Consider the following 144,179-nt stretch of genomic DNA (forward strand, 5'->3'; position numbering starts at 1 on the left):
TGCTCGGTTACATTGATTACATTTTTAGAGACATTTGATACATAAATCATGAAAGTCCTCCAGACTTTACTCCATGTGCTACTGTCATAGAACCCTTGGATATCTTCCACATGTTCTGTCCAAAAGTGGTGACGTAGCCAGCATCATCAAGTAAACCTGTGCTGATCAAGCTCTTTGTAATTGCGGGAACATGTCTCACATTCTTCAGCGTGAAAGAAGAGCCATTCTGAAACTTCAATTGAACATCTCCAACACCTAAGATCTCACATGTCTGCCCATTGCCTAGCCGAACATGATCTTTAGTGGTCACATAAGAAGTAAACCACTCCTTGTTTGGAGACACATGAAGTGATGCCCCTGAGTCTATAATCCAGTCACTCAATGCATTTCCATCAGATGCTGTAAGAAGAGCTGAGTCCATTGTATTCTTCAAGAAGTAGATGTCTCCTGACACTAGATTGTCATCCTCTGCAACAGTGTCTGTCACATTTATTTATTGAATCTTCACTGAGGACTTGTTCTTCTTACCATGGTCTTCAGCTTTCTCTTTGCCTTTTTCTGCTTTCCATTCTCTACAGTCTCTTTTCATGTGACCCTTCTTGCCACAATGGTAGCATTCTATGTCACTCTTGCCTTTAGCACTGCGGGACTTGTTACGAGACTGATTCCTCTTTCCACCTTTGTACTTTTCTTTGGTCCTTCCCCTGACTACTAAGGCTGTCCCTTTGCCTTTGTCCATTGTATTTCTATTGGTTTCTTCAGTAAGCAGACTTCCTTCGACACCTGCTATGTTCAAACCATCTGGAGGTACAGAATTACTCAAAGCTGTGCGAAAAGTGTCCCAACTTTCCGGCAATGTGATCAACACGAACATAGCTCTAACAGGTTCATCAAACTTGACACCTTGAGCTGACAACTGACTATAGATTGTGTTGAGTTCATTCAGATGATTGGACATAGGTGTCCCTTCTTTCATCTTCAAGTCAACAAGCTTCTTAAGCCAGTATACTTGTGAAGCTGCACTCTGCTTCTCATAAAGATCACTCAGCTTTAACCATGCTTGATAAGCCGACATCTCATCTGCTACATTGAAGTAAACGCTTTCTGCCAAAGTCAGCATAATGGTAGAAAGTGCCAATTCATCCATTTCGCTCCATTCATCTTCGTCCATATCTTCTGGTTTTATCCCCTTGAGCTTTATAGGTTTTATCTGCTTCTTTTGTACCAACACGTGCCAAATTTGCTTCTTCCACGATGGGAAATTGGTTCCATCCAGCTTCTTGATATTGTAAAGAGCAGTGTCCTGTGATCCAGCCATAGCTACGCTTCACAGTAGTTTACTTTCCTGGGAAAAATTCGGCAGAGTTTCCCCTGTAAACTGACCTTTGAACCAATATCAACCTGTCAAATGAACCAAGAAAGCTTCAGATTCTGCAGAAATTTTGGCAGAGTCTCCTTTGTAAAATGGCTCTGGTGTACTAAAAAACAGACCAAAAAACAGCTCAAAAAACACTATTTCTCTGACACTGTAAGATGCGGGTAAACCTGTCCTGCACCTGTACTGTCCTGTCACTGTCCTGTAAGCATAGACTGCGACAATGCCTCAACGGCAGTAAAGCAAAGATGCAATCCCAACTGTCTAACTCATAGTCAATACATCCTAGCTGCCTATCTAAGGGTGCTCGAGGGATCGCTCCAAGACCTGTATCACCGAAAGGATCTCAACATTCGAGAATCCCCCAGCTCAATAAAACCTCACTCGACCCTCAACAAAGGCTGCAGTAAATCTGACAGTACATAGACTTCCCACAAAGTCATACATCCACAAATTTCCCACTGTATGCTGTAACCGTTGCGGCGGTTGTTTGCTGCGTGACTCACAGCCAGCAAACCCTCAACAGACATACATCATTTCTGACAATACATCCCATGTGGAAGTACCTGCAATGTCAGGATGAAATCTGGAATATCAAGCAGCAAACACAAGCTACCTGATGAACTAGTGGATGTCGCCTACAGTTTGTGTGTAGATACGCCCGTGTCGTATGTGACACGCCTCCAAGAACTGTGAGCCGTCCTTTGATGTGTAGAAAACCACAAATCAACACTCTGGGAGTGTCGATATCCTCAACACCTGCAGTCGTAGGCCAAAAACCCCAAATTTGCAGAGTCGGATCTGCACCCGCTGAGACCACATAGTCGAAAATGGCCTGCGCAGAACTTTGTCGAAGCCGAACGGTGAGTGAGATGACCTCAGAATGACTGGGCCGTGTCTTTGCCTGTCGAATTTCACTCCAATCTGAGCTGGTGACTCTAGCCTCCTGCAATGCTGCCCCGAGCCTCGATCTGAGCTCTGATACCAGTTGAAGGAGTACGAGCGGAAGTGCGACGCGAGAGAGAGTGCGAGAAGAAGAGCACGACGATATGGTGAACTCGCTCTACTGTAATGTGTAGAGCATAGTGAGTTCTTATTAGGTTTTTACAAAAGAATATGTGTAAATACCTGGCGGCCTGCCCACTTACCTGGGCGACCACATTGGGCTTTATACCCCAACAATGTGGAATCCTCAATGCATGTGACAAGAATTGGACAACAAAACATTAGTAAAATGGTATACAAACCATAAGCCAATGTCTCAAGCAATCTGTGAGCTTTACCTATATCTCTTTTGATAGAATTTCGACAACATAACATCATAAAATGGCTCACAAAACCAAATCATGACTAGCCATAATGAGTAACAATACAGGAGTACCTCTCAATGAAAATCTCAAAAAACTTAGTCTACAACATCTGGGAATCAGTCATCCGAAAAATCAGGCCGAGCTGATTTGTGTGTGTGTCAAAATCAACCCCTCTTCTCTCTCTTCGATGCTGATGGGTGTTTGTGTAGGAGGAACAAACCGTTGAGACTCTTTCTTTCTCTGCTTTCAATATCAATTTTCTCTCTTTCGATGCCGAATGTGTGTGTGTGTGTGTGTGTGTGTGTGTCTGTGTGTACACACTCTCTCTTCTTCCCTGTAGCTTTGTTGAGAAGATCAACACTATGCTTGTTTGTAGCTTTACCAAGAAGATAAATGTTATGCTTGCCTTCTCCATGTCAGTAGTGTTACACAGAGTACCAAGAGTCAACAACGTTCTCTCTCTATGGCGCTCTAGTAGAAGAATTTAAATGCTATAGTATAATCACTTAGGGCTATCTACAAAAAAAAATACTAGTGTTTTTTTCCTCTGTGAAAGCTACCTTTGCCTTGCAATCTCCCAACACTATCTGGTTTTGCCTGTAGCATTATTGTAGAAGAGATGCTTGTCAATGTTACCTGATGTTTTTAATTTGCAACATTGCTCTAAATTCACTTGCTGCAAGGTTCCCAAGCCTTACTTCACTGATTTTTAGGCTCCTATGTGAGATTCACACACACCGAGTTCTACTTTGTGCACAGTCTACTACAGACTCAAGCATGCAAAAAAATCTCTGCTCACAAAGCCATAGCTTCTCGAAACTTAGCTCAAGTTGGAGGTTGTGCACGAGTCAGGTCAGATTGAGAATCGTGGAGCTCTGATACCACTTGTGAGGTACGGTGCAATGAGGAAGAGGACACAACACATAGAGATGGGTGGGGAGACTCCAAAGTATGAGCAACCCCTTATACACTCTAAGTATATCAATGTAGAGAAGTAGGTGGGCGCCCATAGTTTGCGCGATCGGGCAAAGCACAAAGGCCTTTGCCCCAATGGGCATGGGGGGGATCACTATATGCTTTTGTATGTGCATATGAATGTGTGTGTGTGTGTGTGTGTGTATGTATGTCTATGTTTATCTATGTGCCCTCAACCTTGAGGATGCTATTCAAGTGTCTCATCAATTAAGCTATCACCATATGATAAACCATTTTTGTTATGGTTTAGAAGCTCTCAATAAGTGCTTACAATCACATGTAATTTTTATTATGTTTAAATAAAAAATTGTATTGACCATTATACTCACATAATCATAAATGCTTATATGTGGTGAGGATGATGCTTAAACAATAAATTGAAAGGCTCACATTGGCATTTTAAAACAATTAAAAAGGAAGTAAAATGAAAAAAATAAAACAAAAAGACCTATTGACAAACTAAAACAAAAGAATATTTTAATGTATTCATTAAAAAGTAGGTTTAATAAGCATAAGAAATAACAAGGTAAAGTTTTTACGGTGGCTTCAAGAAGGCAATATTTTCAGTTGTAATAAATTGTGTGTGTGTGTGTGTATCAGTGCTCAAGAAAAATCATATTCAAAAACATATAAAATTTCCTTTGGGATAGATTCAAAGAGGAAATTTTACAAAATAATCGACATTTTTGTAATTGTACAGTACTTTTACAAAATTTCCAAGCGGATTTTCTACTTCCACTTCTCCCTTCAAGCGGCTATTTTGGATTTTCAATTGGCTCAAGGCTAAGCTGAGGCACACTTTTTTCGAACACTAGTGTGTGTGTGTGTGTGTGTGTGTGTGTGAGAGAGAGAGAGAGAGAGAGAGAGAGAGAGAGGTAGTGTTAGAAAAAACCCAGTGGCCAATGTATTTAATCGACTAAAGTTCTAAAATATCGGTTAGTTTTTGAACTTGCCTTGAAGAAAACCAAGAAATTTACACGTTTTAGTGTTATTATTGGCAAAAGCTTCAAATTTTGACCTAAAAATTGGAAGAAATTCAAGTTTACCCTTATTTTCATTGGTTAGGGAGAATCTATTTTTCTAGCCGTGGAAGGAGGGAGAAGGAGAGGATCTACTTTATACATTTTTAATGCCTCACATCAACACCAATATAGAGACACCTTTTAAAAACACTAAAATGAAAAAAAAACAAGGTAAGGAGTCACGATGGCCTGCTAAAGTGAAGTAGGGGTGAGAGTTTTGGGGACCAAGCAGGAGATGCAAATCAGAGAAGCCGAGTACTTGCCATGGCTCTTTTGGCTAGGCCATGTCAATGGATTTCCCCAACAATGTCAAAATTGAAGTTTATCTTGAAAGTGGTGGCATATCTTTCTCTATAGTGTAAATTTCCTAGTCAAATATAAAATTTCTCTTTTGAAGATTTATTAGCCCTTAATTTTTAAGGCGAAAGTTTGGTAATTGTAAGCAACAATCCAAGTAAAAAAGCTTTTACTTTTTGCGTAAATCCAATTTGGCTTGAAAATAAAGGCTTCAAAAAAAAATTCAATCTCAATTTGATTGGGTAAGCAATTTAATCATAATTTGATTTGCAATAGAGCAGCTAATATCTTTTGTCTTATGAAGTCATCAAACCTGCTCATTTAATATTTTGAATTTTACTTTTAGCTTACTTTTAGGTTTCTCTCTCTCTCTCTCTCTCACACACATACACACACATTTTTTTTGTTGTAAATCTCTCTCTCTCACTCACACACACACACATACGAATGCGGATGCACAAAAAAAAGACATGTAATTGTAAGTCCAATTTTTCTATTTTTATTGAAACTACCTTTTCATGTGAAACAATGAAATCTTTTTTAATTTTTTAAGTCTGTTAATTTCAAGGCCTTAAGCCAAGGGATGCTATTTGAAGGTATGCATTGACACACTAAAAGTTAAATGAGATTTCAATTGTCAACATGAAAAGGCAAGTTTAATCACTTTAACAAATAATAAATTTTAAAATGTAAGTGGAAGGTACATTAACAAACCAAAAAAAATGAAAGAAAAGACCTAGCATTTACCAAGGCCCTCACTTTGAAGCAAAATGGACATGTGTCCAACATCGGTTCAATGTGCATCGATGGTCCAAAATTTGCACCAATTCTCCACCCACCCCACTATGGCCTTCTACAGGCCAATCATATTGTATCTAATCATGCGGTGATGAAAAGACTAAAGTGCAAACAAAGGTTATATCACATTTAATGTGATAGTGAAACTTTTGATGGTGAGAGATTTGCACGTTTTCTCCACCACTCCTCTATGGCCTTCTTAGGCCAATAAAACAATTTAATGAACTGCACCTTTATAGGCCCTTCAACACAATGACTCTTTTACAAATTAAAGTATAAAAAAACATTCAAAGAGTCAATACTACACATCATGGGATTAAACTCCTATGAATTCACTCCTTAATCCCTTGTTCTCTAAGGCCTTTTTGAGAGGGCCAAAAAACGTTTGATCCATCTACTAGCTCTATCTACTACCTATTGGTAGTATGTAAAATAAAACACATTAAGATGAATATTCCACTACCCCTCGTTGCGAACATCCCCCCGCCTCCTCCAACCCCCCTCTCTCTCGTTGACGTCCTTTCATTCCTTTGCTTGAATCTTTCCTCTCACCTCTGGTAACTCCATTTACCTTCTGCCTCTCACGTCCTATAGACGAGAGCCCTTCTACAACCATTAGCCCATCCTCCTTATTGTCTCGTCTGCAGTCGTCATGTCATCTTCCTGGCTGTTGGTAGTCGTCTTCCCATCCGCCTCTTTTAATCATAGTCTATCCCCCGAGAGAGAGAGAGAGAGAGAGAGAGAGAGAGAGAGAGAGAGAGAGAGTCTTCCTACTTTCTAGTCCTCCACCACCCCAAGATATCGACCAAAGCACTACCAAGAATGACACAACGTCAAATAGCAACAATCCCTTGGTGAACTCTCATCCATGAAAATGTCTTGTGTATGTCCGCGGGCGATCCGTTTGGATATGCTACAGAACTTTGCTTGGATGGATGGAGCTTAATTGTTGATCCCTCTCTCTCTCTCTCTCTCTCCCCCCTCGGGTTTCTCTTTGTCTTCACCTACTTTTAAAAATGCAAAATGCAATTAGTATGTGCTAACGATTTCAAAAAATATACTTTTCAAAGGAATCTTGAGGGATCCAGGCTCCCAATTTTAAAGTAAGTGTTCACATATATCTCTCTCTTTTCTGTCGACGTGTACACAAACGCACCACTTTCACTCGCTTTGCAAGCAATGATCTCTTTAATTTTTGTCCAGCCTAGAGGATGAAGGCGCCGACATCCTATGGCTGTCCATCTCTCTCTCTCTCTCTCTCTCTCTCTCTCGTGGTGATAGAGGCTGCTATTCGTAGGTCTTGTCTCCGGAGTCCATAAGCCTAGATGCATGTCTACTTGTGAAGAGCAGACTCTTGGTAGTTGGAGTCGAGTCGCCTCTCTCTCTCTCTCTCTAAGCGTGTAGGGGGGTGTAGGGTCGCTTGTGCACGAGCATTGTTAGCCCATGTGCTTCATCACCAATGGGAAGCAAGGCTGTGTGCTCTGCCTGTTCACCGACTAGAGCTGAATAGCTCACAGTCTCCATGCGTAGGGTTTCAAGGGAGGAGGGCATATATAGAAGGAAGATGAGTCGGGCACCTGGGAAGGGGAGGCATGCGCAGGGAGATAGGGATAGGCAGGAAGGTGCCGTGTCGGCGTGTAGGAGAAGATATGGAATGGGAGAGCGGAGGGTTGTTGGGGAAGATTCCAATGAATCTTCCCACACATCATTTTTAAAAAAAACCTCGAGCCAAAATGTCAGTAGTAGTACGATTTTGAAAAAGCTAAAAAGAGGAGAATCTACAAAGATTCCTCTCTCTCTCTCATGCCTGACAATTGGACTTGTAATCTCTCTCTCTCTCTCTCTCTCTCTCGTATATGCATGGCAACTCTACTTGTAATCGACTCTCTCTCTCTCTCTCTCTCTCACACACACACACACACATACAAACACACAATTTTTTCTGAGTTTTTGTGGTTGATGAATGTCTTGTACAAGAGTGAGCGACTCTCTCACACTCTCTCTCTCTCTCTCTCTCTCATGAGCGTGCTGCGATGCATTTCTATGACTGTGCTCGCAATTGATTTTTTAAAAAAGTATCCCTATTAAAATTAGCCAAAATGCCCCTACTTTTTATAAGATTGAAACCTCCATTTAAAACGAAATCCCTCAGTATGTCCCTATGATTTTGGAAAAAGAAAGTAAAAGCCGAATCTAACGAGATGCGCGAAAAATTTCTATTTCCTTCCTTCGCCAGTTGACCTTGTGCCTCTTTTTGCTGATGATGACGCGTGCACCTAGAGGGCAAAAGAGATGCAGAGGGCCAACCACTGCAGGTCGAGGAAGGTAGTTGGTGCAGGTGGATGCAAGGTTGGGAGGGGTTGCAAGAGTTATATTTATAAATTTGAAAAGAATGGTTTTCGGACAGCGAAATCAAGAAGATGAGTTGGTTAGTGCAGTGTCTTTGACTCAAGTGGACCCGAGTTCGAATCTGAGAGGAGCTTTTTGTGTTGCCTGTGTGCTACTCTGCTAGAAGAGGCGGTAAGCAAATCTGGAAAAGATCTATAAATTTGAAAAGGATGCTTTTCGGACAACGAAATCAAGAAGATGAGTTGGTTAGTGCAGTGTCTTTGACTCAAGTGGACCCGAGTTCGAATTTGAGAGGAGCTTTTTGTGTTACTTGTGTGCTACTCTGCTAGAAGAGGCGGTAAGCAAATCTGGAAAAGATCTATCAGATGAGGCATCCGAGAAGATTCTTTGCGATAAAAGTGAGAACGAACCAGTAAGTGTTACACTACACATTCTGAAACAGAAATGGGAGAGATAATCGTCAAAGATGCTCTCAACTTTGGGAGTTGGAGTTCCGGTGGAACCGAGGTCCGTGCATGAGGACTTACTAAACTGTAAAAAGAGAGAGAGAGAAGAGTCAAAACCTTGCAACCTTAAAAGACTCGGCATATGTTGGAAACGAACGCAGAGGTGAAGAATTAAGATGGCGGGGGCTTTTGGAGGATGGCGGCATCGCGCGTCCCAGTTCTACTTTCTCATCATCCTCTTCTCGTTCCCCATTTTTAGGTAGCTCCTCTCTCTCTCTCTCTCGGTCGCACAGGCTCGTTTCTCTCTGGGTTATAACAAAACTGAGCGTTGTAGCTCTCTGTTTGACTGTTGTTTTTTTGGTTGCTTTTGTGAAAATTAAGGTCCCCGGTGTTATCGCTACAATTCTGGTGCAGATCGTAGCTCCTAGTCAGATTGGAAAGGAAGCTTGAAAATTTCAATTGATTTTTCGATACTTATGAGCTAGCGATTTAGATTGGGCCATTCACTGAAAGTTTCTCTGGATCATCTGAAGCACTAAAATGCCCTGCCCAAAAAATCATACAATGCACCTGGAGCTAATCCTATGTAGAAACGTATTATCTTCAAGTAGATGGTGTAATCTTCTTTTCTCTTTTTGAAAACCAAGATGTCATGAAAGAAAGTCTCCCTGTGCAGATACACTCCTTGATTTTGTTGAATGTTCCCCTGATTTCTCTACTTTCTCATTTGGTTGAATGTTTCCCCTATTTCTTTAATTTTCCATTTGGTCAAAGCTCCACCAATTTGCCTATGGTGCCTCGGAGAAAGCGTCCAGTGGTATGCAACTCCTTCTGTGCAATCCCTATTGTGTGTATGGACCTTGCAATGATAGTGTTTGCTTAACTTTACTCTCTCACTTCGTAATTTTACAAGTTTGGAGTTCACTAGTCTCTCAACTTGTGATGTGTTTAAATCTTACAAGCTTTCAAGTTTCATTACATTCTAAGTTCTGCTACTTGGCTAGCCCTAAGTATTTACAACCTATAGGGTCTAAGTCATTTTCTTGTATTTAGTATACACAAAATTAAGAAACCTCTGCGTATCTTGGAGGAAGGAATAAATGTTTCATCTTGAAATCACATCTGCATTTTTTCACGCAGCCCTTGTGTTTTGCATTCAAACCCAGGTCTAGCCTCTAGCTGCCTTGATGACCCCCCCAAATGCACATTGCATTTGCATTACTATGGTACTTGCTGGATCCGCATCAGCTGCTCCTAACTGACCTGATACATGCATATCTACTCACATTTCTTCATTGATGCACCCAATCAGCCTTTGTTTGGGCATTCCCTCTTTCAAAGCGACCCCCTCTAGTTGCAGATTGGCTAGCTGCTTTGCTGAATTTCTGCAGCAGATCCTTCGGTGTCTGTGTTATCGGCAGTAGATATCTGTCATGAGATTGTGGCAACCACTAACCTTAGTTGTTGGTTTCTTTCCCTTGATTTTTATTTAATTTTTGGGACCCTCTTTTTGAAGTCACAAATGACTGGACATTGTGATATCAGCAGTAGATACCACTCTAGTGAACAAGGATTACCTCCTCTTGCATGACTCTCACCAGATTCACCATTATTATTGGGTATGTTTTGGCTATTTGGAGATTCACCAATTCCATGGAATCTAAAAGGAAAAAAGGCAAAGAAAATTCCTAATTAGCAAGAAACACAAAGGTTGCTTATAGCTTCTCTCTCTCTCTCTCTCTCTCTCCCTCCCCCCCAATGAAGAGATAGTCTCATAGCTCTCCATGTCTCACGCTGGCACAACATGGAGAGCTATGTGTCACAAGACAGGCACCACGTGTCGATAGAAAAGAACAGACTGAACAGACTTTTAGCACTTCAATACCAACTGAACTGAAAGAGAGAGACGACGCGCGACACGGAGTGGCGGAATTCTACCCTAGAGAGTATTGGCCCCAAACCTTGGTGCCCCTTTCGGTATTTCTTTATATTGCATCAACACAGTACAAGCGGGTACTTGAGACTCTGTACCTTCTCAAGGAAGCATGCGTGAGAATGAGCCCATGGCCTCATATTTTAAAGGCTCTAGGTCCCAAGAGTAGTTTACAGTAAGAAGCCTTCAAACTTAAAAGCATCTGGTCCAAAAACAAAGCCAAAAAGATGCCACCGTAAATCACGGAATTCCGTATAGCAGTCATAGCAAAACGCGGAAATCCGTACAGTGTGCCATGTCATCGTGTAAGCGCAATTTTCGGAATTTGACCGTACCGCTACGACGTCATCAGTATTGGCGCAAGTCTTTCTTTGTGTATGGGTCTTGCTTTATTTTAATCCTTTATGTCACTTGGGGCCCCATCGGACGGGGTCCCCATAAGTTGGTAGGACATCTTCTTCTATTACTTGTTCTTCTTAGGGTTTAGGCCCCTCGGCCGACATCTGCAAGTTGGATCCCTTCTTCAGGCCTTTGACACGTTAGCAGTTTGTGACATCTTCCCTTCTTGAAAGAGAGTAATTGTCCGCGATTACAACATATCTGCAAAACAACTCAAGTTAGCTCAAAAATTCCCGAGGGTCATTTCGAGGGACAACTAGTTTGCTCTTTTTGTTAAGGAGTTAGCTTCTCGTTTCGGCTCTTTTGATCAAGGAGTTAGCTTCTCCTTCCGTCCAGATCGGAACTCTTGATATTCCGGCGTAGTAAAATTAGCCATCACACCCAAACCGTACTGATCTTCCAGGGGTGTCTTGATGCACTAAAATTACATACCCAGGCAATCTCATCCAATTAGGAATAATCAGTGGTTGGCACATCACAATGTAACACAAATGCTCACATATGCATGTTACAAGACATAGAAACATAAAGCTGCTGATGAACACTCTTCCCGCATAACCTAACAAGGTCCGGGCCGGGAGATATTCAACGACTCCCTCATCACTCCTCCCGCATAACCTAAAAAGGTCCGGGCCGGGAGATATAGAGGCCTTTTACAACCAAATGCCCCCGAGACCACAGCCTGCGTCGTTTGGAGGTGCTGAGAGTAACCACTGCTGAGACTTCTTAATACTCCTCCCGCATAATCATCCAGGTCCGGGCTGGGAGTCACAACAACACTTTTCAATCATCATTTCTCAATACTCCACCCGGGAGTAATATCACCAATCATTGATACTAGTATTAAAACCAGAGTCAAACAGTTCAAATCGGCACCAAAACAAGCTCAAAACAGATACCATCCATTTCAAACAAATTTCAAACAAATTTTCAAATATACTCTCTAGCTATAAAGAAACAAGTAGAGAGTTTATTCGAGGTTTTGTTCGGACAACCGAACTTTGAGGACGTCTGGCTTGTCCTTCTGCATCACGGTGATGGTTCGGTTCCGAACCTCGAGAGTCGCATCATTCTTGTCGTGCCAAGGCATGCCCAAGAGAACGTCGCAATTGCCCAAGTTCATGATGTGGAAATCAGCTTTTCCATGATAATCTTGAATAGTCACTAGAAGAGCACCAATGAGCGGTACTACTTTTTGAGTTTGCTATTGGCTAGCTCAGCTTCAATTTCTCCACCCTCTGCATCATAATCAAAGCGCATTTGTTTTAGAATTCTGGATGGATGAAGTTCTTTGTAGCTCCGGGGTCAAAGAAAATAAGGGCTTTGAAGCCATTGACTTTGCCATATGCTCGACACAATTCATTTGTACTCTCAAGGCGTATGCCATAAATATCAGGAACTAGTCTAATAGCGGGTCTAGCTCTCTTAGCAGGAGGTGGCGCTAGGGTTCTGTCGACTGTTGGTGCGGGCGTCAGCTCCTCTGGTCTATCAGTACGTTTGGGACAATTAGAATGATTATGCCCTGTTTGAAAGCATCCAAAGCATCGGCCTTCTCGTAGTAAGGTGTCGTTGTTGAGGCGTCAAACGAGGCCTTTGTGGTTGACTTTCACGACTCTCGAGAATTTGTTCTTTGTTGGTGAGAGTTGTGTTTCGTGGCCAGAGATTCTTCTGTGGTAAACTCTAGCTTTCCCTTCATCAGTTTGTAGCCGACCGTGGCATGGTCCATAAGTTCTTGCATGGTGGAGACTTGCTTGGATAGACAATATTCCTGCAATGGTGATGGTGCTCCAATGGTGTATTGCTCGCATTGGGCCTCCAAGGGAACAGATCTAAAGAAGGATACCGGAAGGTACACGTCGAGAAACCTTTGAATATATTCGTCCATGGTTTCGGTGGCAAGCATTTTCAAGTTGCCCCTCTCTGCCAAAATCCGGACTTCAAACATAGATGTCATGTAACTACGTGCAAAAACTGTCTTGAAAGCTTGCCAGGTCCTTGGAGCATACGGTTGTGTCGCGATTGAACTCCACCATTGCATAGCATTATCTTTAAGAAATCCCACTGCTCGAGAAATCTTGGATTCTTCTGTATAGTTCCCTAAAGCATAGATGTTGTCGAGTTGCTGTAGGAACTGCAATGCTTTCTTGAGATCTTTCACCTCGGAAAAAGTGAAAAATTTGACTGTCGTGCCGCCATCTTTGAAATCTTTGGGTTGGTTAGGCACATATCGCGGGTATGGATAATAAGGGTATCCATATGGGCTCCAACCATTGTAGCTTGGTGGCGGTGGCGGTGGCAGTGGTGGTGGTGGAGGTGGAGGTGGGGGCAATGGCGGTTGCACTGGATCAGGGTCTGATGGCTGCACCATATTCCTGAAGACTCCCCCGATCGGAAAAGACGACTCAGAAGTTTTCCAATTGGAAGATCTCGTACTTTCTGTTGTCGGAGGAGGAGGTACCACCTGGGGCATCAGAGGGGGTAACATGTAGTTGAAAAATTGTGGAAAACTTTGCAGCATCGGAAGATTCTACCGAGACAAGACGGGCACCACGTGCCGTTAGAAAAGAACAGACTGAACAGACTTTTAGCACTTCAATAACAACTTAACTGAAAGAGAGACGACACGCAACACGGAGTGGCGGAATTCCACCCCAGAGAGTATTGGCCCCAAACCTTGGCGCCCCTTTCGGTATTTCTTTATATTGCATCAACACAGTACAAGCCGGTACTCGAGACTCTACACCTTCTCTGCCATTGGCTGCCCGATCCAGCCTCCAAGCTCCACGACCTAGTAAATATGGAGAGAAATAGGAGAGGGGCACCAGATGCCTGGGGAAATATAGGAGGACTCGGATAAAATATCCGAGGCCTCCAGGAGCCAAGTGAGCCTAAAATTTAAGGCTAAACATGGCTAGACACAACCTGCCATGAGAAACCTACCTCACATTAGCCCGGCACAGCCACAAAACAACCCTCACTCCCTAACACCTGTCCCTGGGTATAAGTGGGACCGACTCGACGAATCCAAAGAGATGCCTGAACTCTAACACCCCCTCTTAGCTCCTAGGAAGGAAATCGGACCAGGAAGCTGGAGTGAGTAATCTGCAACTGTAAAGAGAGGGTTTTGTGGATGAGGATATCTGCTAATGAACTCCGAGATCGAATAGTACCTGATGAGTATACCAACCAACCGCTGACCCGAAAGACGTCTGGGAAGTACAATGTTGTCTGGTGAAAGTAAATCCAGCTCTATCAAGAATCTCTTCAAGCCAACCGACTCACAAGTCGCACAACCAGTAACTACAGAAGGTATTGTTACTGACCGTTCCAAGAGAATGCATCAAAACTGAGGGGTAAAGGCATAAAATACTGGTATTCGAATCATTTCCTATTTCTAAAGTGCTCCACTGTTATGTCCCGCTCTTAGGAGAGGGGATTTAGCCCAGACACCGTTGGGATGGGCGTCTAGTGTCCGGGCGGACATTGTGTGAACACGGCCAGTGTGGCCGGCCATTATTATAAAGGGAGGCATATTCGACCAATGGGAGATGGTGTTCCCAAGTTGCCTTGTGCTCTGACACACAACATTTGAGCAAATCCAGGACATTAAAATTTGCCTCTTCTAACTGTCCATCAATTTGCGGATGAAATGAAGAAGAGAACTTTAGCGTAGTGTCCATGTTTTCAAAGAATGCCTTCCAGAAAAGACTTGTCATACGTGGATCCCTATCATTGACAATTGTCTGAGGCATCCCGTGATACTTAAAGATATTGCTCATGAATATCTTGACCATGTGTTTTGGCTTTATCTTCTTCCTAAAAGGAATGAAATGGGCCTGCATACTGAACCTGCAAATGATAGTCCAAATCCCATCATTGCCTGTTTGCGTTCTTGGAAGATCAAAGTCCATCGCTATGCTTTCCCATGGCATATCAGGGATCGGCAATGGTTGCAACAATCCCGGTTGCTTTTGCCTGTCAAATTTGACTTTTTGGCAAACTAAGCATGATTTTACAAATGTGGCAACATCTTGACGCAAAGTTGGCCAATAGAAGAATGCCTCAACCCCTTTCACTATCGCATCAATTCCGCGATGCCCAACATAAGGTGCAACATGACTTTCTATCAAAATCTTTGGCCGTAATTGTTCAGTAACGCATAACTTTCCATGCATCATAAGAAAGTCATTCTTAAGCATATAGTGCTCATGATGTTGCCCATCAACAAGCTGGTCATAGATCCTTGCAAAATCTGAATCTTCAGCATATTGTGTCTTCATTTCGTCTAGTTCACAATGGTACGGAATTGACACTGCTGAAATTTGGGGCTTTCGTGACAATGCATTAGCCACCACGTTCTTTTTTCCTTGCACATGCACAATCTGAAAATGGAACATTGACAAGATGTTTGCCCATCGCATGTGCTTCTCAGACAACTTCGTTTATGTGAGAAAATATCGCAAGGTTTGATGATCCGTTTGGACAACAAAATCAGCCCCTAGCAGATAGTGTTTTCAACTAGTGAGAGCATGAATTACTGCCAACAATTCTTTCTCCTAGACTTGCAAGTTTCTTTCAGTCTTCAAAAGAATTCTGCTCTCATATGCGACTACACGGCCATTCTGCATTAGAACTGCACCCAGACTATGGCCACACTCATCACACTGAAACACAAAAGGTTTCGAAAGATCTAGCAAAATGATTACCGGATCTGAAGTGAGATTCTCTTTTAAGTGTTTGAAGGCTAAAATTTCCTTGGCTGTCCACTTGAAAGTGACTGCTTTTGCAGTGCATGGAGTGGAGAAGCAATCTCAGTAGAATTTTGGATGAACCTCCTGTAGTAGGAACATAAGCCTAGAAAGCTTCGAATGTCATGTGCGGACTTCAAGTTTGGCCATGACCTAATTGCTTCCACTTTGGCAGGAGCCATGCGTACCTCATCCTTTGAAACAATGTGTCCAAGGAAGTGAATCTCTTGCACGTATTAATGAGTAGCTTGTTGTTACGTAACTCATTGAAAACTGCGGTCAAGTGATCCCTATGCTCCTCTTCAGACTTTGAGTAGACAATCATGTCATCAAAGAAGGTACCCATGAAGTTTTTATGTTGTCTAAAAATTCTGTCCATCATTCTATTAAACGTGGCAGGAGCATTTGTGAGACCAAATGGCATGACAAGAAACTCATAGAGACCAAATGTTGTTCTGAACGCAGTCTTATGGACATCTTCTGGCCTAATGCGTATCTGATGGTAGCCACTCTTTAGGTCTATCCTTGTAAATAATGACGCTCTCTCAAGCCGATCAAGAATGTCATCTATCCTCGGTATGGGGAGCCTGTTCTTGATGGTATTCTTATTCAAAGCGCGATAGTCAATGCATATGCGCCATGAACCATCCTTCTTTTGCACTAAGAGTACAGGCGAACAAAAAGGGGATGAACTGGGCTTAATCAGCCCCTTCTCTAAAAGCTCGTTGACCTGACTCATAATCTCTTTCTGCTGGGCTGCACTAACCCTGTATGGTGGTCTATTTGGTAGACTAGAACTTGGCACAAGATCTATGGTATGATCCTCAGGTCTCTCAGGAGGTAACTCCCTTGGCAACGAGTCCGAAAAGCAATCACTGAAACCATGACCTGTCTTTGTCTAAGGTAGACAAATTAGATACAACTTGAGGTACTTCTTTTGCAAAGATCAAGTACGCAGAAAGATGATTCTTAATTACAGATGAAATAGCAGAAGCAGAAACGACTGGAACAGACTCGCCTTTAAGCTTTACATCAAGGACATGAGTCTTTCCTCTACGTACAAGGGTAATTTTTTTGTTGTAAGTATCCACTATAGCATGCAACCTGTAATACCATGGGATACCCAATAACACATCACAGCCCCCAAGTGGCATAATATGAAATTCTTCTACATCTACATAGCTCTGAATGTGCAGACGAAGCTTTCCCAAAATGGGAGTAACAGGCTCTGAATGACCTGGGCATGCTAAACCTGCTTCCCGTGTCATACCCATCTCCTCTGCACGAATGCCCAACTTTGATGCTAATTCTGGTGATATGAAATTTGCACGGGCTCTTGGATCAAAGAAAACAAGCACTGTCTGGTCTCTAACTTTGCCCCAAGCTCTGCACAGTTCCGTGGCATCTGTGTTTGGCTGGTCTCCAATCAAACCTGGAACAAGTCCTGCACTTGGCTTGGCTTCTTCCCTTTATGGTTTGACTTGTCATCCTTATCCTGTGACTTCTTCTGTGGGCATTCATTTGCAAAATGTCCTTCCTGTTCACAAATGTAGCATTTCTTGGTCTCCATAAGAGCTTTCCTTTCTTCAAAAGATTTGCCAGAAAAATGCTTTTTTTGTCCTTGTCCTCGTCCTGAAGAAGATTTAGACCTTGGACGTATCAGCTTCTTCAGTGGAGGGCTTCTTTGTGGGAGGCTTAGAAGGCTTTGCTGCAACGTTGCCCTTGGCTGAAAAGTGTTTGCCCTGGACCCTTTCTTGTGGCTATTAAATCCAACTGAATCTCCCTTGGATAGATTGCTGGCCACTCTTGCATTCTCAATCAACTGAAACATATTCATGACAGTAGTCTTTGTGCAGTAGTCCCTGGTTTTCTTGGGCAATTTGCAACAGTACTTCTCAATCTGTTCTGACAATGGCACAAACTTGTAAGAGATGACTGGCAACAGTGTGGCCCAAAACTGTTTATTGTACTCTTCCAGATTCGCACACTGTTTAGCATTCAACTCGTGCCATTCTGTCATCACATCCACTTCAAAAGTGTTTGTCAGCCATGTAGGCGCAAAATGCTGTTTGAATTGGACCCACGTTGTTGGGGCTTGACCTGGTTGAACAATGCGGTCCACCATTGAAGTGCATTCCCTTTCAAGAAAGTGGCAGCCTTGCGTATCTTTGAAGATTCCATGAAGTTTCCTCCAGCATAAGCCGCATCAAACTGCTGTATGAAGGTCAAAGCCTTCAATTGGTCCTCAGTTCCTCTGAAAGTTTCAAGCTTCACTCCCTGCCCACCTTCCTTGTAATCCTTAGGCTGACTCAAAGGAGCCACAATATCATAAACAGGTGCCTGTAACAGTGGTGCTCCATGATTGTTCATTCCAGCACTTGGATCAACTGTTTTACCTGTCGTATTTGCATTTTGTACGTATGGCTGCGAGAAACCAGCTATACCAAATTGTGTTCGAGGCACTCGAAACTGGCCATAGGCACCCTGAAAACCTGGTTTGACACCCATGTTTGCGTACATAGGGTTACCCATGCCTGTTTGCATTGTCCCGAACACATTCCCTGTCATATAACCTGTGGAAGGTCCAGCTATAGCTTGAAACACTGAAGCACCTCCAAAATAACTAGGATAAGTATTAGGTAATGGAAGGGTCTAACACATAGCCTGTTCATTACTCCCTTGGACCATTCACAAACGGTTCCTGTCTAGCTAAAGCAAGTTGCTTTGGATCATTGGACACCGCTAGTTGCTCAACCACATGGGCTTTCCCTCGAGCATCATGAGTCCTCTGCGCATTGGAAATCTCCGTTTCCTGCAGTGGCTCAGTCATGCCCTGTGTAGGAGGCTGAAAACCCTGTGTCGGAGCCTGTAAGAACTCCTGCATCCTTGGGTTGTTAGCCAACTGCTGAAACATGTCATGCAGCAACGCAGTTGAGCTCTAAACAACCTGTCCTCTTCTTGAAGAGTTGAAGGAACTTTCTTTGTGCCATGTGAGGAAGATCCCTCTTCAGGTACTTGGTCTCTCTTCTCTGCCATAACGACAAGCTCTGTGTTTCTTTCACCCACAACAATCCACGCTGCACTATATAAACGGCCTCTACAACGTAAAAACACAGCAGAAAAACACAGCAGGCTGTAATTCCCTGTTTCGGATCGTTTTTAGCGGAGCGAACACGCCTACGCGTGTCCCAAGGGCTCCCGCACGCAATGGGACAGTTCCCCTGTGAATTGGACGAGTTTTCACGCGAGAAAACTCTCCAAACTCGCAATCTTTCGCGATGGAACTGTGCGTACCTGTGGGGGATTAGCAATTAGCTAATCCGGTTCCCGTTTAGAAGGCTCTTGCCTTGGCAAACGGGCATAAACCCCCAGAACTGTACATGTTCATCTATGTAGCCCAACTAGTGGGGCATTACCATATGTGCCAAAGGGAGAGAGAGAGATGCACGAGAGCAAGTCATCGCGCTACATGAGATAGAGGAGAAGGCAAGCTTTCCATTAAAAGTGTAGACCTGCACCCACTACTCACACACACACACTGTTGGTCACTTATGAGTCAAATCAGCCTCCTCTCTCAAATTGGGCGCCCCCTCTTCATGCTGGATCTGGCAAATCTACCAGGAGCTGCCATGTGTCCAGTTTGCCCCTTTTGAGTTAATTCTCTAGTTCCTACCGACTTATAAAGTTATAAGTGACTTTCCGAGTGGCCCAGACCTCATTTGGCGCACACAGGCTTCCATACTCATCAGAATTCAGTGCATACTGGCCTGATCAATCCCAGACCGACCGACCTAGACTTCGGATGTGAGAAACCTATTCGGCCACAGTCGTTTCACACTGTCCATGCAATGTCCACTTGCACCTTTTCAAGGGTCCCGGGGAAACAAGTAAAAATAAAAATAAATAAATTTTTTTAGTACTTATTTATGGAAGGCAACAGGAAAAATACACCTCTTGGTGACACAGAACCCAAGGTTTATGGAGTTTTTGCAAGCGCCACCTGTGCCACAACAAACAAGGCAACTCACACAGCTAGTAGAGCCTGTTGAGGCTCAAGCCCCTGCTTCATGTGTCCGAGCAGGATAGGGAGCACTCGCACGTTGCGGAGTCTGTTGGGGCTCTAAGACAGGTTCCTTTCGTCCATGAACATGTGGTTAGGACGCGAATTCCACGGGTTTTGTCAGTTCAGCCCACCACCTTTCAGAGTCTACATGTTGCATTAAATGGACACGGATCTAGTTTCTAGGCAATGCATCAGGTTTTTCCACCACCCATGGTACATCCTACGTATTTCAGGGCTGGATCTGGTGTTCCAAAGTATGGCTCGTTATGCTGTAACAAACTGCTGACGTGTTGAAGCCTAAAGAATGGAGCCAACTTGCAGATGTCGGCCGAGGGGCCTAAACCCTGAGAAGAACAAGTAACAGAAGAAGAACTTATGGGGACCCCGTCCGATGGGGCCCAAGTGACAAAAGGATTAAAATAAAGCAGGACCTGCACACACACAAAAACTGCAGATTTTCGAAAATTGTGATGGCATGATGACGTGGTAGGCTGTACGGATTTCCGTGTTTTGCGTTGATTGATGACGTGGCAATTGTACGGATTTCCGTGATTTACGTTGGCAGCTTTTTGGCTTTGCTTTTGGACCAGATGCTTTTGAGTTTGAAGGCTTTTCACCGTAATTGCTTTTTAGGCCAAGGGCCTTTAAATATGAGGCTAGGGCTCATTCTCTGGCATGCTTCCTGGAGAAGGTGCAGAGTCTGGAGTACCGGCTTGTACTATGTGATGCAATATAAAGAAATACCGAAAGCGGCGCCAAGGTTTGGGGCCAATACTCTCTGGGGTGGAATTCCGCCACTCCGTGTCGTGTGTCGTCTCTCTCTTTCAGTTCAGTTGTTATTGAAGTGTTAAAAGTCTGTTCAGTCTGCTCTTTTCTATTGGCACGTGGTGCCCGTCTTGTGACAGTGGTATTAGAGCATCAGGTGTGTGCTTTTTTGAAAGCATACCAGTCCTACAAAAGAGCAGATAGATTTTATTTGAGGTATCTTCGCCCTCCAACCCGAACTTATTAGCCACTCCTACCCTTACTCCATCGCGCATCGGGCGCGCTCCCGTCTTCACCGCTCATGTCTTACAGGGCATAAGCCATAAAGATCACTTGCAAGAGAAGGATCCAAGATTTGTTTTGAGCTGCTGTTTTTCTCAGAGGCAGTGCCATGCAGATGTTGATAGCTACCAAGCAGCATACTCCAAGTACTTGGCAAGCTTTCAAGGAAATTTTTTTGCCTGAAGTTGGTTTCTGACATCTTCCTTTGGAGTGCAACTTCTGGCAGAGTGGGGTATCCTGAAATGCTTGCCATGGAAACCCTAGCAGATTATAACTTGAAGTTTCTCGACATCTCCCAGTAGATGTCTCTTCACGATCAGATGACCTTGGAGGTCCAGTGCGATTGCTATCTTGGGACTACCATCGTCACCAAAGAAACACTGTTTGTCCAGGAGCTGATGGACCATGTTGTGCTCAGCTACCACCTTATGGAATGAACCTAACCCTAATTTTTGGTGCAGGTTTCAGGATGGAAAGTCAGTCGACTTTTCGAGCTCGACTGATGTTGAGATTGCTTTTTAAGTTTGAGTTGTGTTTGAACTTGTTTGGTGATCCTGTTTGGAATTTGTTTGAAATGGATGCTATCTGTTTTAAACCTGTCTTGGTGCCGATTTAAATTGTTTGACTTTGGTTTGATACTGGTTTCAATGATTGGTGATTTTACTCCCGGGTGGAGTAGCGAGAAATTATGTTTGAGAATGCTTGTTCATACTCATGGCCTGGATCCTTGTGGTTATTTGCGGGGGGAGTACTGAATGATTGAAAGGTGCTGTTTTTTTAACTCATGGCCCGGACCCTTGTGGTTATTTACGGGGGGAGTATTGTTGTTGTGACTCCCGGCCCGGACTTGGATGGTTATGCGGGAGGAGTATTAAGAAGTCTGAGCAGTGGTTACTCTCAGCACCTCCAAACGACGCAGGCTGCGGTCTGGGGGGCGTTTGGTTGTAAAAGGCCTCTATTTCTCCCGGCCCGGACCTTTTTAGGTTATGCGGGAGGAGTGATGAGGGAGTCGTTGAATATCTCCCGGCCCGAACCTTGTTAGGTTATGCGGGAGGAGTGTTCATCGACGGCTTTATGTTTCTATGTCTTGTAACATGCATATGTGAGCATTTGTGTTGCATTGTGATGTGCCAATTATTGAATATTCGGAATTGGATGATTATCTGGGTATGTAATTTTTTAGTGCATCAAGACACTTGTGGAAGATCAGTACGGTCTGGGTGTGATGGCTAATTTTACTACGTCGGAATATCAAGCATCCGATCTAGACGAAAGGAGAAGCTAACTCCTTGATCAAAAAGGCAGAAAGGAGAAGCTAACTCCTTGATCAAAAGAGCAGAAAGGGGAAGCTAACTCCTTGATCAAAACAGCCGTAAGGAGAAGCTAACTCCTTGACCAAAAGAACAGAAAGGAGAAGCTAACTCCTTGATCAAAACAGCCGAAAGGAGAAGCTAACTCCTTAATAAAAAGAGCAAGCTGATTGTCCCTCGGAATGACCCTCGGAAATTTTTGAGCTAACTTGAGTTGTTTTGCAGATATGCTGTAATCGCGGACGATTACTCTCTTTCAAGAAGGGGAGATCTAACAAACTGCTGACGTGTCAAAGCCTAAAGAATTGAGCCAACTTGCAGATGTCGGCCGAGGGGCCTAAACCCTAAGAAGACAAGTAACAGAAGAAGAAGTCCTACCAACTTATGGGGACCTCGTCCGATGGGGCCCAAGTGACAAAAGGATTAAAATAAAGCAGGACCCGCACACACGCAAAAACTGATGATGTGGCAAATTTTTGAAAATTGCATTGGCATGATGACGTGGCAGGCTGTACGGATTTCCGCGTTTTGCGTTGGTTGATGATGTGGCAGTTGTACGGATTTCCGTGGCAGCTTTTTGGCTTTGCTTTTGGACCAGATGCATTTGAGTTTGAAGGCTTTTCAGTGTAATTGCTTTTTAGGCCAAGGGCCTTTAAATATGAGGCTAGGGCTCATTCTCTGGCATGCTTCCTGGAGAAGGTGCAGAGTCTGGAGTACCGACTTGTACTGTGTTGATGCAATATAAAGAAATACCGAAAGGGGCGCCAAGGTTTGGGGCCAATACTCTCTGGGGTGGAATTCCGCCATTCCGTGTCGCGTGTCGTCTCTCTCTTTCAGTTCAGTTGTTATTGAAGTGTTAAAAGTCTGTTCAGTCTGCTCTTTTCTATTGGCGACAAGAAAGGGAAGAAGCCCAAGCCCAAGGAAGGTTTAGTGCCAGACATGGTGGGTGACAGGCCTAGTACATATGCCATTGAGTTATGCAGAGCGTGGGGTAAAGTCAGAGACCAGACGACACTTATCTTTTTTGATCCAGGCACCAAAGCAAAGTTTATCTCACCAGAGTTAGCTATGAAGCTGGGCATCAAAGCTGAAGAGATGGGGTACACGGCAAAGGCAGGGTTGGCATGTCCTTGCCACTCAGAGTGTGTTACTCTCATCATTGGAAAGCTGTGTCTGCATATTTAGTCGTATGTGGACACAAAAGAATTTTATATCATGCCATTGAAAGGGTGCAATGCGCTGTTGGGAATCCCCTAGATGTTCCGAATACATGGCGTGTTGGATGTCTTCGACAAAAAGATCACCCTTTTGCATAGGGGCAAAACTCATGTTTTGGATGTAAAGCTTAAAGGAGTCTGTCCCTATTGTATCTGGTTCGGCTATCATTTCTATAATTAAGAATCATCTGTTTGAGTACTTGATTTTTGCACGTGCTGTTTGAGATGATTGTCAGTCAAATTTATCAAATATATCTGTTGTAGATAAAGAAAGGTAAGCATTTTTGGGAGAGTTTAATGACTGTTTTTCTAATTCATTACCGTCACAATTGCTGCCGGAGAGGCCCGAGGACCATGCGATAAATTTGGTGCTAGGGTGTAGCCCACCAAACAGACCTCCTTGCAGGGTTAGTGCGGCTCAGCAGAAAGAGATTATGGGCGAGGTTGAGGAGCTTTTAGAGAAGGGGTTGATTCGGCCTTGTTCTTCACCTTTTGAGGGATCCTAAAGGTGACTTAGGGATCAACCCTAAAGAAGTAGGCCGAATCAACCCCTTCTCTAAAAATATACTATAAGTATACTCCTAGTGCCGAAGAAGGATGGCTCTTTGGCACATGTGTATTGACTACCATGCGTTGAATAAGAATACCATCAAGAACATGTTTCCTATTCCAAGGATTGATGATATTCTTGACCGTTTAGAGGGTGCTGCAATTTTCAGCAAGATAGACCTTAAGAGTGGGTACCATTAGATTGGTATGAGGTCAGAGGATGTGCACAAGTCTGCGTTTAGGACGACATTTGGTCTCTATGAGTTTTTAGTGATGCCATTTGGTCTTACAAATGCTCTTGCTACGTTCGATAGGATGATGGACCAGATTTTCCGCTCGCATCAAAAGTTTGTTGGCACATTCTTTGATGACATGATAGTATATTCGAAGATTGAAGAGGAGCATAGGCGTCACTTGACCATTGTGTTCGAAGAGCTGCACAATCACAGGTTACTTGTCAATCCTAAGGAAAGTGAATTCTTCTCGGAAGAGATCCACTTTCTTGGCCACATAGTGTCAAAGGATGGTGTCCGAATGGATCCCGTAAAGGTTGAAGCTATTAAGACATGGCTAGACTTGAAGACTGTGCACGATGTCCGAAGCTTCTTGGGATGATGCTTATATTATAGGAGGTTTATTAGGAATTTTGCAGAGATAGCTTCACCTCTTCACGCTTTGCAAAAGAAAGAGGTCACCTTCAAATGGACCCAAAAAGAGATTTCAGCTTTCAGTCTCTCAAAGGAAAAGGTCACTTCAGATCCTGTAATTGTTTTACCAGACCTTAGGAAGTCATTTGTGGTTGAGTGTGACACGTGTGGCAATAGCATTAGAGCAGTGCTAATGCAAGATGGTCGGGTAGTAGCTTACGAGAGCAGAATCTTGCAAGGGCGAGAAAAGATTATGCAAATCTATGAGAAAGAGCTATTGGCTGTCATTCATGCGCTCTCTAGCTGAAAGTACTACCTGTTAGGTGCTGATTTTGTTGTTCAGACAGATCATCAGACCTTACGATACTTCTTGACAAAGTCAAAGTTATCCGAAAAGCATATGCGATGGGCAAACATTCTTTCTATGTTCCACTTCTATATTATGCATGTGGAAGGCGAGATTAATGTGGTGGCTGATGCGTTATCAAGGAAGCCACAAATTTGAGTTGTGTCAATTCCTTATCATCATGATCTTGATGACATGAAGGAACAATATGCTATTGATGAAAATTTTGCAAGGATCTTTGAACAGTGGCAAGATGGGCGACACCATGAGCACTACCTCCTCAAGGATGGTTTTATGATGATGCATGGTAGACTATGTGTCACTAGGCCATTGCGACATAAGGTTGGTAGAAAGCCATGTCCCACCGTATGCAGGGAATCGTGGTATAGATGGGACAGTGAAAGCGGTCGAGACATTCTTTTATTGGCCTACTTTGAGAAGAGATGTGGATGCCTTTGTGCGAGCATGCGTGATTTGCCAAAAGGTCAAGTTTGACAGGCAAAAGGCACTAGGGTTATTACAGCCATTGCCGATTCCGGATAAGCCATGGGAAAGCATTGCTATGGATTTTATCTTTCATCTTCCAAGAACGCGACAGACAATGATGGTATACGGACCATTATCTGCAGGTTCAACAAACAAACCCATTTCATTCCTGTCAAGAAGAAGATAAAATCTGATTAGATGGCACGGTTGTTCATGTACAATGTGTTTAAGTAGCATGGTATGCCACAATCAATTGTAAGTGATCGTGATCCTCGCATGACGAGTTTGTTTTGGAGAGGATTGTTTGAGAACATGGGCACTACGCTCAAGTTCTCGTCTTTGTTTCATCCACAAACTGATGGATAGTCAAAGGAGGCTAATTCTACTGTCTTGGATCTGCTGAAATGTATGTGTCAGATAATAAGGGCAAGTGGGATAATATTTGCCTATGCTTGAGTATGCGTACAACAATATGGTACATACGTCCACATGCAAGGCACCTTTTGAGATTGTTAAAGGTGGTAAAAATGTTCCTCCCATTTTGCATACAAAGGACAAGATCTTTGAGGCATATTGATATTTTGAGAACATGGATGAAATGTATAAGAAAATCAAAGTTGCCTTGGAGAAGACTTAGGCAAAGCAGAAAAGGGCTGTAGATTGTCTCCGACGTGAACTGTTGTTTTCACTTGGTGATTGGGTTCTATTGAGGTTTGAAAAGGCAAGGTTAGAGAAGATGACGGGCAAGGAACGGTTGTTTCCTCTTTTTTTTTATAACGGTTGTTTCCTAAGCTAAGTATGCGTTACTATGGGCCTTTTCAAGTGCTTGATAAGATCAGCGATGTTGTTTATAGGCTGAAATTGCCTAACTCTTGGAAGATTCATAATGCGTTTCACGTGAGTCTTCTAAGACCCTTTGTGGATGATGTGCCAGAAGATATGCCACAGGAGGATCAGCCAGAAGTTGATGAACTTGATGAGATTTTGGTTCGTGAGCAAATTTTGGCACATAAGGAAAGAAAAGTTAAGGGACAGGTTGCAAGACGCTATTTGGTGAAGTTCAAGAACTATCACCTATTGGATGCAAAGTGTATGGAAGAGTGTTAACTGCTAGAGTCACCAAAATGTATTGCAGCTTTACCTTGAGGCCTTTGGGTTACAACCTATGTATGTCCCAACCCAATGTGTCAAAGGAGGGGTAATGTTGGAGCTAGCACATCAAATGTACATATGGATTCAATGCAATAGAAGTGTTCATCGCTCTTCCAAGTGTTAAAAGGTATTATGCTCACTTCTATCATAGATGGAAATGACAAAAGTATGAAGGTCTCATCAAGTCATTTGTATCTATGTGTTATGACCTTTCTTGCGGGTACATGCGATGGATAAAAGGGTGCTAACAACACAAGATCATCAACGGCATGTATATATGGCATGCAATCGAGGACGTTTGCAATTTCAAGAGGGGTGTATGTCATGAGGCTGTGGCAACCACTTACCTTAGTTTTTGGTTTCTTTCCCTTGATTTTTATTTAATTTTTGGGACCCTCTTTTTGAAGTCACAAATGACCGGACTAGTGTGAAACGGCCGATGGCCGAGAGTTTCTCGCCACGAGATGGTTGGACCAGTCGGATCCGAGCAGTAAAAGGGTGTCTAGGCTCAGTTCAAAGTCATTTAGGCCCCTCGATACACTTATAAGTTGGTGGGTACTAGGAAATTAACTCAAAAGAGGCAAACTAGACACATGGCCGCTCGAGGTGCACTTTCCGAGTCTACGAAGAGGGGCGCCCATTTCAAGAGAGGGGGACTGATTTTTGCTCTTCAAGTGACAGTAGTGGGTGCAAGTCATCATAGCATTAATGGAAAGCTCGCCTTTTCCCTTGCTCTATGTAGTGTGATGATTTTCTCTCGTGGATCTCTCTCTCTCTCTCTCTCCTTTGCACATATGGTAATGCCCCTCTAGTTGGGCTTCTCAGATGACCATGTACAGTTCTGAACAGGAACCGGATTAGCTAATTGCTAATCCCCCACAGGTACGCACAGTTCCATCGTGAAGGATTGCGAAAATGGAGAGTTTTCTTGCGTGAAAACTTGTCCTTAACAAAGGGGAACTGTCCCATTGTGTACGGAAGCACCAGAGACACGCGTAGACGTGTTCGCTCCACCCAAAACGATCCAAAACAGAAAATTACAGCCTGCTGTGTTTTTCTGCAGGTTTAGGGTTTCGCACCTAAACTGCAGGACAACGTTAGGGGAGCCTCGGGATGATTAAACAGGGCTTTGGGCACCTCAATGTCAAAACAGGGAATTACAGCACGCTGAAATTAACATGCAGCTCACTAGAAAGCTTCCTAACCGCAAGGGAAAGTGTCCTTGACGTGTAATTTTGACCTACAGAGGGTTTTGTGTTGTTATGCTAGCGAAATTGGGTCAAAAACCTGCAATTACAGCCATGGACAGCTTGGTAAGAGATAGGTGATAGTGTTCGGGTCGTCTATTTGCAACAAGAATAAAGAAATACTGAAAGGGGCGCCAGTCTTTGGGGCCAGCAGGTTGTCGGGCGTCTGCTTGGTCGCGCTCTAGCTTCCAGGCCGTGTTCATTTGAAGTGTTAATTCTAGTCACATGTTTAATTGCAAAGTTTCTCTATGCCCTAAAGTCTAAAGTAAAGTTTCGGGTGAAAGCCAAAGTCTACCACCCTACCGGCCGGTTTCATGTAACAACTCACGTTGGAACAAAGCAAAAACCTGTCACTGAAAGCTCAGTCGAGGACTCCTCGGAAGATAGGAAGTCCTCCTCCTGCTCAATCTTTGGAAAAGAGAATGAGTACCACCAGATGGAAATTTGAGACAACCTGGGGTAAAACTACTTCCTCTTTAACCTAACAACAAAACCTGAATCTCATGGAACTCGAGACTCAAAGAGAATCACACCATTGCTAAACTCGGACTGTGAAGAATAGGAAGACCTGAAATGTCATCGCTTGAGGATCATGTTTGCCAAAGAAGCCGTCGAGGTCCAGCAAGAACCTAGCTACTCAAGCAAACTCCCTGAGATCAAACCAAATGTCCGCCACTTCTTTGCATCTGCCAAGATCAATCTTGTAGGTTCAATCCAATTCATTGTGCCAAACTGCGTACAAACTCGGAAGAGCACATATATTCTCACTGCTGTAACTCGCAATCTTCACCAAAACCGTCCTTTGTACTTGTGTTGAGAAGAATATATCCACAACTGAATTGTGCAATCAATATCCAATACACAACATGACTCCAATACTCAAAGGGAAAGTAAAGGAACCGGCTTGGAAAACAAGCCCGTGAAGAACGCTGGGGCTGATCTGTAACATGCCAAAAAGCTAGGCGAAAACTACAAGGGGAGAACCTGCTATACTAGCCAGCCGTGGCCAGATCTGCACCCGACCCGAAGGACTGCCCCCAAGGTTGGAGCTCTCCAAAGGGATGTATGGAAGAAGCATTTAAATGTTTCCGGCTGCGGGAGTAGGAACTAGATGTCCCCACCAAGTGTCGACACTACGTGCAAATCTATCATCCAAAGGATCTCGAGAAATTTGCTGTCGAACATCAAGAAAAACTGCCCATAATGGGTTGCAAACCTGTCCCAAAGCTGGTGTAGACTAGCTCACAAGGATCATAAACTGTCCCACAACTGATACTGACAAGCTCACAAAAGGGCAAAGAAATGGCTAAATCTATAGGGCCACATTACTAGCGGGGAAGGAGAGAACATGGAGAAAGGAGAAGTCCACACTCCATTAAAGCCTCCTTGAATTGTTGTCATTGTTGCCTAAGGGTCTGGCACCACATGCTTCACCTCTAAACCTCATCCAAGGAAATCGGATGATCTAACAAGAAGTGGTTCTGAAGGTAGAAGTTTCCCCCTCTGCTTGTTAAAGCCAATTCCAACACATGCATTGTAACATGCACCCACTGCTGCATACCGGATGAGCAAGAGTCAACTGAAGCAGGAACCGGAACTTCCATCCTTAGATGGACAAGTGACCATCCTCTGCTTCAAGAAAGAAAGAGATCCCCCTCTGTCATCCATAATCCACAATTTTGTACAAGAGTGCAACTGAATCATCAGCCTGCTACCCATCGGATAGGTAGCTCCATCGGCAATTCCAAGAAAGGTGTGCATTTGCAAAAGGCACAACAAATCTGTCCCTCGAAGAAAACACAACCATAGAAACCTCCTCCAGATGTGATGAAGAAGATCCTACTGCTGTCCAAACAGGTCTTTTTGAAGAAGCAGCTCGAAATGAATAACTCCCCCTTTGGATTCAACAATCGCATGCTTGCTCCCCTTGCGAGAAGGCACGGTAATATGACTCCATTTGGGAAATCCATAGGGCCTTACCATGCCACTCACCAACTTGTGACAAGCTCTCTAGAAGAGACTCGTCATACGGAGATCTCGATCACTGACAATGGATTTGGGTATCCCATGGAGTTAAAAGATGTGATGTAAGAAGAGGTTGCTATCCAGTCTGCTTTGATTGTTTTCTTGATGGGAATGAAGTGAGTGTGCTTGTTGAATGGTTAATGATAGTCCAAATCCCATTACAACCAGATGATGTAGCTGGCAAGTTGAAGATAAAAATCCATAGCAATGATTTCCCATGGTCAGTAGGAATAGAAAGAGGACGTAAGTTTGTAGAGAGTAGGTTAATAGAAGAAAGTGTCAATGGCAAAGGTTGTAGACACCGATGCCTTGCATACGGGGGAGCATGAGACTCAAGCAATAAGGTTGAAGAGCACACTCAATATAAAGCTTGCCATGGTATAAAAGGTAACAAAAAGAGAGAATCCAGACATACGTTGCTCAAAAACGTGTGCAAAGAGGGGATTGGTCCTTCAAGACATCAAGTTCTGGGTGAGTAGCAATAGTGACTAAAGTGGCATATGGTCGACGTGAAAGTGCATTGGCCTCTCCGGTGCCTTGAAGGAGCTTGCTGAAGTACCCCATTGGCTACGACAAGTATGTAGCAGCTCAATCCCAATAGCTATCCAAGTGGTGGATGTAGGAAAGACTCTCGTCACAGAATGTGAGCACAATGAGCCTTCTATGTGGTCCAAAGAGTGATGATGCAGATCATAGCAAAAACTCTTATCTCGTTGGTAGAAGTCCATTGATGACTTGTAATTGAGTGCCTAGTCTATATTCCAATGAAGTAAGCATGAAGATCAAATCTGTCGGTGAGCCTTGGAAAAAGGTGTGGGACCCAAGGAATTGCAAAAGCCGTGCAATTGTCCCCCACATCACAAACCCATCATGAATGCCCACTCTAATCAACAAACAACAAACTGCCCTCCATAGTGGTTGAACATATGGGCAAAGCCAAAAACAATGTCACAGAGACTCAGGTTGTAAAGTACATCCCTGACAAGTCAGCCCAAGTGCCAATAGGCAATCCTGTTGTCACCAGCTGCTGACATGTCAAGCCACTGAAGACTCGGTGGGTTAGGGCTCTCTGACTCTAACCCTAGCCGACCTGCAGATTGTGGCAGAGGGGTCTAAACGTGAAGAGAGTAAGTAGAAGCAACAGAAGAAGTTTAACCAACTTGCAAAGTCCTGCCGAGTGGCCTAATCATTAAAAGAAGTTTTGACCATCTTATGGGACCCTATGATCTTGAGGGTCCAAATTCAAATGGACTTTTATAGTTTCGAGACCTTGAAATAGAAACTTTCTATTGATCCCATCTTGGTTCTTTCGGATTTACAAAAATCTCGTTCGGTTAAGTGTGATGCATGCGGCACTAGTCTTGGAGTTGATGGGCATGTTCTCGCATTCGAGAGTCGTCGGCTATGACCTGAGGAGAGGTCTAACAACATTGATGAGAAGAAATTACTTGATGTTTCACATGATCTTAGAAACATCACCTCTTTGGAGCCAAGTTCATTATTGAAACTGACCTTTAGAGCCTTTTTTACTATATGGATCACACCAAGATTACTAAGAAGCAAATGCAATATCCGTTTTTCATTTCTGCATTAATTTAGTCAAAGGCAAAAACAACAAAGTTGCGTAGATGTTCCTTTCTTCACACATTGGCAAGATCTTGTCACGTGCACATCTAACCCTATGTGTACGTGGACAAGCTACTTCATGACATGGGTTCAGTTCAATTAGATTAGGAAGTGTTCTGGCACTTTTGTGAGTCTGTTTGCAGACTGTGCATGTCCAGGCACTTAGATTAGATGCATATCCTCTGGTTGCACACAGCATGATCATCAGATTACCAACAAAACCCATCAGGAGCATTTTTACAGTGCATAGACCTATTTTTCCTATTTTAGCAATTTTTCACTTACTATTTTTAAGTGACTTTTGTTGGGAACTGGGTAGGGCAATTTAGCCATGCAAGTATATAAGAAACCCTAGCGCTAGCACTTTTGAACAGAAGAGGCAGCAGGGACCAGACATCCAACAGCCACCTTCTCAGCAAGACGCTCCCCCGGCATGTCAACCTAGCGTTTTCAGCCATCAACAAGAATCAGCCAGCGTTTCTCAACAGTTGCAGATCAGCCAGCATTTTGCAACTTGCAGATCTACCTGGCGTTGCAGACCACAGCAGAACACCTAGCGTTTTGGCATTAGATCGCAGATCAGCCCTAGTGTTTTTGAATCAGCAAGCACCCTAGCGTTTTTGCAGATTCACCGCGACCAAGTTAGCCTTTGCATCAGCGTTTTGCAATTTCAACAGATAGACTCCGCAGTAGAACCCCCAAACCTTGCAGATCTCACCTTCCCGCAGCAGATCCTCGCCGCACGGTCAGATCAGCGAGCATTTGCAGATTTCAGCATCTGCGTTTTCAGCGCGTCGTCGTTGCATCGTCGTCATCGCCATCGTCACCGACATAGAGTCAGAATTCAGCAGATAAAGATTTGCAGATTTCAGACATTAGCGTTTTCAGAGTTCAGCCGTCCGCATCGTCGTCGACATCGTCGGCAAGTCCAAAGCATTGTAGAGATTTGTGCAATTAATAGTAGACCACTCTTGCCATAGAGAGTGGGGCCTTCGGAGGAGGGTTTGACAACATTCTGGTGTCGTATTCTTCTCTCTCTATCTCTCAGTCTCAGCACCTTCATGCGCAATGTTTACCACTTTGTTTGTGATTATTTGCACTCTCTCACTAAGGGAACTGAAGGCTCTCCCTTCCGTAAGTAAAAGGAACCTTGAGCACAGTTCGGAGCACTCATCTTGAGCAAAGTTCAACATTCACATCCGTTGCACCTTACATCGCCCACAGAAACGAGAAGAGCTCGGGTAAAGAGAAGATCCTTCTATAACACAGATTGCAAGCTAAAGAAGAACCTCAAGACCCTCGAGAGCCTCAAGACTCAAGACCCTCAAGAACCTCAAGAACCAAGACCCACAAGAACCCAAGTTCCTCGTGAACTTAAGAACCCAAGCCTTCCAAGTGCACGGTCATCACCCGAAGCGGAATGGATACTTCGCATGGAGGTGGTGAGCATGGGGGTGGCGAAGAAGAGTTTTCCCTACCTGGAGGTTTTTCCGACCCTACCCCTTCCCCATCTACGCCAAGGAATGTACCAAATCCGATGGAGGCTTTGGTCAAGTCGATGACGGACATGATGTCACAACAAGAAGCGAATTGCGTTGCCTTGGAGCGCGAGTGCGAAGCGCGCAAAGAAAGAAAGGTCGCTTTGGAGCGTGAGCGTGAGCAAGCGCGCTTGGCGGCGGAAGAAAGACGAGCGGCCTTGGAGTCAGAGCGTGAGACGCAAAGAGACCAATGTATGCAAGAGTTGGTCCGATAGGTACTCACCTCGAAGTCCGAGCCGACCAAAGATGTTGGTGTTCATCACGTGGCGCAAGCTGAGATTCGGACTCCAACAACCTCGTCACAGAGAAGATCACGTTCAGTAAGTATGATGGTAAGATGGATGCTAGTGTTATTCATTCTTGGTTGCATCAATTTAATGCTTATTTTGCGACAACTAAGAAGACAGGAAATAGCAAGGTCTTGACGGCAGCTATGTACCTTGCCGGTGATGCCATTAATTGGTACCACGCATGGCAAGAGGCAAAGTTGACCGCGCACCTAGAGGAAGCCGAGAAAGGCGTGCCCCTTTCTTTCAATTGGGCCGACTTCCAAGACAAACTCAAGGCGTGGTTTATGCCACCACAGTACCCAGCACGGCTGAAAGACAATTGGTGCGGTCTCAAGCAAAATGGTATGCCAGTTATGTCTTTCTGTAATCGTGTTTTGCAGCTCAGTATTCAATTATGTAAATCGGATGATGAGCACAAAGAGACATTCCTTTATGGATTGGACAATTATATCAAGTTTGATGTCGAGGTACTCGATCCAATCGATCTCAATAAGGCGGTAGCGTTTGCTCTCGCACAGGAGATGAAGCACAACAAGGGAAAGCCTAAGGAAAACAAGACTTCTCCAAGTACCACTCAGACTTTAGAACGGTAAGAATGATAAGAACGGTAACTTGTCTAACCAATCTTCCAATAGTCTCTCAGAAAAGAACTCTCTAAATGAAACCTAAGGGTAAAGCTAACACAATTGCTAAACCTAAGCTCACTCCAGATGAAAAGGCAGAAAAAGGAATTTTAGGAGGATACATCATGTCAGAAGAACAAAGCATTTATTCTAAGGAAGGTCGTTGTTTTCATTGTCACACTAAGGGTCACATAAAAAGAACATGTCCTAAGCTTGACTCTAATGAATCTAAAGAACTCACAGAACCCACTTCCTCTGTCAATGCAATAAATGAGAACACGAGTGTGACCCAAGTTTCTCATGATCCTCCCATTGATGAGTCTCTCATTGTGTTATGGTCATGTGAAGGGTCAGCGTTTTGTCATATTGTTTGACCCAGGCAGTATGCATGATTTGATTAGTGACTCTCTTGTCGAAAGAGCCCGCTTGGAGGTTAGCAAGACATCTCCTTTCGAGGTGTCTGGCTTCTCTCTCGGTATGGACTCTCTCATCACGCACGAGTGCCTTGATGTTTTGTTCACTGTTCAACAAGCGTCCTTCCGCAAGAAATTTGTAGTCTCTCCTCTTTCAGGATTTGATATGCTTTTGGGCATTCGATGGTTTCGTGAGCATAACCCTCTCATTGATTGGACAGAAAATAAGTTCACTTTCAATGCCAAAAGTGACTCTCCCATTGTCATTTGTGGAGAGCAAGTTGTTTATTCTTTATCTCTCATTTCTAATGTGCAGGTGAAGATTGAAAAGAATCCGGAGAAGGAGACTCTCTCAGTCTCTTCTTTTCCAAAGCATGACACACATGTTTTGCTTGATAATGATAAGCATGATGATTTGCATGATCAAGATGTGATTATTCACGAGCATGATGATTTGCATGATCAAGATGTGATTATTCACGAGCATGGTGATTTGCAGGATAAAGATGTGATTGTTCACAAGGATGATGGTTTAGTTGATGCTTTTTCTAGCGAAGCTAACCTCGTTGCAAATACGATCGATCACGAAGAACCGATCTTGGCTCTCGAGTGGAGCTCCAAAGAACCCTCACAAGAAGTATTATGTGTTCGAATGATTAGTCAACACGCATTGTTCGAGTGTTTCATTCGTGATGCTTTCCCGTATTTTAGTCACCGTCCTTAGGTGATCCCTTTTCATAGGCATGACATATTGTACGATGAGCACGATTCACTCATGAATGAGCACGGATGTATGTGGATTACTTATGAAAAGCTGAAATGTTTGCATTCAATGAATTCACATTCCATGTCTCTTCCTTGGCATGACACGGTATCCGAAAGAGCACATGAAAAGTTGAGCATCAAGCATCGATATTTCCATTGTGATTTGCCACAGTTGATTGATTTAGATCAGAAAGACAGGTTTCGATTCCATTGTTTGCGTGTGTTTGATGAACGGTTTGGCACGCCGTCTATATGTTCATCTACATTGCATGCACAGTCTTTAAAGAAGACTCAAATTTTTCCAGTCACTTTACATGGAATGGGTATGTTTATGTTTTTGTGTTGGAAGTGGTTTCAGGAATTTTCACCCTGGGAGATTCTTGAAGAAGGTAGACGCATGACTATAGACGAAGTTGAAGCATTGAAGGAGCCACAAATGACTTTGTGTTGCTTTCGATGCGGCCCAAAGAAACAAGCATTGCAGACCTTCGTGAAGTTCGAGTATCGCATGACCCACGCATCAAAGTGGGTCTGCGAAGAATCCTTCACAGGATTCCAGACATTATTGGCAATGTCCCTCAACGCCATACAGTTCGGTACCGGTACCTCACTTTGAAAAGGAGGGGATGTCACGTGCACATCTAACCCTATGTGTACGTGGACAAACTACTTCATGACATGGGTTCAGTTCAGTTAGATTAGAAAGTGTTATGGTACTTTTGTGAGTCTGTTCGCAGACCGTGCATGTCCAGGCACTTAGATTAGATGCATATCCTCTGGTTGCACACAGCATGATCATCAGATTACCATCAGGAACATTTTTACAGTGCATAGACCTATTTTCCCTATTTTAGCCATTTTTCACTTATTATTTTTAAGTGACTTTTGTTGGGAACTGGGTAGGGCAATTTAGCCATTCAAGTATATAAGAAACCCTAGCGCTAGCACTTTTGGGCAGAAGAGGCAGCAGGGACGAGACATCCAACAGGCACCTTCTCAGCAAGATCCCCCCCCCCGCATGTCAACCTAGCATTTTCAGCCATCAACAAGAATCAGCCAGCGTTTCTCAACAGTTGCAGATCAACCAAGGTTTTGCAACTTGCACATTTACGTGGCGTTAGCAGACCACAGCAGAACACCTAGCGTTTTGGCATCAGATCACAGATCAGCCCTAGCGTTAGCAGAGTCAGCCCTAGCGTTTTTGAATCAGCAAGCACCCTAGCGTTTTTGCAGATTCACCACGACCAAGTCAGCCTTTGCATCAGCGTTTTGCAATTTCAGCAAATAGACTCCGCAATAGAACCCCCGAATCTCGCAAATCTCACCTTCCCGCAGCAGATGTCACAAGACGGGCACCACGTGTTAAACAGACTGAACAGACTTTTAGCACTTCAATAACAATTGAATTGAAAGAGAGAGACGACATGCGACACGGAGTGGCAGAATTCCACCCCAAAGAGTATTGGCCCCAAACCTTGGCGTCCCTTTCGGTATTTCTTTATATTGCATCAACACAGTACAAGCCGGAACTCCACACTCTGCACCTTCTCCAGGAAGTGTGCCAGAGAATGAGCCCTCCTTAGCATATATTTAAAGGCGCTTGGCCTATGAAAAGCAGTTTACATGAAAAGCCTTCAAACTCAAAAGCTTCTAGTCCCAAAAGCAATGCCAAAACTTGCCTGTGTAATTAACGGAAATCCGTACAGCCTGCCACGTCATCAACCAGCGCAAAACGCGGAAATCCGTACAACCTGCCACGTCATCAGCTAGCGTAATTTTTGAAAATCTGCCACATCATCAACAACTACGCAATTTCTTGTGTGTGTATGTGTGGGTCTTGCTTTATTTTCTTTATGTCACGTGGGGCCCCATCGGATGGGGTCCCCATAAGTTGGTAGGACTTCTTTTGTTACTTGTTCTTCTTAGGGTTTAAGCCCCTCGGCTAGCATCTGCAAGTTGGCTCCATTCTTTAGGCTTTGACACGTCAGCAGTTTGTGACAGTAGATCCTCGCCGCACGGTCGGACCAGCGAGCGTTTGCAGATTCAGCCCGGAAAACGCAGATTTCAGCATTTGCGATTTGAGTGTGTCGTCGTTGCATCGTCGTCATCGCCGTCGTCACCGACATAGAGTTAGAATCCAGCAGATAAAGATTTGCAGATTTCAGCCATTAGCGTTTTCAGATTTCAGCCCATCCCATCGTCCTCATCGTCGTCGACAAGTCCAAAGCATTGTAGAGATTGGTGCAATCAATAGTAGACCACTCTCGCCATAGAGAGTGGGGCCTTCGGAGGAGGGTTTGACAACATTTTGGTGTCGTATTCTTCTCTCTCTATCTCTCAGTCTCAGCACCTTCATTCACAGTGTTTACCACTTTGTAGTGATCATTTGCACTCTCTCACTAAGGGAACGGAAGGCTCTCCCTTCCGTAAGTAAAAGGAACCTTGAGCACAGTTCGGAGCACTCATCTTAAGCAAAGTTCAACATTCACATCCGCTGCATCTTAGAGATCTGTAGTTTTTTTTAGTCTGGATCATGCCACATGGTCACATCACATGGCATTATGCACCTTGCCAGTGGTTCATTTTCCATTCCTCAGATAGGTCACCTTGATATCTACATAACCCTCACATTGTTTTCCCTGTTTTGTACATGCTCTCGGTGATAGGCCATTGAGTATCTCTAGTGTCACAAATTGCTGACGTGTCAAGCCATTGAAGAACGGAGCCAAACTTGCAGATCTTGACCGAGGGCCCTAAAGCCTAAGAGAAGAAGCATAACAAGAAGTAGAAGAAGCAGACAAGAAGTAGAAGAAGCAGAAGAATTTTTACCAACGTATAAAGACTTGCCGTATGGCCTAATTTTTAAAGAAGTTCCCACCAACTTATGCGGACAGGGGCCCAACAGACACAAAAGGTTAAAATAAAAGGACGTGCATACACAAATCACGCGGAGCATGACGAAGTGGCAACAGTACGGACTTCCGCGAATTGCGCTACTGACGTGGCAGTTGTACAGACTTTCGCAAAGTGCACTGCTGACTTGGCAGGTGTACGGATTTTTGTAATTCGCGTGACAGGTTTTAGGGCCGGATGCTTTTCGAACTTGAAGCTTTTCATGTAATTGCTTTTCATGGCCAAGGGCCTTTAAATATGTGACATGGGCTCAATCTTTGGTACGTCTCCATGTGGGAGTGCAGAGGACAGAGTACCGGCTTGTACTGAGTTGAAGCATTATAAAGAAATATTGAAAGGGGCACCGACGTTTGGGGGCCTGTGCTCTCTTGGGGTAAAACTCCACCAACTCCCCGTCTCGTGCGTCGTGCATCTCTTTCAGTTCAATTGTTATTTGAAGTGCTTAAAGTTGTTCAGTCTGTTCTTTTCCGTTGGCACGTGGTGCCCGTCCCCGTTACAATGGTATCAGAGATTTAGGCATGTTGTTTTCTGAAAGCATACTGGTCCTACCAAAGAGCAAACAGAGCAAGATGGCACTTCTAAGTTTTACCGAGAATTGTATCAAAGAATCTTCGTGTCCTGACCCCGGACTTATTAGTTGCTCCCACCCTTAGTCCATCGCGCATCACGCGCGCTCCCGTCTTCATCGCTCTGTCCTACGGGGTATAAGCCATTGTTTTTCTCAGAGGCAGTCCCGTGAAGTGGTGGATGTCTATAGCTACCAAGCCGCACACTCCAAGGACTTGGAAAGCTTTCAAGAAAATTTTTGTCCGAAGTTACATGGCGTCAGACATCTTCCTTCAGAGTGTAGCTTTTGGCAGAGTGGGGTATCTTGGAATGCTTGCCACGGAAACCCTAGCAGATAATGACTTGAAATTTTGGACATCTCGCAATAGGTCTCATCTCGAGCTGATAACCTTGGAGGCCCAGTGTGATTGTTATATCTTGGGGCTACCATCACCGCCACAGGAACACTGTCTGTCTTGGCCTGTTTCGACTATTCAAGAGCTTATGAACCATGTTGCAGTCGTGTACAACTTTATGAAAGAAATCTAACCCTAATTTTAGTGCAGGTTTCAGGATGGAAGCCCTGTCAACTTTAGACCTCGACTGACGTCGAGAATGCTTTTTCAGTTTGGTTTAGCAGTTTTCTGAATCTGTTTGAGAACTTGTTTGGTGATTCTGTTTGGAATTTGATTGAAATGGATGGTATCTGTTCTAAACCTGTCTTGGTGCCGATTTGAATTGTTTGACTGTGGTTTTAATACTGGTTTCAATGCTTGGTGATTACCTCCGGGTGGAGTAGTGAGAGATGTTGTTTTGGTATTGTCTGAACCTTGGAATGACGCAGACGAGATGTCTGAGCAGTGTTTCATTGTGTGGTGAAAACCTCGGAACGACGCAGATGAGATGTCTGGAGAGCGTTTGGTTGTATGCTTGAACCCTCCAAGCGACACAAGCTGTAGTCTGGGGAGCGTTTGGTTGTATTAGTCCTCTAAGCTCATGGCCCGGACCTTTTTAGGTTATTTTGAGGAGGATTGACGAGGTAGTTGTTGAGAAGCTTTATACCTCAGAACGTCTGGGTTGGGAAGTGCTCAACGGTGCTATTCGTTGTGTTTTGTAACATGCACATGTGAGCATTTGTGTTACATTGTGATGTGCCAACGACTGGAAATATTCCTAATTGGGTGAGATTGCCTGGGTATGTAATTTTAGTACATCAAGACACCTGTTGGAGATCAACGCGGTCTGGGTGGGATGGCTAATTTTCCTACTCCGGAATATCAAGACCTTCGATCTGGAATGAGAATATACTCCTTATTGGATGAGATTTTTCTGGGAAGCCTACGACCTAGATATCAAGAGCTCCAATTTGGAATGAGAAAACTGATTGTCTCGTGGAATGTCCCTCGGAATGACCCTTAGAAACTTTTAGCTAACTTGAATTGTTTTGTGGATATGCGGTAATCGCGGAGTGCCACAAACTACTGAGTGCCAAGCCACTAAAGAACGGAATCAACCTGCAGATCCCGACCGAGGGGCCTAAACCCTAAGAGAAGCAACAACAGCAAAAGAAGCTTTACCAACTTATAAAGACTTGTTGTGTGGCCTAATTCTTAAAGAAGTTCCCACCAACTTATGGGACCCCGTCCGATGGGGCCCAAGTGACACAAGACTTCAAAATAAAAGGACGCACACACGCAAATCGTGTAGAGCATGACGACGTGGCAACAATATGGACTTCCATGAATTGTGCTACTGACGTGGTAGTTGTACGGACTTCCGGGAAGTGCGCTACTAACATGGCAGGTGTACGGATTTTCGTAATTCGCGCTGACAGCTTTTGGGCCAAATGCTTTTAGAACTTGAAGCTTGGCTAAGGGCTTTTAAATATGTGCCATGGGCTCAGTCTCTGGTACGTCTCCGCGTGTGAGTGCAAAGGACAGAGTACCCGCTTGTACTGAGTTGAAGCAATACAAAGAAATACAGAAAGGGGCGCCAAGGTTTGGGGCCAGTGCTCTCTTGGGGTGGAACTCGGCCACTTCCCATCTCGTGTGTCGTGCATCCCTTTCAATTCAGTTGTTATTTGAAGTGCTTAAAGTTGTTCAATCTGTTCTTTTCTGTTGGCAGGTGGTGCCCGTCTCCGTTACATCTAGAGGTCTCTTTAGTACACAATATACAGCCACTTCTTTTACCGATTTTGTACGCAGTTTACAGCCACTTCTCTTGCCCCACACGTGAGAGAGAGAGAGAGAGAGAGAGAGAGAGAGAGAGAGAGAGAGAGAGAGAAATGAAATGATATATTAACATCTTCAAAAGGCCAAAATGACCTATGAGACCATCAGATACAAAGTGGTGAATCTAATACAATGTCTGAAGTACAAGTACAAAAAGTACTGAATGTAAAATGTGAAAAATGAAAAATGAAGTGTGAAATGTGAAATGTAGAATAGGCCCTCAATGACACTCTGGGTGTCGTGCTAGAATGCCTCTGATCCTCTGCTGGAGTCTCCGTCGATGGAGTGTGCTCCTGTGTCTCGGTCGTGGTCGTCTCGATCTCCCGAGCTCAGTCGCCCAATGAGGGTGCCTCTGGTATGAATGTGGGTACAACTCTGTGCTGGTGGTTACTCTCCTGGCTCCCTCTGTGCTGGTGGTTGGTCTCCTGGCTGGTCTCCTGGCTCCCGAGAGAGAGAGAGTGGGCGACATTGGAGGATTCTGACCTTGACTAAGAGTTAGGAATGGACCATCTTTCTAGAGAGAGAGTATTTTATTTCAAGATTATGGTTTTTATCCTCTCTTGAATGTAGAGGAGGACAAGGTTAGGAATTTGGAAGGAGACGGTGAGTGTCATTGCCGTTGCTTACAGGATACTTCTTTGAGCTTGTATGGAAGTAGTTGGTTATGCGGATGCCTTTTTCAACTCTACCTTGACAGTATCAATGCCATTTAGCAATGATGATGAGATTTGAGCGTGACAAATAGGAAGCTGAGAGGCTTGGTTATGTCTCTCGTTCCCTTCCTTATTATGGGAGGTTGGCTGCTGCTAGTAGGCCAGGAAGCTGTCTCTCTCGTTCCCTTCCTTTTTATGGGAGGTTGGCTGCTGCTAGGAGGCCTGTTGTTATCTCTAGGCCAATAAATTGTTGATGAGGAAGCTGTGTTTCTTCTTTACTTGCTCCAATGGAGAGCTCGAGCTGTTAATGAAATTATGTATACCTTTGCAGTATACCTTGCCAAAAAGGAACATGCTCGAGTCCGGTGGAAGTTGTGGCTGCTCACCTCCTCTCAAATGGCGGTGACCAGAGCATTGCGAAGGCTCTTCTTTATCCAGGCTCCGTATTCAGAAAGCTGGAGGGGATTGTAGCAGATAATGAGCCTTTTGCTTTTCCTAGTTGGAATACTTTGCTGAAAGATCTGAGAATGATGGTGGGAAACAAAAATGAAGAGAGCTCTGTGGCCAAAATGGCGGTAATTGCTGGTAGTTATCTGTGTGTAATTGGGGCAGTTTTTGCCATCTTTGGCTTGATGCAAGTTAGTGCATGCGGGATGTCGGCACTGCTGTGGTACATATACACTATGGGTGGTAAGGATGGTGATGTCTTTGCTTTGCCTATGTTCGCCCTTGCAATGTTCTGTGCTATTGGTGGGTTGTTGAATTTGGAAGGACTCCTCAAACGGGAAGCCATTGTAGGAAAAGAGAAGCAAACGTAAATGTGAGTTTTATTGATTTAAACATTGGAATATCATGTAAAGTACACAGATTTTGTGCTATATAAGGTCCTTTGGGGAATCAGTGCTTAGTGTCTCCACATTTGGATATCTGAAGTAGGGTATCATTTGTGGTGTAAGGATATCAAGGCCTTGTTTAATGTTCAACCTCCCCCCCCCCAAACCAAAAGTATTGCATATCATATTTGTATAGCCTTTCCATATAGTCCTGCATTCTGAGCCCCTAGCGGTAGAGCTTAATCATACCACTATTCATCATGTTCACCACTCATTGGACAACCCAGAGCGCCGCTTTGTCAGTTAGCTTTAGTATAGTCTTTATTTTCAGTTCAGCTTTTCCTTTTTTTCGGGAGGGCATGGCTCTGTGGCCAAAATGGTGGTAATTGCTGGTAGTCATCTGTGTGTCATTGGGGCGGTTTTTGCCATCTTTAGCTTAACGTGAGTTAGTGCATGTGGGATGTCTACAGTGCTGTGGTACATAGACACTATGGGTGGTAGGATAGCGATGTTGTTGCCCTTGCATTGTTTTGTCCTATTGGTGGGTTGGTGAAACTTTAGGGGAAGAGAAGCAAACGTAGAGTGGATTTTACTTATCAGCTCATTTGAATATTATGTAAAATACTCCAGATATCATATATTGTGCTAGAAGGTACACTGGGATGTTTTTAGACCTTAAGTATTAGGCATGGTCTTAATGTTCAAGCTCTCTCTCTCTCTCTCTCTCTCTCTCTCACACACACACACACACACACACACACACACACACACACACAAATTAATGTGTGTATCAAGCAAATTGAACCAACCAAACTCCTCTATATGCTATTACCCCTGCTTTCTAAGAATATATGCACTTGACAATGGATACTTTCATAGAAGAGTAACACTTAACCACAACAAAGCCTTCTCCAACCTTTTCAATAGGAGTTCATTATGTATATTTAAGCTCAAATATGTATGCACGTATGCATGTACACATGTATATAGGTTGACAATGTTCTGATCATGCTTTTGCTATATGTAGATGATGCAATGTGAGCATGCACACATGCATATAGGTTAAGGTTGTGATCATGCTAATGAAAAATTATGGATGCTCATACTATTATACATAACGTGTCCCACATTGCCCCTAAGTTAAAAAAAGTTGTTTTACTTTGAGAGAGGAGACACCCCCCCCCCCCCCCCCCCCCCCCCCCCCCCCCCCCCCCCCCCCCCCCGAAAACCCCAAAATGTATTGGGATTGAGAGGGCTATCGTGGCATTATGCATGTGTGAATGTGTGTTTGTGATTACATGGTTGCATTATGTGCCAAAGTGTGTAATGCACGTGCTTGCATCCCCTCAAATGTGCGCTATGTCTACATGCTGCATTACGTGTCCATGTGTGCCCAATGCATGTTCTTCTATGCATTATGCGTGCATGCATGACTCCCTTGAGGGATTCACAACTAAAAATAAGGGGATGTCATCCGCGTGCATTAAATGCTCCCTTTTTCATGCTTGGATGTGAAACCACTGTATGTAAAATGCAACTTTTTACAACTCCTGTGAGGACAAGGGTCATGCAACGGATGGTGGCACATGGGCCCCTATTTATTTATACATAGGGGGTTGGATAGGAGGAGTGCCAAGCCACCTTGGTATCAGAGCAAAGGGAGGCGAAAGCTAGGGAAACCATAGCTTTTTGGCATGCATGTAGAGGCATGGTCTCTCTATCCTTCTCGTTTTGAGTTTGACACGCAGGAAAAGCCCCTTGTACACACACAGAACTGCTCCAAATCGAGCTTGCATGGTTTGGGGGGGGGGACTACAGCTCGCCCCAACTCTTTGCCCTCTACATGGTGTGAGCTTTCCACTCATCGACGCCCATCTCTTGCTGCCAGCTCTGTTGAAAGCTATCGTTTTCATATTTGGGATAAAGAAGCCCTTCACAAAAGGTAGTTCTCGTTAAAGTTAAAGCATCTCAAATGAATAGCCCAAAACCCAATATTTATTTTGGCTTTAGGTTTTTATTTTACTTATTTGTCAAATCCTGAGTAGGGCAATTTGCTAAGGCGAGTATATAAGCACCACCATTGTCATATCATCAATTCATTGCCAAGGTTGGTTGGTTCAATACTCTCTCTCTCTCTCTCTCTCTCTATCTCTCTCTCTCTCTCTCTCTCTCTCTCTCTCTTTCTCATTCATTTGGTTGAAATTGGCTTTGGTATCATGGCACCAACCTTGCAAAAACAAGAAGAAAAGGGAAGGGTAGAGCTTTCTTTGAGTTGATTTTGGTCTCCCTCCATGACGCTTCATCAGAAAGGCTTGACATTGTCAATTTGTCTCCCACATTTGGATGGTTGCTGCAATTATTGCTGACATTAAAATGATAACCATGTGAGGTTGGCACAGATATCATTGCCAAACTGTGGACTAAGCACGTCATTGCAAAGGAAAAACGTGAGAATTTGTCATGGAAGAGACGAGCCTCTAGTCAAGTGAGTATGGGTGTGTGTTTGTGTGCAAAGGAGATGGAGCCGACAACAATTTTTGAATTAAAAATGCTATCGGAAAAATGTCCCCCCCCCCCCCCCCTCTCTCTCTTCTCTCTCTGTCTCACTCACACACACACACAAGTACATATATAACCAGCATTGAACCAATTACAAAAAAACGAGGGATACCTATAAACCATGATCAAACCACCTAGGCATACTCTAACCATCATATTGCTCGGCTTTAAAAGGACGGGAACCCTCCTCCTTTTCTTCCTCCCATGGGTAACCACCCATAATACAATGCTGCATGATCGTGGCATTTATGCCTCTTGATATTTACCCTAGCTTTCACTCTCTCTCTCTCTCTCTCTCTCTCTCTCTCCCTTGTCCCTACTGCAGCTCACCCTGCACTCAAGGCTACCTGGCACTAAATCTTACTCTCCCCCTCTCAACCCCCATTACACTAGCAGGAGCGGCCGTAGCTACTTCTTGAAACTTGCAACCACTAAGTATTGTAATCGTGGGGCTTTCTACCACCTTGGGCAAGATTGAAGAACCGAACCTTATAGAAGGACCAACATAAAAGAATGGTGTCACTTTTTATGATGATCATTGGGACACAAATTTTTTAAAAAACTTTGTTAAAACTAAGATGTTTGGAAGTAGTATGTTCTCTTCTCATTTGGCATACTAGCTGAGGTACGATGGATTTTGTAAGCCCAAGTAGACTGATGTAATGTAGTTTTGCTTAAATAACTTAGCCAAGTTTGATACCCTTAATTGTCAAATGGAATTTGTTTGTTGAGAGATGTCTAAAGCTTTTTGAAAAGACTAATGAGATGTTATAGGGATTAAGACACTTGGATCAAAACTGGTATTGACCTTTTGATCAAAATAATATGTATACTATTATCAATTTAAGGTTTAATAAAATATAGGAATATTTAGAAACCATACTTACAAATATAAATTTTTAAAGAAATCTTTAGGACAATAAAACTTTTTTTACAAAATATTGGAATATGAACACTTTGGACAATGGTTTTAATTTAAAAACGTTGCAGGTTAGATATGGATGACAACTAATATAGTTCATTGACACCTGTAATACACATCCAAGGTTTTAATTTAAAAACGTTGTAGGTTAGATATGGATGACAACTAATATAGTTCATTGACACCTATAATACACATCCAAAGCTAACGTATTTGTTGACTTGTTTGGATGGATGCAAGTGAAAGGACTATCCTTTTTTGGAAATTTTTTGGTCGAAAGCTAATGTCTGTCCATGATTACACTTGCTCCTACTACCTAGGAAGTACTTCTTTATTGAGTCACTATATACTTGAATGAGGCTTCATTCTCATAAGCCATGTACAAAGATAATTCTAAGACTGAGTTGTTTTTGTACTAATTATTGCCTTTTCTCTAAAGCCATCTGTCTTCTGAATGTTTAAGTCCATTTGTCTTATTATTCAAGTAAAACCAGCTACACACATACTCTCTCTGCAATGTGAATCCTAGTGAAACATCTAGTTTGCAATAGAGTAGAAGCATCCAAGTCAGAGAAGAACAAATATGAGGTTGTGGGTGGAGATTCCCCCTCTAGCTCCCCTCTTGATATTTAGCCAACAAATTTCGGTATTGAGCTTATGTGTGTGTGTGTGTGTGTGTGTGAGAGAGAGAGAGAGAGAGAGAGAATGACCTCAACCAACCTCTCCTAGCTGATCTCGATCAAAGCTTCTCTCTCTCTCTCTCTCTCTCTCTCTCTCCAACTTGCCACCAAGCTAACGTCACTCGATCAACCTGACTGCATAGGAATGCGCCATGTAGATGAGACAGCACACTGAGTTGGTAATGGCTAGATTAAGGTGTGGTCAAGAGAGGATTGGAGGAGAATAGAAGGGACTCGAGTAGCGAATAATGTGTGCACCTCTACAGTGAAGTGAGCTCCTTGGGCAACTTCAAAGATAGGATGGGGATGAAGTCAAGCATGGTGGAAGACATCCTATCCATGAGGACCTTTACCTCTTGTCTTGCCTGGTTTTGAAACTTAAAAGTGAAAGCCCAAGCGATGATAAAAAAACAAAAAAACCAAAAAAGATTTGCAAGTCAAAGACCCCATAATGCCAAACACTTCATTTGTCTTTCTTTTGCAGACAACTTGAGGGACACTGGTCCAACACCTAGAGATGGAGGACCTTACATGCTTCATAATTAAGGATTTTTTTGACGAGTAGCAGACAGGGGAGCAAGATGTCAATGGGCTTTTGTTCGATCACCTTCTCGTGAACTAGGGGGGAGAGCAATGCTAACAGAAAATTACGTTAATACCTCACATTTTTGAAGTACCAATAGAACAATTACAGGGGCGGGCTCTACAATATAGGAAAAAAAAACCCCACTTGCCTTTGTTGGATAGATTCTATGTGTGAGCCCCAAACATTTATAAGGCCGGTTCCAAAGCTATCCACAAGAAAGCAGAAGAAAGCATCGGCGAGGTTACAATTACAAGAACACAATAGTGCAAGTTTTATTATTGCTCCTATGATAGATCAGAATATTTGTATATAAGCACAATTTTCCCCCAATGAGAGCAGGGAGACTTGCAGTGGCTATAATTTTAACAGCCTGGCACACATCTTAACGCAGGTAAGATGCCAGTTCATTTTCCTTTATCGATCAAAGCTCGGATCGAGCTTACAATGAACAAGGTTAGCGAGGTCTATATTCAAACTCGTTAGACCTCACGCATGAAGTTCCTATTCAACAGGCAGACAGAGTCCTAAGAAATACAAAGGTTTCCAGGGCAGTGTCATCATAAAAACAAACAGCACGTATAAGAAACCGGTCCGTTGGAAACCAAGTACTTCATGAAAATATAGACAACGTGCCAAATAGAGACTTGGGTCGTCACTTGATCTAAATTTTTATCCTATTCAACAGGCAAATACCATCAAGCAATTTATTCACAGAGCTCACAATTAGAGTAACTTGTTTAAAATGAGTGCCAAACAACCCAGAATCGCATTTAGAGTAGGCAACTTTGACTGAATAACACTAGCAGCATAATTGGCACCCCATCAGCGACTGGCAATTTGAATTTAAGATCTGTCTATGTAACCAAAAATTATCAGGCTTGGTACAGTGGCTATGAAATCAAAATGCACAAACACAAACAAGACAAAAATGTTTACAGAAATTCATGCATACATACGCTACTCCACAAGTTCATACGCAGACACATAAATAACCACACAAGCAATATTACGGAACTTAAACATAACAGCCAAGCCAAAATAGTGTGAAAATTCCATTAGTCCCTTTCCATTATTAAAACGGATTTGTCGCCATTATCGATTAAAACCTCACATTAAAGTGGACCATGAGTGGATCCAGACAGAAACATTAGATCCTGTCATAGTGGTCTTGGTTATAAAAGGAAAGGAGGAAGAGTTGGTCTGTTTCTGCAAAAGTTGATCTGTTCCCATCAACTGCAAAAAATAAACCTTACATGCTGGACCCCTCTGTCTTTTTGTCACCATATAAATGTGAGCCGCGAGATTGACCTGATCAAGATGCAGCTATTCTAAAAATGTCAACTCTCCTCGAACAATCCCATGAGCATAATTGCAAAAAAAAATCAATGAGCATCCTAGCCGCATATGGTACAATTAGCAACCTCAACAGCACAGCCTAACGAGGGCATTTGCGTGTAGTCAAAAATAAGGATATTCTCACTAACTGCACCACTTACTTATTCAAACAAGTAGACCTACAGTATATATTTCCTTCATTGAATGCACCCCTCCATCACTTCCTGTAGAGCAGTTGACAAGCTCTGTAAACCTTCAGCAGATATGCTTCTCTTGACATGTGTCAGCATGGGCAACGGTTGAGGTGGTGGAATATCCCGAAAACAAACCGTCAACACGGTAAGGTTGTCATTAGTATCCCTCCGAAGTGCTTCCTTAATAAGCTCTTTGGAACACTGAAGAGGATCATTGTGCTTTTGTAGGTGCCTTCGAGCAAATTCGACTGCATTCGCACTTGTAAATACATCCCATAACCCATCACAGCCTATGATTAAAAATTCATCATCTTCGGATAAGCAAACTTCATGCATTTCAGGCATTGCAGTGAGGGGCCCCTCAGCACCATGGTTAGTCATCTTTAAGCCATCAATATGCCAGTCTCCCAAAGCTCTCGCGACAGTGAGCTCTCCATTAAGATAGCCAAAACTATCAACAAAACCACCTGAATCTTCAATGCGCTGCCTCTCTGATGCTGAGCAGGCCTTGTGATCTCTGGACACATTCACAGCCTTACCACGTTTGCATAGCACAGCTCTACAATCTCCTGCATTTGCAACAAGTACCTTCCTGCCAAAATTTAAAACAAAACTCTCTCTCTCTCTCTCTCTCTCTCTCTCTCTCACCCACCCGCCTGTAGCTGCTGCACCAGTGCTCTGCCTGCAACCAGGTGCTGCCCCCGCCCCTACACACACACACACACACTCACATTGCACATTGCACTTTCACATCACACATTACCCACATTGCACATCCCCCCCCCCTCCCCCGTATGTTGCCCCCTCATTGCACATTGCCCATACACACCTACCCACATCCATAACCCTATCTTTCATCACGACTCCCCTCAACACTCGAGTCACGAAAGACAACGGAACAAATCAAGAAAGCTCCAAGATGGTAAAAGGAGGAGTGACCAAGGAGGAATTAGCCAAGATGGACGACAAGCTCAATGCCACAATCAAGGAGAACAAGGAATCCGCCATCAACACTATCATCAACCGTCTCTCCAAGCTCGAGAAGGAAGTGGAAGCCTTGAACAAGGAGAAAAAGGAATGGGTCAAAGAAAAAGAAGTTAAAGACGAGGAGACAAGGAAGGAGCTCGTGATGCGGAAGGAGGCCCAAGAAGGATGGAAAAAAGAGGAGGAGATGCAAGAACAAATGGCCATCCTCAAAGCTTCAATCGCATCCCTCACCCCCCAGGAAGGTGAAATAAACAATGAAACCAAAGAGGCCATCAAGGAAGAACTCACCAAAGCTCTCACCGAAAGCTTGGAAGACAAGCTCGAGGCCACAAAGGAAGGGTGGGTAGAGGTGGTCAAGAAGAACCTTAAAAAAGAAGCAAAAGAGGACGCTCACAAGGAAGAGGCCCTCCTTGTACACACCACACTCGAAGAGGAGAAGATGCGGCATGCCCGCCGCCTAAATGTACGAGTCACCGGCATGGAAGAAGGGAAAGACTCCACCCCTGAGAAAGATAGCAAAACCCTATGTACCAAACTTGGGTACAAGATAGAAGACCCAACCCCCTTCAAGATACAAGCTTGGAGAGCCGGTAAAGACCCAACCAAAAAGAGGCCCCTCGTCCTCCAATTTCCATCGGAAGAAGCTTCATCTGCAAGAGGGTCATCCTACCAGGCCTCACGGGGGCACCCATCTACCTTGATGATGACCTCACACAACAAGCACGCAAAGAGAGAAAACGGGCCTCCTACCGAGACGATTGAGTCATCATTGATAGCAAGGCCGTAGCATAGGGACTCGCGGCTTACGGGACAATATACGAGGAGATACACATGGCAGTTTGGAACTGCAATGGCTCTCTATGGACACATCCAGGGAGACTAGAGGAGGTGATGCATGACCGAGACATTGTTCTACTCACAGAGATACATGCGAGTCCCAAGAGAGGCCTACCTCAAATACAGGATTACCAATGGGAGTCTCTACACAGGAAGTGCACACGCCACAACACTTCTAGAGGATTTGGCGGAGTAGCAGTCCTCTATCGCCGCTCACTTCACAGCAGGATACAGATAGTAGCCCGCGACCCAGAGGCACGCTACATGTGGATACGGATTGAGCTATCGGAGGAGCACACTCTATACATTGCCATTTGCTACTTCGCACCTAGCAGTTCTAGTTTTGCACATGCAGGAGGAGCAAGGGTAGAGGAGACCCATACACATGTAGGAGAGGAGGAAGATGATACACACTCACCATATACGTGTCTCAAGGAGGGGATCTTGGAGTACTCCAGACTAGGGGAAGTCTTCCTTATGGGGGACTTCAACGCCAAGACACAAAGTAGACAGTGCGACATCTACAACTTTGATGACCCAGAGCTACTCTCCACCCCAAGGAAAGATCCGGACGTACGGACGGATCCGTAGTGTAAGGAAATTTTTTGGCTTTAAAAAAAAACCCTACGCGAGGAGCCTTATATTTTTGCGTGGCTGGGTTTAGTTTGAGTGCCTTATTTTACTGGAGTTTGTTTGCAACAGTGACCTGCAACCTGCAAAGTCCATCTGCAAAGCCTTTTTGTGCGTGTTTAGAAAGCAAATCTTTTGTCTCTCCCTCGCACATTTCTTTGTGATTCTCTCGCGATAGCACATGCGTTTTAGTCACAATGTCATGTTCCTACTGCCCAATGTGTAGGTCCACCATGCCTCGCAAACCCAACCCAGTTTGGAGCGCACACACCAATGTCATTGCGGTGGTAAATACAAGAGGGCAAGCAGGATCAGGAACACGCACTTGGACTTGCAAATATTGTGGAAAGCAAAAGACAAGTACGGTGACGCGTGTGTTGAGGCACCTTACTAGCATCGCACTACTGGCCAATGCGGAGAATGCAAGCTTGTTCCGCGAGAGATCAAGGATGCTTTGATTCTAGAGCACTACCCAGGAGGGGGTCTTCCCTCGTCCAAGGGTAAGAAAGCAGATGAGGCAATGCAGGATGCCTTGCAGGATGCATTGTTTGCAGATTTTCCAGATGCACATACTCAGCAGGAAAGGGACGTTAGCAAGAAAAGGGCTCGTTGTTCTCAAGATGTAGATGAGGATACAGATCAAGGGACACGCATGTATATGCAGTCTACTTTGCCTTCACATGTCCATGCACAGTCCTGGGTAAAAGAGAGGAGAGAGAGAGAGAGAGAACCATCTCATGCATGCTAGCAAACTCCTTGTGAATTCTCTCACCCATGTAAAAGCCTTGCTCAAGGCCACATGTGATTGTCTCTTCGTATCTCGCGAAAGCAGCACAAAGCTTCTTATTAGAGTGCCTTTCAATAGACTGGTGTTAGAGAGTCCCCCTTTGAAACATAGGACTTGTTAGTACTAATGATGGAGCCCCATACTTCACCTTTGACTTCGACTTTGCTATTCCAATCATTAAACGTTTTTTTTTTTTTTTTTTTGGGGGGGGGGGGGGGGGGGGGGGTGGGGCGGGGGGAAAGAGAGAGAGAAAGAACTCGCGTATGTGTGTGTAAGATGGAGAACTTGCCACATGTCTTCACTATGCAATTGTCTTTACGTGTTAATCGTGTTTCGAAATGAAGTGTGTGTATGCGTGCCCACACACATACACATACACATACACATACGTTTTGATCGTGTTTTAAAATGAAGCACGCACACACACACACACACACACACACAAATATAGAGAGAGAACTCGTATATGTGTGTGAGATGGGGAACTAGCCACACGTCTTTACCATGCAATTGTATTTATGTTTTAATCTCGTTTCAAAACGAAGTAGAGCATAGTTATAAGAGGAGATATTGAGAACGGCTTCTATTACCGCGGAATAACAAATGGGAAATGAGAGAGAAAAAATGTGTGCGATAATCGATGCGGTGATAGCCGCGACAATGGTTTCTTAGCAATAAGCGCGGTAATAGATGCAAAAATGTATCCGTTGCTATTACTGTTGTCGGGGGATTTTATGTTCGCGAGTTGAGCCGGGTCAACACCGGTTTGCTTGCTGTCGGAAACAGTGAGAGAGAGATGCACAACACAAGAGAATTTTCTACAAAGGACACATTGGGGACCTTGAATTGACACTCTCAAAATTTGAATAAAAAACTTGACCGTAGTAGGCATCATGTGCACTTGAATCTTCTGAGACTATGTGCGGAAGTACGAACATAGAAGCAATAGGAGAGCACGGGTGAAGGCGCACATCCTTTCTCCCGTCTTTGCTCTTTCCCTTTATTTACTTGCTTCAATTCCCTTTCCGTGCTCTTCTCGACCACCTTCTCGAGCACAAGCTTAACTTTTACTTGCTATTTCGTGTTAAGGCTTCCCTTGTAATGGCTAAAAAGTCTCTTCTAAACTCCTCGTTGTATGTGAATCCTTGGCATCTACAAGCAGGAATGTCTTTGCATCTGCAACATTATCATCTAGAACCTTCTTCACAACCTCAGGTGTGAACTCCTTTCAGTTATTAAAGTTTTCATCAACTTCATATACACATTAATTCTCTTCTTCTGCACATCTCGTCTATAACCGCGCAACGGTCTTACCTTGCTTGCACTTGTGCTATAGCTCTTAGCCCACATTCATCTCTATACACCTCTCAGTGGCTCAAGCCCCAACCTCGCTCTCAAGCTCCTCTCGGCCTTACTTTTCAACAACACTGTAGCCTTCTTTTCTCTCGTCGCTGCTCGACCCCTTGCAGGCTCACAAGCGAGCTACTCCTACCAACTTCAACGCTTGTTGGCAACCCTTGTTGGCCTTAAGCTTCTCTGGTTGCCACTCGTCCACCCCTCAGTTTTGCGAGCACTGTTGAAGAACATGTATCAACCTCTCCTCGTCCTTCTCCTCCTGTGCCACAATCAGCTCCTCGTCTGTTTTGCTGCCAGCCGGCTTGACAACGTCCTCTCTGGCCTCGTTCTCCTTTTCTTTCAGGCTCGTCTCAGCCTCCTCTTCAACTACGCTGCCCCTCCTGGTCGTCCTCGCCAATCGGAGTACCTAGACAGGATGTTCACTGAGGATGAGCAATTGGACCTTGACAACGAGATGAGCAGCTACATGAACATCTGGGACCGTCTTTCTTGAGGAGTGTGTCTTTGAGGCAGGAAGCTACCAAGCTTCCCCTCACTTGGTGGCAAAACTATGGAAGAGCCGGGCTTCCAAAATTGTGCAATCTTGTACTACGTATTCTCTCAAAGGTATTCTAATTTCTCGCATAAACCAAGCAATGCGTACTATGCTCGGGTGTTTTCGTGGTTCTCATTTATTCCTTTATCTTGTGTATATGTCATATGACATATGTCTATAGGATTGCTCAGGTGGTGCTTGTGAGCGCAATTGGAGCGCCTACTCTCTCATACACACAAAGATTCGAAACTGCTTGAGCACTATGCAATTGGAGAAGTTCGTCTATTGTCCAGCGAACATGAAGCTAGTGCGTAGTTTTCATGCTTAAGGGTCACCCAAGCACGAAAGTCTTAATAATAGATCATTGCTACACGAGTCTTGGTTATGAGATAAAAATTAATACTTGGCTACTTAAACTTTTGAGGAGGTAGATCCGACTCAAGTGAAGATGGTTCCAGACCCTACTGCACAGGAGATAGATTGACAGATCAGGTATGAGCACGAGGAGATTCTTCGAGAGCTTCATAGTGAGCTTGAGAGCGTGGATCGGCGGGTCACTAGATCACGAGCACGAGCCCTGGCCATCCCTCTTCGCCAGGAGGTTGCAGATCCAGAGAGAGCACAACGGGAGAGCATTCGCAGAGGCAAGCTGCATGTGCGTAGTAGTCGTGGTCGAGCAAATGAGGCAGTGCGTCTCATTCTGACTCAGGAGGAGGATGACCCATTTGAGCTGCTCGAGGCAGGTGCTTCAAGAGATCCCACCATTGTTGAGCCAGAGTTTGATGAGGAGAGCAATGTCTTGACAGAAGGAGACATGGCCTCCTCATCTTCAGAGTCTGATAGGGATGTTTGAGTATCTTGACTGCCATGTAGTATGTAGTATGTACTTTGCGGCTACTAGCATCATAGCATGCTTCCTAGTTTACTTTTTTATCGAGTCAGGACTCGTGCTTTGTTCCACCTTTGTTTATTGTGGATCAATCATTGGATGTACTTTTTGTTTTATAGATTCTATCATTTTGGTCTTTTTATGAGAATCGAGATTATGGTTTTCCGTTTATGAAGTATGTCATACCAGTACTTTAAACTTTTATGTAATATGAATTGTATCGCAGTTGCCTTTCGAGTCTTGTTTGTTGCATAGTGTGCAATCATGCAATGTGTAAATCAAGATCACTACGAAGTTCTTTGTAGTTTGTTATACTTATGAATATACAATCAAGTACAGACTGTATTGTAGGTTTTTGGCTTTCAAAAAAAAAAACCACACGAATTTTACGTACCTAACAAGTCAATTCGTTCGGTACTACGTACAGGACGTACCAAATACGTACCGTACCTTACGTACCTTGCCACCTTGGAGAACATAGATGCAGAGAGGACCTCCTGAAATACCACCACACCCACACCATATGGGAGACACATACTCCGTTTGGGATCACAGCACCGTCTCGTCATCTATAACGGGATGGCGCAATGGCCATCATCTGGAGGCTTGACTTGCATACCACCATCGGTATCTGACGGGGGTAGTACAGTGGATTACATTATCAGCCTCAGAGAGGCAGCCCACCTGCTCACATCCTTCACCATCCCACCACTATCTATCGGGGCTGACCACGCATACCTTGCTCTCTCTTTCACTGGTTCACCCATTTCACACACACCACCCACACCCACACCACACACTACCATACATTTCACACATGAGCTTGCCAGAGTCGATTCATCACATGTACATGAGGGGATCTATGCTCTCGACCCAGATACACCACTCTCTACACTCACTAGCCAGCTCTCCGCAGTTCTTCACACTTCAGCCCTCAGTTGCTTCCCACACACTACTCACAGTGGCTGACCCCTACCCTCTGGGACGATGCCCCAGAACAGATGGTATGACAGGGAGTGCAGAGACTTATACAGACAGCTAGGGCTCGAGACGAGCCTTAAAGGAGATCACCGAGAGCGAGGTCAGGAGACAGATGAAGGCCATTACACACCGTAAACGGCGGGCCTTCGAGGAGGCGCCAGAGCTTGAGCTATACCATCTTCTCAGTACAGACTGCGCCACAGCCTACTACTCGACTGGAGGACCCTCAGACCTGGCATAACTATATCGAGCGCCTATACCAGATACCTGGGCAGCCACTAATCCCAAAGCCATCCGACCCTCGACCTACCACCTCGACTTTCTTTACATCTACTATGGTGGAGAGGGCCATTCGGCGCCTACAGCACAGCCGCTCAGCAAATCATACCGGCCTACAGAGCGAGCACCTAATCTATGCGGTAGACACAGCACGTCTCTTCAACCGCGCATTGGTTGAGGGACTACGAGAGCAGTGGACTATGCACACGATTGTGCCTATCCACAAATCTGGCGACACCCTGGATCCAAGGAACTACAGGACTATCATGATTGGCCACACACTGGCCAAACTATACAGGGTAGTTCTTGAGGCAGAGCTTAGCACACATGCAGAGGCATCAGGGATACAGCTATTAGGACAGGCAGGTTTCAGACGCACTTTCTCGACTATCGATCACACTTTCGTGCTTCGCTGTCTGATAGACGGAGTGAAGGCGCGGAAGAGGAGACTCTACTGCTGCTTTGTGGACTTCCGCAAGGCATTTGACACTATCCCCAGAGACAGACTCTTTCAATGCCTTCAGGAGCTACAGATACCCTCTGACACGATATGGGCCATTCATTCTTTATATGCACAGGTCACAGGTAGAGTGAGGTGCCCTAGTGGACTATCGGATCCCACTGCTAGCACTATGGTGTGAAGCAAGGATGCCCTCTCTCCCCGACTCTATTTGGTTTCTACATCGACGAGATTTCAGGTTATATCCTACGAGCAGGCGAAGCGGGCTCAGATTTGGCAGGTGTACTACTCCACATTATGCTCTATGCTGATGATATCATCCTTGTTTCTGAGACACAGGAGGGACTATAGAGCCACCTACGAGCCTTAGATGATTTTTGCACACACAGAGGGCTCACAGTGAACCTTGGCAAGACCAAGGTCATGATCTTCCGTACCTCCAGGACAGTTCGTAGTAGAGCAGTACTTACAGCAGCAGTAGGCGAACAGGTTGAGGTGGTTGATTCATATGTATAGTTGTGGGTGACTTTTACTGGCACCACTGGTAGATTTTCCATGGCCCAGGCAGTCCGAGACCGGATTAGACAAGGATATGCAGCGCTGGCCACCTTAGAGCGCAGATGCCATCAGGCCCACTTCCAGGAGCCCCGCACCAAGGGGTGACTCTTTGACACTCTAGTCACACCTGCCATGATGTGTGCCGCGGCAGTATGGGCACCAGGACTATCAGCATCTCTATGGACACAAGTAGAGCGCCCACAGATCATTACGATCTCTCGTTTGCTCCACAGCAAACACTCAGTACCACATGACATCATCAGAGCAGAGCTAGCCACACCACTCATGCTAGAAGAGACCTTTTTTCAGACAATCTGTTTCACTCAGCGCATGCGAGAGCTTCCACTAGACAAACTCACCCGTAGGGCTTTTGAGGCATCGATACAGCTGCATCAGGAGGGTGACACGAGGGCATGGTATTCACAAGTCATAGAGTGGTTTACATCCCATGGCTTGGACATCACAGGCCTACCTCCTTTTCAGTATGATCCTAACTCTCCTCATATACGCCTCTCACACACCGAGAAGAATCGTGTTCTCAAAAAGGACCTCTGGCAGCTCTCTCTCTCTCTCTCTCTCTCTCTCTCTCTCTCTCTCTCTCTCTCTCTCTCTCTCTCTCTCTCTCTCTCTCTCTCTCTCTCTCTCTCTCTCTCTCCGTGTGTGTGTGCACGCGCGCGCGCAATAAAAGTGGGGCTTTGACTCTTTGCATTACATAAATTCGACCATAGGTCCAAATGGAAAAAACCCTGAAAGATATACAAGGAGATCATGGGGAAAAATCCCAAATCAAACCACAGGATACATCTAGGTTAAAGATACTCTAATCAGGTGGTGAAATGTAGCCATCTGGATTGTGTTCAAGTCACAAAAATCTGAAAGCTCTATCCACCTCGGGCGATGTAGCGAAAACCACAAATTGCATTGTTGTGTATCTAATTGATATAAAGCATCCGTTGTAAAAGCCTCTTGTACCAGCTCACAAAAGCGAAGCGACTCTGAAATCCCAAAGCCGTGCCTCCAAAATCATCCCCATCCACCGACATTTCCTGATGATGTACCCCAATAAAGGATGCAGATCTACAACACAACCAAACTGTAAGAGAGGCAAGAGGGACCCACTCATTGTCCACCTCAAAAGCCAAGGGAAAGTACCCAGATGAACATCGCTCTAACCGAACCAACTTCCCTAAGGCCTCTCTAAACTAGCTATCAAATGAATCTACAAACTGTCTGATATCCATAAAGTAACTCGCATCAACCATTGTCTCATCTTGTATGGTATCATAAACAGCCTCCTCGTCCAAAAGGAGTCATGTAAAACCTAAACTTTGAATCTGATCATGGGAGCTCTCCCCGGACCGAGAAAAATCTCACGTGCTCCTAACAACTGCAGGAAAAACGTGTTAACACATAATGACCCTCTCCTCAAAGAGACATCTAGAGATCTCCATGGACCAACCGCAAAGAACTCTATAGGCAAGATCTACGATAGCGGGACATTTGCCGCATATGCGAAGCATGTTAACAATCAAAATCCTCTACAAACTCTGAAGACTCTCTCCTACTCTCCCTTAACTACCTACTATGAGAGGCACTTGCGACTCAATCTCCAAGAGATCCAAAGTTTGCTGGACTAGCCTATCCTGAGGCAGCACAGGCTACTCCTGGACTGCCATCGACTGTTCGAACTCCTCTATCCCTATATCCAATTGCTCTAGTACCTCCTTTCAATCCTAATCTAGTAACCTCTCCTCCGGAGCCTCCGGAGGTATGTCTAGGGGCTACTCTACCTCTGCCAACCCTTCTCCCACTACTCGTCTAAAAACAAGGATAGGTTGTTCTCTCCTTGCCTGTCTCTTACCTTATCTTTGTGTATGATCAACATTGTGTTGTTGTTGAGCACTACTGCTACTGGCTCTCCACAGGGCCTTGAAGCTGTGCACAACTGGGAGCTGCTCTGGTTGTCTCCTCCTACAACTCGTCCGCCTCTGCAATCGCCCTTTGCAGTCGCCCTCTAGGGCAATCCCTCACCAAGTGCCCCATCTCATGGCATCTAAGACATTGGTTCGATTTGCTGGTAACCACAATCCTCTGCGAGTGTAGCACCCCTTTCCACTCAAAAGTGATAGTATTTGAAAAGACTGTGGGAGGGGTAGTAGCCACCTTTATAGATGGCACAGATGTCTGGATCTACACTAAACGCATGAATGGTATGCCAAAGATAGAACTCGTCCTCCTCGACATGCCTGGCAACCAAAACTATGCAGGCAGCTTTGTAAAAGCTATATTTAGTGGATACTTTGGGGCCTGACATTTGTCCTCAAAAGCAGCTAATGTAAAATCGTCGTACCACATATGCAGAAAAATCGATCAGTCTCCGAAGCCGAGAGGATTGGTGATACTTCAACTTCTTTGGCGACAGTCACCAATCTTTGTTCATTTGAAGAGGCTACCTTCCGAGGCTCCTCCAGAGACATCCAAGATTCTTGCCGTCAGAGTTGCTCGGAATTGGATTCTTGATAGTTGTGCTTCAAGGCACATGACACCCTCAAAGGATCCACTTTCGGATACGCACCGAAATTGTGGTTCCATTTTCATTGGCAACAAATCGGAGATTCCAATTCACAACGAGGGTACCATGGAGTTGATTCCAGATGGCAAAGGGGATACGCATACCTCCAATGTTCTTTATGCTCCAAAGCTCATATCTGTGCACGTGCAAGTTAGACATGGAGGTGATTTTCACAAAGGATGCAATGTCCATTTATAGCATGGTCTCTACAAGCTCCATGCTCTTTTTTCAGTGACTGGCACTAACACACGTGATTTATGGCATTATCGGTTTGGCTATTTGCACATTGATGCTCTTCGTCATGCTTTTCTTGCCAATTGATTGAAGGATAACCAAATGTTGAAAGCAAGCATGGAACATGCATTACTTGCATTCGTGGGAAGCAACATAGAGAGGCTATTCAGAAGCACTCCACACGCCGAGCTGGATGGTTCACAGCGACCTTTGTGGACCTATGGAGACTCCGTATTTGGACAGAGCCCTTTACTTGAAGGTGGATGATTTCAGCCGCTTTACTTGGGTATATTTCCAAGCACACGTCAGAGGCATTGGATCTTTTCAAGAACTTGCATCTACTCCTGGAGAAGCAGTGAAGTGATGAAGACAATTTGATCGGACAAAGGTGGGGAGTTCACCTCCAATGATTTTATACAGTTGTGTGCGGACCATGGCATCAAGCAGGAGCTTGCGAATAACTACGATGGAGATGGCGAGGACTATGCCTGAGCATAGAGACCTGTCAAGTCTTTGTGGGAGGAGGCAGAAGCAACAGTTGTTCATGTTATCAACCAGTCTCCTACATCTTCACTTGCAAGGAAGACTCCCTTTGAGGCTTACTTTGGTAGAAAGCCGAATGTCTCTCATTTTCAGATATTTGGCGGCAATGCATTCGTTCATGTAATGAAGAAGCAGAGGGGAAAGTTTGATCCCAAGTCCAACAGAACGGTTTTTGTTGGCTATGATAGTCTTTCCAAGGGATATCGTCTTATGATCCACTGAAGAAGGATGTTGTTCTGAGCCGCGATGTGGTCTTCGACGAGCATATTCCTTCGGACGGTGTCACAAATTGCTAACGTGTCAAGTCAATGAAGAAGGAAGCCAACTTGTAGATCCCGACCGAGGGGCCTAAACCCTAAGTGAAGAAGCAGAAGTGGCAGACTGTACGGAATCTCACGTTTCGCGTTGACTGCTGACGTGGCAGATTGTACGGAATCCCGCGTTTCACACTGACTGCTGACGTGGCAGATTGTACGGATTTGCGTGATTTGCGTTGACATGTGCTAACGTGGCACTGTACGGATTTCTGTGATTTGCGTTGGCAAATTTTGGACAAGATGCTTTTGTACCAGATGCTTTTGAGTTTAAGGCTTTTCATGTAAACTGCTGTTGGGCCTAGGGCCTTTGAATATGAGGCCATGGGCTCATTCTCAGGCATGCTTCTAGACGAAGGTGCAGAGGATGGAGCACCGGCTTGTACTCAGTTATTGAAATATAAAGAAATACCGAAAGGGGCGCCAAGGTTTGGGGCCAATACTCTCTGGGGTGGAATTCCACCACTCCGTATCGCTTGTCGTCCCTCTCTTTCAATTTCAATTGTTATTGAAGTGCTAAAAGTTTGTTCAACCTGTTATTTTCTATTGGCACGTGGTGCCCGTCTTGTGATAGATGGGACTTCTGCCTCCAAGTCTTCCATAACAACCCTTGATTTGCCTATCCTCGAAGATCCTTAAGATGATGTTCCTCTTGAGGTCAATAAACCCTCTTCTACAATTCTTGTCCCTTGAGCTTCACAGGAGAATGCACCTATCCTTGATAATGCAGATGACAGTGGTTCTCAACGTGGTGCTAACAATGAGGAGAATGTACCAATAGCTCCTTCTTCCGGGGGCAAACCCGACAAGTTATCTGAGTGGCTATTGGAGACTTTGCGAGATGCAATTGCTTCAGATTTTCCACCAGATTGGCGTGATATCGGTACTACACAACCGTCTCTACGATGGTTCTTTGGATAAGCACAAGGCACGTCTTATTGCCAAGGGTTTTTCCCATAGACATGGTCTACAGGTCGTGGAAGGCTCTCTAAGCCCTAAAGCAAGCCTCTCGAGCGTGGTACCAAAAGATAGACTCTTCCTTCCTACGGCACTCCTTTCGTTGTTCTTTACAAACCCAAATTTGTATATTTTCAGTGAAGGGGGATTGGGGACTCTTTTTATCCTCTATGTGGAGGATCTTGTGATTACAGGTAGCCATGAGCACCACATTTGCAGCACTATAGAGACCTTGGCTAAGGAGTCTGAGATGAAAGATCTCGACTTGCTTCACTACTTTCTTGGATAAAAGACATGGTAGATGCTATGTCCAAGGGTTTTAGTCCGATGGTGGCTCTAGTATCTCCCATGGGTAGTGGGCAAGGGCTATTTTGTGGCTGTGCCCGGCCATACCTGAGGTAGACGTATACCTTCTCGGCAATGTCATCCACGTGTTGTGTCCACTCAATAGGCTAACATGAGCCAAGGCCCCTGTTCCTAGGGTTTCGTGGGGTCATAGCTCTAGTGTTCTACAGTGTCCCCTCTTATATGTACAGTTTTAATCACTTTAAGTGATATTTCATATATTTATAGAGGACAAACTCATAGTCCATATACAATAAAATCATGGGAAAAAATACCCATCATGGAAGTGATCATAGATTATAGGAATGCCCATGTCATACAGTGTATGGTCATACGGATACAAGAAACAAGAAAAAACTAAAACAAGTTTCTAGTATCCGGGATATATATCTGGGAGTTTAGAGGTCATATTGGGAAACCTAGTTTTTTCTTGTTTATTGTTTTTAGTACTTCCATCATAACGTTTCTCACTAGTACTAAAAACAATAAACAACAAAAAACTAGGTTTCCCAATATGACCTCTAAACTCCCAGATATATATATATACATGCAAATTTGAAGGTTATGAGTAGATATTGTTCTAGCTACACTCGCCTAAGAAATCAGTAATTTTGATAAAACTATACTAGTTACATTAGAATGGCTTTGATTCATGTTGGATTGGAAAAAACAATTATCCTTATATAGTAAGCTATATGGGATATGAGGTGCCCCAAAAATCACAAAAGAATCCCTTTATGTTATGGAATCCACCTATGCAATCCAAATTGCCTTAACATTTCAATAAAGCCACCAAAAAATCATAAAAGTGCAAGATTTGGCCAAAAAACAAGATTGATAAATTAATTAGGTCATAGCTTCTAAATTGAACATTTGATTCTTCTTAAAAGTATGAAAACATGTTGAGAACTACCAAGGCGAGTCCTCTACAATGGTGGAGAAGCTCACAAACTTTGAAAAAATGACAAAAACAAGACACATTTTTTCACACAATTTAGGTTGAAAAATGATGTGCAAGAGTAAGGTTAATGGTGAAATTGATCCACCAAAAAACTATCAAGTTTTTTTCAGCTCATAAGCAACTTTATGAATACATAGCACTAAAAAACATGTTTTTAAACTCCTCAAATAATTCAAGCAAAATGGTCACTTAACAAGATATTAAAGTGTCATGACATAAAATGTCCATTACCAACCTAGTGTTAAAGCAATTTTAGAGACTAAGCCTTGAGTCTTCGATGTCTGTGCCCACTCCCTAGGTCATTTAACCTGTATAGCCCGAAGTCATGCCGTGAGTTGTAGATGGTTTCTATGGTTTTTAAGAATTTTTTTGGAAAAACACACCGTACTTATCCAAAATGTACACTGTAGTTATCCAAACTTTACAATCTAATTTGAAATACACTATTGTTTTGTACGAAACTGTACCGTACTTTACCGGACGATCGTATCGTATGGTGCCAACTATGATACCCATATAACCACGGAATGCATCAAAGCATAAGATACTCTAATCATGTAGTAAAGAAGCTCCCTAGCTGTAAGGGTCCTACACAAACTTGCCAAAAGCTCTATCCTACCCTAAGCTCTAGCGATGTAGCAAAACCAATAAACCTTGTGATGTGCCTCCAACATCAACTGCATCCATTCCATCATCTCTACATGTGGCAAACCAAAAAAGGATCCAGATCTCAGACAACCAGATTGTAAGAGGAGCAAAAGGGACACATTGATCATCCACCACAAAAGCCAAGGGAGGGTACCAAGATGTACATTTCTCTGACCAAACCAGCTTCCCCAAAGCATCACTAATTTATCTCTCAAACAAATCATAGACAGTATCCCTTGTCCAACAGATATAATGTAAGACCAGTACTCTAAATCTGATCATCTCTGGACCAAGAAAATCCTGACATCTACAGGCCATTACAAGAAGCACGTTTCGGCACACGTGCATTTGGCCCACTCCTTAGAGAGACATTTGGAGGAAATGGGCAGGCAAGATCATGGGTAACAGGACATCTACCGGCGGTGATGCAAAACCTCTTGAATAGTCAAACTCCTCAGCCAACTTAAAAGACTCACTCTCTTGCTCACCCCTAATAGTGCCTATTGTAAGAGGCACTTACCACTGGACCTCCAAAGACTCCAAAAGCTACTGAATCGGCATGTCCTAAGCTGATCCTGAGATGCGTCCGAGCCTCATGCTCTATATATCTCTCCAACTATTCTGGAGCATTCTCTCAATCTTGATCTGGTAGCCTCTCCTCAGGAGGTCTATCTGGGAGCTGCTCTTGCCTCATCCAACCTCTATCTCACTACCTATCTATAAAGAAGAATAGGCTGTCTCTACCCCTATCTACCAGCTTGTCTCTGTCTCTGTGTCTGCTCATCAATATGCTGCTGCTGAACACTCTGCTACCGCTGACTCTTACCCCTCTGATCTCAATCGTGCTGACGCGCTGGTCCTGCTGCTGCTGAACACTCTGCTACCGCTGACTCTTACCCCTCTGATCTCAATCGTGCTGACGCGCTGCTCCTGCTGCTGCTGAACACTCTGCTACCGCTGACTCTTACCCCTCTGATCTCAATCATGCTGACGCGCTGGTCCTGCTGCTGTGCAGAACTCTAATGGGTCTGTTGTGGCTGTGAGGGCCGTCCCCTCCTGCGACTAGTCTCTTTCATCTGTCGCCCTCAAAAGAAATCCCTCACCAGATGCCCCATCTCATGGCATTGGTTCGGTCTGCCCATAACCACAATCCTCTGCAAGTGTAGCATCCCTTTTCACACAAAAGTGAGTGTCTGGAAACTCTGTGAAAGGGCTGGTAGCCAGCCACCCTGATAGATGGCATAGATGTTCTCAACCAGCTAGTGTGCCTAGTAATACACCACAGATTTCAAAATATATAAGCATAAGAAGGCCAGAACAAGTATATACTTAATGAGACCGTTTACTATCAGAATGCCTCATCTAATCAACAGACAAATGACTTGAGAAAAAGCCATACGAAACAAAACATCTCCTGTTTTTTAATACCAGAAACATTGCCTCTAATCTTAAATGGAGTATTCACTTTGAAAAATGGTGGGAAGCCCTACCAGAACTTGCTTCAACTAACCTTCCCAGAATAAGTACCGCTAGTGCAGTTGTACCAGAGCAAAGCCGTTCATCTAGTTCGCAAGCTTTGGCAAATGCTTTATCTGTTCGCAAAAATGCCTGCTTGACAGCCTGGTCTGCTGCTGAAGGAAATGAAGAGTCTTCCAATATATACCTTAGCAAATGATCTCTCACAAATACTGCAGCATGCTTTCCACCATGACCATCAAAAACCTAAATTTTTGCAGACAAAAGAGGAAAAGAGTCCATTAAAGGGAGGAGAAAGCAGGAGGGGCAACGAAGAAAGGGATAGCGCTCACCCCATAATAAGCTCCATGGCCTCCCCCTATGGCTGCAATATCATTAACAATTACATGTGTGTCTTCCATTTGCCTTCGAAAACCAATGTTCTCCCAGCCTCCTGATCGAATCAGAGGCACATACTCACTCGGACCATTGTTAACACCATTCATGTCCACACCTAACTTGTCCTGTATCAGTGACACAAATAAAAGTAAAAAAGAGTGAGGTAGCTTACAAGATCCACATAGATGATAAGTCAATAAAAGAACGGTGTGTGTCAATAATACAAACAACTCAAATACACAGGCAGCTTAAATTCTGTGAAAGACTGTACTTCAATATAGGGGAGACCCTCCCTTATGTGCACCGATATCATGAGATGCCAAACTATTTTCAACAGAAAAACTAAGGAGTCATAAATCAAACAAATTTAAGATAATCATTCAAATATTCCCGTTTTCATACTGACTTGTCACCTGAGAGATGATTGAATATAACAATAACGAGATTTAGTAGATCAAGACATCCATGAAAAGATCAACGCAGTATGGATGTGATTGCTAAATAAGTTATAATGATCATGATTCTCATCTAATATCTCGACGGAGATAATGATGTGAATGTTCAGTAATTGTCATCTTTGTGCAAGTGTTGGATGTGTGCGGTCTAGTACATCGGTACTTAGAATCAATGTCTAATGAGCTAGTTTTTGTCCTATGTCTGTTTTGTAGGCGTAATCAAGTGCAAGTGCTTGCTGTGTGCAGTCTAGTACCTTGGTACTTAGAATCAATGTCCAATGAGCTATTTTTTGTCCTATGTCTGTTTTGTAGGAGTAATCGAGGGCGATTACAATTCATTCAAGAGAGGTATGACACAAACTGATGATGTCCTAACTGGCAAAACCCACTCGAGGGGCCTAAACCCTAACAAAGAGAAGCAAAGGAAGTTGTTACCAACTTACTAAAGATGGCCAAGGTGCCTAAAAGATAAAGAGGGTTAGGAATTTAAGATCCTAATCCTACCAACTGACAAAACTTGGCCGAGGGACCTAAAACCCCAATAAAGAGGAGATGCTAACGTCACGAGTATGGACGGTCGGAAAACGCAAAGGCTATACGGATGGCCAAAAATCACCGAAGCATGAGAGGGCGTCAGCTTTTGAACTAGAGCTTTCCATCGAGCAGCTTGTGGGGGCACCTAGCTTGTGGGCCCTTTGTACTATTTATTAGCAAAGCCTTGGCAGATTAGCTTGGGAGCATCGCAAAAAGATAGGACCCTCGGACATTGTACCTTTGAGAAGCAATAATAAACAGATACCGAAACGGACGCCAATCTTTGGGACTCAGAACTCTCGTGTCATGTCTCTCTCTCTCTCTCTCTCTCTCTCTCTCTCTCTCGTGGTTTCAGTTCAATTGTGTGCAGTTTCTCACTTGTGTGCAGTAGATCTTTGGCTTGGAGTGTCCAAGCTTATTACAAAGTCTCCCACCCGAACGTCCGGAGGATCATCGCATCAACCTCGTGGAAGGAGCGCAGCCTATCAACAAGGCTCCCTACCGTTGAACAGATCTCAAGAAGAGGAGCTAGAGCGGCAACTAATCGAGTTGGTGGCCAAGGGATTCATATGACCTAGTGTAAGTCCATTTGCTACTCTTATTTTGTTTGTCCGCAAGAAAGATGGGTCTTCTAGTTTATGCGTAGATTACACAAGTGATGGCACTAAGATGACAATCAAGAAGTTCCCTATGCCTGGCATATACCTGATAGGCTCAATGGGGCTAAGGTTTTCAGTAAAGTTGATCCCAAGAGTGTGTACCATCATGTAAGAGTATTCAAGGTCAGCATCTACAAGGATGCCTTCAAGACAGCACAAGGGCAGTGGGTCCTGGGAGTGCGCTATTATGCCTTTTGGATTGACGGGAGTCGTGCATACTTTAAATCGTCTGATGGTTGATCGTTTTGGTGACATGATTGGTATATGTCTCTTCATTTTCCTTGATGACATTCTCATTTTTTCGGCATCTTGGAAACACCATGAGCGGGATGTAGAGAAGGGATGTAGAGAAGGTTTTAGTGTCACGTGCACATCTAACCCTATGTGCATGTGGACAAGCTATCTCAGGTCTAGGGTTCAGGTTAGCCTAGGAAGTGTTTTGGCACCTTTGTGAGCCTGTGCGCAGGCCGTGCATGTCCAGGCACTTAGATTAGTTGCATATCCTCAGATTGCACACAGCATAATCATTAGCATGGCATTCAGTACCCTTCATGAGCATTTTACAGAGTATAGAACCTTTTTCCCAAAATACACATTTTTCACTTATTTATTAATAAGTGACTTTTGTTGAAAAAGTAAGTAGGGCAACTTGCTAAAGATCTATAAAAGAAACTTATTGGGCACTCAGTAGAAGCGGAAGAAGCAGGGACACAAGGAGGCAGGCAGCACCTCAGCAGGAGCCCTAGAGCTTTCTAAAAAAAAAGACCTAGATTAGCCTGGCGTTTTCAGATTTCAGAAGACAGCCCAGTGTTTCAGTTTTCGGCCTTAGCCTCGCGAGAACCTGCTCCCGCCGGTTGCAGATCCTCGCCATATTCCCCATCTAGTTCCAGATCAGCCTAGCGTTTTTAGAATTCAGCAAGATCAGCCAGCGTTTTTGCATTTCAGCCCTAGTCTGGCCAAGCAGTTGCAGATCCAAGCTACAGGTCCGCCACAGTAGCAGATCCATAGCAAAACAATCACCATTTTCAATTTTCAGCATTTGACGTCGTCGTCGTCAACATCGTCATCATAGTCCCTTTCTTGACGATGACACCTTCGTCATTGTCATCGTCATCGCAGCTCCCTATCTTGACGACGACACCTTCGTCGCCATCGTCGCAAATCCCAAACTTGACGACGACACCTTCGTCGCCATCGCCATAGTCTCCATCATCGTCATCGACGTCGTCGTCAACATAGTATTTTGTGTTCGCATGATTAGTCAGCATGCATTGTTCGAGTTTCTCATTCGTGACGGTTTCTTGTATTTTCGTCACGTCTTTATGTGTTCCCTTTAAACAGGCCTGCCATATTGTACAATGCACATAATTCACTCAGGGATGAGCACGGATGTATGAGGATCACTCTCAACGAAAATTTCAAGGAATTCATATTGTTTCCCGATTGTTCGTTTTGTCAATCGCTTTTACATGTTTCTTCCATGACATAGTCTCAGAAAGCGCACGAGCAAGATTGTCCATCAAGCATCAGCATTTCCATTGTGATTTGCCACAGTTGATAGGTTTAGGTCGAGAAGTCAAGTTTCGATCTCACATTTTGTGTGTGTTTCGTGAATGGTTTGGAACTTCGTCACTTTGTTCTCTGCATTGCATGCACAGTCATTTAGGGAGAATAGTATTTTTCCAGTCACTCTACGATTTTGCGTTGAAAGTGGTTTCACGAATTTTCCTCCTCCGCGATTCTTGAAGAAGGTGGACCCACGACCATAGCCGAAGTTGGAGCATTGAAGCCGCAACATATCATTTTGTGTCGCTTTCAGCACGGCCCAAAGAAGCAAGCATTGCAGACCTTCATGAAGTTCAAGTATCGTACGATCCACGCATCAGAGTGGGCCGGTGAAGAGTTCTTCTCAAGATTCCCGGAGTTGTTGACGCGTTCCCTCGACGCCATACAGCTCTGTACCTGTACCTCACTTTAAAAAGGAGGGGATGTCGCATGCACATCTAACCCTATGTGCATGTGGACAAGCTATCTCAGGTCTAGGGTTCACGTTAGCCTAGGAAGTGTTATGGCACCTTTGTGAGCCTCTGCGCAGGCCGTGCATGTCCAGGCACTTAGATTAGTTGCATATCCTCTGGTTGCCCATAGCATAATCATTAGCATGGCATTTAGTACCCATCATGAGCATTTTACGGAGCATAGAACCTTTTTTCCCAAAATACACATTTTTCACTTTGTAAGGCGCAGCGGAAGTGAATGTTGATATTGCTCAAGATGAGTGCTCCTTTTACTTACAAAAGGGAGAGCCTTTTGTTCCTTTAGAGAGAAAATGCAATGATCATAAACAAAGTGAATGTTATTGTGAATGAAAGTGTCACGTGCACATCTAACCCTATGTACATGTGAACAAGCTATCTCAGGTCTAGGGTTCAGGTCAGCTTAGGAAGTGTTCAGGCACCTTTGTGAGCCTGTGAGCAGGCCGTGCATGTCCATATTCTCTGGTTGCACACAGCATGATCATTAGCATGACATTCAATACCCATCATGAGCATTTTACAGTGCATAGAATCCTTTTTCCCAAAATACACATTTTTCACTTAATAATTCAAAAGTGACTTTTGTTGGAAAAAGTAAGTAGGGCAAATTGCTAAGGCAGTATAAAAGAAACCTAGAGCTAGCACTTTTTGGCAGAAGAGGCAGAAGAAGTTCCAGCAACTTGCAGTGCACCTTCTCAACAAGACAGGCAGGAGGCCCTAGCATTTTCAACCAACAGAACACAGACAGCGTTTTTGGGGGGATTCTCTCCCTAGCGTTTTCAGCAACAGATTCAGCCTAGCGTTTTTCATCAGTAGCAAATTCAGCCTGGCGTTTTCAGTTTGTAGACCTAGCCTAATGTTTGCAGTTTCCAGCGTCAGATCAGCCCCAGCACTTCAGCGTTTTCAGTTTTCAGCACTTAGCCACAACAGATTCAGCCCTTAGCCTCGCAGATCTCACCCACCCGCAACAGATCCTCGCCGAACCGTCGAGTCAGATAGCGTTTTCAGATTCAGCCCGCTGTCCGCAGATTTCAGCATCTGTGTTTTCAATGCATCGTCGTCGTCGTCGTCGTCGCCGACACAGTGTCAATATTCAGCAGAAAGTCAGCGTTTTGCAAATTTCAGCACTTCAGCCCTAGCATTTTCAATTTTCAGCCTGTCCTCGTCGTCGTCATCATTGTCGTCGACATCGTCGGCAAGTCCATTGCATCTAGACCATTGTACCAGATTTGTGCAATCTATAGCATAGACCTCTCTCGCCATAGAGAGGGGTGCCCTTGGAGGAGAGTTTGAGAACTGTCTGGTGTCGTATTCTTCTCCCTCTCTCTCTCTCTCTCTCTCTCTCTCTCTCTCTCTCTCTCTCTCTCTCTCAGCACCTTCCTTCACAGTTGCATTCACTTTGTTTGTGATCATTGCATTCCTCTCTAAAGGAACGGAAGGCGTCGTCATCGTCATAGTCTCCATCATCGTCGTCGACATCGTTGTCGACATAGTCATCATCAAGCACCACAGCATCTAGACCATTGTACCACATTTGTGTAATCTATAGCATAGACCTCTCTCGCCATAGAGAGAGGGGCCCTTGGAGGAGGGTTTGAAAACCGCTTGGTGTTGTATCTCTCTCTCTCTCTCTCTCTCTCTCTCTCTCTCTCTCTCTCTCTCTGCACTTTCATTCACAATAGCATTCACTTTATTTGTGATCACTGCACTCTCTCTCTCTAAAGAAACGCAAGGCTCTCCCTTCCATAAGTAAAAGGAACCCTTGAGCACAGGTCGGAGCACTCGTCCCGAGCACTATCAACATTCACTTCCGTTGCTGTAAGGTGCAACGGAATGCATGTTGAACTTTGCTCAAGATGAGTGCTCTGAACTGTGCTCAAGGTTCCTTTTGTTCTTATGGAAGGGAGAGCCTTCCAACTTAATGAGAGAGTGCAATGAACACAAACAAAGTGAATGGCCACTGTGCATGAAAGTGTATGAGACTGAGAGATAGAGAGATAAGAGAATACGACACCAGAGACGTTGTAAAACCCTCCTCTGAAGGCCCCACTCTCGTTGGCGAGAGTGGTCTACTAATGATTGCACAAATCTCTACAATGCTTGGACTTGCCGAGACGAGGTCGACGACGATGAGGACGACGACGAGACGGGCTGAAATCTGAAAACTCTAAGGGGCTGAAATCTGCAAATCTTTATCAGCTGAATTCTGACTCTATGTCGGGGACGATGTCGATGGTGACCGTGCGACGATGACGCGCTGAAAACGCAGATGCTGAAATCTGTGTTTTCCAGGCTGAAACTACAAACTTCGCGGAATCTAACCGTGCGGCAAGAATCTGCTACGGGAAGGTGAGATCTGCGAGCTTGTTGGAAAGTAGGTAGAACAATATTGCTAAGTTTGTATAAATAAAAACCTAGCGCTAGCACTTTCTGGCAGAAGAGGCAGCAGGAGCACCTTGCTCAACAGGCAACTTCTTAGCAAGACCCCCCAATCAGAGATTGATCAGCCCTAGCTTTTTTGTATGGTGCAAGTCTGCTAGCGTTTTTCAGTTTTCAGCCCTATGACTTAGTAGCATAGCCATTGTGGTAGCAGATCCTTACCGCCTTGACTTGCCCACGATAAACAGACCCTAGCGACGGCAGAACAGCAAGAGAGCCAACGTTTTTGCATCAGAACAAAGATCAACCCTAGCGTTTTTGGATCTGCCAGATAACTCAGCGTTCTTGCAGATCAGCCATCTGACCCTAATCCAGTGCAACCGCCATTGCCCCCACCTCCATCACCACCACCGCCACCAGGCTACAATGGTTGGAGCCCATATGGCTACCCTTATTATCCATATCCAAGGATATGTGCCCAACCAACCCAAAGATTTCAAAGATGGCGCAACGACAGTCAAATTTTTCACTTTTTCCAGGGTGAGAGATCGCAAGAAAGCATTGCGGTTCCTACAGCAATTCGACAACATCTATGCTTTGGGTAACTATACAGAAGAATCTAAGATTTCTCGAGCAACAAGATTTCTTAAAGATAATGCTATGCAATGGTGGAGTTCAATTGCGACACAACCGCATGCTCCAAGGACCTAGCAAGCTTTCAAGACAGTTTTTGCACGTAGTTACATGACTTCTATGTTTGAAGTCCGGATTTTGGCAGAGTGAGGCAACTTGAAAATGCTTGCCATTGAAACCATGGACGAATATAACCAAAGATTTCTCGACGTGTACCTTCCGGTGTCCTTCTTTAGATCTATTCCCTTGGAGGCCCAATGCGAGCGATACACCATAGGACTACTATCACCATTACAGGAATATTGTCTATCCAAGCAAGTCTCCACCATGCAAGAACTTATGGACCATGCCGCAGTCGGCTACAAACTGACGAAGGGAAAGCTAGAGTTTACCACAGAAGAATCTCTAGCCACTAACCACAACTCTTGCCAACAAAGAACAGATTCTCGAGAGTCTCGTGAAAGTCAACCACAAAGGCCTCGTTTGACACCTCAACAACGAGACACCTTACTACAAGAAGGCCGATGTTTTGGATGCTTTCAAACAGGACATAACTATTTTGGTTGTCCCCAACGCACTGACAGACCCGCAGAGCCCGACTCCCGCGTCAACGGTCGACAGAAACCCAGAACCATCTCCAACCAAACGAGCTAAACCGGCTATTGGATTAGTACCTGACATCTATGGCATACGCCTTGAGAGTACAAATGAATTGTGTCGAGGATACGGCAAAGTCAATGGCTTCAAAGCCCTTATTTTCTTTGACCCTGGAGCTACAAAGAACTTCATCCATCCAGGATTCTTAAAGCAGATGCACTTTGATTATGATGCAGAGGGTGGAGAAATTGAAGCTGAGCTAGCCACGGGGCAAACTCAAAAAGCGGTACCGCTCATGCTCTTCTGGTGACTATTCAAGATTATCATGGAAAAGCTGATTTCCACATCATGAAGTTGGGCAATTGTGACGTTCTGCTAGGCATGCCTTGGCATGACAAGAATGATGCGACTCTCCAAGTTGATAACCAAACCATCAATGTGATGCAGAAGGGCAAGCCAGTCGTCCTCAAAGTTCGGTTGTCCGAACAAAACCCTAAATGAACTCTCTAGTTGTTTTATAGTTAGATACTTTTGAACTTTGTTTGAGAAAGTATTGTTTAAAACTTTGTTTGAAATTTGTTTGAAATGGATGGTATCTGTTTTGAACCTGTCTAGGTGCGGATTTGAAATGTTTGACTCTGGTTTTGATATTGGTTTCAATGATTGGTAATTTTACTCTCGGGTGGAGAGTGAGAAATGATGTTTGAGAATGCTTGTTCATACTCATGGCCCGGACCCTTGTGGTTATTTGCGAGGGGAGTATTGAATGATTAAAAGGTGTTGTTACTCATGGCCTGGACCTGCATTGTTATTTACGGGGGGAGTATTAAGAAGTTTGAGTAGCGGTTACTCTCAGCACCTCCAAACGACGCAGGCTGCGGTCTGGGGGGGCGTTTGGTTGTAAAAGGCCTCTATATCTCATGGCCCATACCTTCTTACGTTATTTGCGGGAGGAGTGATGAGGGAGTCATTGAACAGCTCATGGCCCGGACCTGGATGGTTATTTGTGGGGGGAGTGTTCATCGGCGGCTTTATGTTTCTATGTCTTGTAATATGCATATGTGAGCATTTGTGTTGCATTGTGATGTGCCAACCACTGAATATTCCTAATTGGATGAGATTGCCTGGGTATGTAATTTTAGTGCATCAAGACACCCGTGGAAGATCAGTACGGTCTTGGTGTGATGTCTAATTTTACTATGCCGGAATATCAAGAGTTCCGATCTGGACAAAAGGAGAAGCTAACTCCTTGATCAAAAGAGCCGAAAGGAGAAGCTAACGCCTTAACAAAAAGAGCAAATTGATTGTCCCTCAGAATGACCCTCAGATTTTTGAGCTAACTTGAGTTGTTTTGCAGATATGCTGTAATCGCGGACGATTACTCTCTTTCAAGAAGGGGAGATGTCACAAATTACTGACGTGTCAAAGCCCTGGAGAATGGAGCCAACTTACAGATGCCGGCCGAGGGGCCTAAACCCTAAGAAGAACAAGTAGCAGAAGAAGAAGAAGTCCTACCAACTTATGGGGACCCCGTCCGATGGGGCCCCAATGACATAAAGGGATTAAAATAAAACAGCACACACACACACACACTCACGCAAAGACGATAACGTGGCAACTGTACGGAAATTCCTGAAATTGCGCTGACCTCATGACGTGGCAGGCTGTACAGATTTCCGCGTTTTGCGTTGACTGCTGTACGGAAATTCCGTGATTTACGCTGGCAGCTTTTTGGCATTGCTTTTGCACCAGATGCTTTTGAGTTTGAAGGCTTTTCACTGTAAGCTTCTTTTGGGGCCTAGGGCCTTTAAATATGTGCTAAGGGCTCATTCTCTGGCATGCTTGTACAGTGTCGATGCAATATAAATAAATATCGAAAGGGGCGCCAAGGTTTGGGGCCAATACTCTCTGGGGTGGAATTCCGCCACTCCATGTCGTGTGTCGTCTCTCTCTCTCAGTTCAATTGTTATTGAAGTGCTAAAAGTCTGTTCTTTTCTATTGGCACGTGGTGCCCGTCTTGTGACAATTTTGCTCTACATCTCCCGCGAGTAGACTGCTAGAGTGAGAGCCCATGCGTAATATTTAAAGACCCTTGGCCTCTAAAAGCAGTTTACATGAAAAGCATTCAAACCCAAAAGCATATGGCCTCAAAAAGTGGCGCTAAAAGCTGCCCAACGTAAATCATGGAAATCGGTACACCTACCACGTCAGCATCTGCCAGTGCAACTCGCGGAAGTCGGTACAGTCTGCCACGTGGCATTGCAGCGCAAAATACAGGCATCCGTGCAACTACCACATCATCAGGCTACACGCAAATCTTTGTGTGTGTGTGTGTGTGTGTGTGTGTGTGGAGGTCTCGCTTTATTTAATTTGTTTAGGTCACTTGGGGCCCATCGGACGAGGTCCCATAAGTTGGTGGGAACTTATATTTAAAAATAGACCACTCGGCAAGACTTTATAAGTTGGCAAAACTTCTGTTGATGCTGCTTCTTCTCAGGGTTTAGGTTCCTCGATCGGGATCGGCAGGTTGGTTTTGTTCTTCAGTGGCTTGACATGTCAGCGGTTTGTGACATCCCCCCTTCTTGAAAGAAAGTAATCGTTCGCAATTATCGTACATCTGCAAAACAACTCAAGGCTCAAAAATTTCCTAGGGTCATTCCGAGGGACAATCAGTTTTCTCATTCCAGATTGAAGCTCTTGATATCCTAACGTCATGTGACACATCCAACCCTATGTGTCCGTGGACAAGCTACAGCATGGCTAGGGTTCCGTTCAGTCAAGTCAGTCTAAAATAGGAAGTGATGTGGCACTTTTGTGAGTTTGTTTGCTGACCGTGCATGTCCACACACTTACATTAGATGCATATCCTCTGGTTGCACACAGCATGACCATCAGATTTCCATCAGAACCCATCAGGAGCATTTTCACACTGCATAGAACTATTTTCCCTATTTTTGACATTTTTCACTTATTTATTAAGTGACTTTTGTTGGAAACTAGGTAGGGCAATTTCACTAAGTTTGTATATATAGAAACCTAGCGCTCGCACTTTTTGGCAAAAGAGGCAGTAGGAGCACTTGCTCAACAGGCACCTTCTCAGCAGGACCCCCAACAGAGGAACCCTAGCATTTTGCAGCAGGCAAGGCCTAGCCTTTCCAGCAGAAGACAAATCAGCCAGCGTTTTGCACTTGCAGTTTCCTAGCGACAGCAGTACCCAGATCAGCCCTGGTGTTTTTGCATTGCAGAGCAGCCCGGCAACAGCAGTACAGCAGATCCCTAGCGCTTTTGCAACAAGGACAAGAATTCAGCCCCTAGCGTTTTTGATTTGCAGATCCACCTCAGCGTTTTTGCAGATCTTTGCGACAGAATCAGCACTAGACTCAGCGTTTTCAGTTTTCAGCAATCAGTACCCGCAATAGAACCCCCAAGCCTTGCAGATCTCACCTTCCCGCAACAGATCCTCGCCGCACAGTCAGATCCCACGAAGTTTGCAGTTTCAGCTCGGAAAACGCAGATTTCAGCATCTGTGTTTTCAGCGCGTCGTCATTGCATCGTCGTCATCGCTGTCGTTACCAACATAGAGTCAGAATTCAGCAGATAAAGATTTGCAGATTTCAGCCCTTAGCATTTTCAGATTTCAGCCCGTCTCGTCATCGTCCTCATCGTCGTCGACATCATCGGCAAGTCCAAGCATTGTACAGACTTGTGCAAACATAGGTAGACCGCTCTCGCCATAGAGAATGGGGCCTTCGGAGGAGGGTTTGACAACATTTTGGTGTCGTATTCTCTTCTCTCTATCTCTCAGTCTCATGCGCCTTCATTCAAAGTGTTCATCCACTTTGTTTGTGTCCATTGCACTCTCTCACTAAAGGAACGGAAGGCTCTCCCTTCCGTAAGGAAAAGGAACCCTTGAGCACAGTTTGGAGCACTCATCTTGAGCAAAGTTCAACATTCACTCCCGTTGCACCTTACATTGGTATCAGAGCTTTGACAGTGTTCTGTATCACTCAAGGAAACAACCACAAGAACCACAGAATTTTTTTTGCTTCTTGTGGTCGCACGTAACCCAAGACCTCTTGGGCGTGTCGATTCCTAATCGTGTTTTTGAAGAGTGACAGGTAACCCAAGAAAGAAGGGCTTGTCCAGCCTCCCTTTGTGCCTCTTTTCACTCATTAAGAGCGGACTGTGCACTTAGCAGCCGGCCAATTGACATGAGGTGGGGAAAAGCAACCTTGGTGTGAGCGCAAGGCCGCCAAGGGGTGCGCCCGCGGAAAAGAGCAGAACTCGGGTAAAGAGAAGATCCTTCTCTGACACAGATTGCAAGCGAAAGAAGAAGCTCAAGAACTCAAGAACCTCAAAGACTCAAGAACCTCAAGAACATCAAGACCCTCAAGAACCCCAAGAACCAAGACCCCCAAGAACCCAAGGAACTTAAGAACCCAAGACCACAAGAACCCACGACTTCAGTGGATGGTCATCACCCGAAGCGGAATGGATACTTCGCATGAAGGTGGTGAGCATGAGAGTGGCAAAGAAGAATTTTCTCCACCAAGAGGTTTTTACGACCCTTCCCCATCTATGCCAAGGATTGCACTAACTCCTATGGAGGAGTTGAAATAGATGATGATGGACATGTAGTTAGAACGCGAAGCAAGAGCAGCAAAAAGAATGGCAGAAATTGATCGTAAGTACCAAGACAGAATGGCAGCCATAGCGCGTGAGCGCGATGAAAGAGAAGCAAAATTTGATCGTGAGAACTGTCACAAACGGGAGCGCATAACAATATAAAATATACTCGGATAAATAGAATTTATCACTTAATACTGAAGCCAAAGGATATAAAGAGAAATAGATAGAGAGATAGAGAGTGAGAAGATCGACACAGTACTGGGGACCAGAAGATGGGCTGGTCGCCCCCCCCCCCCCCTCTTAAAGAGAATTCTTTATTAGGGAGAATCTTTTTACAAGCACAAGAACCGGAGAAAACCCCTCCGTTCTAAATCTCTAACTCGATGGTCGTTCCTTCTTGTAAGGGAAATCCGAGAGACAAGCTCTCAATCCTTTTTCCGTCTGTACTCGGAGTTGAGACTCCACAGACAATTTCCGAATTCTGTTTCTGGAATTCCCGAGCGTAGGCCGAAGCCTTCTCACTTCTCCTTCGCGATGAAATACCTGCAAACACACACGCAAACACGCGACAACAATTCGTACGACGAATCCACAATAGATACCTGTCGCTCTTGTCCGGGAAAAAAGCGACTTCCGTGCTTTGTAATTTTGCGATCTCTCGCGTCTTCTGGCAGCAGAGTCTTCTCTTGCTGGCGTTGGTAACCTCTTTCCAGTGAGGGCATGTGGTGCTTTTATAGCTCCTTCACCACGGCACGAAGAGCTGCTCTTTTAGAGATCGCGGCCGTTTTTTTTTTTTTTTTTCTGTTCTCCCCGAAATAGGGAGAGAAAATTCGTTGGCTGGTTTTATTGCTTTATTTTCTAAGTGGCTGCCCACTTATTAAGTGGACGGCCGGCATATTTTAAAATTAGTCTGAACCTGCCCAAAAACTCAATAAAACCTTATAAGTTTAAAACAATGCTTTTCACAACACTTCCCAGGCGTCCCTGGATGCAACCACATGCACAAATGCAATGCAGACGTAGATTCCTCTCGGGAAAGCGTTTGCTCTTCCCGAAAAACTCGTTAAAATTTCTCGCTTTTTAAGAAAAGCTTCTCAGAACCCATCTTTATTCTTGTGCTTGCGTCTTTATGCGTATTCCTCTTTCCAGTTCGGATTTCCTCTCGACTATGGATATCCCCTTTCCGATGCACCCGTCACCCACCTTGTGACGCATCAGGAATACCCATCACCTAGTCCTTTCCTACCGAACTTACGGTACAATCCCCTTCACAATGCTCTATGTCACCCATCCTATGACGCATCAGAGATGTCCGTTCCCGGATGGTTGGATACTTCTTACTCATGCTCACTGTCACCCATCCGATGTGACGCATCAGAAGTACCCGTTCCTGGTGGCCTTACAGGTATTCCCTTTCACAGTGCTCCTGTCATTACTTTGAATGACGCACTAGGGATACTCTGTACTCGGATGTCTCCAGTGAGAAAAACCCTCTCACTTAAAATTCCAATAATTCATTTAGAATTATTTTTCTTGGTGTTCCAAGCGAGAAAACCCTCTCACTTATAAATCCAATAATTCATTTAGAATTATTTTCCTGTCAGATAAAGCCAATTTAGCAACAAGAACAAAGCAAGAATGAAAGAGATGTTGGGGCTCTTTTCTCAAGTTCAGGCACAGATGCAAGAGATTTGGGAAAAGGAGACTCTCTCTGTCTCTTCTTCTCCAAAGCATGACACACAGGATTTGCATGATGATAAGCATGAAGAATTGCATGACAATGACAAGCATGATGATTTGGATGGCAATGACAAGCATGATGATCTGCATGATCAAGATGTGATTTCTCCCGAGCATGATGATTTGTATGACCATGATGTGATTGTTCACAAGAATGAAGGGTTGTTCACAAGAATGAAGGGTTAGTTGATATTGTTTCTAGTGAAGCTAACCTCATTGCAGATTTGATCAATCACGAAGAACCGATCTTGGCTCTCGAGTCAAGGTCCCAAGAACCCCTCAGGAAGAACCGATCTTGGCTCTTGAGCCTATGTCCAAAGAACCCCCACAAGAAGTACTATGTGTTCGAATGATTGGTCAGCACGGATTGTTCGAGTGTTTCGTTTCCTGTATTTTAGTCAGCGTCTTTATGTGATCCCTTTTCATAGGCATGCCATATTGTACGTTAAGCACAATTCACTCATGAATGAGCACGGACGTATGCGGATTTCTCATGAAAAGCTGAAAAGTATGCATTCAAGGAAGTCACATTCCATGTCTCTCCCTTGGCATGACACAGTCATAGAAAGAGCACAAGAAAGATTGAGCATCAAGCATCAACATTTCCATTGTGATTTGCCACAGTTGATTGGTTTAGATCAGAAAGAAAAGATTCGATCTCATTGTTTGCATGTGTTTGATGAACGGTTTGGCACTCCGTCTCTATGTTCATCTACATTGCATGCACAGTCTTTAGAGAAGACGAGCTTTTCCAGTCACTTTACATGGAATGTGTATGTTCATGTTTTTGTGTTGGAAGTGGTTTCATGAATTTTCATTCACGGAGATTCTTTAAGAAGATGGACCTACGTCCATAGACAAAGTTGAAGCATTAAGGGAGACTCAGAAGACTGTGTCACTTTCGGTGCGGCCCAAAGAAGCAAGCGTTGCACACCTTTAGGAAGTTCAAGTATCGCACGACCCACACATCAAAGTGGGCCGACGAAGAGTCTTTCCAGGATTCCAGATGTTATTGGCGATCTCCCTCGACGCCATACAATTCGGTACAAGTACCTCACTTTGAAAAGGAGAGGATGTCACGTGACACATCCAACCCTATGTGTCCGTGGACAAGCTACAGCATGACCAGGGTTCAGTTCAGTCAAGTCAGTCTAGAATAGGAAGTGATCTCGCACTTTTGTGAGTCTATTCGCAGATCGTGCATGTCCAGACACTTAAATTAGATGCATATCCTCTGGTTGCACACAGCATGACCATCAGATTTCCATCAAAACCCATCAGGAGCATTTTTACAGTGCATAGACCTATTTTCCCTATTTTTGACATTTTTCACTTATTTATTAAGTGACTTTTGTTGGAAACTAGGTAGGGCAATTTTTCTAAGTTTGTATATATAGAAACCTAGCGCTAGCACTTTTTGGCAGAAGAGGCAGCAAAAGCACTTGCTCGACAGGCACCTTCTCAGCAAGACCCCCAACAGAGGAACCCTAGCGTTTTGCAGCAGGCAAGGCCTAGCGTTTTCAACAGAAGACAAATCAGCCAGTGTTTTGCACTTGCAGTTTCCTGGCGAAAGCAGTACCCAGATCAGCCCTGGCGTTTTTGCATTGCAGAGCAGCCTGGCAACAACAGTACAGCAGATCCCTAGCGTTTTTGCAACAAGGAAAAGAATTCAGCCCCTAGCGTCTTTGGTTTGCAAATCCACCTCAGCGTTTTTGCAGATCTTTGCGACGGAATCAGCCCTAGACTCAGCGTTTTCAGTTTTCAACAGTTAGTACCCGCAGTAGAACCCCTGAACCTCGCAGATCTCACCTTCCCGCAGCAGATCCTCGCCGCACGGCCAGATCCCGCGAAGTTTGCAGTTTCAGCTTGAAAAACGCAGATTTCAGCATATACGTTTTTAGCGCGTCGTCGTTGCATCGTCGTCATCGCCGTCATTACCAACATAGAGTCAGGATTCAGCAGATAAAGATTTGTAGATTTCAGCTCTTAGCATTTTCAGATTTCAGCCCGTCTCGTCGTCGTCCTCATCGTCGTCGGCAAGTGCAAGCATTGTAGAGATTTGTGCAATCATAAGTAGACCACTCTCGCCATAGAGAGTGGGGCCTTCGGAGGAGGGTTTGACAACATTTTGATGTCGTATTCTCTTCTCTCTATCTCTCAGTCTCATGCGCCTTCAATCACAGTGTTCATCCACTTTGTTTGTGTCCATTGCACTCTCTCACTAAAGGAACGGAAGGCTCTCCCTTCCGTAACTAAAAGGAACCCTTGAGCACAGTTCGGAGCACTCATCTTGAGCAAAGTTCAACATTCACTTCCGCTGCACCTTACACCTAAGTCGTTGGTTTCCCAAAAGTATCTCATCCAATAAGGAGTCTCATTCCAGATTGGAGCTCTTGATATCATGAGTTGTTGGCTTCCCAGAAGTATCTCATCGAATAAGGAATATTCAGTGGTTTGCACACCACAATGCAACACAAATGCTCACATATGCATGTTACAAGACATAGAAACATAAAGTCACCATTGAACACTTCCCTCCCAAATAACCATCTAGGTCCGGACCATGAGTAACAACAACTATACTCCCCCCATAAATAACCACAAGGGTCGGGGCCATGAGTAACAACGACAATACTCCCCTCGTAAATAACCACTAGGGTCCGGGCCATGAGTATGAGCAAGCATTCTCAAACCACAAGGGTCCGGGCCATGAGTAAAAACATCCCTTTTCAAGCATTCAATACCCCCCACAAATAACGGAAAGGGTCCGGGCCATGAGTATGAGCAAGCATTCTCAAACATCATTTCTCACTACTCCACCCGGGAGTAAAATCACCAATTATTGAAACCAGTATTGAAACCAAAGTCAAATAATTCAAATCGGCATCAAGACAGGTTTAAAAGAGATAACATCCATTTCAAACAAATTCCAAACATGATCACCAAACAAGTTCTCAAACAAAATTCAAACTTAAAAAGCAATCTCGCCATCAGTCGAGCTCGAAAAGACGACTGGCTTTCTATCTTGAAACCTGCACCAAGGTTAGGGTTAGATTTCTTCCATAAATTTGTAGCCGACCGCCCGCAGCATGGTCCATAAGCTCTTAAATAGTCGAAACAAGCCTCTCTACTAACTTAAGTCCCTAAATGTGAACGCTCCCTGGTGCCTACACCTAGCAGACACCAGCATATGCTCTTGTGCATTCAGAGGGTGTGCAACCAACTAAAGTGCTTGGACATGCACGTCCTGTGAACATGTTCACAAAGATGCTAGAACACTTCCTAGGTTGTCCTAAGTCCTAGAAGTAGGAGTTATAGCTTGTCCACATGTACACAAGATTAAATGTGCACGTGACATCCCCCTTTTTACGGTTAGGTATTGGTACGACACTGCATGGCTTCCTTGTAATGTGCCAACAACTCCAGGTAATTTGCAAAGAAATCTCCAACCTGCCTGAGTAGTTTTAGAGCATGTGAAGCACCTCTTATCAGTAAGTGACATTTATTGATAAGTGACATTAATTATTAGAATTCGTGGGGGGCTCTTCTCGCTACTGCTCGACCTCCCTTGAAGAACATATATTGGCGAGCTTGGGGCTCACCATTGCATCGTCAGTCAGTACCCAATGCATGGGCATCCAACACCCTAGTACCAGCAGCACATCAGCCTGACGTTTTCATCAGCCTCATGGACATCAGATCAGCCAGCATTTGCAGACCTCAGCCTATGCTCCCAGATCCATCAGCCTATGTACCCTCAGCGATTTTCAGCCTCAATAGCCCTCAGTCTTAACTCCAGCCAGCCAGCATGCAGAGGTCCATTGGGTACCCCAAAATGAACAAGAACATTGCGGTTCTTTTGAATTGTCTCGCTGAACAGCCTGAGGTGCAACAAGGAATTCCCAAAAGTACAATGAAGGCCACCTAGTGACTGATGCTTGGACTTTGCACATCCACTCAAAAATTGACAAGTGACTTCAACTCCCTTGGCTTTGGGTTATGGACATGTAGTGTAACATGTAAAAAGCCATGGCCCCTCAAACCAAAAACACGCATATGTGATCAAGGTAAGTTCTTACAAAAAATCAGGACCTCCAACCCTAATCACACACATGTGATGAAGTTAAGTCTCTAACATGCTAATCGTAAGAAATCAAGTTCGTTTTCCTATTCTGGAGTAACTTTTTTGCAGGAAAGGTCGCCAATAATTACAGCACAAAGCTAATCAAAAGGAATTTCAGTAGAAATGAGAAACATGGTGCGAGCCCATCTCGAACAATTGGTACGCAAGTACTCCACATTCAAGGAAGAGGCTGTGCGAGTGAAGGTCACCATTGCCAAGTGATACACAGGTAAGATACAAAATACTATGCAAGCGCATCGACACGACTTACCCGTACGCTATGCTCTTGATTTGTGTAGAATGCGCTTCAAAAAGCGACGTTCTGCATTGCAGCTCTACGGTAACTGCCTAATCTGAAGCCTCTGTTAAAGCCACATAATCAATGATATCAGCGAACTGCGGACGAATGCCGACCTCATCGAGTCGCAGAAGATTACTCGAAACGTACTCACCCTGCGCACGCACTTTCTCATGGGTGTTTGAAATATCGAATCGAACTTTCGTACTTTCACAAGAAAAATGGTGTATATGCTAATAATCAATTAGTTAGGGTTTCTTGAGCTTTACACTCCGCCTATTTCACCTATGAGAGAGATCCACGTAAGAAACAGGCACGCCCCTCCTTAGATGGGTTCAGACAAAGCAAGGCGAACATTCGTTTACTAATGTGGCAGCTTCGAATTTGCGGAGACAAACCTTTCGTTGTTGTCGGGCCCTCCACGGTTTTACCCCCGTTCCCAAAAAAAGAAAAAGCTTACACCTTCATCATGTATGATGATTGGCTAGTGCAGCGGACCCCCATACAGCTCACCAATCACACTGCTAATTCTCCCTCCTATGTGGCTTCAGGTGAACAAGAAAATAGCATACACTCAAAATTGCCTCAAGGGTTGTCCAAACCCAACCTTACACACAGCCATCTGTGGGGGCACCTTCCGGGGGGGGGGGGGGAGTCACTACATAAAAAAACGTCTATCATGTGGGTTCAATAGTAGGGATTATTTTTTCACATATTCACATACAGACGGGTGTTGAAAAAAAATTCTCAGATTGATTAGGAAAGGGTCCCTTTTATTGGTGAAAATTTCAGAGATAAAGTGTTTTATAAATAGTCCTTAAACGTCCCCCCCCCCTGCACCATTCGGATGCTAGAATCCATGCCACCATCATCTTTCTTCTAATTTAAGACAGGTCCTAGGGTCGTCCAGATATGGTGCCTACGAAAACACCTTAAACACCTCACGGGCAATAAGATTTATGGAGATCAAGTAAGAACTCATGTTGGAAAAGAGAAACACATAAGCATTAAGAAGTAATAACATGTTATGTTGTTGATTAGCATAAGAAGTATACTTAGCCATCGAGATTCGTGCAAGAGAGAAAGAGAAGATGACGAGCCTTGAGAAGAGAATGGAGACCTTTCTTTCGCCAGAGGATTGCATGGAGCTTCAAGAGCCAAAAAGACAGAAGTACATATGCTTTCTCCAGTGCAATCCCGCAGAAAAACAAAAAAATTTGTCTTTTGTTGTCCTCAAATAAAAAAACTTTGAACATGAAAGTTGTTTGTCTCACTCTTTTAGTAAGAATGGTAGTCCGTTCTTAAAGAAACTCCTTCTTTTTCAAGTTATTTTGAAAATACTCACTCTAGGTCCTAAACGGAGAAGGATAATAAGCGAACTCGGTGAAGCGAGCTTACTGAAGCTTGAGCCTTGAAGGAGATTTTCGTAAAATGCATTGACATGCTGATGTGGCAGTCCATACGGATAGTGACATGGCAGAACTCTACGAACTTTTTGTAAAATGTGTTGACATGCTGACATGGCAGTCCATACGGATGATGACATGGCATGTGGTCGGACAAGCCCCAGAGAAACTGAATGGATGAAGCACCAGTCATGGGGCCCGAAAACCTACAAGACAGAAGCTTGAACCCTGAAGGAGATTTTCTCAAAGTGCATTGACATGCTGACATGCCTCCACCCTTGCCGCTCACTACCACCAGATGTCGTCTATTGCCACCTCTGCCATCAACGATAAGTGACACTTTTTTTGAGCCACCAGAACCCCTCTTGTTCCTACACGTTGTACCACCAACTTCCAACCCCCCTCCTCTCTCAACCTCCAACCTCTCTCTCTCTCTCTCTCTCTCTCTCTCTCTCTCTCTCTCTCTCTCTCCCCCCCCTCTTTGTACACTTCATCTCTATCTCTCATGATTTCTTTTTCCTCTCTCTCCTTTCTTTCTCACTAACTCTCTCTCTCTCTCTCTCTCTCTCTCTCTCTCTCTCTCTCTCTCACGCAAAAGGTGGTTTGATAAAGAATGTGAAGATGCTCGAAAGTCCTTGATAAATTATGATGCAACTATGGACAAAGACAACTATCAAAGTCATTTGCATATATACAAAGCATTGATTCAAAAGAAGAGAAGAAGATGGGAAGTAAAGCAACAACTTTTTCAAGCCCAAGAAAAGGCACATGCATGTGGAAGAATTTGGAGAAACTTGGGTTGAAAATTTTGGTAACTTGAGTCTTGTGGATATGTACACACGTTGTAGGAAATTATATAAGGAACCAAATGCTAAAAAAATGTCATTTTATGGTTCACTCCCATATATGCCCTCTTTTTTTACTATTGAGGATGTATGCAGTGGGCTTGAAAAGTTGGCCACTCGCAAAGCGAAAGATCTTCAAGGTATCAAGCTGGAGATGATCAAATGAACGGGAGATTTTACCCATGAGTGGATGTGAGATATGTTCAACCTTGCACTTCAACATGGTATGCCTTATAATTGGAGTAATGATTGGGTTAAGCCTTTTCATAAAGGAGGGGATGTAAAGAATGTAAACAACTACCGGACTATAATGATTGGGTCTCTTATGGCAAAGTTATTTGGGTGCATAATGGAGATGAAATTGAGTGATTGGGCTGAAGAGAATGACAAGCATGCAAAAGGACAAGCGGGTTTTTGTCGATGCCATAGCACCATTGATCATCTTGTCACTCTTCGGGTTCTCATGGAGAAAAGTCGGTTGAAAGGCAAGTGATTAAATTGTTGTTTTGTGGACTTTAAGAATGCCTTTAATATGATTACACGAAACAATTTGTGGAGAAGGATGGAAGAACTCCAAGTGCCAAGTGAGTTTATGCTTGCGGTTTCGCGAATCTATGAGAAGCTGATGTGTCAATTGCGCATATGAAGAGGAATTTCAAAAAAATTTGTAAGCACTATTGGGGTTAAACAAGGATGTCCGTTGTCACCAACTCTCTTTGGTCTATGCATCGATCAATTGGAACAAATGGTACTTGACTTTATGCAAGAAGAAGGCATTGAAGAGGTCACTATTTGCAATGCGGTAATCATGCTTTTGTTGTGTGCGGATGATGTAGTGCTTCTAGCACACACTTTAGAAGATGCACAAAAGCTTATGGTTGTCCTTGAGAACTTTTGCTTACATAGTGGGCTGATTGTGAATGAATCCAAAACAAAGGTTATGCTTGTGAAAACCAACCATAAGGAGAAGCCATGCATTGTGTACAACAATGAGACACTTGAAGTTGTTGAGAGCTTTAAGTACCTTGGCCTTGAGGTTCCATCCAATCACAAGTGGCATGAATGTGCTATGCGTCGTTTGGAAGCAGGAAAGAGAGCATATTATGCATTTGAGAACATGTGTAATGCGGGAAACATCAAGTGTTGGGTTCTCAAGAACTAACTTTTTGATGCATTGGTGACACCTGTTCTTCTTTATGGAGTTGAAGTGTGGGACGGAAGCATCTCAAAGTCTACTTGGAAAGAGTTTGATAATGTCCAAAAGCGTTTTCTTACAAACTTTCTCCAAGTTAAGACACAAACACCATACATGCTCCTACTTCTCTTCCAATTGAGGTTATGGGCATGGAAAGGGTTGTGGAGTACATCATAAAGATGCGTCAAAACCCCTCACATCGACTTCCTACAATTGCATGGGAAGCAAGCAAAAAAGTTCAAAAGATGCATAAAAGCAAGATCTTGAGCACGGGATGGATGCAAGACATAAAGAAGTGGTTTGGGAGATGGGATGCATTACACTTGCTACATGATGCTTCAATCGACTCCCAAGTGAATGAAGCTTTTCTACAACGCCAATGTATTGCGGCTTGGGAGAAATCCGGTGGCCCGTCCGGTGGGTCACGCTTCTCACATTACACCACCCATATTGCCCCCAACTACAAAATGATGTTCTTTGCTGAAAGAGGAAACCATACTCACACTTACATGCTTGAGCCTACACACTATCACAGCCATTCGGCTTAGCTCTCATTCCCTTCGATGCGAGATAGGGCGTTGGGGCAATGAAGAAGATTCAAATCGATTGTGCGCATTATGCTTAGCTTTTGGTCACATCCGAACTTGCTTCTCTCACATTTTCAGCCATGACTTAGACCTACACACTTTCCTCTCCCAACCACAGTGTGGGCTCTCCATTGCGACTCTCATCACCACAATTTTGGAGCATCGAGAGTCACTCATCAACCATACACATACTACATCACTACAATCTGTCTAACTGGCAAGAAAGGAAAGACTTTAGCTCGACTTTAGAGACTTTAGGAACCATTTCTAAGAGGGTGAAATCGCTAAGGGTACAAAGATTTCTTAGGAATTTTTTAACATCCTCCATAGAAGCATTGTCTCTGCATATTAGAGAGTACGGTTTCTTTAGAACATGGTTTTGTTGTTGGGGGCAATATGGGTGACGTAATGTATGTGCATTGGATTTTGTCGAAGCCAAAATACATTCATTGGGGTGTGTGTGTGTGTGTGTGTGTGTGTGAGAGAGAGAGAGAGAGAGAGAGAGAGAGAGAGAGAGAGAGAGAGAGAAAGAGAGAGAGAGAGAGAGAGAGAGAGAGAGATTTCAAATAGTGTGTAAAGGGTGTGTGTGTGGGGGGGGCCGTGGGGAACGAAGGAATATGGAATGGGAGGGGACCAAAGTGAGAGAGGGTAGTGGGCAAGGGACGAAGAAATATGGCGTGGGAAGTTGAGAGAGAGAGAGAGAGAGAGAGAGATTTCAAATAGTGTGTAAAGGGTGTGTGTGTGTGTGTGTGTGTGTGTGTGTGTGTGTGTGAGAGAGAGAGAGAGAGAGAGAGAGAGAGAGAGAGAGAGATTGAAATGGATCAAAATACATATTTTTTTTCAAACAGTGTGTAGAAGGGGGGTGTGCATGTGTGTAGATTTTGTGTGTGTATATGTGTGTGTGTGTGTGTGTGTGTGTGAGAGAGAGAGAGAGAGAGAGAGAGAGAGATTTAATTCAAAAGGAAAGTAAGAGGACTTTGCTCTTACTTTCCTTAGTCTAAACTTTGAAAAACAAGGTGAGGGATCACGAGGGCCTGCCAATGGAAGGATTCAGTGGAGGTGCTTTTAGGAAGTAGGAAGAGGGGAGCATTGGAATGTGCTTTTGGAGTTTAGTGGGAGCAGTAAGTAAATAATGGAGTGGTCTGACCAGAACGAGAAGTTAGTGCCTGTTGTTATGTTAGTGAAGGAATTTGTAGTCCAAATGTGATCCAAAGTTGAATCGTAGAGTGTTGTGGTTTGGGTTATATGTTGTGTCATGTTGTGTGTGGAGAGAAGGTTAGAAAGTGCAAGGTATTCAGGTATTTGGTAGTTAGCGTTGATGTTGAAGTCACCGAGTAAAATGGTAGGGGTGTGTTGGAGGTGAGGTGTGAGTAGTGTGGTCAATGTTTGCAGGAGCAAGGGAAGTGGAGTTGAGGGTCTGCGGTACAATGTTATCAGGGTTATTGGTGGATTATGTGGCGTGCTGAGGAGCGATGTAATGCATTCTATTTCATTCGTGGAAATGATGTTGTGGTGTTGTAGATGTATGTTTTTCTTGGATGTGAAGAGGGATACTCCCATGGGGCCAGTTGTTTGAGTGTGTTTGTGTAACCGTTTATGGCCACTGTGTTAGGATGTTGTAGTTTTGTTTCTTGGAGACAAAGAATGTGGGAGGCCATTAAGCTATTATCATGAATAAGGTTGTTGTGGTGTTTCTTTAGGGACACAATGTTAAGAGATTGTATTATCAAGTGATTGTCGGGCAAAGAGTGGAGGTCAAGCTGTGTAGGTTGCCAAGTGGCATGTGTTTTGAGGTGGTGTAACTCAGTTAGAACTGTTTGGTCTACTTTAATATGGTTGGAAGTTAATTTTGGCAGGAGGTAAAGGTTGTTGGGATCTCTTACGCGGGAGAGGGCAGTGTACACAAGGCCGTGACTTCGAATGCTGGTTGGATCGAAAGCCAAGGTGTCCAGTGTCAAGCCTTGTGCACGGTGTATGGTTCTAGTAGCTACAGGTTGAATTGGGAATTGTGTTCTAGTAATAGTGCTCAGGAAGTTCTTTCGTATTTGAAACTCACGTGTTATATTTTGGATTGGTGTCCATTGCCTATCTATTGATGCAATGTATAGTTGTTGGTTTTTATACCTAGTTTTTTGGCCTACTTTAGTGGTTTGAAAGTGAATCCACATGGTTTGTGTCGTGGATTTTTGTGTTATCGCTTTGAATATACGGTCGGCTCCATTGACTAGGCCATCTAGAATGTCAATATTTTTAGCAAAAAGTTCTACAATTAGGCCTGGTTTCAAGTGAAGTTTTTTGTGAAGACCTGTTGTCAATTTTGGATCTATCGGTATTTGAATAGTTTTGCTGCAAATTTTTGCCCTTGTGTCTTGTGCTTCAATAAATAGTGGTGTCCCTATGGTAGTGTTGAAAATATGTTGGTTGTGTAGGTCTTTATCTTTGTTTGCATAATAAAGGTGGGAGACCATGGCTGGATAAGGTACTGTGCGTATGTAATGTGTATTGAGGTACAAAATGTCTTCGTTGGTGTGTTTTGAAATGCGTATCCTGTTGAGTATGTCGATGAATGTCTTGTTAGTTTGTTTCATGGTGCTTGTTAACTCATAACACTTTATATGGTTATGCCAGAAAGAGGGTTTCGAGCAACTGATGTTTTCTGGAGAAAATCCAAGAGTCGTGCACAGGACTCGCTTGGCAAAGATCGCCGCACAAGGCAACATCAACACCACCAAATGGAAGGTCGTAGTTGTTTTTTATTGCACGCAGGCGAGAGTCTGCCATAGCAAAGACGCTGGTTCCAATCAAGGAGACTTCATCGAAAACGGCTAGTTGCAGGTCGCGATAAAGCAGTCGTAGCTCATTTAGCCTCTCAGGTGATAGGAAGTGTTAGATGATGTGAGCAGTGGTAAGTGGAGGGCCGAGTGGATAGTGGTTCCACCAATGTTAAAGGCAGCCTTGCCCGTGTATGCCATTAGCAAAGCTTTTGTCGTTGTTGGGATGGAATGTGATCTATGATTATAGAAACGTAGAAGTCCCTGGATAATCAAAAGGAGAGTGAAAGTTTTTCCTCTGCCTGCGCCTTCAGTCATGAAAATATGGATTGGTTCTGTAGGAAATATACATTTTTTTTAGCATAATATCATCGAATATTAGCCTTTGTTGTGTGTTAAGTAGTAGAATGCTCTTGTAATACATATCGTTTGGCTGAAGTAGTATTTTTATGGTTGGTATAGTGTGTGTATGCAGCTGGCGGTGTTGGATATTTAGGTCTTGTGTGATGTCAACACGAATATGGGAGGAAATATTAGATAGTGTTGTAGATGTCGAAGGTGAATTGGTGGCTAGTGAGTCGGTGTTAAGGTTGTCTTTTAGTATTGTGGTTTTGTTATATTTGGATTCATTTGTATCGATGGTAGGTTTATTTTGATTGTATACATCTTTCCATGTGAGTCCATCTGTTGGATGTTGAGTTTTATTATTTATCCATGGTAGAAATAAAAGACATTGTTCTCTATAATAATTATATGGATTTTTTGTGGCATTATATTTGACATATCGTATAATTTTTGGTTTGGTGCATTTTTTGTATGTGTTGCTTGTTGTATTGTATGTGGAGGCAAATTCTGCCAATGATATGGCATTGAGCTGGGCAGGACGTGTACAGTATTTGTCTATGCTTGTCTCATGATAAAAGATTTCTGTGCTAGTCGAGTCTATGTTTTGTAGGAGGTGTTTTCACTTGAGAAGCATTGCTCACATGGGGAGAGTTTGTGTTTATGAACATAAATTCTCGAGTTGCACTGTAGAGAGGTAGGGAAAGTGCAATATATACTGCTTGTTGTGAGCTTATTTGTTGTGTGTTTAGTATTGTGTTTCCTATTTTTCAAAGTCTATCGAATGTAGTTGCATTGTTTTCAATGCAAGAGTCAAATTGTTCTTTGTTTGTTTTGATGAGTGTGTTATCAAATTTTGTTATATATGAGGTGCAATAGGTAGCTGCTCCGTGTGCATTTAAAATGTATTGTATATCTGAATTCGTCTTTTCTACAACTGTGGAAGCATTGAAAAATAGTACATAAGGAGATGTGCAACCGTCTGACTTAGTTTTTTTTTTTTTACAGTTACATTCTCAATGTGGACAAAGTCTCCTATAGTAAGGGTGTCAATGAATTGCTCAATAAATTGATCGCTAACAGCACAAGTGATGGTGTCAGTGTTGAGTGGATCAACTAGGTATGCCTTAAGGTAACGCATATACTTAGCGACTTCTGGGCTTTGTTTGTAGGTTCCATATCGGTTAAGTGTGCACCCCTCGAATGCGAAACGAGGGCAAGTTTCAATGATGTCAACAATGCGCAATAGAGGGATCTTAGTGGGAATATAAGGCACAAGAGAAGATGAACCAGTGGGAATTACATTCTCATGGCAACACTCAGTAGCAATATGTGGTTCTAGTTTGGCACCCTCCACAGTGCTCTCTTTTTTTGCAGCTACAGTTGGTGGTCCCCCAAGTAAAGGTTTGGCTGCCACAACAAAAAACAAAACTCACAAGGGTTGGATACAACAATAGAATATCTATGCGGTGCAAGCAAGCCTTACTTAGTTCCGTTGTCGCCTCGCACGTCTTGAAAAGTGTACGTGCTATTGCACCACTTTGTTCCACACGCTTGAGGGATTTGGGCCCAACGCCAAGAGAAGAAGAAATATCAACCTTAGGTAGGCTCGAAGCGCTCCTTGTGCGGAGTGGAGACACAAGATCAAGAACGAGGGCACTATCGGGTCCCAAAAAAGATGCAATTGTATCACGGTGCACTATCTTGTGTAACTCTGTAAAAACAAAAAGGAAAGTCGTATTATTGCCAAGCATATATCAAGCATTTTCAATAAGTTAGCAAGCTATTGAGTCACCATTTTCAAACTCCATCAAGCAAACATCACTAGATTCATCGCACATGGGTTCGACGTTGTCATCATAGCCATCGTAATGTCCATCGAGTGGATTTCGCGAGGAGGAAGAGGCAACCATATTAAGAGAGGATGGTAAATAATGTTCACACAATTATTACTTGATGTGTTCAAAAGAAGCAAAGGCTAAAGAACATCCTAGGCTCAATTACTAGAAGGTTGGACCCTAGGCTCAATTTCAATGGGACTTGGATAATTGGCAGTGTTTAAAGGTATAATGTGAATATGATCTGGGAGTATTGTGCCTTGTGGTAGGGCAGGCTCAATATGTATGGTTCTTGTCTCATTCAATACATGAAGTGGATTACGTAATTCAATACTCGTCTCCTTCTCGACATTAATAGATTCTTCTACCACTCCCTTAGCTGCAAAACTCGAGTAAAACAACGATAAGCATACGTCTCTACAAATTTATAAAAAAAAACTCGTACATATAATGTAATGTCACCATCAATATCTTACTTGCAAAGTTCATGGACTTCTCCAAGTTGAATAATTCACGTGCAACGTCTTTACAAGGCTTGTGAAGTTGTTGCTTTGACCTTTTTTGTGATGAGCATGAAGCGGGAGAAATGGAAGATTCACCGACAGACTTGCCACTTTGGTGTGCAGAGCCTTCCGTGATCCTTCGGAGCTCTATATGACAAACATTGTAGGGATTGAGCTCAAAGTCACAAAACTGACGAGAGTGTTTCAAGGTCTCCATATATGCAATCAATAAGTCCTTGCAAACTATTTTGTGATGGCATCATGTAGGGTGGCAAAGCTACATTATCATGTACCTCCCCATCACAAACATTGCCATTCCCAATATCAAATGTCCATTGCACAAATTCTCTTTCTCTAACATTATTGCAACAATTGACCACTCACTTGTTCTCTGTTAGACGCAGAATTTCTGTACAACACCAAATGTATGAGAGACACAAAGACGCATCAACAATGTCTGCCCTTCCTCCTCTACGTACAACAGGCAAGATCTGTCTAAAATCACCACCAAGGATGAAAATTTTTCCGCCAAACAACATGTTATTATGCATCACATTTCTTAGTGTCTTGTCAAGAGCCTCAAAAGCATGTCTATGAGTCATGGGAGCTTCATCCCATATGATCAATGAAGCCATTCGCAACAGCTTAGCAAGCAGGCTATTTACTTTAATATTGCATGTCGAGTCAGAAGTTATATCAATAGGAATCTTGAATCTAGAGTGTGCGGTCCTTCCATTGTCAAGAAGTTGTGTTGCAATACCAGATGATGCGCATGCCAACGCAACTTTTCTCTCTCCGCGTATGCGAGAGAGAAAGGCATTATAAAGATAGGTCTTTCCTGTTCCACCTGGCCCATCCAAGAAGAACACAATCCCACTATTCATGCCAATGGCTTCTAAAACTCGATTGTAAGCTTCCCTTTGTCCAGCATTCAAAGATGATTCAATTCGAGCAGACATGCCTCTTTGTTCCTCCACATTATACATTAACTCTTCAGCAAGCACTCCATGATCACTCATTACTTGCAATGTGTGATCTACCTGGGGCATTCCAGAGTAATCTGAGAGCCTCTTTCCATATTGTTGAAACATTGTCTTTAAGTTCGACAATGCTTGGTTTTGTGCCATGCGTTCATAGATACGCTCATTAGTTGTGCAAGTCCTCATATGATATACATGGTCCTCAGAAATCTCCTTATTGAAGTGATTCCATAATGCACCAGGACATATCGGCTCACAAAAAACCAAAATGATTACAAATAGATTGTTTTCCTGTTTGTTGAAATGAAGCTTCCTCTAAACAAAGAAACCATTCATCATCAACTTGCAATAATCCCCGTGCATTGCATGCTTCTTTAAATGTTTCATATACTCGTCCATTGAAGGTCCGAATATCACAATCTTCAATTGTCCAACGAATGAGCTTATGTTGTGAATGTAAACTTGTGAAAGCATAATATATTAAACCCTTAGCTGATGTGTCTATAATTACAAGGCCCTTTTTAAAATGTACATATGATTTTCCCACTGTTTTCTTTCTCCAGTTGTAGCATTATGAAGGATGACGACAAGGGCTTTGTTGAAATTGTGAGTAAAAATCTTAATAACCTCCATTGTTAAACTCATTGATGTATTACAAGTTTTGTACAAAGCATTGAACCTTGCAATGCTTTCAGTTGATGAGTCTAGTTGTGATGCAAAGAATAATGGCCAATAGGTTATGTTATAAAACTTGTTGAGCAATTCTCAAATAGGGATTCCAAAATAGCAGTTGTAAATGCCCCAATACTTATGCTCATTTGCAATATATTATGGAGTACTAAAAATAGATTTTGATTAAAAGGATTAGTTTGCATGAAGACTTTGTCAATGTGTATGTCTCTTGGAATACTAAAATCAAGAGCATTTTCCATGATTGTGAAAATCTTGTGTTTGAGTATGTATATGCGTGTTTGTTTGTATATGCGTGCATGAGAGAGAGAGAGAGAGAGAGAGAGAGAGAGAGAGTTTTCTTCCTCTTATGTGTATGCGTATTTTTATGTGTATCAGGTAAGAAAAAAATGTTAAATACTTAACGCAAGTTTCAAAGGCATTTTTTATGAGAGAGAGAGAGAGAGAGAGAGAGAGAGAGAGAGAGAGAGAGAGAGAGGAAATTGTTTGTTGTTTCAAGCTGTTATAGCATTATTCATGAATGTGGAAACTATGTGTTTTATGTCTGTGTGGCTTTAGATAATAAGGTAGTCGTGTACTTAGAGACGAAGAGAGAGATCAAGTGTAATCCTTTGCAATTTCAATTGCAAGAGATCGAGTGATATCCTTTGAAATCTCAATTGAAAAATACAAACATTACAATATTTAAACGCACAACCAAAAGTGTGCACATGCATGTTAGAAAGTAGGCGAGCATGACAGGCACGTAGGTCCGATTCAAAGATATAGATATAACAAGCATCCAAATGTAGATAGTTGTAGATGGCAAGCGATAATAAAAAACACTAAGGTTGTGGATCATATGCCACTACGTGCCCAGTTGCATTAATTTTGAAACGGCCAACACGTGAGCTTGCCGCCAGAGTATCTCTTGCCTCAGGAACAGAGTCGAGATAAATCTCGTTGAAGCTTCTGTCCAATGCAAGTACCAAATCTACTGCTACACCAACAAGCTGGACATCAAAAACTTTGTCGTCTTTATTTGTGATTCGTGCTTCCAACTTTACAGTTGTGCTTATAGTGGTGTTGCTATTACACAATCGACAACAAGGTTCTCCCAAAAAATGACTGGTACTATCGATTATAGTGACAGCTCAATGCTTGCACAAGGTTGGAACATCCTCATCTCTAGAGGTGACTACAATGTTTGCAGAGGGGCTAGCAATGGATTTGGAAATCAAAAGAGGGCAAGAGCTTTAATTGAGCAATATACTGCATGTCGATGCCACCATTGTTGACCAAGGAGGAGGAGGATAGAGGGTGGATGGCTAGAGTTAGAGATGAGGATGACCCTATTGTTGCTCCTATCATTGCCTACCGTGCCTTGCTTTATGGCTATACCTATTTCCCTCACTTGTTTGAGTAATTACGTCACAACATGTGTGTGTGCACTTTGTGTACATACCCGTTTGTGCTATGCCTCCCTTAATGGCCAAAAATAGACTCTTTGGGGTCCGCGAGTCCCCAACCCTGACCTCGACTATTACCATATGTCATCTGGAAATTCACATTGCACACCCAGTTTTCCAAATCTCAAATTGAACAATCCCTTCGTCTCCCTCACCCACCAACACTTTTTTGCAGCACATGCCCTTCACCACACAAACAAGAGAGGTAGGTTGAGGTCAATTTGCACTAGATAAATCCCTTTCTTTAGCGCCATATGCAGGGTCTTTTCAAGTGAATACCTGACGTGCCTGGGAAGCTGGGAACTAGAGACATATGAAGAAAGGGGTCAAGGGTAGGGTGGATGTGGTGGTCGTAGAGGAGGCCTAAGCCTCTTGTAAGCAAGAAGCAATGGAAGTGAGTGTTGGTCTCCCTACCTTATGGATCTGTCTTGACATCTTGGAAGCCTATGCAGCAAGATTCAGAAAGGCTGAATGCAAAAGGCAGCTGCCCAAAATTGCCGAGGCCTTACCATGTTACCTGGAGTTCTTAGGAAGCTGGGGCACCTAGTTGTGCATATAAACTCTTTGTAGGACATATCCAGTAAATGAAGACTTTAAACGGAAATTGCTAATGATTCTTTTCAATCAATGATTAATGAGCCATGGACCGGTCTTTTGCCTTATATCCATGTGGAATGGGATAGGGAGGTGCCCTAGGATGGTGGCCATTTTTTATCATGTTATCATCATCATTCCCATCTTCTTTCTCTTCTACTTCCTCGGATAGTGTCTAGCATCCATTGCAACTTAAAACTCCAAGGCATTGCAAATCCCTTATCTCTATATGATGTTGGTTTAGTAGCTCGAAGGCTTTGATGTCTATATTTTGATGTTTTTGGGTTGTAAGTATCTTTGCCATTGTCTCTCATGCATGCATGTATAATTGTTGCAATATTGAATGGCTCTACTCTGTCGATGACATTTAAAGTTTTCTAGAATGTTTGCTAATTTTGTATATGATATTGTTGAGTTTGCACTATTTTTGTCATGTATGATGTGCAGTAGCTTGCTGCACCATGTGCATTCAAGACAAATTGAATGTCAGTGTTTGCATCCTCCCATATTGTTGCAATTGTAGCATTGAAATTGTTTGTGTACATGTCCTTTACATGTCGTTTCAAAAGAGTGTTGCAGTGGAGAGTGTGTCACTTATTGCCAGAGTGTATTCTTCAAAAGATATTTGTAAGTTTTGTAACCATTCATCGAAAGGGAATGTCATTATCTGAGGTAAGAGTATCAAGGTTTTTTTTAATCCGTTTGAAAGTTGTTTTGTTGCTAGATTTGTTTTGGTGATGATTGGAAGTGGGTCTTAAAATGATTGTGAAAGGCATGGGAAACATTGGAAAACCAAAATGGCAAGATTTTCCTTTCTTAAGACAAGTTTTTCTATGTCGATGCCGTTGTATTTCTTGAAGCTCTAATGGGAGTTTAGAGCTGTCTGTACTTATGTGTTTATCCACAAATGTAGTGACGGTGCTATCTATGTCATGATTGAATAAAGGAGCCTCTTCAACCCATAGAAGTCCATGATCATGTTGACTACCACGGCTTTGAAACTCTGTGACGAAGAAGTAGTCGATAATTTTTTCGCAGATAGAACTATCATTGAGTAGTAGTCTTTTCATGGATGTAAAGTGATTAAGATAAAAGCGAGACGTTGTTATTGGATTTGCGCGGATTTGACGTCTGTGGAAGGAGCTATCACTTTCATTATGCTCTCGTTCAAGTGTGACTATTTGTTACAATGCTTCAAGAACGGGTTTCCATCTTCTTTCTGCTGAAGAGAATGTAATGAAGAAAGTTGGTGGACCTAATTGTCGAATCATAGCAAAAACATTCTTTTTTAAATTTTCTTTATAATCAGGTGAAGTACGAAGCGCTTCAAAATCTCTATAGCCAAGTCGTGATGATAGCATCTTTTCAATATTTGTGTCTCGACAAACTTCCCCAGCGCACAATGTTGCTCCGTCTAGTTTTGCCTTGCGAAGACGTATCCAAATAGAGGATATTATTTTTTGTGTCATGATTTTCACAGACTTGAAGAATAAGTTTTCAATATTGAGGGCAAAACGTCTATCTTTGTGCATAAGCTCCCATTTAGCTATTGTTTGGTAATTTTTTGACAAGTAATGATGATATTTTCTAAGCTCTCCAAAGAAGATTGCAAGAAAGCTAAGCTCTTCACAAAACTCATAGCAAATAAGCCAAGTGGGGTGTTGCCCTTTAATGGTGCAACATGTAGGATTTTGTCGTTGTAATCAACTACTTGTTCAACGGTAGTGATGCTGTGCAGCATAACATCAGTGTCAGTATTGTCGTCATCCTCAATCTCATGCATGTTTCTTGGTAAGGAAATTGATGTTTTCGAGATTTGTTGTAAGTGTGAAAGTCATTTATCATTTATGTTTATGTTCTCCTTTTTATATAGAGAGGTGTTAAGAAGAGCATGTGTTGCCTTTAATGTCAATAATGGTCTCACAAGTCCAGATAAGTAGTAATGTGTAACCTCCAACTTGCATTTAATGCCTACCAACACTGAAGCCTCATCTTGGATAAAGCGAGGAAGAACTCGTTGAGCTTTTTCAATGTTTGCAAGAACATTAACCACACTCCCACGTAAGCCATATTGTCTATCATATGTTAGTTCACGAATCTTTGCGAACGGTATACGAATAGATACAAGCCGTGCTTCGATAGAGTTAAGTTGTGTAACTGGTGTTAAAGGCTCATTAAAGCCTAACATGTGCAAGCTCTCGAACGGCAGCTTAGAATGGTTTGTTTTGCGGTTGCATGCACGGCAAAAGTATTTAGAATAGTCTCTCTTACATTTTTTATTTTCATTATGTGGACATAATGGATGGCACATTTGTGTCACTTGTGAGCGAAAAAGAAAACGTCCACATTTTTCGCACGGATAGATAGGCGTGTCATTTAGTGCCTTCATTATTTTTTTCATAGCCTTGGATCTTTGATTCCACACTAAATAAATGGGGCATCAAAAAATTAATAACAGATGTTACAACTATCCATGGATCATCCCTGGACCACATCTGGACTACCTCCACAATCTCCACCTATGAAACAGGGACAAATTTTATGTACTGGTCAGATCACTCCTCAACATACATTATGATTCCCTATCAACACCTTTAATATTTTCATTCCACAATCATTTAACCTTGTGCAGGCCACCGTGATTCTTCACCTTGTTTTTGAAGCAGCAAGACCACTTATATACTACAAGCTCCCTTGCCTTTCTCAACGGTTCACTATGCCTTAAAGCTAACCTACTATCACATCTATTAAATGGATTTGACACATAAATGGATTTGACACAGGCAAGAGGTGACATCAAATTCAAAGGGATTAATGAACTAGTGGACAAGTATGTGTTGGTGGTTTAGGGTTCCCACCATGCTCATGTATTGAACACCATAGAAATAGCGAATGAACGAGCCTAAAATTTTCTCTTGACAAACTCAGCGAAAAGAAATTTGCATGTTCGACAAAATGATTTTTCATGAGCACTTGGAGGGAAAAGGATTTCCAAAAACCAGTGCTCGTGGTAAATTGTGTCTCGTCTTAATAGTGTGCCGGTTTCAATTTCAAAAATGCCGCTCGAAGGCACGATAGTGTTTGGGAAAAAAGAGAAACGCTGCCCTAGAATAGACAAAAAATAGTGTTGAAATTTTAAAAAGTAGCCTAATTTTTTGAAATTCCTCTCTAGTGTTCGGGAAAAATGTGTTTCGTCTTAATATTGTGCCGTTAACAATTTAAAAAGTGTCGATTGAGGGCACGGCAAAAGGAGAAATGCTGCCCCAAAATAGACAAAAATAGTATAAATTTTTTAAAAAATAGCCTAATTTTTTTAAGTTTCCTCCTGAAATATTTTTGTACCATAGCCTCTGTGTGTGTGTGTGATGCGATCGACAATTCAAGGGTCTACCATCGTCTACAGGAGGAACTTAAAACACACGCCATTCTCATGAAGCAGAGAGCTCGCAAGATGACAGTAGGCAGGAGCCTCAACATTGCCGAGCAGTATTCAGGGAAAATGTGCCTCGGCTTAACACCATACCATTTTGAATGTCAAAAATGCCGAGAAATTTTAAAAAGCATGCTAATTTTTTGATGGGTTTTTACGCTATTTTTCTTTCTTTTGGGATTGAGAGCATTTTCGAAATTGAAAACGATATGGTATTAGGTCGAGACACATTTTTCCCTAACAAAATTTTTCGAGAGGAAATTTTGGAAAATTAGGGACTATTTTTGCGTTTTTACACAATTTTTCTCTCTTTTGAGGTTGACAACATTTTCGAAATTGAAAACGGCATGGTATTTAGTTGAGACACATTTTTCCCTAACACTGCCTACAGCGAAACACTTTCTCTCTTTTGAGGTTGACAGCATCTTCGAAATCGAAAACGGCATGCAGTGTTCGAGGAAAAACATTTTCCCAAACATACAAAATGTCTTTCCTTATTTTTGCCAAGAGGAAAATTTAGAAAATTAGGTTACTTTTTTAGGTTTTTACACTATTTTGGGGCGGAATTTCTCCTTTTCCCCTTGCGCTCAACCGGCATTTTGGAAATTGAAGATGGCACAATATTAAGCTGAGACACATTTTCCCGGAACACTTTGACGGCATGGTATTAAGTTGAGAGAGAGGAGATCATGCTTGTTATTTTTTAATATTGTGGATGATTGCCACGTAATGGATTTCATCCTTAGTTATCTACTTCACCATGAGCCACTTACACAAACGGTCCTCAAAGGTCTAAGCCTTAAATAGGCTAGAACTGCATTTTAGAAAGACTTTCTCTCTTTTGAGGTTGACAACGTTTTCAAAATCGAAAACGACATGGTATTAAGTTGAGACAATCACACGCAATCACCTCATCGACTCGTCACCAACCCTCTGTACCAAGGCTTGCGGAGCCCGTGTATTGTCATGCCTCCAAGGGAGTACCTGTGGAGCCTATCCCTGTGGCACAATTCGTTGTTGAGTTTAATCAATTGCAGCCAGTCACTGTGCGCACAGTACTCGCAAAGAAAGAGCTCGAGGACCTCATGCTCAAACTCTGCAAAACAGCTCCCTCGCCCTCCGCAACCTCGCAAAGACCAACTCCATCCAGTGCTTCTGCATCGACTGTCGAGCCTTGCACGCAGTCGTCGAGTACAGTTGGAGTAGTGGACTGGCACGACTCTAGTCTCTAAGCCTTTAAGGCTCTATAGAATTTTGCACGCAACTCGCCTCCACGTGGACGCCATAGGTAGTAGCACGCCCAAGCAAGCGCAACACTAAGGCCAATGCTTTAGCAGGCCAAAAACAAGTCAAATCCCCACCCCCTCCGCTCCCTCCAATTTTAGCCAGAAAAAGAGAACAAGCCAAAAAACATCCTTTTCGTGGAGGCCTCTTAATGATTTTATCACTCGTTCAACTTCCAAATACTATTTTCTCTCTCTCTCTCTCTCTCTCTCTCTCTCACTCTCACACACACACACACACACACAAACACGCGCGAGTATAGGATCTCTATCATAGAGACTCCATGGATACAATCCATCACGACATGACGTAGAGCTGGGAGGGCCAGCAACATCGTCACTTCACGCCCACGCCATTCTGTCTATTCTATATCTACGACGTAGTAGCCAGCTACTGTTGGGCAGCAAGGGGATTTTGCAAAGCAGCAATGAGCACGAACGCACCAGCTGCTATGAGCGAAAAGCCAGAAATAGCCAATTTGAAGAGGATCCAGCAGTTCCCCCCTCCTGCAACTCTCTTCTATAACTACTCACGAAATCAATACCAGAGCCCATCTAACCACCAAGTATTTCAATAAGCGACTTGGCCCTCTTGCTGCTGCTCTCGACTCCAAACAAATCGATGCCGTCCTTGCTGAGGCATCATCAACAGCGAGAATAAGCATAGTGAAATCCTGCTGCTTTGCATGTTCAAGACCTGCTCCACCTATCTGACGCTCTCAAAAGACGAGATTTCTCTCACAATGTCTTGTTGAGGAAGAGGAGGGACCAGCTCACCACTGATGCCCCAGAGGGCTTTACCGCATCGGACATGGCATTGTCCCGATTGGTCTTGCTAGCACACGAGGCAATGCACAAAGAGCTTGCGTCATTGCAGCACTACCATCGAAACTGATTCCTCCGACGAAGAAGTTGAGCAAATTGCTCACAAGAGCAAGCGCAGGAGAACAAGAGAGATGAAGGTGAAGAAAAGAGCCTTGGACGCAGTCGCCGAGTACAGCTGGAGCAGTGGACTGGCACGACTCTAGTCTCTAACCCTTAAGCCTTTAAGGCTCTATAGAATTCCGCACGTAACTCGCCTCCAGGTGGACGCCATAGGTAGTAGCACGCCCAAGCAAGCCCAAGCAACCTCAACACTAAGGCAGGCCAATGCTTTAGCAGGCCAAAAAGGTGAAGACTTCAAGATGGCCTCAAGAAGGCAACATTTTTTGCCGTGATGAATTGAGCAATTATTACAATACATTTGATACGTTAATGGAGAGAAACTAGAGAGAGAGAGATGCACATACGCGCGTACACACGCACACACACTCACTTTCATAATGAGAATGTTAAAATGAGTATAGTAAGGCTTCATTACAAATAAAGTTCTTTCTCATATATATGTGTGTGTGTGTGTGTGTGTGTGCGCGTGTCAAATGTTGGGTTTCAGGCCCCGTGGCTGGATATGGCTGGACGGGCTTCCGCCCACTTATTCATTCTTGCTTATATAGTAAATAAGGAGAGTGAGAGAAAGGTTATTCTCTCACAAGCTCCACCAAACACAGGGTCTGCTCTACATCCCCTTCCCTTCTCTAGTTCACTTCCCTTGCACTCCATAGCTTCCACAATTGGTATCAGAGCCTAGGAGCACCCCTGATCCCCACTCCCCTACATTCTGCGTGTACAACGATCCCGAGCAAAGAGAATCTTTGAAGCTCTATAGAATTGAGTCTCAAAGCAGGCCGTTGAGCAGAATCGAGCGAGGAGAACCGAGCTGTAGCAAGGGTTGAGAGTAAGCAAATCGAGCTTGTGAACTTAGCAAGCTTTGCAAGAGGGGAATTGAGTCAGTAGGAAATCGGAGTAGGGTAGCAAGCAACTCAAGGCTTGCAACTGAAGGAAATTGGTAGCAAAGGCAACCAGTATCAAGAGCATCGAGCAAGGCCGTGAGCAAGCTTGAGAGAGGAGCCAGAGCCTGGCATCAAGCTGCAACAGAACACTGGGTGTGAATCAAAGCTGGGTTGCAGCGAGCTGTGAGTAGAGCACGGTTTAAGCGAGCTTGAGAATTGGGCTGTAGCAAAATCAAATAGCAGACAGAGGCAACCACCGTGAATAGGTCGGGTAATAGAGCATAATGAACAACATGCCAAAAACACACCCACACACACTGGCAGGTCGTCAGTGCAACAAGAATCGAGATTTTTTATTTTAAAAAAAGCCCACTCACACTTATGTGTGCAAGGGTTTGTTCCCACAAGCTCTCGAAAACTTGACAGCTCTCGAACCCCCGTCCCCCGCCCCCCCCCCCCCCCCCCCGAGCTTGAGACAACAACTGAGAGAGAGAGAGAGAGAGAGAGAGAGAGAGAGAGAGAGAGAGAGAGAGAGAGAGAGAGAGAGAGAGAGAGCGAGCGAGTTGTGAGAGTGAGAGAGTTGTGTGTGTGTGTGTGTGTGTGTGTGTGTGTGTGTGAGAGAGAGAGAGAGAGAGAGAGAGAGAGAGAGAGAGAGAGCAGGGATTTTTCGACCTCATCACCTCGGAATCGGAGGCTTTCGTCCGGGGACGGAAGGCGAGATCGTCACCACTCTCAAGCATAGAGAGAGAGAGAGAGAGAGAGAGAGAGAGAGAGAGAGAGAGAGAGAGAGAGAGAGAGAGAGAGAGAGAGAGAGAGCTCCGGCTCCGACACCACATCTCAGACATCTGTGAGAGCGGCCTCGACATTGACGACATGCCGCTCCGTACCAACACATCGGTTTTGACACCGATCTCGACGACCATGACACCGTTCTTGCACATTATGTGACAGATTTTCGACATCCGACCCCAACATGTGCGTTCCCACGGACGACCGTTTCTAAGAAGCAGATCGAAAGAGCCCTTTCTAAGACTGTGGCTAGTCCTTTTGTGTCTGCATTAGCCTTTGGAGGGTCGATAGCGTAAGTTTTTCTTTGAGATGGGGTATTCTCAAATGTTGATGTTAGCAGCAAGCTAACCCATGTATCCTTTTTTAGGAGCTTTTATTGTAAAAAACACTTATTCTTCTGATAAATCGGGAATATTGTAACTCCTATTTTCCAGATGGAAATTTAATCGATGAGCTGGGGCTATAAGCTTCCAGATTGTATCTACTTATCCTTAGTTAGAGCTCCCAGATTATTAGTTTTTGACCAAAGAAACCTTGGCTAAGGTATAAAGGTCAATTTTTGTAAGTTACTTTTCAAGCTTTGGATAATAGAAACACAGTGTGAGCTAACGGCGCTCACTTTTTTCCTTCTCGCGCTTCCTACTCCCTTCTCGGTTATCACATTACAGTGCCCTTTGTTGCGTTGCAACCGCATGTAAGAGCTCTACGCATTGACGTAAACATTTCATGATAAATTGTAGCTTTTGGCATCATCGATCCGTGGAGAGAGGACTAAAACAACCATGATGGGGAGACTCTTCTAATGAAAAAACACCAAATGTACAAAGAGGCTAAATCAAGAGATGGGAGGAGGGAAAAGCCACACAGGTAGACGGTAGTGCCATATGAGTACACCCTGGACCATGGTGTAAAAAGGCCCAGGACGCCAGAATTGAGGGAAAACCTCTCTGCGCTCCCTCATGCGGTTGGAGCTGCCCTGGAGTCTCTCAAGCTGTCCTCTGAGAGTGTGGATCAGCTCTAGCCAAAGATCACGAACAGTCTCTGCTGGTGGCACACGACGAGCCTCAAAGATGCGGAAGCAACGGGCCCGCCAGATGAACCAGAGTGTCAGGCCACTGATGAGCTCCCAGCACTCCTCTCTCTCACTGCACCACTCCTGTGGAGTAAGCTCTGCGGACAGGCTGGAGTGTAGGTCCCCCCCCCCCCCTTGCATCACTATCATCCTGTTGGTGGAAGATAGCTCAAACTGAAGTGTCGGGCCCGTGAGGGTGGACCAAGCAGCTGCTCCCCAAAGTGTACTATCGAGTCGTGGAAAGAGCCGGCATCAGTCACAGAACACGAAGCCACACCTGTTGTGCCAAAGGACAGTCCAAAAGACAGTGACGCTGACTCTCCACAAGATGGTCACAAGCTGCACATAAGCTTCCCTACACAAAATGAGGGTAGTCACAAAAGTGAGTTCTTTACATCACATCAATCATTTTTCCTTTAGATTGAAGGATTTCTGCTTCATAAAGGTCTTCACATTGTCATTTTTGTTTGAAAAAAGATGTCACCATGTTGTTGTCAATGTACTAGTTGTTGTAGCTTTTGGCTTTTGTTTGTCATTGGTTTCCTTGTTATGCTTGTTGTTTGTTGTTTTTTTGGTCTTAGTTACATGGGGCACATTACAAGGGAAGCCTAGTACGTGGTTTACAATTGCAAGACTTATGGCGAGGTAACGAAAGACGTAGAGACCAATCCTAGCAATGCATCTTCTACCTCTAGTGGGATTACGACAAATCAGAATGCTCCTGTTGCAACCACACCAAATGTGTAACAATTAATCAAATAAGTGGTCCACAAGATGAATCAGACCTACATGCAAAATCCTAATCTGAGACCGCAACAGTCATAAGCAATTAATGCTCCATGAGTGTTGAAATGGTGTGTCATAGAGAAAAAATACACAAACCATGACACCAGCGAGTGTTTCTATAACTGAAACTATGTGAGGAAAAGGCCATATGGACCGTCAGTAGTGCAACATTGCCACCACCTCTAAGATACCAGATGGGACATAACAACGCGATACAGGGTGGGGATAAACTGCAACTAGTATTGGGGCAGCAATCGCCTTTACCGCAGGATAACCGCGATATAGTGCGTTATGCGTAACCATGCTTACCTTGCACGATGGAAAAACATCTAGAAATTTGAATGGATACAATATATCAAATTGTGTGTACGCACTGCATAAATAGTAGCAAGGCCAAAACTTCTATGCATCTGTGTTCTTTGTTGGACTGCAATAACACAATAGTACTAGTGAATGATTCAATTGCAACCCTTTAGAAAAAACACTTGAAAGTGTAATTTTAGAAGAATTGGCAACATTCATAAATATATAGGACCTTTGGCAAATTAATAACAATTTCTACCCAAATCAATGCTTGTGATTTGGCTTCGTGAAGAAATTTACATGCACAATGAAGGTTCTATATGTGTAAGGTACACGGTGGCTATGATGGATGATAGTGGAGTTCTTCCATGGGGAAAAGGAGCGTACAATAGCAAAGAGTAGAGTAATGAAAGAGAGAGAGAGAGTGGGTCGACAAGCAACAAAACCAAATTCTATATTTGATTATTGATCAACCTCTTACATATATAGAGATCTAAATTAAAGTTAGCCATTCCTTTACCATGAAAACTCCACAATAGAGTGGTCTATATTTGTGCTTTGATATGGACATTTCCCACAGGTTAGAACAAATGGGTCTTGAACCCAACAATCCCCCCCTCAAGCCCAAACCACTAACAATGGGTTGAGAAGAGGCCATGGAAGAGTCCAACAAAACCACCTTAAATAATGAGTAGAAGCCCCCCCCCCCCCCCCCCCACGCGACAATAACATTGGGGTGTGTGTACTTATCTCGGACAACAATCAGAGTGGGGACAACAAGAACTCAACCAAACTAACAAATATGGGAGGTCTTACCACTTTCCTATGTGGTAGTGTCTATACCCATAAAATTTTGACACGATCGTAACTAAAAATTGACAAAACCACAACAAACCTATGACACGAAACAAGTAAACACAAATTTTTAAAATCTGTGTTGATGTACCAAGTTCTTGAAACAAACCATTTGATCAATCATCACTTAATTTCTTTCTTGATGGGCTTAGGATTTTGGAGTCGAGATTTTGCTCTTCTTCAACATCATTATCCAAAGTGGAGCTATTGACTAGCTGATCAAATTGAGCATCAAAATTGAACTCCTCCATATTGTAGCAGCCTTTTGAGAGGTGGTAACTTTGATGACGCCACCCACTACCGTTGACTTGGACGAACCACCATCAGATGGTGTTTTGAAATGCCAACATAAGTGCCAATAGTTTCAATCTAAAGATTTCCTATGGTAGGCATTTCAACATGCACCACTTGTAAGTCTGCAAAGCTTGTCTTGCGGCCACTTGCTCACATTGCCTAATAGCATTTTGAAATGTGTTGTTTATATAGAGCATATTGATGATGACAAGCCTTTGTTGTAGTGCCACCTACAATGTTTTAGAATGCCGTCATCACTTGTGCCAATGAATTTGATAGCGTTTTGATATGATTCCCACCACCACCTGGTTGTGATACTACTATAAAATACACGATGCTATGGTGGATGATAGTGGAGTTTAGCCATGGGGAAAGGGAGCGTACAAAAACAAAGGAGAGAATAACAAGAGAGTGAGAGAGAGTAGATCAAGGAGAAACAAAACAACATGCTATATTTGATTATTGATCAACCTCTTACATATACAGAGATCTAAACTAAAATTAGCCATTTCTTTACCATGCAAACTCCATAATATAGTGATCTATATCTATGCTTTGATATGGCCATTTTCCATGGGTTAGAACAAATGGGGCTTGAACCCAATAACATGCATCGAAACTGTGGAAATTTTATTTAAAATTTGTGGAAAAGAGAAAAGAAATAAGGAAGGTAGAGCTCTCCAAACAACTCACCTTTATGTTGGGTGTCATAGCACGCTGCATTTTGGATTTTCCCTTTGGTGTGACCTCTTCCTTGGGAGTGGCTGCAAGGGTCTTCCTTGCAAGGGACTTTGCTATGTCTTTTGCTTCTTCTTATTCAACTGGACACTAGCAGAGACTTTAAACACCAAGGAGCCCAACAAAGAGTGGTGAGGCTCTACATAGGTCTTTTTGGTTTGCCTCTTTGAGGCACGAGTTGCCTTTTTAGAGTTTTGTTGTTTGCTTACCTTGCATGCCTTTCCTGTTATGCTCCACAAGCCATCATCATTACAAGATGGAGTGGTGCAGGTTTCTTTCTTGGGGATCAACCATGGGAAACTTATTGTAATATGTAAGTGCAAGGAAGTGCTTTTTTTGAAAGTCTACATAAGCATATAAGTTAGGGCTAGGCCCCGCCGATTTGTCCCCTAAACGGGAAGGAGGTGAGTAAACTTACAAAGGGGATGAGGGGGAAAGGGAGATGTTGTCTTCATAAGAATGGTTGCACAAGTGAGAAACATCCCTATCCTCCAAGTTCTATAGATACAATAGGTATTAACACCTCCTTTTACTTACTCAGTTGTTTCTCTTTTTCTATATGCAGTACTCACCAATTGTTGAGTTAGAAGTAAATTCACATTCAAAAAATTTACAAGATATCCTCATGCACAACAAGTTCCATGAGGGCCCAACAGATCAATAGAGACAACTATGCAACACATCAAAACCATACATGCCATAACTTCGTGGCTAATAGGGGTGTCACTGCATTTACCCAATCCAAAATCCAAAAGCTGATATACCAAGACAAAAGGATAATTCCAAAGACGGGAAAAGCCCACAGATCTCCATCATCGAGAAGGCTCATCACCAAGAAACCACACGAGTTGCCACCAATAGGCCACCTCTGCCACCGGTGACCATGCTGGCTAGAAAAGTACTCAGCTGAGCACAAAAGAGCAGCCAAACGGAGCCGCCATGGCCATGTGAAGCTCTATAGAGAAGCAACACCAACACGCAAACAACAACCCCGCCACACAAAGCTGACCAAAACCATTCCAAAACCACGGTCTATCCAAGGGAGCCTCACCCCTTTCTCCCTGATATGTGCTACCATAAACAAAAAACACCCCTGCCACCGAAATCGCGTGCCATGCCAGACCAAGGGCACAAACCCTATTGGTTGTCATTTTTGCCCAAGGCAAGAAGGGATGACCTCCACCAGGCCCAAAAATAAGGGGCGGGGGGGGGGGGGGGGGTGTGTGAAGATGAGACATGCCAAACCTGGCCGAGATTGCAGGGCCCTCTACCCAAGGAGTACCCAACCTTGCGAGGGAAAACCACCGTGATGGTCTGCATCACCAACCCAACCGTGCAAACTTCGGCCTGTCGCAGGCCAAGCTTTGGCCTCCTTGCCCCTTGCACCCTGTAGGCCACAAAGCCGACACTTCGAGCTCCCCCCACAAACCCTAGCACCTACAAACTATCCTTCCTATCCTTTTGTCTCCTAATACTTACTCTAGGTTGTGTCTCTAAAAGGGGCTCTTGTATAGTACATGATTTTAAATAAACTGTTTTGTTTTCTCTTAGAAATCATGTAAGTGTTAAAAAAATAATTAGAAATGTTCATTGCAAAAGGTCCTCTCTTTGATGTGTCTTGTTATGTAAGGTCATTTGAGTTCAAATCTTATATAATAAGTTCGGGGTATAATATTGTTTTAGATTAAAAACCATATAAGCGTAAAAAGGGAGGTCGTATTTACCTTTTATAAGTCGTAATAGGGAATTTTTTGAAATTGTCCACTTGAAGGTGGCATTCCCTTTTCGGCTTTCTAAAAGAAGCTTTAGAGTTGAGTTGGGTGTGGCATACTTTCAATGTTTTCAATGATGATTGATACTTACATTAAATGTTATTTCAATTTTAAAATAGTAAATGGATCTTTTTATTTCACTTTCATTTCATATCCTGACATGTCTTGACTCTTCTTCCATTCTATTGTTTTAGAATGTTAAAGTGAAACTTCCCTTACATAATTCTCGTAAATCCTATGGATACACACACATACACATATTAATGAGTTATTTTTATTTCACATTTCATTTCACATCTTCGCATGGTTTGACTTTTCTTACATTGCATAACTTAATTCTAGTAAATATTCATGAAAGTCTCTTTTATTAAGCGGCCGCCGGTTGAGTTTCTTTCCCACAAAGAAGCCAACCGAAAATACTAGCATAAATTTAAAATTCACAAGATTTTTGAACTATTTTCTCACAAATTTCACCAATTTTTCTTCCCTTTACCATGGTCTGCAACCAGTTAGTCTCCATTTTCAAGCGGCTCAAGGCTAAGCTGAGGCAATCCTTTCTTACATTGATTTTACTTAAACTCAACCTAATGATTTTATCACATTCTAATTATTTTCGAAAGCCATCGTGATTCTTTGACTTGTTTATATAGAGCAAATCTCCTCCTCCCAAAAAAAAAACTAACAAATGACTTTGTTCACTTTGCATAGTTGATCCAAATAGGATATAGTAAAATATTCACTTAGAGCTTTTAACTTATTCAAATAGAATATATTAAAATATTCACTTAAAGTTTTTAGTCAAATTGTTTGAATCCTTTTACAGCTTTTAGTATCCAAATTCTTTAAGCCCTTTCACGTTTAAAATTTTAAAACTTCTCATTGATTTTTTAAATTCAATTTTTAGAAACCCTTTTAGTTTTAAAATCATAGGGTTATTTGAATGGCTACCAAGAATACTACCCACATGCCACTAATTCATGCGTACACCTTGCACCATTTGACAATGTTCTTGTCAAGAACTCAACCACATTGGCAGCTTTCCCAAGGGCGACACCATCACTCTTGGGTTGTTTGTGTGTTAATGCCCTTTCACTAGGGTACTGGCACCATCATACTCACCCTTGTCATGACCTGAAGTAAAAAATTCCAAGTCATCTTCACACCTATTAGTTGAAAATACCTCCTGACAAAGTAGAATGGCCTTGTAGCTCTAAATTTAAATGCTACACCATGTGACCCTTGTGGCTTCACTCTATGTAAAATGACTATATTACGTGTTTAAGGAGTATTATAAAAATAGATTGTCTATGAATTTTTCATGATTTCAACACACCCTTTTTCTATTCGACCTAGAAATCTTTTTTTGAAGTTCCTTAAATGATACCCCATTTGTAAGTAAAAATGTGATAATAAATGTCGTTCTATTGAATTCATGTGATAGATACGTTTATTATAAGTGACCCCCTAAGATCTGACCACACTCAATGCTTGTGAAGATTACTTGTCACAAAGAAGAAATCAATGCTACACAAAAACCATATTGTGCATCCTATCATCAAAAACATAGAAGTGCAACGCCTTCTCAATACTTTCATTGTGCTTGTCGTGGCAATTTGTGATATGAACCTAAAGTGTGCATTGGTATGTATGCCAATTCATGGACTGCATCTGATTTTATATCGAGTATTTCTTAGCAAAATCTACTAGTAGGGGATGAGAGAGAAACACACACACACAAGCTCCCTTTACACAAAGGGAATGAGGGACACATGTCAGCTCCCTAACCCAGATGCCCACAGGGTTTACTCAAATCCATTAGACAGTCTCCCAAGGGGTCCAATGAGCATTTAGCAGCCCAATGACTTGCATGATTCCTATTGGCCAGGAGGCAAAGGGGTCCAATTAGAGTTTAGTTCCATTTATTAATTACCTAAACCTCTCACAAAAGGGGAAAGAGGGACACATGTCAGAAGGCTATCACTTATGCTCTTGAAATCCTATTGGCTAAGCTTGAGGAGGTCCAATGGGGTGTTTGCATGAGCAAATAGCAAGAGGGGTCGACCAAGAGAGAGAGGGGCTGATTTTCTCAAGGAATTATTGCATTACACACTCACACTAGTCTATGTGTGGAGTAAGAAGACTCTCTCTCTCTCTCTCTCTCTCTCTCTCTCTCTCTCTCTCTCTCTTCTCAAGCTTTAATGAAAAGCTTATCACCTACTCCAAGCTTGTGAGAAGGGAGACCTACACCAACAACTCTTGGCTTTGTTTTGCAAATCCAACCAAGAGCCAAGCTTCAATGCATGCTCATCTCCTCAACCATGCTAATTACTAAGCTAAGCTATGCTAATATGATTGATTATGTGAGGAGATGTACATCTTTCTCGTAAGACTACTCCTTCTTCCTATCAATCTACTCTCATACCTCGCTAGCTCTCACCATCTTCAAAGGCGTGTGAGGTCTTGGGTCCGAGACCGTGAGGGAGTTGATGTTGTGTTTAATAAGTGTTTTGCTTAGTGCTTGAAGTTTCCATCTTCATTGCACTAGCTAGTATTGAAGAAACACAAAGAGTTGTATTGTAAAATGTCTCTCTTGATGGGAGAAACCGTAATACAAAGCCTTTTGGAGGGGGGCCCGGCTCCATGAAAATCCGATCCTCAATTGTTGTCAATAGCTTAATTTATCTCTCTTTTGAAGTATTGTTCATGCTATCTAACTAGGTGTTATACTTTTTTTTGCTCTCTCCACCCAAGCACTCTTGTTATTTCTCATTAGGAATCTAAATGCTCACTATGTTCATGCTATTTTCCGCTACACACAAGTTACTAGGCCATTAAATATTACATTGGTATCAGAGCACAAGGTTTCTCTTTTCTTGCTCAAGAAGGGAGGTCCTCAAGCTAGCTATAAATGGTTGGTATTATTAATTGCATGTGAGTAAGTAGAGTAGGGATTTTTTCAGCCTTGGAGTGCGCCTGTCTTTGTGCAGTTAACAGGGCATCATCGTCGAGAGCTATGGTCTTAATAGTGAAGTCATATGAGGCTTGCCTACGGCTTAACCACTATTGAGCTATTAGAAGCTTGACAGGAGCCGGTGCTGTTTTGGTGTTGAACGACCCTCTCTTCTATTCCTTGCAATTAATGGTATTCCAGCCACGTGTACAGTAGCTTGACTGCTTTTTCTAAAGGGGTAAAAAGGAGTAGCAACTAGGGCTTGAAGTGCCAAAATACACCTAAAAAGTTTACATCTAAAAGTTGTTAGAATGGCTGACAATAGTAAAGAGAGTGAAATTAATGTTGATAACTTTGATTTTGCTAATGAGCAGGCTACTAATGATGCCGTGATGCTTGTCAACTATCTTGTTTCTAGGCTTCAACAAGCCATGGGCAATCCATCCCTCCAAATTGAAGTGCAACGGCAACTTCATGCTCATGGGATTCTCCAAGCTCCCCACCATGACGAGAGAGCACCTAGGAAGCCTCCTGGTGAGACTTCCAAAAGAGGCCTCTCTCCGATTTGGGAAGAAGAAGAGGATCCATATGAAGGGCTCAGAAATTTGCTTCTTGATGATGCATCTCCTTCTCAAAAGAGAACTCAAGAGCCCCCACCAAAGGAACGAGAAAGAAGTGAGTCTCCTGCCACCTCGACGGAGATGGCTCCACGAAGACGGTGGGCTAAACGCTCTCCATCACCTCCAAAATGGAGAAGACCATCCTACACTTCTCCACACCATAATTCAAAGAGGGATGACAAAAAGTAAGAGAAGAAAACGGCGAGAAAGAGGACACCCTCTTCTCCATCTTCTTCATCCTCTTCCTCTTATGAAAGTGATGGTGAAGACAAAGAAGATCAAGGCAAGAAAAAGGTGAGAAAGAGGTCACCCTCTTCTCCATCTTCCTCAAATTCTTCATCTTCTGAAGAATGTGATGGTGCAACCTTTGAACCATCAAAAAGAAGAGGCCATAGGAAATCCTATGCCGCGTGGAAGAGGTCGTCCAAGCTCAAGAAGTTCAAAGAGGGAGGGAAGAGCATCTTGTTCCTTACCCACGATGGAACCTTTGGTGCTATGGACAAAGTCTTTGCCTTTATCCAACAATTCGATGCGGCGTTTGGGGATGAGGGCTTCACGAAGTCCTCTAAGCTACACCATGCAGCTATGCACTTTCAAAACTCCACCAGTCAATGGTGGTCTAGCCTATGGGCCAACGGTGAAGCTCTACAAACATGGAAAGCTTTAAGAGCTTCCATCATGAAGCAGTTTTTGGCCACCGATGGCAAAGACAAAGTACTCACCAAATGGAGAAACTTGAAGCTCTCTCCCTATGAATCCATTCACAAATATGTAGACAAGTTTTGGGACCTACAACTCAAATCCACCGGCTTCAAAAAGTTGGATTTTGGAGAGCAAAAGCAACAATTTTGTGTGGGCTTAACTGAAGAAATGGTGGAGTATGTCAACTCCCAAAGGCCATGCACCAAATCGGCGTTTATACACCATACTATGCTGGCTTCTTGAATCTATTTCCAAACGGCAGCTAAAAGAAATTCTAAGCCCACGGAAAACAAGGGTTCCAATGAGTTTAAGGGGAAGGACAATGTCCAAAAGTCTCCTAAGGGCAACTCCAACAAATCTAAAGAGAAGGGAGTTTACAAAGGCAAAAATAAACTCTCTCCTGAAGAGCTTGAGTGTTATCGCAAGGATAATCGCTGTTTCAAGTGCGGCAAGCAAGGGCATGCTTGTCCCCAAAAGAACACCCGCCATGAGCCTCCTAGATCTACCTTGGTCGAAATCCAAGAAGAGGAAACTCACCACAAAGGATCTCCTCTATGCCATGCTTGGGGAAAGGTAAGAGAACATTATGCTTTTATTCTCTTTGACCCCGATTCTACTCACAATTTCATATCCATAGAGTTAGCCACCAAGCTAGGCATCCAAGCCTATGAGATGGGAGATGTCCTACCCGCAGATGGTGCTTTCAAGGGGCAAGAAGCTTCAGTCATTCCCTTAATCGAGAAATTTAGGCTCCATGTCCAAAGCTATGTGGACAAAGAGGACTTCTTTATCTCTCCTCTCAAGCCTGAGGATGTAATCCTAGGGGCACCATGGTTTGATCGGATGGCTGCCAATGTTAAATTCCCTGAAAGAAGAATCTACTTTAGGTTCAGGGAAAAAGATATGTACATAGATGCCAAGCAAATGGGTAACACCATACCCATTGTACATACACAAGCTTTCAATAAGTCAATAAAGAGCTCTATTTTCATGCACATGATTTTTATTACACTCAAAATGAACCTAATGCTTTAACAAAAGAAAATATAAACAATCACAAAGAATTAGAGTTATCCAATTTTCTCAAAGGGTTTCAAGATGTCTTTATTGACGACATCCCTTGTGAGCTACCTCCTAAACAAGGCAATGATGACCATGCAATTGAACTTCTTCCAGGAAGTTCACCACCTAACAAACCTCCTTATAGAGTTTCTCAAGCTCAACAAGAGGAGATTATGCGTCAAGTGCATGAGTTAGTTGAGAAGGGCATGGTTAGGCCTAGCTCATCTCCATTTTGTTCTCCTGTGCAATTAGTGCAAAAGAAAGATGGCACATATCGTATGTGTGTTGACTATAGAGCAGTAAATAGGATCACTATCAAGATTAGGTTTCCCGTTCCGCGGGTATAAGACCTATTTGATAAGCTACAAGGGTCCACCTACTTCAATAGGATTGACCTAAAAAGTGGCTACCACCAAATAAGGATAGTTGATCAAGACATTGTAAAGATCGCATTTCGCACTACGTTTGGTCTTTACGAATACATTGTCATGCATTTTGGCTTGACCAATGCACCAGCCACATTCAACCGCTTGATGAAGAAGCTATTTAGGCCTCACCGAACCTTTACTGGAGTGTTCTTTGATGATATCATCATCTACTCTAATTCATTAGACGAACACAAGCCACACCTCCAGGTAATATTTCAAGTTCTAAGAGAGAATAAACTTTATGTTAATCGAAAGAAAAGTGATTTTTTCTTACAAGAGATTCAATATTTAGGTCACATTATTTCTCAAGATGGCATCCAAATGGTAATAAAAGGATGGCGTAAACCAAGGAATCTTCATGAACTAAGAAGCTTTATAGGTATGCGTGCATACTAAAAACACTTCATAGAAAAGTTCTCACTAATAGTAGGACCATTTACATGACCTAACAAAGAAAAACGTTAGGTATACATAGTCTACCAAGGAGAACAATGCTTTCAAAAGGCTTAAAGAAAAGCTTGTCTCTCAACCTGTCTTACACTACCAGATCTCTCAAAGCCAGTTGAGGTCCAATGTGATGCTTGTGGTGATTGCCTTGGAGTTGTTTTGCTTCAAGAAGGGCACGCCATAGGCTATGAAAGTCGAAGGCTCAACTATTGAGCAAGCTATAGGCATATATGAAAAGGAACTCCTCGCAGTTCTACATGCCTTAGACTCATGAAAGCACTATTTATTGGGGACTCCTTTCATTCTGCAAACAGATCACCAAAGTCTTAAGTACTTCATGACGTAGACTAAGCTCTCCGACAAACAAATGAGGTGGGAAAATTTCCTTTTGCAATTTCACTTTCATATTGCTCACATTGCTGGCAAGCATAATCAAGTAGCCGATGCACTCTCAAGACGGCCTAAAGTGAATGCGGTTTGCATAGCAACTCACAATGATCTATCTTCTATGATAGATGAGTATGCTATTGATCCCGATTTTAGAGATGTGATTCCAGACCTTGCACTAGGGAAGAAAGAGGAACCATTTACTTTACAAGATGGTTATCTTCTCTATGGCAATAGACTATGCATTACTAACTCACTCCGTGAGAAAGTAATGTATGAATTTCATGCTCCTCCTTATGCAGGGCATAGAGGGATTTAGTCTACCCTAAAGGGGATTGAAACATATTTCTATTGGCCTACCATGAAAGAAAACATACAAGAGTATGTTTCTAAATGTGTGGTATACCAAAAGACGAAGTTTGATAGAGGGAAGCAACCTGGATTGCTTCTACCTTTGCAAATCCCTAATTCACCATGGGAGAGTATATCCATGGACTTTATCTTTGGATTGCCTAAGTCTATCCATGGGAATACGGGAATATGGATAATAGTAGACAGGTTCACTAAACAAGCTCATTTTATACCTGTCAAAAAGACTATAAAAGCCCATCAAATGGTTACCCTCTTCATTTCACAAATCTTCAAGTACCATGGCTTGCCAATGTCCATAGTGTCGGATAGAGATCCTAGAATGACAAGTAATTTATGGAAGGGTCTCTTTGAGAATTTAGAAACAAGGCTAAACTTCTCTTCGGCCTATCACCCGTAAACGGATGGCCAAAGTGAAATAGCTAACCTAACAATTCTTGATCTACTAAAAGCCTATGTAACGGAAGTAGATCAAAGATCCCAATGGGAGAAGTACTTATCCTTAGTGGAGTATGCCTACAATAACACCGCACATACTTCCACGGGAAAAGCACCTTTTGAGGTAATTGAGGGAAGATAAAAAAGTCTCCTGCTACTTAAGGTACACGGAAATATCTTCGCTGCAGATGAGTATAGCCGAGACCTACAAGAATCTTTCCAAAAGATTAAGGATGCTATCTCTATCTCACAACAAAGGCAAAAGGCTACTGCTGACAAGCACATGAGAGCCCAAGCCTTTAAAAGAAATGATTGGGCCTTACTCAAATTTCCCAAGGCTCGATTAAGGCACACGACGGGCAAGAATCCTATGGGACATTTTGCAAAAGCTCTAGCCCTCATCATTAGTCTTAAAGGCGTGCTATCTACCCTAGTTGGCATTTTTGCTCGTTGACATGCATCACACCTTCTAACATATTCTTTGGCATCTGCAAAAAGTGTTGGCCACCATATGCCTGCCATAAAACTTGCTCTACCGGTGGTTTCATTAAAAAAGTGACCTCCAGCTAATCCCGCATGTGCTTGTTCTAGAGTGGAGATATATTCATCTTCATTTGCAGAAAGATGCAAATGTTGATCCTTTCCTCTCCAATACAATTGGTTTCCAATAAGATCATAGTCTCTTGCGTCTGTTTCAATAGTTCTTTGACGGTGTTTACTCATATCCTCCAAAAATGTTCTGCTTGATTAGTAAGTAACTAGATAGTTACTCCACCTACGAACAAGTGAAACTTGAAATAATATCACATAAGGTATGGGTGCTTGTTTCTGGCATTGAAGACATTTTTTTTATAAATGACTAAACATCACTTATCATGGTTGGACAAAATACTCCAAGTCTCAAGATCCGTTGCATAGTTTGGTCTTCCGCAAAGTGAAGGCCCACTATGGTAATGTGAGCTTGACTTAGGTATTGGGTTTTCTCCTTAGGATTAATACCCAAAAGAAATATTCCATCTTGATTTCTTTTGTATAGCCTTCCAACTAGTAATTGATACATAGCCGATTGCCCAATTAATCCGGGTGTAATAGGAAGTGGTATTTGAGAATCCACTTGAGCTATGGTCATCAATGAAACCATCTTCTGACCAACGGGGTATCATTTCTACGAAGAACATATATGCATTTGGTAGATCATTATCTACCCCTTTCGGTGGTTCTCCTGAAATAATCCATGATAAATGATCTGCTCTTTGGTTAGTGGTGCCCTTTTTTACAACTACAATGAAAGCAAATTCCAAAAGAATGATGAATCTCACTATTCTTTCTGTGTTGCATGGCTTGTTCACCAAGTACAATAAGGCTTCGTGGTCCACAAAGAACACAAATTTGTTGGCTAATAGGTAATGTCTATACTTTTTTACGGCATAGATCATTCCTAATCCTTCTCTTTCGGTGATTGTATAGTTTTTTTCTGCCACATTCAACTGTCTACTAGAATAAGAAATAGGAAAATCAATTTTTCTGTCTCTTGGATGAGCTAATATACACCCAATGGAAAAATTGGAAGCATCAACATGTATATGGAATATCTTATTCCAATCTGGTGCTTTCAATATTGGGGCTGGAGTGAGAGCTTGCTTAAGATTCATGAAGGATTCTTCACACTCATCAGTCCATACAAAGAGTGTAATCAGGCCATACATGGGTTTTGCGATTATGGCATACATGTAAATGAATCGTTTGTGATATCCACAATGTCCCATGAAAGCTTGAACCCCTTTGACTGTCGTTGGTCTATGCAATTTAGAAATAACATGAATTTTATCCATATTCATTGCTATGATATTTTTAGACACTATATGTCCAATAATTTTTCCTTGTCTGCCCATAAATGTGCACTTTTCAGGATTTAAGCAGATCCTATAAAGTCTACATCTTTTGAATACCTTTTTGAGGTGTTCAAAATGAACAGCTTGGATTGAAGAATGTACACATAAATCATCCATATATACTTCCAAGAAATTCCTAAGATATTTTTTAAAAGCATGGCTCATCAATCTTTGGAAGGTGGCAGGAGCATTAGTTAACCCAAAAGGCATAACCCTATAGGCAAAAATACCCCATTTAGTTGCAAAGGCAGGTTTTTGCTGATCTTTGGATCAACCAAAAGTTGAATGTACCCCGAAAATCCATCTAAAAATCTATAAGCTTCTTTTCCTGCAACTCTTTCTAAAACATGCTCGGTGATTGGAAGAGAGTAGTTGTCTCTAATGGTGGCTGCATTCACTTTTTTGAGATTGACACACACTCTTAATTTTCCATTTTTCTTGGGTACCACCACAATCACAGACACCCAATCTGTGTGTTCAATTTCATAAATGAATTCGGCTTCCTTGAGTTTTTCTATCTCTTCTTTGATCTTTCTGGATATGGACGTTGTCTACTTGGTTTTGCATCATCTCTCATAGGTATGGCATGTTGACATATTTCTGGATCAACACCCTTGAGATCCTTATAAGACCAAGCAGAAATATCTCGGTATTCTTTCAGTAAGCTTAGAAAAAGCTCTTCTTCTTCTTCAGCCAAGTCATTCTCAATGTAGCCAGGTCTAGGCTCTTCTCCTAGTTTGGCTAGATTTATCTTCTTTGCATTTTCAGGTCCTTCATAGGACTCACCTCGTTTTCTTAGTTCCCTGACAGGTTGTTTGACTATGATCTTTCGATCTTGGAGAGTATATTTCTTGTAATGGGATGGAACACTCATCACATCTTTACTTATCTTGTTTCCATTTCAGTAGTATACATCTACTTTAAAGCTGTCTTTAACTCTTGATATTTCTTCTTTCGTTCAACTCACGTCATGGATGAATCATCATCCTGGTGTTTAGGTTTTCATTGAGTTTCCTTTCTCGTTTTCCTTGATGTTTTTTATGTTCCTTGTTTGTTGTCTGAAGGATATCTACCCGTGATTTTGTCTTTGACACAATCATGTGCGTCTATCTGCATCAAAAATTGTGTTCTGCTAAAAACTGATGGCATAGGTCTAGATTTCAAGTTTCTTGTGTTTCTTTTTCTTTCTATTTCCTAGGTTATTGGTTTGGAAAGTCAAGAAACTTTTCCTCTCCTCCTTTTATGAGTACTTTGGCTCTCACATGTTCTTTTTCCGACAGAATCATCAGATGTAGTTGAATGTTCTTCAAACTCATCAATAGCATCATAATAGAGGTCTGAGAAGACTTGTTGAGCTTTCAGTAAGTCCTTGGGCCTGAAATTCATCTTCAATGTGAATGGTTGAAATCATTTGTATGGAAATCATGTCATAGCCGTCCTCATTGCAAAATTGAGTAGGCACAAACGTATTCACACATACATCCATTGTTGCCAAGATTTGAGTCCATTCGAATGGCTCAAACAAATGCTCTGGAAAGGGTTTAGGTATATATGCTTCATCTATGCAGTCCCTTTCTAAGATACATTCTTCTCATTTTAAACTCCCATTTTGAGGCTCCACACATTCAAATAGGCGTGTCTTTGTTTAACCAAGACGGGAGCTTTGATTCAGATGAAAAGACTGAGTCAAATTCTTGAATGGGTGTTTTCATGACATCTCTATAACGGTGATCTTTTAAATTGACCCTTGTGATTGATCCCACTTAATTCAAGTACAAGTAATTGTTTCCCCAGTCCTGGATGAGTTGTCCTTGTCGCATGAATGGCCTTCCCAAGATGATTTCATAATTATGTTTCTTTTCAAAGTCCACTATTGCAAAAGTATGTTGATAATCAATTTTACAGGAACTAACTATCATTTTTTCAAGCAGTCCTAAGGGTCTTTCTACGTGTCCATAAGCCAATTGTAATTTCATTCGAGTTTGTCTAATGGCCGATTTTCCCCATGATTCCCATACTGCTTTTGTGGCTATGGCTATGCCTGCCCCACTATCTAGTATTGCCATGGTTTGTACATCATTATATCTCACCAAAAGGGTTGTGTTTCCTTCTTCCCCCTCGTAATATTCTCCGACTTTGTTCATTGGGATGGATCTAATCTCCTTATCCAATTCGTGTTTCAATTTTCCCAATTTTTTTGCGATTAGCCCTGTTATTCCTAATAGTCCTCCCAAGGTAAGAGTCATTGAATGGGTGTAGACATGATTGAATGAATGTTGTCTACCTCTAGAGTCTGTCCCGCTCTTTTTATATGAGTGGTTTTACACACTATGGATTCGTCTTCGTTGTCTCCTAAGTAAGAGGGTAGTGTTTTTAGAGTCAATGGTTTAGACATTCCCGATGCTTCAATTCGCAATTCCCATACAAGGATTGTATATCATTGTCCATATCAGGAGGTAGATTGTCTAACCAAACTTCCTATATAGGAGCCGACTTCAAAGTTTTGCTCCCATCATTCATCTCCCTTACTTTTTTCCATAAATGTCCTGTCCAGTCTTCTTCCACAAATGGAATTCCATCTAAAGCGTCTTCACTGTCAGGCACTATAAGTTCTGGTTCTTTAGTTTCAAGGTGGGGTTCTACCACCATTTGGGGTGTCTCTTTACTGGTGTCTACCACAAGCTCCTCAGTTGTCGCTATATTCTCAAGCTTGGGTTTTTGTTTTTCCAGGACTTCTTGAGTAATCCTTACCAAATTTTGATAAGCTTTAAGCTTAGCTGCATCCATATACGGAGAAGGATAGTTTTTCCATTTTTTTCCATGTTTTGGCGTGCTTTAAGTCCCGCTTGGAAAGCTTCCAAGGCTGCATTGATTGGCTCAAAAATTTTGTCTACCAAAATTGATCCTCCAGATTTCACTGTGGTTTCCTTGATTTCACTTCTCGTTTCTTTCACTCTATCTAGGAAGAGTTTCTTGGATTTTTCCTCAATTTCATTCTTTTGTTTTTGTTTTTTCATCTCATACCTTTGACTTCTTCTTTTCTTGGACTTTTGAGAGGAAATTTTAGTATTCTTTGATTCATCAAAGGAGGTATGTTTCTTTTTCTTAGCGGCTCTAGTGGTTACCTTGATTGGAACAATAGGTTCACTCTCCGATGAGCTACTAGGTATCACTTGGACTACATTCACTACTGTTTTTTCCTTGTTTAGTGGGTTTTTTGGACAGTCTTCAGGGAAGTGTCCACCCTTTTTGCAACATTGTGCAAAGAGCTTCAACGGGCTTAATGTTCTTGTTTGGTTTTGGGCATTCATTTTCCAATGATCATCTGCACCATAGTTATGGCAGTTTTTAGTCATTGGTTTAATCATGGGTCTTACCATAGGAGGTCTAACACCTTGATTAGCTACATAGTATATCGGTGTAAGCTAATGTATTTAAGTCCATGATTGACCTTGGTGGATTGTTTTGGAACCATGTCAACGCTTTTCCTTCTAATGTCATTCAAATCCCTCAAATTGAGTGTGGAAGTCAAATATGGGTTCTGCTCTAAGCACTTGCTTAAAGCTTGCTAAGTGGTCATATGGATCCCCAGATCCAATGCATTTTCTAACCCATTTTTGAAAATCAGCTAGTTTGACACGTCTATTTGGCTCAACTCCAACTCTTCTGACAGTTGGTTCTATTTTGAGTCCTTCAAACCAATCTATTGGAAATAGTGACTCATGTAGCCCTGGATTCGCTTTAGTGTCACTCGGTTTTCTTCGTGATGAGGTAGATTCAGATTTTTTAACATTGCTCCCAAAAGACCTCTCGCAGAGTTCCTCTCTTGGAATAGTTTCTGGTCCTTGGCCCAATATCCAATCTCTTATGGAGTACCCTTGGTATTTTGTCTGTTCTACCTCCTCAAGACTCATCATAACAAAGTTATTGTTATAACAATCCCTAAACATGTAAGTTGGTAGATCTGATGAATCCTTGTCTTTGATTTTGAATTATAGATGAGTTTTCATGGGTGTTAACTACCCTGATTTGGCATGAGAAGTCCATAAAAGATCCTTGACGTTCCTGCCCTCCCAACAATAGACTCCGATCCTTGGATTATCCGTGCTAAACCGTTTCAAAGTTTCAGATCAACTTGATCGTATCCCTCGAATTCTAAAGTTGGTGGACCTTCTTTTGCTTCCATATCTGGAATTATGGTATTCACCTCTAACCCCCATTTATCTATCACATCAGGGTTTTCAACTTTTAAATACCGAGTTCCCTTTTTATCCATATACATTTTTCCTTGTTTGTTTGTCCTGATTTCCTCTTCAAACTCTATGTCATGGTCATCAATGCGAATGGCATACTCTTCATTAGGATCTAGGTAAACCTGAGCTCCATGGACATTAGTCTTATAAAAGGTAAGTATGTGCTTATATCGCAATGTTGTTCCGGTTCCTGAATGAGTCGAATAGGAAGACATTTAAGATGTTGAGCCTAAATAAGTGTCTGAGACTTCTTCAAAGATAGTGCCCAAGGGATCGCCTTGATTCACACTCTCTTCGATGGATACTCTACTAGCGGTCTCTCCAAATATGCCTTGATTTACTAGTATACGACCAGATCTAAGGTTCATATAGACCTGTTAAGCCCTGGATAGTAAGCCCTGGATAGAGTACTTACCGTCAGATTGAATTGTTATCCACTTTTCCACTTGACTTGAATGCAACTCCTATCAAGTTTTCAATTCCTTGCCTGCAACTTGATTCCTGTATCAATTTTAATCAAGTTAGCTATTCCTTTCACAAAGACTGTACAATTTTTGCTAACTATAGTGACCAGTTTATGTTTAGCACTTCAATCTGAGCTAAGTGAGTCATCAAATGAGACTTTCATATTTTACCTTTGCAAAGAGCTAAAGAACTAATATGCAACCTGGAAATTGAATTAACATGTACTAATTTGGACGTGATGGAACCCAAAATTCACCAGTGGCCTTGTATTATGTTGTTCTAACATTGTACAAGCTCACAAGTTCAAAATCCTGTCTTTTGGTCTCAGAAGTAAATAATTACGATTATTTACTTTTCTCAGTTTTTACACTTGTTAGGCTTATTTTGCCAAGTAATCACCTTGTTGTAGTCTCTGGATAAATTCCATTGAATTTGAACAAGATTTGCCCAAGTTATCAACTGTTTAGTGTCCGCAGACTCTGATTTCAAGAATTTGGTTTAAGTCTCAATTTTGTGATCCAAATTTCACCAAATTTGATTTGTGGGGTCTACTTGATATGCTTGACCTTGTGGTATACTCATTTGTGCAAAAAATTTCAATTCTGAAGCAAATGTAAATTATCACGATTATTTACAACTGAGAATTTTTTGTAACTTTTTACCAAAATATTGATACAAACTGGTTAAGCAACTCAACTTAAGCTCCCTAGCCAAGTTTCACCAAGTTGGATCAAGATCTACTAAGTCATACTCAAGTTCTCGACAATCAGTACAGATTTCAGTTTTTCTTAAGGTTTTGGTATGTTTTGTGATCCAAATTCTATGAGCCTTTACAAAAGATGTTTGTAATCATGCATAGAGTCTATGGTATCAACCTTGGTCAATTTTGAGATGAAAGTAAATAATCACGATTATTTACTTTTAGCTTAAAATGAACACTTTTTGCAAATTTTTCATTGGATAGTCTTTTTTGACCTATTTTAAGCCTCTGAGTCAAGTCAAAACTTAATTTGGCCTAAAATATCAAGAAAAAGTAAATAATCTGAGTTTTTGCAAACTTTTGAAAATTTACCTCAATTGCTTCCTTAAGCTTACCCACTGGTTCATACAACTTTTAGAGCATAATCTCCAGCCAGATTCAGTGGTTGACAGTCTTTTGGTGTTGTTTCAAGCCGTAGACGTGAAATTCAATGACTTCACATAAACAACTCACAGTTGATTCTTTTGGAGTGATCAATGTTCTGAGATCCCACCTCGGATTCTACTTACCCTACTCCTAGGTTCTCCTGCAATGGGGTTGTGGAAAGTGTCCACCAACACTTGTTTTCTTGTTTTTTCTTGTTTTCTGAGCCTTGATCTTAAGCTTGTCTTGTCCATCAATCATTCTCAAAATCCTAATCTAATTCTACGATCCTACAAGGTACTTAGCAAGTACAATCTACTTCCAAGCTAGCTCTACACAACAAAAGACAACAATCTTAAGTTATGTAGTTTTAAAGAGAAAGTTTTAACTCTAGGTGAACTTAGAGGAAGTTAAAGGACTACACAAGACGCTCGTGTTTTCCCTAGTTTAGGTCTATTCTTCCCTGGCAGTGGTGCCAATTGTGGGACAGGTTTCTAACCTCACTCCTATCTTATTGCAAACATAGCGAGAACCACAAACATAATTGTGAATCCATGGGACGAAGCTGACTCGACTAGTGCATAGAGGCTACAAGAGGGTGTCACTCTCTTGGAAAACAGTAGACAACTCACATCTAACACAAGCTACACTCAAATGACCAAAGTCACACTGCTGCTGCTCGCACCCCCACCCCCTATCGCCATCGCTACCCCCCCCAGTCCTCGCGCTGCCCCCCTGCCTACCCTCTCGCGCCCAACATCCCTACCTGCCTGCCTACCCCCTGCCTACCCTCTCGCGTGCAGCATCCCTGCCCGCCCCCCTACACAATCTCCACACCCGCTGCCTTTCGCCAGGCACATCCGTTCCCACCCCTTCCCCGCTGCCCATCGCCAGCCCCCCCTCTTCCTGCTCGTCCCGATGCCCGCTCGCTGTCCCTCCCGCCGCACCCTTTGCCGTGCCCGTCTTTCTGCATTTTACCTTTAGCCATCCCCCCCCCCCGGGAGACAGCTGGAAGAGATCGAGAGAGTGCAACAACAATGCAAACTCCTCCCAGGGGTGGAGGTGATTGCTCTTCCCCTTGAACAAAATCAAGTAGCAGTGGTTCAATACTAAGAAATGGCATAAGAGTCAAATTTCAGACTTCCATTTTAGAGGAGGCAGCTAATAAAATTGGTCTCGCTCTTTTTTTAAAGGCTAAGGTGATTGAAGAGAAATGCATTGTAGACAAAGCACATGAAGTCTTCAAGGTTGAGCATCACGCAGTAGATGGACATGTGGGGGTGTATGAGGTGCACGTCAAGGATGAGCCAATTGCACATGCCCCGATTTCACTGATTGATAGGCCAAGAAAAAAATTTATTTGGCTTGCAAGCACTTATGCTTATTTTCTGGAGAGTTCTTGGATTGAGCCAAAATGAAAACATGTTCATACATCAACCCATGCTAAGAAAAGTACATGTCTACGTACAATGCTCTTAGCCGTGAATGCACATATCTAAATATAGAGTGAAGCCCAAGATTGTACAATTTTGTGACACATTTTTTGCCATGTATTGTAGCTAGCAAAGTTGATATAGATTGGGTAGGAATTGTACCTTTGGCAAAGATGTTTTGTATTATCTTGGGTTATAAAAATTTTAATCTCTCTTTTTGTTAGCACTAATCTTGATGTAAATTGATATAGGTGTATACTTCTCCGCGAGAGAGAGAGAGAGAGAGAGAGAGAGAGAGAGAGAGAGAGAGAGAGAGAGAGAGAGAGAGAGAGAGAGAGAGATAGAGGTTGAGGCTGACAGAGGTCAAGGGAGACAAAACGAGCAAAAGCGATGGTGACGACGATGTGGGATTGAGGTTTGTTTAACAAGGAAAAAATATGAGAGAGAGAGAGAGAGAGAGAGAGAGAGAGAGAGAGAGAGAGAGAGAGAGAGAGAGAGAGGCCGAGGTCAAGGTCAAGGTCTAGGTCGACAAAGGATCAAGAGGAGAGAGAGAGAGAGAGAGAGAGAGAGAGAGAGAGAGAGAGAGGCCGAGGTCAAGGTCAAGGTCTAGGTCGACAAAGGATCAAGAGGATCAAGAGAGGAGAGAGAGAGAGAGAGAGAGAGAGAGGATCAGGAGAGAGAACAAAGTTGAAAAGAGAGAAAAGACTATTTTTGGAATCTGCTCGTCGTATTCCAAAAAAGCGCTCGCCAAAAACTATCCCCCATGCTAGAGATCTGTTAAGAAGATTTGCAATTCTACAACTTCACACATCATACGCGTATAATGTCTTAAGGGCTAGTAGAAGATCAAATTTGACAGAACAGACCGCACCAAAGTGTTCAAAAGGGGCGTTTTACCCTAAGTACACCCTGAGACTAAAGTTTTGACTAGCACATAGTACCCAAAAGATAAAAGATGGAGTGTCAAAAATGGAGAAAATAGGAAACTTGTGATTCTGAGCATATTTTTGCATGAAAATTGGTAGAAGTGTTTAAAAACCAATGGTGGAGACCTTGTGGATAAATTTTGGACCAAATCTAGCAACAGACATCATACCCGTATGATGTATGGGGAGTGAATCAGGCAACTAAATCTATGGCATCTGAATTTTTCCTGTTTGTTGCGTTTGTAGAAATCTGATATGGTTGCTTCTTTGCCGTCTCTTGAAGCACATGTCAAACATGTTTGTGAAGGTTGTATTTTGGGTAAAATGCAACATTCTAAGTTTCCAAAGGATGGTTCAGTTACGGCCACATGCAGGTTACAGCTTGTGCATAGTGATGTTTGTGGGCCCGTGCAAACTCCCTCCTTGGGAAATTACATGGACTTCATGACTTTCATTGATGATTACTCCAGGCATGCATGGGTATTTCCGCTTGAAGCAAAGTTGAAAGTTTTTATGTGCTTCAAACAATTTTTGGCTATGCTTGAAAATGTCTCAAAATGTACTATGGGGGGGGAGTATATGTCTCATGAATTTAATGCATTTCTGGCTAGTCGTGGGATAAAACACCAATGTATAGTGCCTTATACGCCTCAACAAAATGGTGTAGCTGAGAGGAAAAAACAGGTCACTTACGGAAATGGCACAATGTATGGTCAAAAGTCAAGCTTTGCTGCATTCGTTTTGGCTTGAGGCCATCATGTGTGCCACTTATTTACTTAACATGTGTCCTACAAAAGCTTTGCAGTCGATTACTCCATATGAAGCATGGCATGATACAAAGCCTTCTATTGAGCACATGTGTGTTTTTGGCTGTTTAGCATATGCTTTGGTGCCACAAACATAGTGCACAAAATCAGAGAAGAGATTCCACTTGTGTGCATCATGTAGGTTTTAAATTGGTGATTGTGCCGCTCTTGTCCATCAATGGAACTTTGCAAGGCATGGGGGATTCACTAATATCGGAGAGGAGATTGCACCTGTGTGCATCATGTAGGACACCCCCCCTATATATGGTCCCTTACATGGTAGCCCACCTTCTATATACAAACTCTTTGATATTAACATGACCCGCTACCTTATATATACAAACAATTCAATAGATTAAAGAAATTTCTAAGAACTCCTTGAAATTGTTTTGCCAAAGTTTCTCCTATATAGAGACCAAATTTTCAAATTTACGTGTGCCACCTACTTTGCACACATGATTTGATGCTTTGTAATCAAAGAGTATACTCAATTTCTTTAGACTTCAATACTTTGCAAAATTGAAAGTTCTTTGATTTAAAGTGAAGAAATAAACAACCATACCATACAAACCACTTCAAATCTCAAGTTATAGCTAAACAATAACCATAGGTGAACCATACATGTGAAAGTTACATGCTAATTGAGTTGTCTAATAGAGAACTTCATAGTACAATTCATAAAATCAATTTAAATCACATAAATTCAAAAGTTCTTCTTTTCAATGTTAGAAATATGCAGTATCCTCTCATGTTTGCAAAATACTTAGTCATAAAAATACTCAATCATAAAAAGCTCCAAATTTAGAAAGTTTATCAACCTGAAAGATGCAATAATTTATATGAAAATTGACAAAAATCCTCCCATGTATCCAGCATCCTCCCATGTTTTCAGAATACTTAGTCATAAAAAGCTCCAAAGTTAGAAAGTTTGTCAACCTGCAAGATGCAGCAATTTGTATGGAGAATTGGCAAAAAACTTATCTCTAAATAGAATAACTTGATCCATCATTGATTTTTATTTTGACTCATAACTTACTTCATTATACGTAATAGAGATAAAAACATTATTAACTGACCTTTCAAATTGACCAAACAGATGCATGACATAACTAAGTTACTTTTCACATAGTCATTAAAGACTTTGTAGTCGTCAGCACCACATTAGGAAGAGGATGGGGTCTAGAAGGGACTCTTTACTTGCCATGAGATCATGGAGGTGATGAATATTTTGGCAAATAGATGCACTCTATGTGTGCAAGAATGTTGGCTGTGTAAGAGTGGTCAAAGTATGCACTTTTCCCCCCTAAAAATGGGGTGGATAGCTTTATGATTTCCATCCTTCCATAGATCCTACACATGATCTTTGATTTGAGTAGAGATTATAGATCTGTAATCTACACAGCAAGCTCTTTCCGTTGATATGTCCATGATATGGTTTTGCTCACTAAATTTTAAATTTCTTTTTTGGGGGGAAATTTGAAATCAAATAAACTAGCCATTTTGAATGTTTAAATTCAAAAGATTTCCTTTGATTTCCTCTTACTGCTAGAGGTTTGACTCCCTTAAATTGCCAAATAAAGAGGGCCTTGTAGATCTCATTCTCTTCCTAACGAGTTGATATTTTTTTGTCTCCAAATTGTATGTTAAATTTCCAAGAGAGATTATGGATCCCAGGGGTACACATTGGTTTTTCACAAGATCATATGTGTAGCATCATCTTGAGATCATGTTCCTTTTGCCTTTTGGTAGCATGCTAGATGTATCTCTACATAGCAGGACAATCAAGAAAATCAATAGGTCGTCTCGTCTCCTTCTTAGGAGACCCCAAGTTTATCCTCATACAAGTGATTCTTCCTAAGTACCATGTACCTTTAGCCACACCTTTGTTACTGCTACCCATATTTCCTTTCCTCGTACAACTTGAGTTCTACTTGAAAGATGAGAGTTCAAATAGAACAACACAATCAGAGTCTATTACAAGACAAGTTATTGTTTGAAACTTGACCTTTGTATCAAATGTATAATACACCCCACTTTTTACCCTTGTGAGTATGTCCTTGGATTAGAGTGAAATTTTCATTTAGTTGACTCACAAGAGTACTCTTGTATATTCTTTTTTATCAACCTCTACAAAAGGTGATGTTGAGCTATGGATCTTTTCCTCTTCATCAATAACAAAGTCCAAGACATGACGTAACTCACACTGAGCCATAGTTACCTCATCATCCTCAACTATTTTCTCTTCATTTAAATATTTAGTTAGCCCTAGAGGAATTCCATCAATATCTTCCTCACCAACAAACTCGTCCTTCCTATTTTGAGTAAAGGGGTCGAGAAGATATTTCTCCTCCCATAAAGCACGGCACCAAGAATCATCTTTCATGACTAGCTATTCTCAAACACTTATTGATTCAAATAAACCTGCTTTTAAACCTATATTATATACTTATATTTAAATACAAACAAATAGTCACCAAGATCAGCCATGGACACACCATGCATATGACTCATAGTAGCCCATATGCTTTCTTGCTTGGAGTGAGCTATTGGAAAAACAATAGCTAAACAAGATTGCATCTCAAAAATTCTATTTGATGTCCTTGCACTACGTAGTAGATCAACCCCATTGTAGAACCTTTCATTCCTAGTCATATCCCCAATTTTATTGAATAAATTGTCACAAGCATCTGACCTGATTTAAGAGAGAGTAATTTTTAGATGAGAAAACTTGTCTCTAAATACTTTGATCAGAAGAACGACATAGTGGCAAGATAGTTGGATATAGACAAATGTCTCTTTTGCTAATAAAGTTCTCCTTTATGGTGCATGTCGTTTGCTTCATTATGCACATATGCTAGATCCCAAAGGGAAAATATATCAAACTAAAACTTAGTTTGTGATTCACATAGACCTAACTACAAACATGCTATGTAATGTATGAAAGAAATATGCCTTAATACTACTAGCATTAAGAGTACCTAAAAAAGAAAGAAACCTTGCCAACAGATTTTAGTGTCTCATACAAAGAGGTAGATGGAGACAAAAATATGTCAATATATGTTGATAATATTGATAGATACATATATGTTCCCAGTGTTCTTTTATGTTGGAATTTGGCTCCACTACACATAAATTTTAGTCAAGGTTGCACCTTCCTTCCAGCTATTCTTTGTACTGAGCTCCAATGTTGTCTATCCTTCCTCTCCGCATCTCCTTCTTGTAATCCATGCTCGTCTACCTTGAAAAGATCATATACAGAAGCAACATGATTCATGGTTACAATGTACCTACAATGTCCTTACCAAGGATAAGCCTTCTAGCAGCAATGTCAAGAGGACTAATTAACTTCTTTCCATTGTGGATGAAGTCAAAATTATGTAGTCTTGAGACACTACCTTCACCATTTTTACTCGTAGTTAATCGTTGGAGAAGACGAAGGAAGCTCAAGGCACACAACTGAGAGTATGTTACTTAGTGTGCAATGGAAATATAAATAGCCCTAGAGTGGGGCATATATACAATGCACGGGGGAAAAAACCTCTTAAAGAGGGAAAAAATGCCCCAGCGGTCCTAGTGTGTTCACACACATCACTACCACATGTATATGGTAACAAATCCCCCCTGGAGTGATGCGGTGAACGAGAGCTGGAACATGAGTAAAGGGAAGTGCCATGCCCTGAGGACACGATCAGTCCACAAAGGGGAGTAAGCCCAAATATTTACGAAAAGCTTTGAGCTTCTCACGAGACAATGCCTTTGTGAAAATATCTGCAAGGTTGTCCTGTGTTGGCACATAAGCCAAGTTGATCTCTCCTGCTGAGAGCCTCTCCTTGACATAGTGGTAATACATCTCAATGTGATTTGTGCGAGCATGAAAAACTGGGTTCCTTGCAACTGCCAATGCACTCTAGCTGTTAGTGTAGATAGTGTTGGCAGTGTCTTGTCCAACACCCAACTGAAATTTCAAGTGGTTTAATATTCATGATAGTTTAGGTATTTTTTTTGCTTTATGTTGATTAGTTTTTGGCTATGATTGATCCATCTTTTAGAAGCAAAAATTCATTTTGCATGATTATTTATTGCACTTCATGTTTTATTCATCTTAGTTGGCCTTTGATACTCATGACATGTTTTTGTTTTGTAGCTCAACATTCCTCCATGAACGTGCTTTCTACTATGTCTCCGTGCTTTTCTTTAGCAAAACACGACGTGCGTCAAATTAGGAAGGGGGAATGTTAGCAACGGCTAACACATGCTACACCGATTATGCACCAAGTTGGGGATTTTCTATGGATGTGCATAATATTTCCTATTGACATTTTATAAGGTCTTGGGCTCATTTGGGAGTTCCAAATTGTATATGCTAGAGGGTTCAACTTAATCCCATAGTAGAAACCGCTTGTGGTGCATGCTTTTATAAGAAAGCCTTTTATGCAAAGAGGCTTCATTCTTGAGTATCCATTCTTGAGAGCTACTCTTGAGTGTTCACTCTATGGATGGCCTAGCCTAGAGCTTAATGTCCATGATTAGAAGGCTAGTGCTAATCCTTTGTAATTAGGGAAGCTCTTCTTGATTAATCTAATCTCTACTTTCTTCATAAGTCTTAATTCTTCTATATTCCATTATGTCATGAAGTAATTTCACCTTCTCATTATTCTAGATTTGAGTGTGTGGTGATGACTTCTTACTTATTGACCACTCCTATCCTTCTATGAGTACTCAATTTGTGATATTTAACATCTCTAATTAGGTTGTTAAGTGGGTTCTTAATTTTGTGATTAGAGTATGTGCCCTATTGTTTGCTCATGTGTGGATGGGTTTAATGAGACTCAATCACCATTCACCCTTGTGTGTGTATCTTTTGATTAAGTACCTTGATTGGCATGTGGTGATTAGAGAGGCCAACACCAATGCAATTAGCGTGTGCTTGTCAAGAGAGTGCTTTGAGATTCAAGTCTATGGCAAGTTGGACTTTGGTGGGCTTAATGTGTGTAGGTGATGCTTGATTGATGATTATGGTGTGATTAGTGTTAGTGATTCATGGCTAATCTCTATTGCCTTGGAAAAGCACTCTCTTGAATCCTCTCATTCAATAGATACAATGATGCTCATGCCTCCAAGATCTAGTCGGGTTGCCGATCCAAGGATTGATAATTTTGTTGGTATTGGGTTGTGATTAGGTGATGCTATGAAGACCCCAACAATTGAAACTTTCCATGGCTATCTATTGCCGTCTCATTAGTCAGGCCTTGCACAATCACCAAGTTTTGCAAGTGGGCTCACCAAGGGCCCAATGGAAAAAATATTGGTGATTGTGCCACCCTTGACCATCAAGACTGCTTGTGATGGCCATGAAACTTTGCATGGGTAGGGAGGTAGACTACTTCCCCTACTCTTGCAAAGTTTCATGGCCATCGGTGAGGCCCTGTACAATCACCAATTTTTTTCCATTGGGGTCGCTAAGGGCCCAATGCTGAAAAATTGATGATTTTGTCGTCCTTGATTATTGAGACGTCTTGCGATGGCCATGAAAATTTACAAGGTCAAGGAGTAGAATTTTTGTCCCCAACCTTGCAATGGTTTATGGACATTCAATGTTGTCTCATCGATGAGGCCCTACACAATCGCTAATTTTTTACAGTTGGTGGTCTCAACAAGGGCCCAACACCAAAAATTGACGATTGTGCCGCCATTGATCATTGAGACATCTTGCAATGGCCATGAAACTTTGGAGGGGTAGAAAGTAGTATGCTTCCCCTACCCCTTTATGTTCAATGATTGGCCATCTGTTGCCATCTCATTGGTCAAGCCCTACACAATCGCCAATTTTTTGTCATTGGGCAACAATAAAAATTGGTGATTATGATGCCATTGACTATTGAGATGGCTTGCAATGGAATGAAACTTTGCTAGGGTGCTTATGCCACCCTGGAAAGTTTCATGGCTGTCTGTTGTCGTCTCAATGTTCAGACCCTACACAATCGCAAATTTTTTGTAGTTGGGCTCACCAAGGGCCCTAGCGGTAAACAAAGCTGACAATTGTGCCACCATTGACCATGGAGACATCTTACTATGGCCATGAAACTTTGGAGGAGTAGGAAGTAGTTCGTGGCCATATGCTGTCATCTCGTAGGTCATGCCCAACACAATCACCAATTTTTTGCCATTGCTCGATTGTGCCGCCCTTGACTGTGAAGACGGCTGGTAATGGCCATGAAACTTTGTAGGGGTAGGGAGTAGGGTGCTTCCCTTTCCATTGCAAAGCTTCATAGCCATCCCTTTCCCTCTTGTTGGTTAGTCCCTACAAAATTGCCAATTTTATGTCGTTAGGCTCGCTAAGGGCCCAATGACAAAAAATTGGCGATTGTGCCGTTTGTGACCATCCAAATGTCTTGTGATGGACATGAAACTTTGCAAGAGTAGGGATTAGGGTGCTTCCCTTGCCTCTGTAGAGTTGCATGGCCATCTGTTGCATAAAGGTGTGGTACAAATGGATTACATAAAGTAGAACATAGCAACTACAATCATAAAGATACATCATACAAAAAGGTATGGTACAAGTGTACTCCATAAACTATAAAATGGTGACTACAACCATAGATAAAAGGCAATAAACACTAAAATATGTACAAGTAAATCAATCTAAATCAAAGTCTGAAGCTACATGATATATGTATGGTGCCAATTGCACCTTAGTGCAGGGGGCCTACAATACTCTCTATGCATGGTGCACTGACTATAAGTGTTGCAGTTTGGTCAGCACAAGCCTTAGTTATTTGAGTTGAAGATTTTCCCAGCCTCTGCATGAGCTCTATCACACTCAAATTGAATCCTTGCAAGCGCTATCTCTTGGTCGATTAGCATGTGGAAACGTGCCTACTGTCCCATCTCCTAGATCCATATATCTGCATATACTTATAAGGTAAATTGTGAGCGAGTACCCTTCTCCGCTGCTTGGAGATCTACAACAAGTATTAAGTCTACAAAGTCTATCTCTAGGAAAAAAGTGGAACCATTGGGTGGAATCCTTAATGCTCTCTCTCTCTCTCTCTCTCTCTCTCTCTCTCTCTATATATATATATATATATATATATATTTATATAGACTACTCTATGAGGATGTTACACTATCAAAAGTGCTCTTGCCTCACCCCCTCTACCTCTATAACACATGGCGCCACTGCACCCACTGACTCTACCATATGTAGTCCCTCCTCCTATAGTACCTTGTCCTCTAGTAGTGCTACAACATCTGCCTGCCGATCTACGTTCTCACTCACCAAATGATGATGTCTATTGTCTAGCCTCGTGGTGGAAAAAGGTTGTCAATGTGCCAGTGGTGGTAAAGGGTGATCGAGATGTGTCGGTGGCACATCAGGCAATCTGAATGCACACCCACATGCTATGGACAAGGCATAAATGTGGAAGCAATGGCCGCAACCCATAGTGAAGAAGCCTCCATCGTCAAACAAGTCAAGGCAAATGCAACACTTTGAGTGGTCTCCCAGTGTGGCCCATACACCCATTAGAAGCTCTCGCCTAAACAGACCCACATCATCATGTAAGGGTACAATGGTACCGAGGGTTGAACTCTATGTGTATTGGGGGAGAGGCTAAGGTAAGTGTGCCACTCTTCTCAAAATTAAGCAATGTGTTGCTCAATGGTGGAGTCCCCCAAGGCCGCTTGAGTGTCCATTAGAAGCTCTTGCCTAAATAGACATACATCAGGCATGTAAGGGTACAATGGTATCGAGGGTTGAACTCTGTGTGTACTGGGGGAGAGGCTAAGGTAAGTGTGACAACATGTGAAGTGTTGTCCTCAAAAGTAAGCAATGTGTCACTCAGTGGTGGCGTCCCCCAAGGCCGCTTGAATGTCTTTGAGCACCTCCTTTTACTCTCCAACCCTCTACTATGCTATGGTCAGCTCTTGTGTGAGCTCCTCTACACGCTATCTATAGAGCTCCAAAAAGGGGTCAACCTACATCAAACATAGAATTAACTTTTCAAAAAGTAGTTTGTACTTATTAAAACCATAGGTGAGTGACTACACATGTGATGTTGTGCTAGTAGAAGTGGCAGTAATGGCATCGAAGGTCTGATCGATGGAACTGGCTCTAGTAGTGGTATAGAGAAAGTCTCTTGATTGCAAAACACCAAAAAGACAACAATAGTAATCATAATGAATTAACTTTCCAAAAAGTAGTTTGTAATTATTGAAACCATAGGTGAGTGATTGTACCTATGAAGCCGTGCTAGAAATAGTGTGCACTAACAACATCAAAGGTTTGGTTGATAAAGGTGGCTCCACCATTGTAGAAAAACTAGCTTGATTGCAAAAAACAAAAAAGACAACAATACAAAGCATAATGAATGGAAATCATAAATAAAGAAAAGAAAGTTGTGGGGAGGTAATGTATACCGTGTCTTAAGTAGAGGCTACAGTAGGGTCCTATCCATGCAGGCTAGCAAGAAATGCAATATGTAACAATACCTAGAAAGTAAAACATAAAAATAAAGCGTTACCTACCACTCTACCAGCTATATATTTGTGATTAAAGATGCTTGAATGTACCTGAGAAGTGCCTCTTGGCTATGCAAACCACTTGACGAGGTGGCCAAGTGTGTTTCCCATGGATCAAACCTCTCGTCAAAGTTGTGTGTTGAGACCTTGGACTAAGCTCTAAGGAACCATCGACTCCACCCAAAATCTACGAGCTGGATGGCCTATGAACTTGATCATCCCCAAGAGCCTTTGCTACTGGCCCACATGCCAAAATGGTGACCCCCTCCTAGACATCTATTGTAGTAGTCCACATCGAGTTTGAGGAAAAAATATGTGCAATGATGGTAGGTACCCCCAAATGGTGAGGCATGGCACTGTAGTATGTCACATACCATAGAAGGGTGTGCTCTCTCATGATAGGGTGTAGTTAGACCTCTATGCAAAAGGGTGCTCATGGCAGTAAGTCTCTTGGCTGAGGACAAAACTCCTACAAAGTGAGAGAGCATATAAAATGAAGGGCCTCCACTTGATGCAAGGCAAACCCATTGAAATAGAGTTATCTATTATAGAAAAGAGGAAGCCAGAACCTACTCTTGTTCGTGAAATAAAAAATCCTCATCCTAAGAAGGAACAAAGGTCTAGAAATCCACAGCAAAGAAGAGAGGACTTATTATGTATGAAGTCCATATAGGATCATTTGTGCTACACTTGTCTTAATCATGGTCATCAATCCATTTAATAATTCAAGATTCACAAGATTAGTGGACAATTATGAACATAGAAACTTCAATCCAATTGGAATTTTGAAAATTTTAGACCTAGACCATCGACAATTCAGAGGAACTTCAATCAGCATAACTTTAACCAAAGTCAGAAACAACCTGAAAACCAAGGGAACTTTAGACCAGGCAATCCACTTTTTGTCCGGAATGGACCGCCTGTCAACAATAACAACAATGGAAATGTTAACCATCAACCTCGTCCAAGCGGAGGAGGAAATCAAAGACCTCAATAAAGACCTCAAGTTAACATAGCTCAAGGGGCTAGAGGTGGTGAAAAACATTCAAACACGTATGTTCATGCTGCAATTGAACATTAGGGAGTGAATGAACGATTTTCAGTAATTCAAACCCCAACGAAGTATCAAGGTAACCATTTTACCTTATTGATTGATTTAGGGAGTACACATTCTTTCATATCTCCTAAGTGCACCAAAAACCTCATTTTTGCTTGAACACCTTGATATAGACCTTACAATGGAATTAGCTACAGGTAGGAAGGTTAAATCTTCTACTTCACTGGGTAGCTTGAATTTTGTTTTGGATGGACACAATACTTCTGCAAACTTTAGAGTCTTACCCATAGGAATCTATGATGAAATCCTAGGAATGGATTGGCTTAAAGCCAATGATGCTCACATACATTGTAAAGACCCTTCATTGACTTTTGAAAATGACCAAAACTCTAGGGTTATAGTTACTGGGAAATGGGGAAAGCCAAAAATCAGACTAGTGAACTTTACCAAACTTATGCAGAGTCATAGGTTAAATGAAAGAATTTATGCGGTAAAGCTTAATCCTAAGGAGAAAAGATAGATTCACTTGAACCCGAATGGATAACAGAATTTGATGATGTATTTCTCAAAGAACTTTCATAGTTACCGCCCAAGCGTAATGTTGATCATGCAATAGAGCTTACTTCAAGAGCTCAACTAGTTGCCCGTAGACCATACAAAATGTCCGTACCTGAATTTGCGGAACTCAAGGAGCAACTTACTCAACTTCTTGAACAAGGCTTCATTCGACCCAGCGTTTCTCCATGGAGTACTCCTGTTCTCTTTAATTAGAAGAAGGATAGTACTCTACATATTTGTATTGATTATCGTGGATTGAACCAAGTAATAGTCAAGAATAAGTATGCAATACCAAGGATTGATGAACTGCTTGACCGATTACATGGAGCTTCTATCTTCACAAAAATTGATCTTAAGTTAGGATATTACCAAATCCAAATGAAGGAGGAGGACATACCGAAGGCAAAATTTAATACTTGTTTTGGATATTACAAATTTACAATTGTGCCTTTTGGACTTACCAATGCTCCTGCAACTTTTACTCGTCTCATGGTCGACGTGTTTCGAGAGCATCTTGATGATTTTGTTCTTTCTTCTTTGATGATATCCTGGTTTGCAACCATAAAAGCCTAAAGTGGATCTACACCCAACTTGACCTTAATATGCGGCAACGAAGATGGATGGAGTTGCTATGCGAATATGATTTTGGAATCAAATATAAACCTAGGAAAGAAAATCTTGTGGATGATGCCTCAAGTAGGAAGACTATTGTAGCAGCGGTCACAACCTCTACTACCTCTTTAGTCGATTCCTCAGAACCCGTATTACATAAAAATTCAGTACTTGATGAACTTAAATAATTGCACGCAAAAGCAAGAGAAGCAATTCAAAGGCTTCTACGTTGAAGGAGATAAACTTTACTTTAGTAACAGTCTTTGTATTCCAAATCAAAGTGGAATCAAACTTCAGATACTACAGGAATCTCATGACATACCTATAGCAGGACACCTAGGATACATTAAGACCTACTCTACTGTAAGGAAGAGTTTCTTTTGGCCAAGACTAAAGTGTGATGTGTTGAACTATGTTACAAGTTGTTTAACATGTCAACGTAATAACGTTGAACGAGTTCGATACCCCGGTAAGCTTCAATCTATTGATGCATCACAATGAAATGGGAATATATCTATGGATTTTATTGCACGACTTCCTACATCTCTGGGATATGAATCTATTTTTGTGGTTGTTGATATGCTTACAAAAATGACCCATTTGTTTCTAGTCAAGACAACTTTTACGGCTAAGGATATAGCTCAAGTCTTCACGAAAGGTGTTTTCATGTATCATGGTTTACCTCGTCGGGTAATTTTTGATCGTGATGCAAAGTTCACCTCAAAATTTTCAAAAGCCTTATTCTCAGCTACAAGAACCCAGTTGGTCTTTAGTACTGCTTATCACCCTCAAATTGATCAACAAACAGAAAGAACAAATCAAATAATTGAGGACTTGTTAAGAGCTTATTGTATGCATGAGCAGCGTTAATGGACTAGATATTTGTATTTGGTTGAATTTGCATATAATTTCTCATTACAATGCTCAATTGGGATGTCTCCTTTTCAAGCATTGTATGGACAAGAGTGTCTTACTCCTGTGTCCTCATCTTCCTCAAGATGCTCTGGTGAGTTGTAAAACAACTCCTCTTCGTCTACTTCCATTGGTTTATCTTTTCTAGGATGTTCAAAGACTATTTCCTCCTCTTTCTCCTTTACCATGCTAACCATATAGTATGGAACCACATCATAGCCATCTTTGTCAGTAAATTTTATCGTGGGACCATCCAAAATAGCACACACATCTAGAGTAGCTAGAATATGCATCTATTCTAATGGCTCTAGAATTTCTTCAGGGAAGGGTTCTAGATGTAGTCCTTATCCTCAATTGCCCTTTACAAAATACACTCTTCACATTTTAGGCTTCCGCATTCAAATGTGCCACACATCCATAGCCATCTTTGTCACAAAACTTTGTCATGGGACCATCCACAATAGCACACACACCTAGGGTAGCTAGAATATGCATCTATTCTAAAGGCTCTAAAATTTCTTCAGGGAAGGGTTCAGGAATGTAGTCCTTATCCTCAATTTCCCTTTACAAAGTACACTCTTCCCTTTTTAGGCTTCCACACTCAAATGTGCCACACATCCATAGCTCCTTTGGCTTACCTAACCAAGCTAGAAGCTCAAATCTTGCCAATGTAGCTGAATCAAACTCCTCAATTGGACAGTTCACATCTTTGTAGCTACGGTCTTTAAGGTTTATGCGAGTCGTGGTTTCCATGTGTCTGAGCTATATATGATCATATACCCAGTCTTGGAGGACCATCTCCAATTGTTGCATGAATGGTCGTCCAAGTATTATGTTGTAGTTGTTCTTCTTGCCAAAATCTACTATAGCAAAGGTATGCTCATACTCAATTCTACAAGAAATAACATTTACATTCTTTAGAAGCCCTAAGGGTTTCTCCATATAACCATATGCTAATTGCATTTTCATCCTTATGGCTCTTAAGGCACGTTTTCCCCATTTCTTCCATATCTCTTTGGTTGCAATGGCCACACCAGCTCCAGTACCAAGAATTTCCATGGTTATAACACCTTGAAATTCAGTGATAAGCATAGTATTGCCATCCTTGACTCCACAATATTCTTCTACCTTGTTTAAGGGTATTGGTCATGTGTTTATCTAAGGCATTTGCAGCTCTTTGTTCCCTTCTTGTATCTGCGATGTTGGATATTTTACCCCAAACTTTTCTAAGAATTTTCCAACTGTTGCCCACATGTTTGTCCATATCCAAAGAAGCTTAGCTAGCATAATGGTGCAAGTCACGGGTGTAGACAATATGTCTATCAATCCTTTAGATTCTATCATCCGTTTTTAGAAGAGTCTCTGTAATGGTACTATGTTACATGAGACTTTGCCTCATACTCTCCCATGTAAGAGGGTAAGGTTCTCAAAGATTGAGGTTGGATGTCCAACAATCTTACAGATCCTCTATGCCCCCAATATGAGCAAATATCTATGTCTGCTTGAGATATTGCCTCAAATTTCTCAATAAGAGAAAGAAATACATCCCTCCCATTACTTGTTTGATTCATTTTTTTGACTTAGCTCATTTGCTTCATTTTCTTCTCGCATGTGTCTCCAAAGTTCATCTAATCCATCGTCTTTTCTGTATATTTGTGGCATGATAGGATGGAAACCATCAAATGCCTGATCTGTGGTATTCATCACTATTTTTGGCATTTCAATTAACTTCAAGGGTTCTAACTCAGTTGTGAGAGTCTCGGCTATCCTTTCAGGCTCGTATCTTGGTGGGAATACTGGTGTTGGAGCTGGAATCTCTATCCACCCTTCTGGTTTCCTTATTAGTGGCTCTAACAAAGCTTGGGTTGTTTGGATCATCTTCTGACACATCTCCAGCCTTTGATTTTCCAACTGAGCATATGGGTACGTCATCCATCTTTGTTCTTGGGTCTAGTTATTCTTAAGTTGTGCCTCATAAGATTTCAAAAGTGAGTCTAGAGGTTCATTCACTTTTTCAACTTGTATAGATCGTCCTGAACTTGCACTTCTTGGTCCCTCATTCTTCTTAGGTTTTGGCTCAAGGGTCTCTTTACTTTTGTTGGATTTTCCTTCTAGTTTTCTTAGTTTTTCCTTGGTTTTTTTTAGCTCTTATGCCAAGGAAGTTTGTTCTTGTTCCTTCCTAGATTTCATGCATGCTTTCCTAGCCTTCCAAGTGTTGTGATGACTTCTCCATTCAAGACTAGGTGCATCTATTCTAGCTTCCTCAATTATTGGTTCTTCCATTGCTTTTTGAGCTTGCGCTCTTGTGACAACTTGTATAGGTATCACCATTTCATTTTCAAAACCACTACTTGACGGGATTTCCTCTAGCATGTTCAATGTTGTTTTCACCGTTTTATTTGGGTTTTTTGGGCAGTCACCAATCAAATGAGTGATACCACAGTCTGGACAATATACATTCACTCTAATGATCTCCGTATGACGACAATCTTTCATAAGGTGGTAGCACGGCCCTAGTGGTTGTCAAGGCGCTCTTGGAGCCTCTTCTGTTGTTAGGCAGGTCTTTGTCTTGCTAAGCCACCATTGGTTAGAATAGTAATGCTATTTCATCTAAGTTGTATCCGCCTCCCTCTGCAGCATGAGCTGTTGTTGGTGGTCCAATATTTCCAATCATGCTCCAAGGGTTTGGTGCTTTCGACTCTTCATATGCTGAACTAGCCATATATCCCTTTTTATTTTCATAATATGCAGGCATAGGAACTAAGGCTTGTTCCTCCGATCCTTCCTCAATTGGTGCAAACGTAACTCCTACTGGTGTTCTCTCTCTCTCTCTCTCCCCCCCCCCCCGGTCTACATGCTTCCGCATCGCCGACTTTGACATGGTACCAAAGCAGCAAGCTTAGCCAGCCTTGGTGAAGGAGCGGTCAAAGGAGGAGAGGATAAGGTAGCAAGAAGCCTTGCTGTAATGCCTGCTGCCCACTACCTTGCCCACCCATCACCAACGTTTCAAAATGCAGGTGGTGTTCCCCACTTTGAGACAATGCGTTCTAAAACATTGGCAATCTTGCTAGCCCTAGTCACCAAGAAACGACAGCGTGGTACTTACTCCAGCAGCACGTTCTAAAATTCAAGAGGCAACGTGACCGTCCTCAGGTGGTACTCCCACAACTCAATGCGACAATGTTTTGAAACGCGTGTCCAATAGCCTAGCATCTTGGCTTTTTTTTTGCCTTCCTCATCGAACGGCCCGCTATCCCCACTTTGAGACAATGTTTTAAAACGATGTGTCGGTCCCATTGCTCGCGGCGGCTCAAAGCACTTCTAAGCCACTCATCAGAAAGGGAATCATTGGGTGCGGCAAGTTCTCTTTGGGTGGAAAGTTTCAGTTTGGGTGCGGCAAGTTTAGTTCGGGTGCGGCGAGTTCGATTTGGGTGCGGCAAGTTCAGTTCGGGTGATTCAAAATGGATCCCTCTTTCTCAAGCGCCAGTGACAAAATAAACAGCAGCAATTACGCTCATTGGAACGTGATTATGTGGCTTTGGTTTACCTGGAAAGGGTTTAGGGACATTGTCAAAGGCATGGAGCCTTGTCCCATGAGGGATTTCAACAACAGATACACCCGCCTTCAAGACAAAGACAACCTCCAATCGTGTGTCGATTGGGATGCATCCAATGCCAATGTGATGTCTGCCATTGCAGAATCTCTTATGAAGGACTTATCTCCAGCCATTCAGACCTTGAAAATTGCTAGCGAAATGTGGCTCAAGCTTGTCGAAATGTTTGATCAAGATTCCACGATGCGAGCAGTCACCCTTCTTGGACAGTTGTTTGAAATCCATTACCCCCGAGGAAGTTCCACGCAATCATGTTTGATGAAGATTAAAATTGTGCATGATCAACTGGCAACTATGAAGAGTGCACTTACCAGTACCTAGTTAGCTGCTTTGGTCGTTACAAAGTTGCCTACAGAGTATGAAACGGTGGCTAGAACCCTACAACTACAAGTCACAAAGGAAAAGCTAGAATTTGATGATCTCAGCTCTTTTCTCATTGAGGAGGAAGCTGTGTTGGTTACTCAAGGAAAAATTAAGATTTCTGTGACAGTGGATACACGTGGCAAGGCACATGCTGCTTCGGACTCCCTAAAAAGGACAAAATACCATTGTTACAAGTGTGGAAAGCGAGGTCATTTGGCCAAGGATTTCAGATCCAAAGGCAAAGACAAAGATTCTACAAAGGACAAGGGTAAAAGCAAGCAACAGGAGGATAGCAGTGAAAGTGACTCAGGGAAGGACAACAGAGAGGCTGCTGGTGTGGTGACAACCACACTGGCACGGACTCTCGCCTTCTAGTCACATGCAGATTGGTGTCACCACTAGCTTCAGGTAGAGAGAGGCTTGTGAGTGGCAGAGAGGGGTAGACAATGCTCCCTATATTATGATTTGGAACCTTGTGTAGGAGTTCAAGTTATTGGTGTTTGGACCCGTAGGTCGGAGTTCAAGGCACATGCATCTGGTAGGGAACCAATTAGGCGTATCAAAGACACTATGGATCGGCGCTCCAATTCATTGTTGTTGGTCGGATCATGGATAGGATGTGTTATAGAGTTCA

The 144,179-nt window shown here is 42.7% G+C and overlaps 3 protein-coding genes across 4 annotated transcripts; 2 read left to right on the top strand and 1 right to left on the bottom strand.

Annotated features, from left to right (window-relative positions):
- Window positions 1-8,663: 8,663 nt before the first annotated feature.
- Window positions 8,664-42,236, top strand: LOC147448200 (uncharacterized). The gene is made up of 2 exons (XM_086524080.1): window positions 8,664-8,831; window positions 41,671-42,236. The coding sequence occupies exons 1-2, from the start codon at window positions 8,749-8,751 to the stop codon at window positions 42,155-42,157; spliced, it is 570 nt and encodes a 189-aa protein (XP_086380206.1). The 5' UTR covers window positions 8,664-8,748; the 3' UTR covers window positions 42,158-42,236.
- A 5,722-nt stretch (window positions 42,237-47,958) lies between these two features.
- LOC147448201 (putative protein phosphatase 2C 22) lies at window positions 47,959-83,472 on the bottom strand. Of its 2 annotated transcripts, XM_086524082.1 has the most exons (5): window positions 83,413-83,472; window positions 83,232-83,322; window positions 65,130-65,300; window positions 64,832-65,043; window positions 47,959-49,040 (listed from the first exon to the last, which is right to left on the bottom strand). In XM_086524082.1, exons 3-5 carry the CDS (start codon window positions 65,280-65,282, stop codon window positions 48,452-48,454), a joined length of 954 nt encoding a protein of 317 aa, XP_086380208.1. In that variant the 5' UTR covers window positions 65,283-65,300; window positions 83,232-83,322; window positions 83,413-83,472; the 3' UTR covers window positions 47,959-48,451. The 2 variants fall into 2 exon arrangements, with proteins under 2 accessions (XP_086380208.1, XP_086380207.1); XM_086524081.1 differs by lacking the exon at window positions 83,413-83,472 and having other exon boundaries at window positions 83,232-83,406.
- LOC147448202 (uncharacterized) lies at window positions 49,047-62,102 on the top strand. Its single transcript, XM_086524083.1, has one exon. The coding sequence runs from the start codon at window positions 49,368-49,370 to the stop codon at window positions 50,220-50,222; it is 855 nt and encodes a 284-aa protein (XP_086380209.1). The 5' UTR covers window positions 49,047-49,367; the 3' UTR covers window positions 50,223-62,102.
- Window positions 83,473-144,179: the final 60,707 nt, after the last annotated feature.

This window comes from Adiantum capillus-veneris, chromosome 11 (genome assembly GCF_014529385.1).
Source record: "Adiantum capillus-veneris isolate H3 chromosome 11, ASM1452938v2, whole genome shotgun sequence".
Lineage (NCBI taxonomy): Eukaryota > Viridiplantae > Streptophyta > Polypodiopsida > Polypodiales > Pteridaceae > Adiantum > Adiantum capillus-veneris.

What these genes read in the sequence shown, in the direction of transcription:
- LOC147448201 (XM_086524082.1), bottom strand. Translation starts at nt 65,282, where the DNA reads ATGAATGGTGTTAACAATGGTCCGAGTGAGTATGTGCCTCTGATTCGA. An exon ending in GCCATGGAGCTTATTATGGG is followed by an intron (nt 65,044 to 65,129) that starts GTGAGCGCTATC and finishes GCAAAAATTTAG; the next exon opens with GTTTTTGATGGTCATGGTGG. An exon ending in GCGGTACTTATTCTGGGAAG is followed by an intron (nt 49,041 to 64,831) that starts GTTAGTTGAAGC and finishes AAATTTTGGCAG; the next exon opens with GAAGGTACTTGTTGCAAATG.
- LOC147448202 (XM_086524083.1), top strand. Translation starts at nt 49,368, where the DNA reads ATGGTAAAAGGAGGAGTGACCAAGGAGGAATTAGCCAAGATGGACGAC.
- LOC147448200 (XM_086524080.1), top strand. Translation starts at nt 8,749, where the DNA reads ATGGCGGGGGCTTTTGGAGGATGGCGGCATCGCGCGTCCCAGTTCTAC. An exon ending in TTCTCGTTCCCCATTTTTAG is followed by an intron (nt 8,832 to 41,670) that starts GTAGCTCCTCTC and finishes ATACCTTTGCAG; the next exon opens with TATACCTTGCCAAAAAGGAA.